Genomic DNA, 112,391 nt, shown 5'->3' on the forward strand with positions numbered 1-112,391 from the left:
TCCATCCGTCAGCAGACACTTGGGTGCCTCCCACACTTCGCTTATTGTGATAGAGCTGCTGGGAACACAGACGGGCAAATATCTCAAGACCCTGCTTTTGGTTCTTTCGGGGATATTCCTAGAAGTGGAATGGCTGATTCATATGGTGATTCTACGTTTACATTTTGAGGAACCCCCATACTGTTTTCCACAGCGGCTGTACCATCGCAGCAGGGCACAAGGATCCCAATTTCTTCCCATCCTCACCAACACGTGTTTTGGTTTTCTTGATAGTAGCCTGTGGACATATCCTTTTGGGGAACACCATTCAGCCCACTACACACGTAACTGAGCTCTCCCTGCGCACACACGGACAGTGGCAGCCTCTGTGTCCCGCTCTGCTGCAGGCCTTCTCAGAGCCTTGAATATGCCGAGCAGCCCCAGTCAGTGATGTGCTGGCGCTGTAGCGTTTTCCTGGGGTGTGACTGTGCATGGCCCACCCGTCAGCCTCGTGGGGGAGGCTGGTGGGTGCATGGGGTCCCTCAGCCATGCTTGAGCTTTGCCAAGTTTGGAGGCTGGGGGCATCCTGCAGAGGCACCTGATCAGGCTGGGGGGGTTGAAACCCCGAAGCCAAAACCACAGAAAGTGAAGTTTCCTTCAACATCTTGTCTGGGTCTGTCGCTCAGATGTGAGAGTGAGGAAGTGGGACAGGGCCAGGGTGGAAACATGAAGAAAAGCAGAGAAAGCAACCCAGCCACAGGCTTAGGCAACAGCAGGTGGCCATGACCCCAGTGTTTCAGGAGGGGGGTGCCAAGAAGCAGAGGGAAGTGATGAGACAGACATGGGGACCCCATGTGGGGGGCCTCTGGGACATGTTACCTCTCCAACCCTCTCCCTGTAGCCACAGATCTCCCTGCTCCCGACCTGCTTGTGTCTGCCCCTCACTAACCTCCCTACCTTGTGCTCTACTGGAACCTGTCAAACACATTCCCACCTCAGGGCCTTTGTGTGTGCTGTGCCCACGACCCAGTATTCTTTTTTTCTCCAGCTTTTTGCACAGCGTCGCCCTCACTTGCTTTGGGTCGCGGTGCAACATCACCTCCCCAATCCCACTCCACCCCTGGTACTTTCTGCCTCTTCCTGTTCTATTTTTCTTTCTTACCTCTATCATTATCTGACAGTTTTGTTGGTGTGCCAACTGATGGTCCATGGGAGCTGGACCACGGTCAGTTTTGCCCACTTCTGCATCCCTGGCACATAGTTCAAGGATGACACTCAGGCTGTCAAGGAGTGATGTTTGTTGAGAGGAGAAATGAATCCTGGGGCATGGGTGAGGATTACAGTCAGATGTTCCTGGTGGCTTAAACAAAATGGAGGGTTAGCTCTTTTTCTGGAGGGAGGACACCCAGGGTTGGTGGAGCAATGTCATGAGAATGGGGAGCTGTTTAATGGGTGTAGAGTTTCAGATTTCCAAGAGTTCTGGGGATGACGGACCCCCAGTTCCTACATCATAGTTGTGCCATTGTCATTTTGTGGGTTTTACCTCATGGTCCAAGGTGGACTGCACATGCTCCAGCCATCACATCCACATTCCGGCCACTGGAACACAACACTCCCCTCATCTGAAAGCCTGTGAGACTCCCATTTGATCATATTTTCAGCCTGGAACACAGATTCTGCTCCTTCCCTCCCTTCCTTCCTTCACCCAGCTGAGGGCTGCTCTCTCCCAGCCACTGGAAAAACAGGTGAAGGGGTAGGGAGATCCAACTAGGCTGATCCAGTCCAGAGCTATGTGCATTGATTGAGAACAGGCTGACAAAACAGGAACACAGGGGACGCATCGCACCAGTCCATGGCACACCAACAGCCCCCCCCCCCACCTTCTCCCCCTGCCCCAGCACTGACCCCAGGAACTGGGGGTGTCTGTCCAGCTCTGCCTCCCCAGTCTGAGGTTGCTGAAGGCTGCTGGGTCAGTGCTGGATCCTCTCAGAACCCAGCATCACCCATCAGGGGGTAGGCACAGTGGAAGTGGGAACCAGGATTTAGACGCCCCATTCCTGACCATCCCCCTTCTCTGCCCCACATACCAACTGCTGCCAGTCCTGCTTGGTGTTGGCCCTGCATATCCCTCCTCCAAAGCTAGGATTCTAGTCTTCCATACCCCCAACCCACCCCTGGGGCTGCCCGGGCAGCCCCCGCAGAAACCAGCAGTTCTGAAGGCCTTGGCCCCAGGGGAACCAGGAGGACGCAGGTGCAGGGTGGGGCAGGGCAGGGTAGGAGTGGGGTGGGCATTCCCTCCCACCCCCGACACACACATTCACACAGGGGCCATGCTCTGGCTTCCCAGGCAGCTGGTCTCAGCAGCATCCAAGCCCCTCACCAGTTGCCTGGCTCCCAGGGTGCCCCTGAACCCAGAAACCTGGGGACTGTGAGAGGGGAGGGAGTGTCTGCTTTGCTCTCGAGGGAACCCCTAGAGACGGCAGCAGGATGGGTGGGCGGCCCTCGAGCCCCCTGGACAAGCGGCAGCAACAGCACCTGAGGGGTGAGCTGGCATGGGGTCGGGTGGGAAGTGGGGCAGGTGGGGTTCAGGGCTAAGGTTGTCAGACACTGTGTGTCTGACTAAAGTAGTAGGATGCCCTACTAATGTGAATTCCAGATAAGTGATGAATATTCTTGTTTTGTATAAGTATGTCCCAAATTTTGCATGGGAGCATACTTATGTTAAAAAATGACACCTAATTTATCTGGAATTCACAGTTAATTGGTGTCCTGTATTTTTAATTGGTAAATCTGGTAACCCTATTCAGGGCATGGGTTCAGGATGAAGGCGAGGGACCAGGTGAGAGGTGGCTCAGCCAGATCTCCTGGGGTGATTTTCCTAGGTGGGAAGGGACAAGCAGGGGGAAACAGGCTCAGTTTCTGATTCGAGACTAAGAGGGGGCTGGTGGCTTTACATGGTTGAGCACCTAGTATGTGCTGGTTACTGGGGACACAATGGGGTTGAGAATGGTTCCACCCTTCCTGGGTTCATGATCTAGACCAGGAAAGAAGATCAAGTTATCATTACAAAAATGGCAGTTGACTAAGCACAGGGGAAAACCCGTAGGTTCCTCAAGTCGGGGGAAGAAGAAGGGGTGGGTAATTGCCCACTGAGGAGATAATGGTCAAGCCAGGGCTAGAGGGTTGTGATGGAGTTGGTGGGTGGGAGATGTGGGAAAAGCATCCTAGATAGGGGGAACAGCATGTCCACAGGCATGTGGCGTGTCTTGCAAACACTCAGACCCAGACCATCCAAGTTCGCACCATAGCCCTGCCTTCACTCTCTGTGTGACCTTGGGTGAATGACTTCGTCTCTCTAGGTCTCATTCTCTTATCTGTAAAACAGGAATAGCAATAATGCCTACCTCATGGAACCATTGTGAAGATTCAGTAAATTACTCTATGCCATGTTGTTGTTTTTTTTCCCTATAGGTGCTTAAACAAGATAAAGATTTATTTCTCTTGCCTATAGAGAGGTACAGTGGCAGGCAACCTGGTAAAAGTTAGACACCTGAACTCCTTCCACATCATGGTTCTACCATGTGTGGCTTCTGTGCCTAAGGCCACCTCGTGGCGCATAATGACTGCTGAAGCTCCAGCCATTAGGTCCACATTCCAGGCAGCAGGATGGATTTATGTCTTAGATACAGCCAAGTGCACACATCTTAGGGGAACAGCTTGAAGGACTTTAACACTTGTGTGATCACTTCCTATCAGGATGCAGAAAGTTCTCTGGTGCTAGGGTGAGGCTTTTAAAAGATTTTGAAACTCTCCCCAGGGAAGGGGCCAGAGGAAACTTGGGTGGGATGGATTAGTTCATTATCTTGATCGTGGTGATAGTTTCTTGGGTGTGTAAAGGTGTCAGATTTCATCAGATTGTATGCTTTATGCAATTAAAGTTTATTGTGCATCAGTTACAAATTAACCCTGAGTCACTTAATTCCCCCGCCCCCTGCCCCCACGTGGATAGAAACAGTCTGGACAGTGAGTGGAATTTGGAGCACGTCTTGTTGGGCACCCTTGGGGCGATGGCGGGAGCTCACAAGGGGCCTCTCTGCCTGTTCTGGCCTCCCCAGGCAGGTCTCCAGGGCCTGATTCCACCACCTTACTGTCCCCTTGCCCCTGCAGGCCAGGTGGACACCCTGCTGAGGAACTTCCTGCCCTGCTACCGCGGGCAGCTGGGAGCCTCTGTCCTGCGACAGATCTCCCGTGAGCTGGAGCCCCGGGAGCCAGCCGGATGCCAGCTGATGCGCAGTAAAGTGGGTGCCGCAAAGGGAGGGGGGCTGAGTGAGGGAAGCTGGGGGGGGCGGCTTTGGTTCAGTTGGGGGCCTCCTTCCACCTTGACCCTAGGGGGCGCCAAGACCTGAGGAGACTGTTTAAAAATTCATTCTTTGAACAAACATTCCCTGGGCGCCTACTGCAGACCATGCCCTAGGCTAGACACCGGGGGTGGGGGGGGTGGGGGGGCGGCACAGCAGTGGTGGTCGAAGATCCTGCTCTGCACCCCCCTCCAGGCTCACAGTCTGTTGGGGGGAGAAATGAGCAAGCAAGTTAACAGGTCATGATGCAGGATGACTTCTGATAGGTGCTATGAAGACAAGATGAAAGGAAGTGTTGGGGGGCAGGGGGTTGGGGTGCAGGGAGGGCCCCTCTGAGCTGAGATGTAACAAATGAGAAAGAACCAGATCTGGAAGCCAGAGTGGGAAGGGAATTCTAGGCAGAGGGGACAGCCCATGCAAAAGCATGCCCATTGGACCCTCAAACCTTTGCACATGTGGGGCCCTCTGCCTGGTGCTTTCTTCCTGTTCTTCCTCATGCTCCAGCCACGCTTCCTCCAAGAAGCCTTCCTTGATCACCACAGCCCCTTCCTGGTTTGGGTGCTTCCTCTGGGATCCCCATCCCGCTGTTTTTCCAGGGAAGCCTTGGGTCACACATCTGCCTCCCTCACTTGTCTGCCCTGTGAGGGCAGGGGCCAGGTCTGTCCCCCTCCCCCTCCCCCATATCCCTTGTGCTCACCTGGTACCTGCACAGAGTAGGAGCTCAAGAAGAGTTTATCGATGGAACTTAAGAGTGTGGAGCTGCCTGGCTCAGCTCCAGATGTCTCCTGAGCCAACAAATGGCTCCACGTGCCCCGTACGACTCCCCCAGTCCTCACCAGCCTGCGAAATGAGTCTTCGACCAGTGAGGAAACTGAGGCACAGAGAGGTGAGGTGACCTGCCTGAGGTCACCCTGCCAGGAAGAGGCAAGGCATGATTTGAACCTGGAGTCCACGCTGGTTACTGACCCTGGGTCCCTGCCCCAATCAAGGGCTCTCAGTCTTCCCATCTTTCTCAGATGCCTCTTTTCCCAGTTGTGCCTGCCCTGGGCTGGAGGCTTCCCCCACCCTGTGGACACAGAGCCTTCTCTCACCTGGGGCTCTCCCTGTCATGCTTGGGGCATCACAGGACCCCAGGTGTCGTCCCACCTGCACCTTTTGCCACCTGTAGGTTCTGGCCACCTGGGCCCCGGGCACAGTTGACATTGGGGTTCAAGCAGGGTGGGGGATTTCCCCTTGCTTCAGTTTGAACATTTTATCATATACTTATTTTATATATCATTTCTATAACTTTTTTTAAAATTTTTTAAAGATTTTATTTATTTATTTGACAGAGAGAGACACAGTGAGAGGGAACACAAGCAGGGGGAGTGGGAGAGGGAGAAGCAGGCTTCCCGCTGAGCAGGGAGCCCGATGTGGGGCTCGATCCCAGAACCCTTGGGACCATGACCTGAGCCGAAGGCAGACGCTCAATGACTGAGCCACCCAGGTGCCCCTATAACAATGTTTTTTTAAAGGATTTTATTTTATTTTTTAAGTTTTTAAAATTTTTTATCTCTTTATTTGAGAGAGAGACAGAGACAGAGATAGCGAGAGAGGTGGGAAGAGAGAGAGAGCAAGAGAACTGAGCAGGGAGCCAGACACGGGGCTCGATCCCAGGACCCTGGAATCATGACCTGAGCCGAAGACAGACACTTAACCGACTGAGCCACCCAGGCACCCCTCTATAACAATGTTCTAACAATATTATTATGAAAAATCTCAGGCCTCAGAGAAAGTTTGGAGAATCATTCAACAAACACCTGAGTTTCTACTGCCCCATCGAAGAATGAAAACATCACAAATACAGTTAATTTTTTCATCGAATATTTATCGAGCACCATCTGGGCACTGGGCCTTGCTCTGGGACCCAGTGATGAAACAAAATGCACACAATTCAGGTGGCCAGGTAGTGAGAAGAGTAACAAAGATAATAAAGTGATGTCCCACCCTGCCCAAGGGAGGGGTCTGTGGACAGAGGACTGGCTGTTTCGAATGAAGGCGAACTACACCTGCTCCATGACCCACCAATCCCTCTTGTATCAGTTAGCTAACACCGCGTAACAACACATCACACCGTCAGTGGCTGGAGACAACCCACGTGTATTACCTTACAGTTGCTGTGGGTCAGGAATCTAGACACAGCCTCCCGAGTTCTTTCTTTTGGGGTCTCTCACAGGCTGCAATCAAGATGTTGGCCAGGGCTGGGGTCTCCTCTGAGGCTCAAGTGGGGAACAGTCCGCTTCCAAGTGGGGGCTGTGGGGGATTAAATCAGTTTGTATGTGGAAGTGTCACAAACAAGTGCATGCTCTCAGCATGTGAGAAAGAACAGAGGTGCCATAGCAACAGCACCCGACCTCCCTGTACTTGGTGGAGGCTGGGATGGATGGAGGATGCTTTCTACAGGTGGTCTGGACATGGGGACACTGGTTTGTGCCCCTGACATCCATCGGCCCCTCCTCCTGCAGAAGCTTCCCCGAGTCCGGGAGTACCGAGGGCCTCTGACCCGGTTTGGGGGCCACCCACCTCGGTGGCAGCCGATCTTCTGTGTCCTGCGTGGGGATGGCCGCCTGGAGTGGTTCAGCCACAGGGAGGTAAGCAAGTGTCTCTTGTCTCTTCCGTTCTGGCCTCACCATCCCACTCCCCTCAGCATGGGTTTGGGGTCCAGCTCCCAACATGGTCCTCTTTCCTTTCTTCAGTTACCTAGTATGAATTGAGGGTCCCTATGAGATTGGCCTGGGATGGGTGACCATCTCTTGCTGGGCTGGGTAGGTAAACTGAGGTCCAGGCCAGGAGTAGGGATTTACACATGGTCATCAGCAGAGCTGAGGTTGAAACTGTGAGAGGCCTCTGCGTATCACATCTGGCTGGGAATTTGGGCAGGTCATTTGTGCCCCTGGGACTCAGTTTCCACCTCTGTGAAATGGGATGATGGTGGTCCAGGCCACACGGGGCTGTGAGGATTTAGTGAAATAATCCTCAGACAATATTTGGGACTAGCCTAGCACACAGTGGGTGCTGGGTGCTTGACTACAGGGAGCGAGGGAAAGTGGGTGGAGGACTTCCCTAGCTAGCCCTAAGCCTTCCCCCGATCCCACAGTTGGGACATGGAAGGCACCGTTTAGACCTGTCCCAAGCTGGTTCTCTGGATGCCTTTCATAGGAATATGAAAATGGGGGCCATCCCTTGGGTTCCATGGCCTTGACAGGGTATACTGTCCTGACTTCCCAGCGTGAATATCTCCACCTGTTGGATACTCTCTGCCCAGTCTCCTCGGGTAAGTTTCCTGGGACCTCAAGAGCAGGTTTCTTTAGTTTAGAATTGTTGACAGTTGGGGACAAATCATTCTTTGCAGGGAAGGGGACACCCTGTGCATTGCAGGATGTTGAACAACATCCCTGGCCTCCACCCACTTGATGGCAGTAGCACCCCGCCCCCCCCATGAGAGGTGTGACAATCAAAAATATCTCCAGACATCATCAGGTATCCGCTGAGGGCAGTATTGCCTTTGGGTGAGCACCCCAGCTCTAGCAAGAGAAATATCCACTCTCATCAGAGAGAGAAGGAGACTTAGAACATTGGACCAGAATCGAAGTAGCAAGGGTAAAACAATAAAACCTGGGTTCGGCGAGCATATGGGGAGATGGGCACTGGTGGGTGGGCTGCGGTTGAAGGGGTGGGGTGACCAGCGATTTCTGCCTTCCGGATTCCTGCATCTTCCTGTGGTCCCATCTATCACTCTGGAAATCAGAACCAAACACTGAGGATTTAGGACACCCCAAATTAATTAACCAAAAAGAAATTCACTCATTTTGTCCCCCCGCAACAATCCCCCCAACAGTCCTCCCAATAATACCTCATTGGTATCACTTTTAAGCCCATTTTATAGGCAGGAAACCCGAGGTTCAGATAGAAAAACTGCGCCCTACACATAGAGCTAGCAAATGATTTGGCGGGGTTTGAATCTGGACCTGGCTGAGCCCCCAGGGCAAGCAGGGCTCAGATCACGGGCCCACTCAGCTTGATTGGTGGTGGCTGCCCAGGCCTCCGGGTTAAGGAGGATCCTGAGGCTGGGAAACAATGCTGGGATGGATTGCTGATGTCTGTCTGCCATGGGCCCACCTCCCTCTGGGACTGAGCTAGAATCAGGAGAGTGCAATTATGAAAGCGTGGTTCATCCTTATTGAGCAACTGCCCACGCTGGGGGCTCCTCTAAGCGTGTCATGGGTGTTTTCTTCTAGTGAATGAATGATTGTAGAGTGAGTGCGTGAATGAAGACACAATCTCCTCTGCCCGCTTGCAGGAGAGCATACGCAGGAAGAGTCTGACCCCCTCCTGGAAATGCCGGTGAACTTCCCCCTATTCCTGCAGCACCCCTTCCGCCGGCACCTTTGTTTCTCTGCAGCCACGGGAGAAGCGCAGCGAGCCTGGAGGCTAGCCCTACAGGGTGGCATCCGGCTTCGTGGCACAGGTGGGTCCTGGGAAAGGCCAGGCAGCTGTGGGTCTTGGAGTCTGAGGTAAGGTAGCTGCCCCTGCTGGCCATGGGGTCATCGTCTCCAAGTGTCTAGTTTCTTCATGAAATGGATTGTGGGGGGAGACAGAAGCGACAACTGACAGTTACAAGTGACCTGGGCTGCAGGGCTGCGCTGGGGACACAGCCTTGTGGCGGCTTAGCCTGGGAGATCAGGAAGGGCTACTCGGAGGAGGGGAGGAAGGGAAGTCAAGCCTGGGGTCTGACAAGGATAAGGGGCCAGCTAGGTGAAGAAGGGGAACAGGACCGACACATATGTTGAGCAGGTTGTTGAGTGCACAGATGTACCTATGTGGAGGGGCAGCCCGGGCTGTGACTGTCCACAGCGGATGCTTTTTCCTAAATCGTATTATAAAGGTGCCTTATGGGCGGGTGATGGTCCTGGGGCACCGTGTTCCCTGCAGAGGGCACTGCTTGTGCAAGGGTCAGGAGATGGGTGAGCCTTGGGCGTTCTGGGACCTGGTGAGGAGGTCGAGGGCTTCCTTCCCGGGGCGATAGGGAGCCAGACGGAGGTGAGAGCAGGGGAGGAGTGGGCTGGCACTGAGGAGCTGCCCCCTCAGTCCTGCAGCGAAGTCAGGCCCCCGCTGCCCGTGCCTTCCTGGACGCCGTAAGACTCTATCGACGGCACCAAGGCCACTTTGGCGACGACGATGTGACCCTGGGCTCGGACGCCGAGGTCAGTGCCAAGCAAGGCCGTCCCCGGGACCCTCTAGGCCCGCCGCAGCGCTCACGGTCCCCTCTCCCGCAGGTGCTGACCGGGGTGCTGATGCGGGAGCTGCTGCCCGCGCTGCGAGCCCAGACCCTGCCCGGCCTGCGGGGACCCGGGCGCAACCGTGCCTGGGCCTGGACCGAGGTAGGCGCGGGGTCGCGGAGGTGGGGCCGGGACACGGGGGGGGGGGGCGGACCCGGGGGCCCATCTCCCCCCTCCTCGCCACTGTCCCCTAAACTCTCTCTGCGTCTCTCTGCGTCTCCGTCTCTCTGTTCTCGCACCCCCGCCCCATCTCGGCTCCCTCCCGCGCCTCTGGCCCGTGTGGGGTCCCCTCGGCCGGGCCGGGCAGCTCCTAGACGCAGTGCACGCCGCCGTCCTGGCCCGGGCCTCCGCCGGGCTCCGCGCCTTCCAGCCGGAAAAGGACGAGCTGCTCGCGGTCCTGGAGAAAACCCTCCGGCCCGACGTGGACCAGATACTGCGGCAGCAGGAGCGCTTGGCGGGGAGGCTGCGGGGTGAGCCCGGGGGGCGGGGCCTGGGCAGGCAGGGGCGGGGACGAGAGCCTGAGAGGTGGCAAGCGAACCGGGTGGGTGTAAGGGGTGGGGCCGAGAATCCCGACCCGAGACCCAGCTGGGCAGAGCAGGGGCAGGGGCGGGGGCGGGGCGGGGTGGGGGAGGGGGGGAAGGAAGGGGAAGAAAGGGCGGGCGGGCACAAGGGACTGAGTCTCAGTGAGAGTCTGGTCGTGGCCGAGGCTCCAGGATGCGAGACAAGGGCGGGGTCAAGAGGGAGGTCCGGGCGTGGAAGGGCGTTGGGTTAGGAATGGAGAGAGGGACACCTAGTCGGGAGACTGGTGGAGGCACAGGCAGTGGCAGACCTGACCGGGGATATCCCGGTCAGATGGCGGAGGCTCCCACTCCGCTCAGTAACCAAGAGAACCGGGTTGGAATCCGGACTCTCCCTCTGAGGCGTGGGACTTTGAGCTGATTGCTGCCGTTCTCAAAGCCTCAGTTTTCTCTGGTGTGAAATGATAGAAGAGGGTGCTCAGAGTCTGAGCTCCTGTCCTCCTCGTGCTGAGCCCAGAGCCGCCTCCACCCCCTTTGCGGAGCCCCTGTGGAGGAGACCCAGGCTAGTGTCTTCCACTCCCAGTCGAGGTCCAGCGCCCCCTGGAGTCGTGCCTGCGCGGGAAGGTGGACACACAGCTGTCCCTGGTCACGCAAAAGCTGCTGAGCACCATGGAAGCCGTGCTCTCGGCAGTGCAGACCCTCCTAGCTCAGGGCATGGACCGCCTGTCTCGCCATCTGCGTGGGAACTCCTCTGGCACGCAGCTGCGCAAGGAGGTGAGCTCCAGTGTGTGCGTGTGTGTGTGTGTGTGGGGGGGTGTTCATCTGATGGACCGGCAGTGTGTTAAATTTACAGAAGAGTTGCATGAACTCTTTCATCTTTCTGTTTGAAAATCTCTTTTGGAAACCTTTCTTGAACTTTGTTCTAGGCTGCTTTTTACTTGTTGTAGATCACCACGCTATGGTCACTGGGGGCACAGTTTAAAACATGGTTGGGGGAGGAGTAAAATGACAAGAGTAGCATTTTAGCAACATGAGTCTGGAGTCACCTACCCTCAAATTCCTCCTCTTCCCATTCCCTTGTTGTTGGAGCCCACCCCATTCCCTAAGCCAGTGAATTCTGCTCCACAGGTCACCTCAGTTCTTCTGTTATTAAATGAAGACCTACTAAGAGCCAGGAAAACTTCAACTCATTAAGCTTCTGTTTCATAATCATCTCCTCCAGGAACTTTCCCTGCTCCCTCTCTGCATCCACAGCTACTTGTGTTTCCTTCCTCACAGATGGGTTTACATGCCCCTGTAGTTGTTTGTCTATAGTTTATCTCCCCCAACTTTTCTGTGAGCTCCTTGAGGCCAAAGACCATATTGGATTACTTCATTTCTGCAGCTGCAGAGCCCCCCAGCACAGAGAGGGCATCAGGTGGTGGGTGTAGATGTGACAAGGGCTGAGTGTGCCTATTTCCTCTCAGTCATGCCAGCACTGCATGTTACCCATTTTTTTCAGGTTTTACCATTTTATGTCCATCACACCATACCTGTTACTTTTATTATGCATTTTGAGGGTAATGACTGAGGTGGGATGTATTTCCATTTGCATTTCTCCTACTATGAATTGGCTGTGAGGTCCTTGGCCCTGCTTTTCCATCAACTGATGGTGCTTTTCTCACCTGCCTGCCATTGGAGCCCAGGTTTACTCATTTGGGGAGATGCCGTGGGACCCAGAGCTGATGCAGACCTGCTACCATGAGGCTGAGCGAAGCCAGGGGCACCTGGGGCAGCTGGTGGTGCCATTTGGCTTCTTTGGAACACAAAGCCTGGTGTTTGGGGCCCAGGATCTCGCACAGCAGGTGAGGGGGAGAGGGAGGCTGAAGGAGGTAGGGGCAGCAGAGTCCACTGAACAGGTGCTAGGGAGACCGTGATGACCAACAGACCTAGCCTCCCTCACTGGGCTCACATGTGGTGGACAGGGCTGTGGTGCGGACACACGAGGTGCTATGGGAGCCCTGAGGAGGTGCTCGATTCATCTCCAGTTAGGAGGACCTCCAGGAGGAGAGGACTTCTGAACTGAGACAGCAGGGGGAAGAATGGGGGTGGGGTATGTCCTGGGTAGAGCGAAAATTGTGGATCAGCACCCAGAGGTGAGGGAGTTTGCCTGCATGTGGAGGAAATGAAGCCATTTAGAGAAATTGGGTTGTAGGTTTCAATCGAGGGCAGAAAGGTGGGAGATGTGCCAGCAAGGTGGATGGGCAGATAGGTCAGGGACTTGAATATGGGGCTAAGGGGCCAGGCTCTGTCCTGAGGGCAATGGGGAGCGCCAGCAGGTGTGTGAGCAGGTGAGGGGTGTGATCAGATTCAAGATTTAGGAAGCCCTACCTGCGGAAGGGGGACTGTTGGGGGCAGGAGTAGAAGAGGCAGGAAGGAGGCCTGAACCAGAATGGGTGCTGTTGATGGAGAGAAGTGGGGTGTGTTTGAAGGCCAAGGGAATGGGACCTGCTAATTGACATGGTGAGTGAAGGAGACAGGGATTGAGAAGACCAAGTGCTGCCTAGTACAGTTGTTCAATTTGTACACTGCACAAGAGCACTCAGACAAGGAGGCTGAACTCCGACCAGCTCTCTGCTCCCCAGACTGAGCACCCTGGCACCATCTTCCGGAGGGGAGGGCACTTTCTGCTAGATTACACATAGGTTCCCACTGATTGCCTGACTCCCAAGTCCTGAGTGGAGGGAGATGCTGTTTCTTGAAACAAAAAGGAGGTTGGGGAAAAGTGGCCGGTCGGGTCAGTCTGGATGCTGAGAAGGGTCAGCCAGGTAGTCGCAGGGCCCAGAAGGCCGCAGCATGGATTCCCAGGGGGCTTATCAGATGCTCTTCCTGCAGCTTATGGCCGACGCCGTGACCACCTTCCTACAGCTGGCGGACCAGGGTCTGACCACAGCCCTGGACTGCACCCAGGCTGCCCAGCAGCTGGAGAAAGTCCGGGGACGTGTGCTGAAGGTGAGGTCCGCCGGGAGGGCATGGGAGTGGGCCTGGCTGCTCCGATGGCCACTGGACCGGCCGCTGTGTGTGTCCGGCAGAAGTTCCAGTCGGACAGCAGCTCGGCGCAGAGCAAGTTCATCCGCGGGTGGCTACTCTGCATCTTCTTGCCCTTTGTGTTGCACCAGCTGGAGGGGAGCTGCAAAGTGGTGAGTAAGAGGGCACGCGCGTGCATATCCTAGAGGACAACCAAGTGTCTGTCTCTTTCTATAAAGTGGGCAGAGTGCTCTCTCCCTCGGAGTCACTGTGACCATAAGAGACTCTTGTTCCCTAAGCCCTGTGGTTGGGGTGGATGGCTCTTCTGGGCTCCCACGATGCCCTCTGCTTCTCCCATGAGAGTGCTCAGCGTCTGTCATTTGAGAGCTGCGGTGGGGGCCCAGGCATCGTATATCAGTGGGTGACATGGGCTTCAGGGAAGGGAGGAGGCAAAGAGGGAATGTGTGTGTGTTGGGGGGTTTGCCGAGTGGTCAGGGAGGCTCTCGGTGAGAATGATACCTGAGAAGCAGTGAACCGAGGGCATGAGCCGTGTCCCGGGGAAGCGTGGTCCAGGCAGAAGGCCACAGCACGTGCAAAGACCCTGAGGTCAGACGGTGCCCGGTGTGTGGGAGGAATAGTGAGGAGGCGCGCATGGCTGGAGCTCGGTGAGTGAGGGCGTAGGAAGGGGGCAAGAGAGAAGGTCACAAGGGCCTGGTCACACAGGGGTGCCAGGCAGGGGTCTGCCTCAGTTGCTGACAAGATCCTCTCGCCGAGGCAGTTGGGTGGGAGGGCTAGCAGAGATAGCCGCACTATTCCCATTGAGATGTGATGTGCTGTGTTTCACCGATCCCCACAACAACCTGAGGGAATATGGATCAAGGAGTCCATTGTAGAGATGAGGAAATTTAGTCCCAAGGTCCCCCCCGCTAATCAGGGTCAAAGTTGCAACCCTCCCCTCCAGCCCAGCCCCTCAGCCGCCTCTGTTCCAGGAGCTGCTTGAGTTCGAAGGAGACGTCCTTGCCGTGGGTAGCCCGGCCCTGACCATCGAGGGCATCTCTAAAGACATTGTCCAGGGGGTCCTGCTGCAAAGGATTGACAGAGGTGAGCCCCATTCCTCTATGGCTCAAGGAAGCCTGGTGACCCCTGGCTGTGTGTACAATGCTCTACCACGTTCCCCATCACCTCTTACTTTCTGTTAACACTAGCCCCAGGGTAGGACTGGGACAGATGGGGACTAGGGTGAGTGAGTCTTCGAGGGGCAGTGATGGAAGTTCCTTAAAGGAGGGGGCATTGGAGCAAGGCTGTGAGGGGTGTGTAGGAGTTCTCAGGATGAGGGGAAGGAGGCAAAATTCAGAAACTGGGGGTAGACATTTATATTTATTCATTCAGTAACCACTCCCTGTTCTTTCTGGGCTGACATTGAAACCCCCAGAGTTCTTGGATCTTCTGGGCTGTGGAGCAGCTCCAGAACCATCTCTTTTCCTTCTTGCTTCATCAGTTTGTTCATGACCTAATGCCTGAGACTGCAGAGATGTGTGCTGGGATGAGCGATGTGAGACTGAGGGCATGTCATGGCATCCACATGGCTGATGCAGAGGACATGAAGGAGAATGGAAGGAGAGGAGGCTGGGGGCTGCCAGGGCAGGTGTGCAGGGCCTGAAATAACAGGCAGAGGAGGTTAGGCTTTATTGAGCAGGCAAGGGGGAGCCATGGAGAGTGTGTGAGCAGAGGGCAACAGTAACCATCCTGGAAGCCAGGGAGGAGGCTGAGGGCACAGTCCTGGAGGTGAAGGATGGACTCAGGCAGCTCTCCTCTTTCTTGGGAGAAAACCAAAGACAGTAGGGTTCTGGGAGCCAGGAAATGAGGGTGAGGATGTCCTTGGTCTTTGGGCATCCAAACAAAAAGAACTAAATTCCCTTAGAAAAGGGATATTTTAATGGAGAAAAAGCTATTCTCTAATTGGAAAAAAAAAAAATCCAGAAACAGCTAACTTCAGAGAGTTTCTTTTCCTAGAGGTTTTACATGTCCTTAATTGACTTGTAATGTCTGCTTGGAGTGCTGTGTTGGCAGGTGGGGCTGGTAGGGGGCTCAATGAAAGTGTGGGGATTGGCTAGCAATGTCTGCCATGGGCACAGACATGGAGAGAGGCTTATTTGAATATGGGTTCCTGGTTGAGACATTTCCTCCCATCCTTTGCCCTCTTGTGGCCTCTCAGAGAGAATGCATGGAATCCCCAGGTGGGTCCAAGGTTTTATCTCTCGCTTTAGAATTGAAAAAGGCCCTTGGTGCCAGTGACGTGTCTTGCACTCTGGATGGCTGCTCGGAGGCCCCATGGGACCAGACAGGAGTAGGTGAGGACCTCAAAAGCCCTTGGGCCATGCCAGTGAATTGTTGGGGGGTAGTGGGGCCTGGCATGGGGTGTAAGGGATGGTTGTAAGTGTGGATTCCTGGATGGAACAGCATATATATCTTATCCCCTGACCCAGCCAGGTTGGCCAAGCTCATGGTAAAAGGGCAATGGGGAGCCAGTGTTTGTCTGAGCCACAGAGGTACTCTCTGGCATGCATAGGAATTTGTGTCCCATTTCGTCTTGCCGGGACTAGGACTCCATGGAGTCTCTCCCAGCAGCTACCAGTTCCCAACACTGCAAGGGGAGATTGTGGTGATGGGAGCCTTGGGTCCACCACAACAAGGGCTGCTCTGGGAGATGGGTATAGGGAGCCAGGCTCAGGGCCAGGGCAGCCTGGCCTACTGCAGGATCCTACAGCGAGCTCTTTGTTGGAGCAGTAAATGCATGTAGGGCTGAAGCTGACACTGCTGGTGGGGCAGGGATCCTCAACTCCAGCCGTGAGATGGAAATGTGTCATGGGGACTTCCCTGAAATGGGGCAGAAAACAACTGGTCCAACTAGAAGCAGACCAGTGGGCAGGACGGCTATAACCTGGATGTTCAGAATCCAGGGCAGGTGCAGGGATTCTGGAACAGCTCACAGCTCAATCCCCTTGTGTATTGCTGTTGGGAGAGCCAACTAAGCAGCTCCCACATTTTTCAGCCACAGAAACTCTGAGATAATATGTGTTGTTTTTAGCTGCTAACTTTTGGGATCATTTGTTACACAGCAATAGCTAACTGATACACTAATACATTGCTGATCTGGGGTAGCCTCCCGTAGTTGATCACTGTAGATAAACTGATGAATATACATAAGTGCTGGGATAAATGGAGATTAAACTGTCTTAGAAAGACTTCTAGGTGTCAGAATATTTGGGGATTCGCAAGTGAGAATGAGGGATTGCAAATGGGCCCCTTAATCTATTTGACCAGAATCTAACCAATGATGGCCATTTTGCTTCTAGTCTTCCAACTAACTGTTAATGTTACAGGGAATGACCTTGTACATACTTTCCAGGCAAGTGCAGGTCTCTGTGGGTAAATCCCCCAGTATGAAATCTCAGGGTTTTGAGCATTTGTGTTTGGTGTTTCAACAGCAGTCTCCAGAGCACTCTCCACCAGTCTGGTCCCACCTGGTGACCCTTACCTGTGTGCAGGTGGCCCATTTCCCCACAGACTGCACAGGCTACCAGCTGACTCAGGATTTCTCAGATCTTCTGAGTGAATAATGGCATCTTGGCATCATTTTTATGAGCATGTCTTGTTGGAGATGAGATTAAGCATCTTTTTGTGTGTTTAAGAACTGTTTTTAGCTTCTTTTCTGTGAAACTTTGTTCCTCTCCTTGGCCCACGTATCTTCTGGGCGCTTGTCATTTTCTGCTCAGTTTCTTTTGCTAGGCTTCCATTTACAGAGCATTTACTCTGTGCCAGGCATTTGATGTGTTTTGGCATCCTGATGACACTTTCTATTTTACAGATGAGGAAGCTGAGGCTCAGAGAGGAACTTGCCCTGAGCAGCCAGGCTCTGGTACCGAGGTCCAGTCACTCTGCCCGCTGCCTGCTCCTAGAACATTCCGCAGCTGAGTCTTTGGACACCTCAGTCCTCATTCCCATTGGATAAATGTCTACTAGTGGAATTTCAGAGTCAAGCATATGCACCATTTCAAGGCTTTTATAACCCTCATACCTCCACCTCATTCCTCTCCAGAAAAGCTGGGCTTTTTTTTTTACACTCCCATTAGCAGCATTTGTGCATATTCTCCATATCCTTTCCAAACACTAGAAATTTTCACAAAAGAAAAAATGTCAATTTGAGACACACACACATTTCATTGTTCAGTTTGAATTTCATTAATGATTACACTGAACCTAAAAATATGTTTATTGGCCATTTTTATGTTTGTGCTTTTTGTTGTTGTTTTTTAAGTGAATTGCATGTTCATGGCTTTTACCTACTTTTCAGGAGAGTTTATCTTTTTCTTATTGATCTCTAATAATTCTTTGTATATTAAAGATATTAATGCTTTGTTATACAGGTTACAGGTACTTTTATCCTCAGCCTGCTGTGGCCTTTTGGGTTTGTTTATTTGCTCCACATCTTAACTTGGTATCAAGTTTCCCAGCTGAGAGTGAAGCATTTGCTGACTTCCCTCTGCTTGCCAGAAGAGTCATCTGTCTACTGGGGGTTGGCAGCTTCTCCCTATCACAAGCCTTCCAGCTGCTTCCGGAGCAGATTCTGAGGGATTTCCCCAGGGTCCTTCTTGGTTCAGCTTTCAGAGGGGTTCAGCTCTATGGAGATAGTTTCCTCCCATTCCGCCCTGGAGTTTTCAGCCTCCCCAAAAAGGAAGATTTTCTTCACTTTTCCTGATTTTACCCTCCAACTCAAACTTCTGACATACACTTGTGCTTTCACAGCCCTTGTACAGCTGTTATTGTTTGTTTTTTTAAATTTTTAACCCAGAACGTGATGTTAGCTCTGTAAAATTAGAGCAACAAAAACTTGTCATCCTGCCCTCTGAGAAAATCACTATTTGCTTATGGTTCTAAAATCTTCCAGTCTTTTCTCAGTTTATCAGGGTATGGGATGTGTCTTGTCACTGTTTTTCTAACTTAATATGAATGATCTTTCCTTGTCAGGTCCATAGAGTGTAAAATGTTTTTTGCCATTTTGTTACAGAAAGTTTCAAAACGTACCCCAAAAGTACACCCCTGTGTGCCCCCTCTCGGATTCAGCAGTGACCAAGTGTGGCCAGATCCCTTTCCTCCACTCCCATCCCTCACCCCCTTAGTCAATTGTATAACCAGTACATTTTAGGCTGTGTTTCCAAAATATTCAGCTAAAAACTGAACTTGAGCAAAGGATTGTTGGGGAAAAAATGTGGAGAACAGAAGCAAAGGAGAGAAATGAAATTGGAAGAAGGGGATGGACAAGTAGAAGGACATGCGGAGGAGGAAGGGCAAGTATGAGGTGACTCTGCCAGCCAAGCTGGGAGATTTGGGGCTTTTGGATCAAGCCCACCGCCCTGTCCTACTTCCTTAAGTTCAGGCCCTACTGTCCCTTGAGCACAAGGCCACATGACCTGGGCCCTGAATTTTACTTAACAATACTGAATCTTTTCCTCCCGACCACCATATGAACAAATGTATACCTGAGCATCCTTCTTAAAACTTAATTTTTAAGAATGACACAAAAACAAACAATTAGAAAGTACATTAGAGTATGGGGAAACAATCCCCTGGTAGCATTTCTATGCAAACTCCCACCCTGCCTCCGGAGCGCGTGCTCAGCACTTGCAAGTATCATGTGGCTTCATCTGACGCCAACCCTGCGGGGTCGGTAAGACCCTATTTTACAGATGGGCAAACTGAGGCTCACACTGGGAGCCCACGGTGGGGGCTGAATTTGAAGCCAGGTCTGGGGACGCCAGGGACCCCGCGCTTAATACCCACCAGCCCTTGAGTACATCCCTGTGAAACCAGGTCCTAACTAGCCAGGTCCGCCTGGTGGCACAGACTGGGTCCTATACAAATGGAAGCGGTATGGCGTATCAGGCGAAGGTCCAGGCTGGGGCAGGCGTCAGGAGGCACGGGGCGTTCTGAGCTCTGACACCTTTACGGCACTGAGTCACGTGAAATGGGAAAGCTAGGAGCGCTCTGTGCCTTTAAGGCGGGAGCTGGGGGCCGGGCGTCGGGGCGGGCCAGCCGACTGACGTGACTCCTGGCGGGAGTCGAGTCAGCAGCACTTCGTGCCTTTAAGGCCCTCGGGAGGAGGGGTCCGGGAAGCGGGCGCAGAAGGCTGATTCACGCCAGGCACTCTCCTCCCCTTTAAGGCGCGCGGCAGGGCGGGGTCCGGTGGCAAGCTCGAGGCGCGGTCCGCGTCCGCCGTCAGAAAAGCGGCTTAAAGGCGACGCGTGGCGCGATGGCGGCGGCCCCACGCGCGTGCAGGCGGCGCTGGCGGCCGCGCCCGGTGCTGCTGCTGCTGCTGCTGCTGCTGGCACTGCCGCCCCCGGGGGGCCCGCCGGGCGCCGCCGCCTACTTCCCGGAGGAGCGCTGGAGCCCCGAGTCGCCGCTGCAGGCGCCCCGAGTCCTCATTGCGCTGGTGGCGCGCAACGCGGCCCACGCGCTGCCCGCCACGCTGGGCGCGCTCGAGCGGCTGCGGCACCCGCGGGAGCGCACGGCGCTGTGGTGAGCGCGGCACCCGCCTTCCCCGCGCCCGGCCTGCCGCCCCCTCCCCGGCGCCGGCGGCTCCACCCCGCGCGCTGCCTGCTGCCCTGGCACCGGGCTGGCCGGACCCGCGCGTGTCCCCTGCTTGCTTCCCTCTTCGGAGCGGGCCAGACGCGCGGGCCCTCTGCTTGCTGTCCCTCCCTCCCCGTCTCTGTCCCCCCGCTGTGGGACTGACCGACCGCACTCTGCTTTCTGGCCCCGCGGGGAGGGCAGATCCGGGACCACTGGTGCCCAGCCCAGGACTGGGCCGCTCTGCCTGGGACTAACCCCTAAACCGCCTTCGGAGCACTCACAGCTCCAAAGAAGGGGAGCCCGGAGCCCCCACGCTCCACACTGCACTTCCACTAACAGGAAGTCTTTTCAGCTTCTGCATTGGATCCTGAACCCAGCCTGAGTCAGATCCCTTGCCCTCTAACAAGCGTGGGTGGGTGGGTGGGTGGGTAACGGGACCAGGTGGCCAAGGGTCGGGGAGTGGATCCTTCCCGCAAGGGGAATGGGGCAGAGCCATGTCGGCTTACTGGTGACTTCCCACTTCCCGCCTCCTGCCTCGGTTTCCTAATCTGGAAAATGGGGGCATTAATATAACTCTGGTTGCCTTCATCTCCGAAGATTAACCAGTTAATGCACGTGAGGCCCTGTGCCTGGCATCTCTGGCTTGGTGCTCAGTGACCAGAACTGTGGCTATTATTATATTGTCGTTACTAGTCACCACTGCTATTGTTGGCAACTTAATAACAACTTATTTGAGGGGATAGCAGCTCTCCTCTTCATGTGGACTCCTAAATGGCCCTCACCCCTCCATCCCGGATTCCCCAGCCTGGATAATGCAAGCACACAGTTGGTGCTTAAGAAATGTTTGTTGAGGGGCGCCTGGGTGGCTCAGTCATTAATCCTTTGCCTTCGGCTCAGGTCATGATCCCGGAGTCCTGGGATCGAGCCCCGCATCGGGCTCCCTGCTCGGCGGGAAGCCTGCTTCTCCCTCTCCCACTCCCCCTGCTGTGTTCCCTCTCTCTCTCTGTCTCTGTCAAATAAATAAAATCTTTAGAGAAAAGAAAAAGGAAATGTTTGTTGAATTAATGAGGAAGCACAGGCCACTATGAGATGGTGTTGTTCATAAGAGAGAATCGAGGAAGGTGGGATGGGGGTAGATGATATATACATTTTTAAATTAAATCACAATATTTAGTACTTAATGTGGTTATAAGATCCTAGGTGCTTAGTAGTACTAACAGTGTCTAATGTGTTTTCCCCAAAATTGGCTTGTTTAATCCCCTCTGCAGCCCAGTGAAGCAGGTCCCGTCCTCATCTCTGTTTCAGATGAGGAAACAGGCATGGCGGTGGGGGAAGCATCTTGCCCAGGGCTATAAGCTGCTGGAAGGCCAGCTTGGGGGTGTGGAGCCCCTGTTGCTTCAGGCTGCCCGGCGCTGCCTCAGTCTCCCGTCTCGCGCTGACGGCCTTGCTCTGTTTTGCAGGGTGGCCACAGACCACAACTCAGACAACACATCGGCTGTGCTGCGGGAATGGCTGGTGGCTGTAAAGAGTTTGTACCACTCCGTGGAGTGGCGGCCGGCAGAAGAGCCCAGGTGAGCTTCAGGTTCTGCCCTGACACCCCCCCCCCCCCCCCGCCAGGCAACTGGGCTGTATCCCTATTCACACACCTTCCATGACTCCCTATTGTCCTGTGATAACCCCAGCCCCTCTGCCCCTGACTCTCCAGCCCAACTCTGCAGCCTTAAGGGCTGCCCGTGGCTACTCTGACCCGCTCTTAGCTTCAGTGCGCCGCCGCAGTCCTCCAGCTGGACCTTTGCCCCCACAGTTCCCTGCACCTAGAGTTCTCTCACTCCCTTGTCCTCCTGGTGGACGCCTATTGCTTTGTTCCCAGTCTCACTCTATGCCCCAGGGCCAGCCCTGCTGCTTAGCTTCCCCATGCACCCCTGGGCAGTGCAGGCCCCCGGTTCCTTTCAGCTTTTCAGGGTTTATTTCTTTACCTCTCTGCCTGCATCCCCTCCTCCAGGAAGCCCTCTCTGACCACTGCCCTCTGGGTTGCCGTAGGGCCCCATCCTTAGCGCATCACAGCCATCTCTCCGCAGGTCCTACCTGGATGAGGAGGGCCCCAAACACTGGTCTGACTCGCGCTATGAGCACGTCATGAAGTTGCGCCAGGCAGCCCTGAAATCTGCCCGGGACATGTGGGCTGATTACATCCTGGTGAGTCTCTCAGCCAGCTACTCTGAGATCGTGGGAGAGATCAGTGGGTTGTGGAGACCATCCTTAAGCCCATTTACAGAGGGAAACAGGCTCTGAGAGGGGCAGTGAGCCGTCAGAGGTGACACAGCTGGTTAGCGGAGGAGCTGGGGTGCAATCCAGGGCCTCCGGGGTTCTTAATTGTCAGCTGGTGTCCCCAGCCATCCCCCGTGGTTGGACCCTTGGGTTGTCTCCTCTTTATTGCCACCTCTGTGCACCCCACAATTCCTCTGGGTGACTGCCGAGAAGCTGGAAGATGGGGTGGAGATCTGGGGGGCGCTGGAGACGCTGGGCTGCTGAGGCGTGACTTTCACTTCCTTCTCCTGGGCCGGCCATTGCCTCTGGAGGAAGGGACGGTTCAGGCTGGAATGCATTTGTGTGAAGGTACCTGCGCGCAGGCCTGTGAGAGCTCCTTCAGCCCAACCCCTTGATTTGGCCGTGACCCCCTCCCCTGGTGTGGGTGGGGCTGGATGGCGCTGGCCGCTGGGCCTGCCTCCCCGTGGAGGCTGAATGCGATGATGCCAGCCTGAGAGAGCCTGTGCTTGGTTTCCATCTAGGCGCCAGGCCCCGAGCTGTGGTCTGTACCTTCTTTATTCAGTCAGCCCCTCCCTGGCCCGCCACCTGCCAGAGCCTGAGGATGCAGTGAGGATCAGCCCAGGCTGAGCCCTGCCTTCCTAGTGTCCCAGGAAGGGGGGCCGTGACCAGAAACCAAAACTGAGTGAGGAAGTACCTAGAGGCAGCAAGTGCTGTGCTCGTAGAAAGGCAGCTGGTGATGGATCAGTGTCCTGGGGTTGCTGTGACAAAGAACCACACACCTTGGTGGGGGGGGGGGGTGCTGCAAACAGCGGAAGTGTATTGTCTCCCAGTTCTGGAGGCCAGAAGTCTGAAGTCAAGGTGTCAGCAGGGCCCTGCCCCCTCCACAGGCTCTAGGGGAGGATCCTTCCTCACTTCTTCCAGCTCCGGGGGCTCCACGTGCTCCTCGGCTTGTGGCCTGTGGCCTGTGGCCGTGTCCCTCCGTTGTCTGCCTCTGTGGTCCCGTGGGCTTGTCTCTCTGTCTCTCCTCCTCTTATTAGGTCATCAGTCATTGACTTTAGGGCCTGCCCTACTCCAGTCTGACCCCATCTAAACCTACATCCTAGTTACATTGGCAAAGACCCTATTTCCAACTAAGATCACAGTCACAGGGTACCAGCGGTCAGGACTTCAACCTATCTTTTGGGGGCCACCATTCAAGTCACAACAGATGGCATAGTCAGGGTGTAGTGACGAGTGAGCAGGGTTGGGGGTCTCTCTTAGGAGGGGACCCTAGCCGTGACCTGAAGGAGCAAAGAAGCCAGCCTCGGGGGAAGCTGGAGGACAGTGTCTGAGGCAGAGGGAACGGAGTAGGGTGCAAGCTTGGGGCCGTCAGGGACTGGCGAGGAGGCCAGTGTGGGTGTGATGGAGGTGGTCCTGAAGTGGTGGGTGGGGTCAGACCAAGGCAGAGATTTGGCTTTTACTTTGAGGGTAATGGGGAACCACAGAGGGTATATAAGCAGGGAAGAGCTGTGTTCTGATTTATGATTTTCAGAAGCCCTGTGGCTGTCATGGGGAGCAGGGCCTGTTGGGGCAGGAGGGGGGACAGCAGGAGGCCTGGAGCAGGACTGTAGAGAAAGGCAAGTAAATTGAGGATGCCTTCTTGGGCCAAGGGGACAGGTCCCTGGACATGGGGGTGACAGGAGGACCCCATATCCCTGGCCTCTCACTGCAGAGAGGAGAAAGAATGGAACAAGCTCTTCCTGGGGGCCCTGTAGGTTGATGCCTTAATCAGACCATTTTACAGATGGGAAAGTAGAGGCTTAGAGAGGGAGGTGACAACGTGTTTGTTGGAGTCTCGGAACCAGTGAGGCGCAGAGGTAGGACTGGAACCTCCTGGAACCATCTAGCACAGGACCACCTTGTCTGCTTCCCTGGGTTTTGCTTTCATGGTTTGAGGCTGGCTGGTTTTCACTTTTTTCCCTCAGTAAACTTGGGTGGAACTCTACATGTTGGTTCAAAACTCAAAACAGCTTTTGACATACCAGTATTTTTTTGTAACTGGGGACTTTGGAAATCCATATTGGGATGTGAAATCGTTTGTCCGGTATTTTAAAATTGTTATTAAAAGGAATTCTTAAAAAAAAAAAAAAAGACCTCTTTTTACAAGAAAAAAAAGCACCTCTTTTTTTCTCTTTTTGCAAACGCTATGGGTGTTACTTGTAAGAAAATATACGAGAAAAAATAAGAAACTTAGGGAAGAAAAAACAAGCAAACCTTGTAATCTTACCTCCCAGAGAGACTCACTTTCTGGCTGGTTTCCGTGTTTTCTAATTGAGGTGCAGTTCACATAACGTAAAATTAACTGTTTCAAAGGGGACAACTCAGTGGCATTTTGTACATTCATTATGTTGTGCAACCACAACCTCACTCTAGTTCCAGAACATTCCCATCACCCCAAAAGGATGCCCCGTCCCCATGAATAGTCACTACCCCCCCCCCCCCCCCCCCCCCGCTGCCCCAGGCCCTGGCAGCCACTAGTCTGCTTTCTCTGTCATAGATGTGCCTCTTCTAGTCACATAAGTGAATCATACACTATGTGCCATGTCTTGTCTGGCTTCTCTCACTCAGCACGATGTTCTCAAGGTTCATCTATGTTGTAGCCATGTGTCCGAGCTCTGTTCCTTTTTAAGGCTGTGTGATGTTCCATTGTGTGGATGGACCACGTTTTGTTCATCCATTCTTCCATTGATGGACACGTGGGTCATTTCCACTGTTTGGCTCTCGTGGCCACCGCCACTGTGAACATGGGTGTGCAGATGTCTGTTTCTGGTTGTCTTGGTGCGTACCTAGGAGTGGAATCACCGAGTCATACGTAGCTCTGTGTGTAACTCTTCGAGGAACTGCCAGACCGTTCTGGGTGTTTTTATTGTGTATATGTTCAAAGGTCACACATATAAATGTTCGCAGGGGCCAGGCAGGGAACAGCCCCGCGGCTTGTCCCAAGGGACAGCCACCTTCCGTCTCCAGCTGGGGGTTGCCCTGTGGGAATGCCATTCTGGAGTTGCCAGAGAAGGCTGGAATTCTAGTTCTCGCTGTTGTGTGTGGCAAGTGATTTAAAGGTTTTAAAAATCCTGCGTGGGAGGCAGAAAGCGTATCTGTGGATCAGATGCATTTAAAAATCAATCAATCCTAAGAGTTCCTCCTAAGAGTTCTGTAATGCATCGTGGCCTGCGTGTCTTCACATCCCAGTGCGCAGGGACACCCTCGCCTGATCCTTTTCCGTGGCGTGATTCCTAGCTGTCTCGACTCGCTCTGCAGTGGGATGGGGCCGGAACTTCTCTAGCTGATTCGCCACTGCTAGACTCCTGGGTTGTTCCCCAGTTTGTGTGACCAACAGCACTGCAGTGAGCCTCCTTGGTGACACGTGGTTTTGGGGGGGACCAGCAGGACCCCCCCAGCCCCCGATGGTGACCCTGTTCCTGGGTTGGTGGATTTCATTCCATGCTGCACCAAGCAAGTTACCTACCATCTTTTTATCCCAACATGTAAGGCGCTAAAGGAAAACAAAAGGCTTACGTAAAGATCGGATTTGTACACTCTTTATCAGCACGTAATTCACAGTAGACAAAGTGCCTTCCTCCCAGCCACTCCCCGAGGAATTGGCCTCTGCTCCCACCGTCCTACTCATGGACAGGCGCTGCCTATTTGAAAAGTTCCCATAAATGGCGCTGTATGGTACACTCGCTGTCATGTTCCATGTGCCCCCCCAGAGGCACGTCTGGGCCCCATTGTGTTGCTTTGTGCTGTGTGGTCTGTCCCTTCTCTTGCTACGGAGTGCATTTCATTGTGTGAGCGTTACTTGGCTTGTCACTAGGGGGAGAGCCGGCCGTGGAGGAACCGGAACCGGCTGGCTTCCAGGGCCACGTCTGCTACTCCAGGATCCCCAGACCGCCCCCCTCCTCCCCTCCAGGACTCTGGCCTCCGCCCCAGCTGTTCAGAGCTATGGCCAGCCCAGGTCAGTCCCGTGGCCCCTGCTGATGCTCTGTTGGGTATTTTGCAGTTTGTGGATGCAGACAACCTGATCCTCAACCCGAACATGCTAAGTCTCCTCATCGCTGAGAATAAGACAGTGGTGGCTCCCATGCTGGATTCGCGGGCCGCGTACTCCAACTTCTGGTGCGGGATGACTTCCCAGGTCAGGGTGCTGCTGGGGTAGGGTGGGGGCGGGGGATGGTGGGGGCGAGCGAGTGGGGACCGTGGCTGGAGTCTAACTTATCATACCACTTCATGGTGAGCACTTTACAACACCATGGTGATAATCCTTAAATAGCTCCTTGACGGAGGGCCTGTGATTGTGCCCTCTCCTCCCCACCCCCTTCCCAGTCACTGAGGCAGAAACAGAAATACAGGGAGAGAGGACTTGACTTGCCTAAGCTCACACAGCTAGGAAGACGTGGTGCCAGGTAGGACTTTAGGCACAGCTTGATCCAGGTGTTCAAACAACATTCCTGTCTTCCTCCATCCTTTGGGTGGCTTCATTTTCAGACTCCTGGGACACAATCCCTTCACCATCTAGCCAAAGTCCACTTTGGGCCTTGTCTAGTCTCCTCCTACACCTGAGCCAATTCCTGAAGCCAGGAAAATGCCAGGTTCTGATTGGCCAAAGCCTGGGCCATAAGTCCCACCCTAGGGTTGAGGCTGGGATTGTGGGCAACACCAGGAGGAGTGAAAGAGTAGGTGCTGGAGTGGGGGCCAAGCCAGAGCCAGGAGCCCCTCCTGTCTCCTCCTATCTTTTTAATTGATGTGCAATTCACATAACATAAAACTCACCACCTTAAAGTGAACAGTTAAGTGGTTTCTATTTAAAAAAATATGTCGTAGCCCAAGTTCCCTGAAGTCCTACTTCTGATGTTCAATCCTGTGTAAGTCAGGGAATCACAAATATCCAGTCCCTTTCTCAGCTTTCTCATTTCCTCCTTCAAGTGCTTCCTTTCTGATCTGACGTGTTGAGCTAGGTCTGCCGGCGCACAGCTGCTTGCCTTCCCCCATCTGCCCCTGCCCCACCGCCTGAGGCTCCGGGGGTGGACACGAGGCCTGACCGCGCCCAGAGCTCTGCATTCGGGGAGAGCCCACCACAGCCAGAGGCTGGCATCTGGGTCCTGCTCTCCAACTGTTCTGTGCCTCCCCTTGTCCCAGGCCTCCAGCCTTACCTCTAGGGTCCCCCATATAGAGCTGTGCCCTCCTCCCTGCAGGGCTACTACAAGCGCACGCCTGCCTACATCCCCATTCGCAAGCGGGACCGCCGGGGCTGCTTTGCCGTTCCCATGGTGCACTCAACCTTCCTGATCGACCTGCGGAAGGCGGCATCCAGGAACTTGGCGTTCTACCCTCCTCACCCTGACTACACGTGGTCCTTTGACGACATCATCGTTTTTGCCTTCTCCTGCAAGCAAGCAGGTGAGCCCACAGGGAGTTTGCCAGCACGGGGGCATCTGTCTGGCTCTCTGGGACCAGCGTCGAGCCCACAGAAGGTTCGCAGAACCAGAACTGCAGGGTGCAGGGATGGCTACAGGTGTGGCTGTATCCAGGTGTTCAGGTGATGTCCCCAGGACTCTCTTTCTCCCCAGCCTCGGCTTTGCCGGGTCACTTCACTCCCCATATCTTTAAGACCTCTTTATTGAAGGTTATTTTCATCTTGATATTCTCCTGTGTTCTCCCAGTTTTCTGTAGCTGAGCATAATTACTACCTATTTGTACAGTTAGGGAAGAAACATTTTAAAGAGAAAGAGAACACAGCCAGCCACAGTTGACCTCTCATTTTTTTTTTAAACCATGGTTCGGCAAACAATGGCCCATGGGCCAAATCTGGCCCACCATCTGTTTTTCTATAGCCACAAGCCAAGTATGTCTTTTGGGTTCCTGGACCTAATTCTATCATGAGTGTGTGTGTCGGGGGAGGGGGGAAACTTCCCCACACCAACAAGCCATCGTCTCTGTAGGACAAGCAGGGTGTCCTCCAATTCAAGTCAATTCTGACACTATCTTTCCAGAGATAGCGTCAAACCCACAGGTTGAGGGGGGCTCAGTCCGACAAGACCGCTGCCCACCGCAACTTCAGATGCCGGCCACAAACCCATGTTCTCATTGTGCTTCTGACCAACTGGCTATAAATCCGAGGCTCCCAAGATGCTCTCCCTGGGTTCCATTAATTTCCTAGAGCAGTGCACGGAATTCAGGAAACCCATCTACTCACTAGATGACTCGGTGTAGTATAAAAGGATATAACTCAGGAGCAGCCTGTTGAAGAGATGCCTAGGGCGAGGTATGTGGGAAGGGGTGCAGAGCTTCCTTGCCCCCGCCAGGCTCCAGGTATGTTACTCTCCCCACACTCCACGTGTTCACCAACCCAGAAGCTCCCTGAACTCCATCCTTTTGGGTTTTTATGGAGGCTTCATTACATAGACACGATTGATTGAATCATTGGCGCTTGGCAATCCAACCTCTAGCTCCTCTCCTCTCCCCAGAGATCAGAGGGGTAGGACTGAAAGTTCCAACCCTCTATTCATGGTTGATTCCGCTGGCAACCAGTGTGTGTGTTGGGGGAGGGAGGTTCCTCTTTAAGTGCTTCCCAAAAGTCACTTATTAACGTAAGAGACACCTTTAAGCTCTCAACATCTAGGAAATTCCAAGGGTTTTGGGAACTGAGCCTGGAACTGTGGACAAAGACCAAATATATATGAGAAGTCTATATTTGGTCATCTGAATGGAAAAAAAAAAAATGAAGAATAACATTTTGTGACATCTGAAGATTGTATAAAATTTGAATCTCAGTGCCTATAAATAAAGTTTCATCGGCTCGCAGCCACGCCTATTCATTTAAGTCTCATTTCTGGCTGCTTCTGCCTTCTAGCTGCAACTGAGTCATTGAGACAGAACTGTCTGGCCCACAAGTGTAAATATTGACCATCTGGTCCTTTACAGAAAAGTTAACCAGTTCAGGTGAAAATCATTTTTCACTGGGTTTTTTTTTTACTTAAAAAAAAAAGATACGCCCAAAAGCTTCAACCACCCCGAAAAGGGCAAATGCAGATGGGGGTGCCGTTCCTGCCGCCTGGTTCAGCCGCATCTCCTGTTCCTGCCTCAGGGTGGCTTCTTGTCCCGTTGTGGGGGCGGCCGCGTGGCGGAACCGCGGAACCCCTGGGGGGATCGAGGCGGTGGCCGTGCGAGGCGCTCCCGTTAACAGCTCTGGAGTTTTTCCGGGCCTCCCTGCCAGCGCGAACCCCTGTTCCGGCTCCCGGTCCCAGCTGGAGAGCTGAGGAGTCGCTGCCGGGTGCCGGGAGCAGGGGGACCTGTTGAGGTTCCAAGCCCGCCCTGGGCGGTGCGGCGGGGCTGGGGGCGGGGGGCGCTGCCGCCTCCGCCGTGCTCACGTGGGGTTGTTGTTCCGTCGGCCGCAGAGGTCCAGATGTACGTCTGCAACAAGGAGGTGTACGGCTTCCTGCCGGTACCGCTGCGAGCGCACAGCTCCCTGCAGGACGAGGCCGAGAGCTTCATGCACGTGCAGCTGGAGGTCATGGGTGAGTCCGTCCGCGCCAAACGGGGAGGGCCCAGTCACCTCCCTTTCTCTGCCACCTCAAGTCTGGCGCCTGAGCGCTGATGGCGCGTGTGTCTGTCGCTTTGCTGGGAGCGGGAGACCCAGCATGAGCAAGGTGGATGGTTGTCCCCACTCTTGCAAGCACGGCATCCTGAGAGCAGTCAGGATGGGCTTCTGGGAAGAGGTGGCATGAAGATGCAGGGTGGGTAGGAGTTGGCCAGGAAGAGGATTACAGCTGGAGGGAGCAACGCGGGCAAAGGCCAGGAGGCTGGAAGGAACGTGAGCTCAGAGAACAGCCAAGGTTGACGGGGCAGAAATAAAGGTGGCGAGCTGGGCAGAGCTGGCAGGCGGGACCGGGGCAGGGGCCTTGGACACCAAGCTGAGGAACGGGCCTTTTCCCCAAGGGCAGTTGGGAGCCATAGAGGGTATGGGAGCAGAGGGGCAGCAGGTTTTCGCTGAGGGACCTTTATGTGCACGGCAGTGCGTGGGACACCGCCATTTCGGGCTGTGTCCTCATCCATGCCCCTGCCAAACCCCAGACCCACCATTATTTAATGTTTATCTTAAGCAGACACTTTTTTTTTTCACTTGAATACATTTATTTAAAAAAGGAAACTAGGTATTTTTACCATAGTTGCAAGTTCATGTCTTTCTAATATATATACAGATAAATCCATAAACTAGTAAACTAGCCATCCTTCTAGTGGGCCCCTGACATGGGACAAGCACACGGGGCTGAGTTGGCTCCTGCCCCAGCTGGGGAGCTCCGGGGCCACCACACAGTGATACATGTCTACTTCTATGAGGGCCTGGCCGTGTGCTGGCCACACACATCCCCCAGAAGGCCCCTGGGGTAACATGGCTGATCCCCCCACTGCACAGACAGGGAGGAGCCCTGCTCTGGGGCTCCTTTCCCACTCTTAAACCTCTCTCTAGAAAGTTCTGTCTATGGCACCCCCTGGTGGCTGGAGATGGAACCGCACCCTGCCCTCTGCCCTCTTTATTTTGGGGGTTTGGGGTATTTTGAGGTGACACCTGGAGGCTGCAAGGTCACCAGGGTGAAGACCCCTGCGGTACCTGAGTGTTTGTCACTCAGATGCCCAGGCCTGGTCCAGCAGCCCCACCAGGCTGCAATCACAGAGGTGGGTCTCTGCTCATCACCAGCTCCAACTGGTGACTGGCCCCTGAGAAATGTCTCCCAGGCCGCCATAGTTTTCCTACTTGATTTTATTATTTTTTTAAATTTTATTTTTATTAATAAGTCTTATTTTTATTATTTTTTATTTTTTGAGAGAGCGAGAGAAAGCACGTACGAGAGCAGGGGCGGTGCAGAGGGAGAGGGAGAGAGAGAGACTTAAGCAGGCTCCACGCCCAGCAGAGCCCCATGCGGGGCCCTCGTGAGAACATGACCTGAGCCGAAGAGTCAGACACTCAACCGACTGAGCCACCCAGGCTCAGTTAGAAACTATTAGAAACTGAAGTCACCAGAGGGGTGAATATATTCCTGTGTCTCGAGGGCCAGAGCAAACCATACAGAACAAACGGAAGGAGGGTCTGGAGGTTTCAGATATTTGTGTAAATCCTTCCTTCTGGTCTGGGCGGAGACTGCATTTTCTCTCCATCCATATGTGGGTACCTGGACCCGGGCTGTGCATATGATTTTTCGTGCGTTCAAAAGTCTGACGATGAAATCTCAGACTTGCAGAAAGGCTCAGTGAGATCCCTGTGGGTGGGGAATCCTGCAACCTGCTTCCTTCCCCGCGCCCTGCTCGTGGACAATGGAGCATATTTCCCCATCAGCCCCGTAACCCTTGCTTAGTATAAATCCTATTTGTTGAGTGTTAACGCACACTGTGGTAATGGGTGGTGTGCGTGTGGCGTGATGATTGCTTTTATATCCTGTCACCAGCCACAGGCCAGGCCCTGGCCTTCCCCTGGCCCTCCCGCCACCCCAATTTCATTGGCTGATGGGTTGTGGCGGTCCCGTGCTTCTGTAAGTGGAATCACCCCGCGTGCCTCTCTCAAGCGCCATGTCTTCTGCCCAGCGTCTCACGGGTGCTGGCGTGAGCGCCGTGTGCAGCTGCGGCTCGTTCCCTGTCTTGTGTCGTGTTAACCATAGATTTATCCAGTCTTGGCTGCGTCACACGTTACTTTACCAGCCTTCTCATGAGGGACACGGAGGGTGTTTCCCATCTTCCCCAGGGTTGCTGTGGATTTCCCGTGCACGCGTGTGAGGGAGATCCAGACATGCTCAGTGGGCGTGAAGTGAGGAAATACCCACAAGATTGCTCTACTTCTTAAACCAGTTGCACGGTCTGCGGGTCCCCAAGACCACGCTCAGGTTTGATAATTCACTAGCAGGACACAGGACTCACTGGAAGCTGTTACGCTCACAGTTAGGGTTTATGACAAGCGAAAGGACACAGGTTACGGTCAGCAAAGGGAAGGGGTGTCTGGGGTGGAGACACCCAGGGTGTTCCGTGCATGGAACTTCTGGGTGTCCCCTGTCTGTGGAGTCTTGTGGACAGCTTTCACTTCTCCTGGCAGCAGTGTGTGACAACACGCATGGTGTACTACCGTCCAGGGATGCTCCCTGAGCCTCGGTGTCCAGGGTTTTTACTGGGGCTCACTCACACGGACCCGGCGGACTGCCACACGGGTGATCTCCATCTCTAGCCCCTGCAGGGGGCGAGCTGATTCCACGTGGCCTAAGACCCCTACCCTAAATCACACCCTTGGCATAGACCACCCAGTGTGGCCCAAGACCCCGGGCAAACAAAGATAGTCTTGTCAGGCAGAATATTCAGAGGGCTTCCACCTCTCAGGAGCTGGGCACAAAGGCCAGGCCTCTCTTTGGCGAAATTTGATTATTCACCCCCATGACGGGTCTGAAGGTGTTAGGTTTTTATAATCACTGTGATGTGACTTTCTGGAAAGGCTTCACTGCTTTGCTCCTGGATGCCTGATGTGCTCCATTTTCCCAGAACTGACGACAAAGAGTGAGGAGATCCTCCCCCTCCCCACAGGCAGGCCTTGTTGCCCTCCATAGCCGCAAGTGGAGGGGCAGAAGCTCAGGAGAGGGGAAAAGGCATCTGGAGTTTGAACCTGGGTGCTCAGATCCCAGCATCTTGCCCTTGGTCTCCAGCTCCCCAAAGAGGGCAGGGGGGAGGGGCTAGCCAGAGCTGTGAAGAGCCCTGGACGGGAGGAAACCCCAGGGATGCAGTGTCCCTGGGGGACCAGGTTGGCTTTGGGCTGTTCCCCGGCCTGTCCCAGACAGAGGGGCCTGTGTCTATCCCTCAGACTCACACAGGGCCTGTATTCTTGATGGGGCAGATGCCGCAATCACTGTCAGGCTGGGCTCCTCTGGGCCAGCCTCCCCAGCCTCCTATCCGCCTGTGGATCTGATCCTTCTGAAGGAAGCCACCAGGGTGTGCCAGGCCAGGCCCCCGGGGACATGGTCTGAGCACTGTTCATAGCAGCAAGAAGGGCAGTGATCATGGCCGCTCTGAAATTCTTGCCATACCTTGGCTTGTAGACACGCCACTCCAGTCACACAGTCCCCTTCCCCTGGTGTGTCTCTGTGGTCTCCCCTCTGTGTGCGTGGCTGGATCCAAACTGCCCATTTTGATAAGGACCCCAGTCACTATTTTAACTTGATTGTCTTTGTAAAGACCTTATTTCCAAATAAGGTCACATTCTGAAGTACTGGAGGTTAAGATGCCAACATATTGGGGAGGACATGATTCAACCCATAATGTGTGTCATTTCATGGCATCTTCTCCTGAAACCTCTGGGTGGAGGAGGTTTTTAAAATTGGAGTCCCGGGGCACCTGGGTGGCTCAGTCGGTTGAGTATCTGACTCTTGGTTTCAGTTCAGGTCATGATCTCAGGGTCCTGAGATTGAACCCCGTGTCGGGATCCACGCTCAGCAGGGAGTCTGCTTGAGATTCTCTCTCCCTCTGTCCCTCCCCTCCCCAACTCATGCACACTTTCTCTCTCTCAAACAAATAAATAAATCTTTAAAAAATAAAAAATAAAATTGGAGCCCCATTTTATAGATGAGGAAAGCCAAGGCCCCGATAGGTCAAGGTCATACAGCTTGCCATCATTTCTTTGTTCATTCTATGAGTACTTATTGAGTGCCTGCTGTGTACCAAGCGTTGGGCATTGGGGACTCAGTGGGCAGACCTGGTGTCTGTCCTGTGGGGCTTGTGGCCTACAGACAGAAAGCCAGGGAGGTGGGCCCACAGGATTGGGGTTTGATGATGGAAAGCCAGATGCTGTGGGAGCCAGGAGGAGGTTCCCTGCTCCAGCTCAAGAGGGCATCTTAGTTGAGAACTCAGGGGAAGGAGGGGAGGAGGGAAAGGTGTTTCAGGCAGAGGCCCAGCATGTGCAAAGGTCCTGAGGTGGAAGGGGTGCATTTGGGGCAGTGCCAACAGCCAGAGTGAGGGGGTGCTGGGGGAAAGAGACTAGCACCAACATTGTGAATGGTGCCAGGCTAAGGAGCTCAGGGTGTCGGGGGTCCCAGAGGGGCTGGGGGAGGGAAGGGACATTGTTAAGAAGCTAGAGCCCCTCCCCCAGTGACCCCGCTGACAACCCCCGGCTTGTCTGCCTCACAGTGAAGCACCCGCCGGCGGAGCCCTCCAGGTTCATCTCAGTGCCCCCCAAGACGCCAGACAAGATGGGCTTTGACGAGGTGAGCCAGGCCTCCCCTGGCGGGCTGGGGTGGGGGGCGGGGGCCGGCCCGGAGGGTGCGACCAGAGCTCTGGGCCGCAGGTCTTCATGATCAACCTGAAGCGGCGGCAGGACCGGCGGGAGCGCATGCTGCGGGCCCTGCAGGCTCAGGAGATTGAGAGCCGGCTGGTGGAGGCCGTGGACGGCAAGTGCGTCCGGAGTCCCCCCGTGGGGGGAGGAGCTGGTGGGCACTGGGCTGTAGACCACTCCCTGGCAGGCCCGGCCTGGTGGGTCTTCCTCTGACCCCCCCTCCCCGCCCCCAGAGCCATGAACACCAGCCAGGTGGAGGCGCTGGGCATCCAGATGCTGCCCGGCTACCGGGACCCCTACCACGGGCGGCCCCTCACCAAGGGCGAGCTGGGCTGCTTTCTCAGCCACTATAACATCTGGAAGGAGGTAGGTCTGGCAGGGGAGGGGAGGGCAGGGCCGTCCTCAAGCTTCCGGCAGCTCAGGGAGGGACTCGCTGGCGCCCCCTGCAGGCTTCTGAAACTTGGGCAGGACACAGGGCCTCTGTTTGGAGATGACTTCACCTGCATGTCACCTGCAGCCGGGCTGGGGCAGCTGCTGTCCTTCCATTGTGCAGATGGGCAAGCAGACTAGGGAGGGAGGGATGAGCCCGGCTCCCACAGAAGGTGGGGTCTCAGGCCCAGGACCCCCAAGGGAGGCCTCTTCCCACCCCACTGCTGCCACGGGTCTTTGGAGCCTGGACTCTGTGCTCAGCATTTGCAAGGATAAGTGACGGCCGCAGGGACAGTAAGCAACGCTAACCCCGCGCCAGCGGCTCGTCAGCCAAGCTCAGAGGCCGAGAGTCAAACCTGGAGCCACCGGGCATGGGGCCAGATGGGGCATCCGGGCGTTTGAGGTGACGGTGCTCTTTCCCTGAGTGAAACTCGTCATGGATGGCATGGGGCAGAGGCTGCAGTATCCGGGTGGCCCGACCCCGGTTCAAGCCCAGCCCTGCCTCTTAGAGGGGTGAGCTCTGTGAGCAAGGAGGGTGCCCTGTTCTTGCAGATGACAGTCACCCTCCTCAGTCTTGAGGATTCTCAAGTGCATTCGGCGAGCACCCATGCACCTGCTGTGCATCCGGCCTGGTGGTGGGAATGTGACAGCCAGCAAGACAGATGTGGGCCCCTGCGGGGGGCTCACAGCCCAGGGATGTGGGGTGACTGATGGCAAACCACAATAAACTAAGTGCGACGCACCCACAGGAGGGCCATGAATTGTCCTCGGCTGACAGCTTTGGCCAGTGGTTGGGGAGGGCCTAGTAGGTGACATTTGACCTGAGGCCTGAAGGCTGGGGGCCTGCCTGCCGCCGCACTGGGGGGTGCTCTGCATCGGCACAGGCACAGACCTTGGGGTAGGAAGTAGAAGCCGGGCCAAGGCCAAGGTCAGGGCGCATGTCACCAAGTGTGTGAGGAGCTGATGGCCAAGAGGTCCATCCAGACGATGGTGAGGAAGGCTTGTGTTTGCTTCTCTCCTGCTGCCCCAGGGCCTTGAAGCAGAGCTGACCTCAGGGTCAGGTCTGCCCTTGGTCTCTGTCTGACGTGGGCAGGGCATCCTCCCTCAGGTTGTGGACCGTGGGCTGCGGAAGTCGCTTGTCTTCGAGGACGACCTGCGCTTTGAGATCTTCTTTAAGAGACGCCTGCTGAACCTCATGCGGGACGTGGAGCGGGAGAGTCTGGACTGGGACCTCATGTGGGTGTGGGGCAGGGCTGGCCATGGGGTCTGGGCCCTGGGTGGCACTGGGGTGGGGCCGGGGCTCGGGGGCTCAGTTTGGGGTGGGGTGGGGCTGCAGTCTGGAGCTCAGAAGTGTGGCGCAGAGCCTGGAGGTCTGAGGGTCTTTGCAGGTTAATAGGCTGGGCCAACTCTTGGGGGTGTGGCAGAAGGGGACTCGGGTGTAGCCTGTGTGAGGGGCCCCGTGGTCCCTGGATCCGAGAGCAGTCAGCGTTTGGCCTAAAGCCTGTAGGGTAGGGCCTATGGGCCTAAGGCCTGGGGGGTAGGGCCTGTGGGGTAGAGCCAAAGGCCTGTGAGGATGACCTGGAAATCTAGGGACCTGGCCTGTGGGGAGGGGGCTCTGTCAGGGCTTGGAGACTTGGTGAGTCCTGTAGGAGATGGGGTGTGCCTAAGATTTGACTTGGAAGCCTGTGCGCATGGCTGAAGGTCTTGGGGTGTGGGCTGGGGTAGGTGTGGCCAGGGCTTGGGGGTGTGCCCAGGAGCTGGGGGCGTGGCTGAATGTGGGGGCATACCCAGGGAGCCTGGGTCTTAGACCAGCATTAGGTAGGATGTGGCCAGCATATTTCTGGAACAGTCCTTTGGAATCTCCTCTAGGTGAGTTGGTTCGCCCTCCCCCCTGCCCCTTCTCTCTCTCCTGCGCACAGGGCCCCTGATGCAGGTTCTAGGCCCCAGACTCTGGACCGTGCTAGTAATAGGTGTAGAAGCCATATCCCTTCATCCCCAGCTACTCACCACATTCCTGCACCTTGCCCAGCTGCCCCACAGCCTTCTGAACTTAGAGCAGCTTCCCTCCTAGCCCCACTCCTTCCTGTGGTTCAGCCTCAGAGAGTGTCCAGGACGTCTTCCCCTTTCCAGTTCCAAATCCTCCCATGGCTCCCTAGTACCCTTGGAAAAAACTCATCTCCTCCCTGCACGTCCCAGACCCCTGTGGTCCTCCCTGGTCCGGCAGCCACACCAGCCTCCTGGTTGCTCCCCGGAACACACCCAGCCCGCTCCCACCCCAGGGCGTGACGGAGGCTCACTGGATCTCAGACTTGCACAGTTAGCATTCTCCTGCGGGCGGAAGAGGGTGACAGGACCCTGACTCTGCACCCGCAGCTACGTGGGCCGGAAGCGGATGCAGGTGGAGCACCCGGAGAAGGCCGTGCCGCGCGTGAGGAACCTGGTGGAGGCCGATTACTCCTACTGGACGCTGGCCTACGTGATCTCCCTGCAGGGCGCCCGCAAGCTGCTGGCCGCCCAGCCGCTCTCCAAGATGCTGCCCGTCGACGAGTTCCTGCCGGTCATGTTTGACAAGCACCCAGTGTGAGACACTCACTGCGGGCACACGGGCCGGGGTCTTGCCGTGGGTCTGTCCCGGCTCAGTGGGCGTGGGGCTGGCGGACCCCCGGGTCGCCTCTTTTCCTCTGCCTACTCCTCCCTCCATGCCTGCCACCCCCCGTCCACTTCTGTCTCAGTCTGTCCCCTCCCACCTCCCCCTCCATCTTTCCCCGACTCCCAATCCACGCCGGTCCCCCCTCTCCCCACCCGCCCCCCAGGTCCGAGTACAAGGCCCACTTCTCGCCCCGCAACCTGCGCGCCTTCTCGGTGGAGCCCCTGCTGGTCTACCCCACGCACTACACAGGGGACGATGGGTACGTGAGCGACACGGAGACCTCAGTCGTGTGGAACAACGAGCACGTGAAGACCGACTGGGACCGCGCCAAGTCCCAGAAGATGCGGGAGCAGCAGGCCCTGAGCCGCGAGGCCGAGAACTCGGACGTCCTGCAGTCGCCCCTGGACAGCGCGGCGCGCGACGAGCTCTGAGCGCCGGCGGCCAAACGCCGAAGCCGGCCTCGCGGGCCCGGCACCCCCCAGCCCCCCGCGGACCCCGGCAGGCGGCGGAGGGCTCTCTCCCCGCGAGGGGCGTGCAGCCGGCTGGGCAAGCATGTGCACGCAGGCAGCTTTAATGCAGGGCCTACTGTATGCCGGGAGCGGGCCTTGGCGCCGGGGGATCGGGGGAACCAGACCTCGTTCGTGTCTTCGGGTGCCGAACACTTGGAGTCCTCACTGGGTACCGGGCTCCCGTGTTCGGCGGCGGGTGAGGCCTAATTATCCCCTCGGCCGGTGACTGATTCAGGCGTCAAGCTTGTTTTGATTCCCGCCCCCCCCCCCCAAGAATCAGCACTAGTGATACACAGTCATTGTTTTAATTCATTGAAGTATTTATTGAATGCCTACTGTATGTTGGGCACCAGCCATTCTGGGCTCTGAGAATATTGGGGTAAACGAGACACTTTTCATTCATTTCTCTGAACACCCATCGAGCACCCACTATGTGCCTGGTACTTGTGACCCAAAGACAAGTCCTTATTAACTCAGCATTTATTGATGCCTGTTGTATGCTGGGAACTGAGCTTGGTGCTGGGGGTGAAGATGAACCAGGTGCTTTTCACTCTTGGATTGGCTTCTTCCCAACTCATCTAGAGAGCACCTGCTGTGGGCCAGGCATTAGTGATACCAAACGCTGTGGCAGTTGCTGGGTCAGCATCGGATCACCCACGTGTGTGCGGGGCCACATGCCAAGGGCTGGGCCACCGAGATGAACAAGATGAGTCTTCTTTCTTCATGCAGCAGGCGTTTATCGAGCGCCTACTGCGTACCAGACCTCATGGACTCCCAGTGGGACTGGAGAATGGTTGGCTGAGAGTTTGATCCCCACCTGTCCCTCGGTCACCCAAGTTGTGCGCAGACAAAGTCCCCCCACCACCCAGGAGGGAGGGTGGCTCTCCCCTCACCAGGGGCAGCTGCAGGCCCCAGCGACCACATGGCCACACGCAGGCTCCCCTGGACCCGGCCCCCCTGGCGGGGGCAAGGGATGAAGACAGGGGCTGGGTCTCCTGTGCTCACCTGTGCTCCTGTGTTGACCTGTCACCCCGTTTGCTTGACCTCCCTGGCCTGCATCTCAGGCGTGGGCTCTGCCCTCTCCGTGGGGTTCCTACATTCAAGGCTTTGGTGGGACTGTGTGTTTGGGGCCCTGCATGGGCTTGGCTGCACCAGGGTACTGCCCGTGGCCCGGGCAGGTGCTCCCCGGCATGGGCTGGAGGACTCGCTGTGCCTTCAGCCTGGAATGAATGTCAGAGCCAGCCAGCGGTGCTTTGCTCTCTTAGGGATACCTGCTCACTGGGTCAGGTCCTGGATAACTTGCTTATTTTTTTATTAAACGTTCCTGGTTGGTTTTCACATCAGTCTGTGTTCTTTTCTTGGTCCACTGCTCTACTCACCACCAACACACACTCACGCTCCCCCCCCCCGCCCCCCACTGCTGGCCAAGATGTGGAAGGAGACCAGGCGCTGGAGGGAAGCCCAATGGTGGAGGGATGAGGGGGGAGGGTGTAGTGAGAGCCCCTTCTCCTGGCCTGCCCCATAAAACTTCCCTGAAATAGCTCAGGGACAGCTGGGGCCTACCGCAATGTATCCTGTGAGGTCAACTGCAGGATCATCTCCGATGACAGAATGAGGAGAGACGCTATCATGTTTTGGGGTCTCCAGAAAACAGACTCCAAGATGAGGATTTGAGTTGTCCCAGAAGTGACCCCAGGAAGCCCCGATGGGGGGTGGGCACGTGAGACGAGGAGGGGGGAACCCTGCAGGAGGCGTCAATGAGCAACTGAGTCTGGGCCTCTGGGGACCTCAGGAGACAGCACAGAGCATGTGCCTCAGAGTGGTCCCACCCCAGGTGATGGAGGCGGGGCATTTAGCCACACCCAGCTCTTCGTCAAATACTGAAAGGTTCTCAAGATTCCTAAGCCCTTGGAGTGCGTAAGTACGCACCCAAGGCTTCTACAAAATAACACAGACGGTGTGTAATCCTTGTGGAAGAATTAGAACATACAGCTAAGCAAATTGAAAAAGCCCAATTAAATCCTATATCCTCAGAGACGACAACAATTAACGTTTTGGTGAAAAACCTTCCAGTCTCACCCATGCGCATGGTGCAAATATACACACGTTTTCAAAGAGAGGATCATGTTCCATAAATGGATTCGACCTTCCCCCCACATCCTCCACCCGACTCAAATTTTTATTCCATAAACATGGGATCAAATTGCACCTGGTTTTTCAGCAATTTTCTTTTTTAAATTTAACAACATATTGTGGGCGTTCTAATCAGGGCAGACGTCTATGAGTTCTTTTTGGGTTGTCACATACAATGTTCAGCGATGGTGATGGACCACCACTCACGCGGCCGTTCTGACCCCGGACTGTCACCGCCCGACTGCGAGCCGTGTTACACGACACATCCTTCCTGCAATTGGGTGAGTCAATGCAGGTGAAAATGCTGGATTCACGTGTGTGCACGGCTCATTTCATGCGGCTACCGTATTTACCCTTCTTGCTTAGTCCTGACTGTTCATCGTGTGTTTACGGAGGTGGATGATGCAAGTTTATTAATCTCTCATAGAACATCACAGTCATTTCTCATGTGTTCCAGTTACGTGGGATGTTTCTAAATCTTATCTTAACCCAGTGGATCTCAGCTGGGGTGTTTTTGTTCCTCGGGGACATTGGGTGATGTCTGGAGACATTTCTGGTTGTGGTGACTCAGGGTGGTGCTATTGGCATCTGGGAGGGGGGGCAGGGACGCCACTGCACATCCTCTAGTGTACAGGGCAGCCCCGTGACAAAGACTGATTTGGCCCAGAAGTCCACAGGGCTCTGGTTGAGAATCCTGCACCAATCCCATTCAGCCTCTTGGGGACATGAGTCTCTAGAAGGGTCTTCTTTGTGGCATGAAGTGAAGCATCCTTCGCTATGAAATCTCTCTGGTTAAAACAGATTCTGCCTCCAGACTGAAGAGGTTAGAAGCTTAAAAGTGGTGACTGGGAATCCCAATTTTATTCTGATAAAATCTCCAGAAGAGTCATATTTCCATGTTTCTGCTGATATATATATCACAAGTTATATTCAAAAGTCTGAAATCAGTTTCACTTGGGTATAGTCAAGATGTCAGCAGGGTTGGATTCCTTCTGGAGGATCTAGGGGAGATTCCATGTCCTTGTTTTTTCCAGCTTCTGGAGATTGCTGGCATGCCTTGACTCACAGCCACTTCCTGTATCTCCCCAATCCTTTGCTTCTGTCATCACGTCTCCTACTTCTTCATCACGTCTCCTACTTCTTCCATCCCACCTACAAGGACCCTTGTGATTACACTTAGGACCCACTTGGATAATCCAGGATAAGCTTCCCATCATCTTAAGATCCTTAATTACATCTACAATGTTCCTTTTGCCATTTCCGTGCATCCTTGCGCAGGGGCCATGCTAAGCTTCTCTGTATCGTTCCAATTTAGGTATATGTGTTGCCAAAGCCAGCGCTCCTTTTGCCATTTAAAGTAATATTCACAGGGGCATCTGGGTGGCTCAGTCAGTTAAGCGTCAGATTCTTGATCTCAGCTCAGGTCTTGATCTCAGGGTTGTGAATTCAAGCCCCGTGTTGGGCTCCATGCTGGGTATGGAGCCTACTTAAAAAAAAAAAAAAAAGAAAGAAACTTTCACAGATCCTGGGCAATGGGATGTGGGTATCTTTGATGGAGGGGTTATTCAGTCTACCATATGCATCGTTTTAGCAGACTGTAATTGTGGCTGGGTCTGTGGATGTGATGTATCATAATTTCTTCTGTATCCTGGTGTAGCATAGCAGTCAGGATTAAGGGTGGGAAATAGAAACCACTTGAGGTCTTTTTTTTTTTTAAGTGAACTGTATGTTCAATGCAGGGCTCACACTCATGACCCAGAGATCAAGAGTCCCATGCTCTACTGCCTGAGCCAGCCAGGCACCCCGAAAAACCACTTGAGGTCTTTTAACACAAAGGGTTTAATACAGGAAATTCACAAGACTGAACTCTGCGGTTGTAGCATGAAAGCAGCCGCAGATTGAGCTGAATGAATGAATGAATGAAGGAGCATGGCCTTGTGCCAATAACGCTTTATTTACAAAAACAGGCAGTGGGCTGGGTGAGGTCCAGGGGGCAGAGTTTTCCACTCCTGGCGCAGGAGAGCAGGACCAGGACTGGTCCTACAGGAATGACTCTGCAGAACCTGCTCACCAGGGGATCTGAGGCTCCCTGAAATCAAGGCAGGGAGGCAGGAGGTCCTTGACACCTCTGACTTGGGGCACATACCCTGTATCTGCGATCCAGAAATGGAATGCCCCCTTTGTGTCCACCACAACTGCTTTTCAACACCCACCAAGCTTGTCACTGGACAAGGGAATGCAGATTCCAGAACAACACGTGTTTCTATGCCTGGCTGTGAACAGGGGAAGCAAAAACCAAGACAGCTCCGGTCTCTTCTGCCTTCCAGATGCCCCCAGGCATCTCTGTGGGTGGACCTGAGCATGTGCCCAGCTGCGGGGGAAACTCTGTGAGCCTGGCTGCAGCTTTGCAGCCTCTGCCTGGAAAGAGGTTGGATCGGGGCGGGTTCTGATGTCAACCCACCACTTCCTCCTCGTTTATTCCTGTACTTTATGGTGATGGGAAGAATGGTTGTGTAATTGTAGGATGCATAATTGTGGAACCTATTATATGTAATTGTAGCATTAGGAACACAGTAATTATCATGCAATATAATGAATTATGTAATGAAATGTAATCGCACATAGATCATGAATCACAGAATTGTGTTTCACCCTCCAGGAAACTGTTCATCTTGTTTACGTTCCCTGGGTGATCGTGCCGTGTTGGCAGGTAGCATGATGAAGAGGGGTGGGGAAAGGGGAGTGAGATTAGGGTAGATTAAGGGGCGGGGGCGAGAGCAGGAGGACAGGGTGAGGTTGAGGCTGGGGGTTCAGGGACAGTGGAGGGTGGGTCGTGAGCATGAGGATGGTGCTGGAGTTTAGCTGCAGGTTAGGGGAGGTGAGGAGAAAGAAGCAGGAGGGGGAGTTTGAATAATGGACTAGGTTAGAGGTTGGCAAACTCTGGCTCAGGGGCCCGAGACTGTCCAGCCACCTGTTCTTCAGTTTAATCTTTAAAATTGAGATGAAATTCGGATAACATAAACTTAGCCATATGCAAGTGGACAATCCTGTGGCACTTAGCACATTCACAGTGTTGTGTAGCCATCACCACCATCCACCTCCAGAAATTTCCATCCTCCCAAACTGGAACTCTGTCCCCATCAGACACAAACTCCCGCTCCCCCTCCCCCAGCCCCCGCCACCCACCGTCCTACTTTCTGCCTCTACGGATTTGGCTACTCAAGTGGGATCATACAGTCTTTGTCCTTCGGTGACTGGCTTCTTTCACTCAGCAGAGTGTCCTCAAGATTCGCCCATGTTGTGGCCTGGGTCAGAATCTCCTTCCTGTTTAAGGCTGAAGTATCTTCCAGTGTGTGGATAAACCGCCTTGCACTGGCCCATTCATCTGCTGATGGACACTGGCTTGCTTCCATGTTTTGGCTACTGTAAACCATGCTGCTCTGAACATGGGTGTCCAAATATCTCTTCCAGACCCTGCTTTCCATTCTTTGGAGGATATTCCCAGAAGTGGAATTGCTGGGTCACAGGGTAATTCTGTCTTTAATCTCTTTAGGACTCTCTCTCCCGTTTTCCACGAAGGCTGCACCATTTTACACGCTCACCAACAGGACACGAGGGTTCCAGTTTCCCCACATCCCCAGCGCTTGCTGCCTTCTGGGTTTTTCGGTAGTAGCCATCTTGATGGTATGAGGTAGAATCCTCCATTTTTTAATCCTAAATGTTGTGCTTATTTATTTTTTTTAGGATTTTATTTATTTATTTGACAGAGAGAGAGAGACAGCGAGAGCAGGAACACAAGCAGGGGGAGTGGGAGAGGGAGAAGCAAGCTTCCCGCCGAGCAGGGAGCCCGGTGCGGGGTTCGATCCCAGGACCCTGGGACCATGACCTGAGCTGAAGGCAGACGCTTAACCAACTGAGCCACCCAGGTGCCCCTATGCTTATTTTTTTTTTTTAATTAATCACACTTATGTATCCTGAAACTAGATCTCTGTGTGTGTAAATATATGCAGCTAGTTGTTGGGCTTGCTCAACATGGGTCATGCCCTGTGCAGACGTGTAAGACTTACTTTTTCCCAGTCAACATCACACGTCTAACATTCATTCACATACTTTGTCAGAGAAAAGCCTCCCTCGCTCCAGAGAGAAGGGCAGATGTCAACCTGCCCCTTGCCCACGGGTGTGGAGTTGACTACGAGCTTCGGTGGATCCAGCGCCAGGCCATTTGGTTCTCGAAGCACAGCAAGCAGCCGGAGTGAGCCTCTGTTCCCAAGCTTTGCGGGTGACACGACGGAGCCCACAGGCTGAGGGACACGGGGCCAAGGGCTGAGCCCCTGTGGTAGCAAGCAACACACAAGCCAGTCCCCTGGGTCAGGGAGCGAGCAGTCATGCAGAAGTCACGCTGTGTAGCCCACGCGTCTAGCTCCAGAAACTTCTCGGTCTCCGGGAGAGAGCACCTGTGCAGCCTGGCACGGTCAGTAAGGGCGTGCAAGGCCCGTGGCGGGCTGCGTCTTCTGACACCTTGCCCACAGCCCTGACTCGTCCCTCTCCCCAGCCGTAGAATATTCCCCTGTGTGCAAATCCCATGACATGAGGCTGCTTCCAGCCTTCTTACCCACGTGCAAGGTGCATTTGTAGGAGAATTTCTAGGTATAGGTAACTCCCATGGTTTAACCACTTTGGGTCCTGCTTTTAATTCTTTTGGCTGTTTCTTGTAGCTAAGAGCACTCAGTGAAGCGGCTCCCAGGGGTGGATCTCGTGGCCCTTGCCCTAGCCACTCAAATGTAGAAACCACCCCAGATCTTGGGGTGTGTGTGTGGGGGGGGTGGTCCTTGAATTCCCCCGAGGAAACCCTGAGCTGAGTCAGATTCCATTTCTGCTCCCTGGTGGGATGAGGGCTCAAAACAGAAATTAAATTCAGCGGTAGGGGCACCTGAGTGGCTAAGTCAGTTAAGCGTCTGACTCTTGGTTTTGGCTCTGGTTGTGATTTCAGGGTCATGGGATTGAGCCCCATGTCCAGCTCTGTGCAGAGTCTGCTTGAGACTCTCTCTTCTTCTCCCTCTGCCCCTCTTGCTCGTGCTCTCTCTTTCTCTCAAATAAATAAATAAATCTTAAAAAAAGAAATTAACTTCAGCTGTAGAAAAATGAGGTTTTGTTCTTTGCATGTTTATGAAATGAGATTCTCACCTGCTATATTAAAAAAAAACAAAACAGGTAGGGACCAAAGTGGGACTGGACAGGAACTATCTGAGCACAACCTTGGACTGACGACCCAGAGAAGGGCTGGAGGTAAGGATGGAGCCAGGGGGTGAGACCCTTAGCCCCGGCCTGCTCACCTTGGAGGAGCCCTGAGCAGGAACCCTGGCTATATCAAGCTGCACAAGATCCCGCAGCCCAGAACGTCTCCCAGACGGTATTCACAGGACAGAACCATATCTGTCTCACTGCTGACAGCCTTGCTGACAACGTTGTCCTGAACCTACAGGATGAAAGTGTTACCCGGGACAGTGACAGCCTTGTCAAGGGTAAGAAATGAGCCTGGTGACCAGGAACTCCACCCCCAGAGAAGAAGCAGTTTTGTTTCTCCCCTGGTTTTTGAGGAGCCAGCTTGGGGTCCAGCACACCCCCATCCCACCCCCAGGATCATGTGATGGTCCCTTATGCATCTGTCCTCCCAACACTTCTTGGATGAACAAAGCCTGACCAATTTTTGGGGGGAAGGGTTTTGCGCCTTCCTGTGTTGGCCAGAGGTGTTGGGGGACAGTGTGATTTCTTTTTCTTTCTTCCTTCCATTCCTTTCTCCCTCCCTTCCTTCCTTCCTTTGCTTCCCTTCCTTCCCTTCCTTCCCTTCCTTTCCTTCCTTCCTTCCTTCCTTCCTTCCTTCCTTCCTTTCTTTTTCTTTCTTTCTTTTCTTTCTTTCTTCTTTTCTTTCTTTTTCTTTCTTTCTTTCTTTCTTTCTTTCTTTCTTTCTTTCTTTCTTTCTTTCTTTCTTTCTTTTTCTTTCTTTTTCTTTTCTCCTTCTTTCTCTCTTCTTTAAGATTTTATTTGAGAGAGGGACACCTGAGTGGCTCAGTCGGTTAAGCGTCTGCCTTCGGCTTGGGTCATGATCCCAGGGTCCTGGGATGGAGTCCTATGTTGGGCTCCTTGCTCAGCGGGGGGCCTGCTTCTACCTCTGCCCCTCCCCCTGCTTGCTCTCTCTCTCTCTCTCTCTGACAACTAGATAAATAAAACCTTTTAAAAAAGATTTTATTTGAGAGAGAGTCAGCGAGCAAGCGCGTGCATGAGCCAGGTAAAGGGCAGAGGGAGAAGCAGACTCCCTACTGAGTGGGGAGCCCAATGGGGGGCTCGATCCCGGGACTCCAGGATCATGACTTGAGCCAAAGGCAAACCGATGGAGCCACCCAAGCGCCCCAGGACAGCATGATTTCTGAGTGCTTTCCCTCAGTGATTTCGCAACCTCCCTCCAGGTTGGGAGGCAATAACCACCATGCCAGGAATTCTCAATACATTTTTATTACTTAAGCTGGGAAAAACCAAACACAACAGACAAACGTGGGGCTGGAGGTTGAGTGTGTGTCCCAACTTGCTTGAGCTAAGAGCAACAGCGGTCCATGTCCTAGGTTCAGATCCCGGCTCTCCCCGCCCTGCAGCGTCTCCCCTCCCTGGGCCTCACTTCTCCTTCTACAAAGCTAGTCATGCATGAGTTGCGTTCATGGGTGAGAAGTGTGTTCAACAGCGTCTGCTAGTATTAAGGGCTATGTGAGTTTTTCGTCGATTTGGGAACGCAAGAAAGCCACCACGTGTCTGAGGCTGTGTGCTTTTTCTTTTTTTTTAATGTCTGCTGTTAATAAAATATTTTTACAGAGACCAAAAAGTCGGAATAGTGCAAAACATCTCAACACCATGCATTCATGACCACTTCTCGTTGGTTTTAAACATTTGTTCCAAGTCACATATTTACAGAGAAATGGGGGCATCTGTGCAGATGCCAGACCAACGGGATGGAATTAAAACAAACAAACGAAGAGCATTTTGATTTCACATTTGCAATCACATGCTAAGAGAAGGTGTGTGGAGGAAGAACCTCCCTGAACTGCGTGTCCGGGTTTGGGGGTCTCAGGGGGGCGGGGCCAGGGGTGAAATGTGAGTCCCCCTGGCTGTTTGGCCTGGGATGCACAGGGGATCGGCAGGGGGGACCCTCTGCCTGTGACCTGTGCCTCAAGTGAGCCACTGTGGTTAGGCAGGGCTCGGGGAATGGGGGAGGTCTTACTCGACACCGTCAACTTGATTTCTCTCTTTAAAAAAAATAAAAGGCAAATAGAAAAGCAATACGTGTCAGTGAAGACGACTTTGGTCCTTGACAATTCTTAGGAAAGGATGTTCAGGGGGCAGACGGTGTCATGACCCGAACCAAACCCCCAGCGAGCTCCCCTCCCGCTCCACTGGGGCAGCAGAGTTTAGGGGCGACTCTGGGCTGTCCCTGCTCTGTCCTGCCCCTCGGTGTCCCCATCTGCAAAATGAACAGCGCAGGGTGTGGGGGACAGAAAGGTCTCTGAGGTCCCAAAGATTTCTAGTTGGGTGTTAAGTTTTTTGCATCTCTGATGGGGGCACGGTGAGGTTTCAGGCTCTGGAGCCCGAGAGGGATTGCAGGTCGAGGCCAGGCACCTGCTCGTTTTACATAAATCCTTCCAGGATGGACTGGTGAGAGCCAGAGAGAACAGTGGGTTCCTCTTCCTTCTAGATCCCCAACTTTTCTCCCCACCTCTGAGTCTCTCTTCATCTCAAGATCGCTCTATGTCTCCCCAAGAGACCCTCAAGGTCTCTCTGGGCATGATCTCACCCTCCCAGTTTCTCCCTTTCTCTCTCTCTCCATCCTTCCCTCTTCTTCTCTCTTTGTGTCCTTACTCTGGGACACTGTCCCTCTTGACGGGTGGGGTACAGGGAGAAGGGATCGGCTCTGTCCAAGATGCCCCTCAATGTCACACTCCCCCTCCCACGGGCCAACCCTACTTTTATCCTTTCCCTGAACCATGGAAATCTAGGGCCAGTTCCTGGCATGAAATGAGGTCCAAATACAACCCTGAGACCCCACCAGGGCTCAGAACTTCGGGCACCCCAGGTGAGGTGGTGAGTGGCCTTGGGGAAAACCCTGCTCCTCTCTGAGCCTTGTTCCAATACAGGAACTTCCTAGTTCCAAAGGCTTCCAGGCCCTGAGACTCCTTTCCTGTCTCCTCCTTGTCTGCTCTTGTCCTCTCTCCACTCTGTGTCCTGTGACTCAGCCACAGTCTGGATGGAGCACCTTCTGTGTGCCCAGGTCTATGTGGGAGGGGAAGGTTGGTATGGACAGACATGGATAGACATGCATGTGGACCCCCCACCCCAAGACATAGTTCTACTAGGCATACCCTCCCTGTCATCCCCCTGTGCCCAGTCTGTGCTCAGTGAACTTGGGGCTATCAAGAGGCCTCAAACCCCAGTCTGGGGGAAACAGAGCTTGTCACAGACACCCCCCCCCCAGCCCCCGGCATCAGGGACAGAAGGGAGGGACAGAGGCTGGGGAAGTCCTGAGGAGGAGCAGTGAGGGTTTTCTACAGGTGAGGATATTTGTGATGGGTTTTGAGGGATAAATAGGAGTTCTCTGGGGAAAGAAGACGGAGTAAATTTCCAAAACAGTTCTAGCCTGGGAGTCAGAAAAAGTCATTCAACAAATACTCCCTGAAGCTCCCTCCATGTGCCTGGACCGGCGCTGGGGAACTTTATACACACACACACACACACTCTCACTCACACACACTGGCAGGCCTTGACCAGAGACTCCCAAGGACTCTTTTGGGAAATAAGTTGGCTCTCTCAGGCAGAAGCTCAGCTCCCCCTTTCCCTGCTGGTCATCCATAAATCTTTCAGGGCTCACCCCCGGTCATATTACCTCCCCTTTGGGTGTTGCTGGTGTTCTCAACCTGAATCATCTATCCACCTCACTCCCACCTACCCCTTGGATGGTCTGAATTTAAAATCTCCCTCTCGGTCCATGTGATAGAGATTCTAGGCTCCCTCTTTGCCACCTCCCAGCCTTGCCCCTGGCCCCTGCCCCCTCCCCCACCATCCTGTAGCAGAACTTGCATCCTAGTCTCTGGTTCAGAACCTTCAGGCACCCGAACCTGCCTAAATTCAAGGGACATAGAGTACCTCCAGGTAACTCAGAAAACAGTGCCATTTCTTCCAGACTTGTTCACCTGCCAGGAAACCGTCAATATAAACATACAACTCTCAATGCCTAGGATTTGCACATGGCCTCCTTAGACATGCCAAACCCTTGGGCAGTGCACAATGGGGACAACTCTACCCAGTGTGGCCCAAGGCTCATCTAAGGGGTAGGTTTGTTTTTTCTTTTTAATATACCCTCCAAAATCTTTCCAGGAATTAATTTCAGTGTCCCAAAAGCACTTTGTCTCTCCCCCAAACTGCACTGGTCCTTTCTCCATGAGGTGGCCAGAGGGAGATTTTGAAATAATCTGACCTTCAGACTCTCCTCAGCTTTAAAATCTCCTGGGGTTCCCCAAGTCTCTTAGCGTAAAATAAAAACTCCCCAGGGCAGCATACAAGGCCCTGCCTGGTCTGACATCTCTGCAGGTCTCCCTGACATCAACACCTCCTCCCTGTTGTCCCCCTCGTCAGCCACTTTGACCTCGCTGTGCTTCAAGCCTGCCCACCTCAGCCTTTGCACCTACTGTTCCCTCCACCTGGAGCTTTTTGGCTCTAATCGGTGGTTCCTTCTCCTTTTTCACCTCCTCAGAAAGCCCTCCCTCACTGTGCTGTCTGACACAGCCCCCACCACTCCAGGAGCCCAGCTACTCCTCACCTGGCCCCTGTTTTAATTTCTTTCTAGTACAAGAGAATCCTGTACTTGTCAGTCCGGCAGGGGAAAAAAAATGGCACAAAAGCACCCATCCAACAAGGAAAAGCAGATTCTGGGCAAAGACAAACCAGGACAAATTTCCCAAAAGGTTCTGCCTGCATGAACTACAATGGGGAAACTTGACTCTGACCAGATTGCCCCACTATTACCTCCTGGAGGAAGAGCTTCAGGCAGGTAGAGGCCCCACCTCTGGTGTTTGAATGAATGAATGAGATTTTGGAGACTAAGCTCCAAGCATGTTTGTATATTTACACACACACATATACACACACCTAGAGTTTCTGGTCTCTTTCTTGCCTGCCTGGAGAATTCTGGAAGAGGAAGAAGGGGTTCAGGGTGTGCCTGGGTCCAGGGAATCGCAAATCCTCACTCTTTTTTTGGTGGGAGATCTAGAGTTCTCAGGGAATCTCCCCATAGGTTCCCAGTGGAAAAGGCAGAGGGCAGGGGTTTTGCTTGGCAGCCAGACATGGGAGGGGGGCAGTGGGGGCCTTGGCCCAGAACCCCCATCCCTTGTAAGGATTGGGGGAGTTCCCCTGAGGGGGTTAGCAGCAATGGGGAGCTGTATCGGGTCATCCGATCTCAGCCCACCCTTAGATGGGGCACACAGGCCAAAGGGAGCGGGGAGAGGGTGTGGCACTGGGACCTTCAGCAAAGTCTCAAGCAGCTCTCTGGCTCTCAGTTTTGCCATCTGTTAAATGGGTGGGTTGAACTCTATATGAGGATGGGGTATGCTGGGGGAAAGGAGAGGCAAACCCCCATAGGGAAGTGGGGGCAGCGCGGGTGCTTCAGAGCCGTCCACTTGGCCCCCAGGGTTTGGGCGCCCGAGAGCGCATGTGCTTTTGAAATCCCATCCTCCCCTCCCTCCCTGTTTATTTTTTGCACAAACACGAAAAGACACTCTGGTCCAACCTGGGCCCTCCAACAAGCATCCTAGTGCCTCCAACCCCTAGGCCACCCCAGGGGGCCCTCCAGGAAGCCTGCCCCTCGAGGAAGCTGAGAGTTCCATACTTGGCAATTGGTCTTGGGTCCCAGGGCTTGGGGACCCATCTTATGGCTTTTCCAGGGGACAGGAGGCAGGGCCTCCCCGTACCAGAGCCCCAGGATCTGGCCTCCTCCATAGGGGGCGGGACTCCCTCCCATCCCAGCTCGAAATGTCTCCTAGGCGCTGGGGACTTGGCTTCTAGTAGGGGATGTGGCTTCTTCCTTCATCGCGCCCTAGGGCGTGGCCTCTTGAGGGGGCGGGGCGTCGTCCTTTCACAATTCCCTAGAGGGGTGAGCTAAGTCAAGGGCGCAGGCGCAGCCAGCCCTCTGCACAGAGCCCGGAGACTCGCCCTCTGGGAGGTCCCAGCGCGCAGACGTCGCCCCGCCCCGTGCGCAGGCGCAGTGCTGCACGCCCGCGTGCCCCGCGCTAGGGCGCAGGCGCGGCACCGCCTTCCTCGGCGGAGCGCGTGTCCGACTTGAGCTTGACGAACTCCTTGGCCACCTCGTCATTGCTGCGCTGTGACAGGATGCGCAGCACCGTGAGGCCCGTGTCGTCCATATGGATGCGGCGGCCCAGTGGCAGCCAGCAGGCGGCGCTCCCGCGCTGGGCCAGCTCCCGCAGCTGCAGTACGGCCAGCCCCACCGTGCGGTCCTCGCGCGCGAAGCAGTAGTCCTTGACGCACACCTGCAGCTCATAGCACTCCGGGCCCGCGTCGGCGCTCAGCGTGCTGAGGGCGGGGGGGGGGGGGGGGGGGGGGGGGGGGGGGGACGGGGCGGGGCGTGAGGACAGCCCCGCCTGCCGGGCTCCCACGCCCCTACCGCTGACCCCGCCTCCGCGCTGGGCCACACCCCCAAGACACCAGAGCTGGGCCACGCCCACATTTCCTGACACAGACTCACCCCTGTTCCCCAATAATATCTCTGTCCTGTCTCTCCTTCCTCCCTTCTTTCCCCACCCCACCTCTAATCGACAACACCCCCACCATCCTACTCCCAAGCCCCGGGGCCAAACCACGTCCCCACCCAGGTGACACTACCCCGAGACCCCCTGGCTAGACCACGCTTCCACCCCGCGGTATCTGCGCCCACACCTTTGGCCAGCTGAGCTGCTGCTCCCACCACCCTGTCCCAGATATCGCACCCAGAAGCCCCTTTACCGGGCTCCCACCTGAACCCAAGTTCTCTCCTTGACGTGGCCCCTCTCCCATACTCCCTAGCCCACCCCTCTTACCCCTAAGGTTCTCTCTCCACACGACCTGCCCTCGTACCTTCACCATGAGTGACCCCCAACACATTCCAGCATGCCTCCCCCTACCCCAAGCTAGGTCCCCAACGCTGGGCCTCTGCCCCCAGGGGACCTGCCCTGATGGGCCACGCCCACACCGCTCCCCAGAAACACCCTCCTTGACTGTACTCTTAGCCCTCAAGTACTACTGCCCATTCCAGGAGACATCTGCCCCGCAACGAGACCAAGCCCCTGCTCCCCAGCACTGCATCAGGTGTCCTACCACTCCAAAATCCTCTGATCAAGAGCCCTCTTGTCCTCTCCCTAGCTCTGATGACCCCTTACCCCTCTGCACTTCTGTCCCCCAAGAACACCCCCAACATGATCCTGCTCCAGTGAGGTTTGCACCTGAGCCAAATATCTGCCCACCCCAAGTAATACCCTGATCAGATTTATTTGTGTTCCCTCAGTCATCTGCCCCTCTGGACCCCTGATGCTTCTGATTATGCTCACCAGGAAGCCCCATCTGGATGTGACCACACCGTCACCCACTTGACAGGCATCCCAATGCCCTGGATCACACTCCACTCCTGTCCTCTACCGGTGACTCCTCCAAAGCTGCCCCGACAGCCCTGACAAGGCTCACTGCTGACTCCAGGAGACCTGCCCCCCGTGCCCTTGAGACCCTCACCCTTGCCCCATCATGACCTCTCATGGCCCTTAACCAGACCTGAGTCTCCAGCCCCAGAAATGGCTGTGCCCAACATGCGCCCTCTGCCCAGACTTCCCCTCCTCTTCACAAGCCTTCCTCAACATGTTATATTACATTCACTCCCTCCGCTGGGAACTGCCTGTCTCCCAAAGTGGTTACCCCCCATCCCCTCAAATGTCATTCCTGCACTAAGGTGCCTTCCTTCCCAGTGCTCTCACCTAGGATGTGCCCCTTCTCATTCCTGTGCCCAGGAATCACTGGCCTACCAGTCATCCCTCTTCTAGTGGACCCTGAGGTTCACCTAGCAGATGTCCCCTCCCCATGCTCCCCAAACCATCCTTGGACTCACAACTGGAAGCTCTCGTTGTACTTGGGGGCCCAGCTGTTGTTCTTGGATTTGGTTGCAAACTTTCGTTTCTTGTCACTGAGCTGGGGCCCAATGATGTTGACCTCGATGAATGGCCGGAAAATGCCAGAAGTCTGCCACTTGAGGTCATTGGCAGCCACGACTGTTAGGGGAAGTAGAGGGTAAGACTGTCAGGGTCCCCTAAATACGCAGCTGTGGTTTCAAAGCCTGTCTGAAAGAGTACATTTCCCAGAATGTTCCTATAGCTAAGTGTGGCTATATGACTAAGTTCCAGTCAATGAAATTTCAGTGAAAGAAAGGGATGTGTACAACTTTCAGGTTGTGGCTTAAAAGGCAGGGAGAATGCCCTAAACTTTCTCCTTCTAGCTGCAGGCTGGGATGCTGGTGGGTACTGAGTTTTTTGGTACCATATAGAGGAGGAAAACATATTAGGGATGAAAGTGCAACAAAAGATGGCACGGGTCCCCAAATCTGTGAAGCCTCCAATGTCAGCTCTGGGCTGATTGTCCTTGGTTACCTCAGAGAAAATTTCATTCTATCTTGTTTAAGCCACTGTTATTTTAGGCCTTGGTTAAAACAGCTCAATCTGTGTTCTAATTTTAAAAAAAAGCCAACAAAAGCAAGGCAGAGCTGAAAGATGGAGAAGGTGGAATTAAGTCCCATAACACTGGGCCCCTGGATCCAGCCATGCCTGAAGATGATTTATTTCTACAATTTTCAGTTTTATGAAAACTTTTTTTTAAATGAAAAATGCCTTTCTTGCTTAAGCTAGTTTGAGTTTGGTTTCTGTCATAGGACCTAGTGAATCCTGGCGAAGGCACTCCCCCTCCCAACTCAGACTACTCACCTTTCACAGTGACCTTGTGTTCCCCAGTTCCTGGATGAGTGAAGAGCTCAACGTGGACTGAAACTTCACCCACAGGGTCTTCCACACCCGAGCCTGGGCGGGGTAGGGGAGGATGCTTGGCATGAGCTCCATTCTTCCCACCCACTCTAAGGGACCTGGACTGCTTCCCACCCACCATGTGCTGGCGGCACCAGGTCATCAGCCCTGACAGGGTGGCAGTGAGGGTGGGGATGTGATGGCAAGCGACGTTAGGAAGCCAAGAATGCTGGGTTCAGGCCTTTCACTACCTCGCTGTGTGATCTCAGGCAGATCTCTTAACTTCTCTGAGCTTAAAGCATCTGCCCCCCCATTTTTCTCATTCCACTGATTGCCATGCTGTCAAAACTCAGTCTTCATCTTACACACCATCGTACTCACCCTGGCTTCCTTGGGTCTCATTTTCTCCTCTTGGTTGCTCCAATGCCACACCCTTCAGGTTATCATCCTACACGCCAGCCGCTCCTTCTCACCCTCTTTTGTCACTTCCTCCTTCTCTTTAAATTGTCAAACTGTTGGGACTCCCTTCTTTGTCTCCACTCCCTCTCGAAGTACTCACACACTAGAAAATCCTACTGACTCTACCTTCAAAATACATCCAGAATCTGACCCACCTCCTTGGCTCCATCCTGTTTTGTCCTCCATCAACACATGCCTGGACTATTGCAGTGGTCCCCACCCTGTCTCTGGAATCCTCCTCTCAGCCTCTCTCCATACACCAGCCAGAGAAATCCTATTAGGTTAGCACACTTCCCTCCTCTGCTTAAAACACTTCCATGGCTTCCATCTCCCTCTGAAATAATCAAAGTCCTTTTTGTGACCTGCAATGTCCTACCAATGTGTCCTCGCTATTACCTCTCCTGCCTCACCTCTGTCCACGCTCACCCTCGCTCACTCTGCTCTGGCCACACGGGCTTCCTCACTGTTTCTCCAAAACAGTGATAACCTGACCCAGAGTCCTCACTTCTTCTGAAGGGACAGCTTGTAGGGATATCTTTATTTTCCCTGCCCCACTGCTATTCCTCTTTCAGTAGAGGATCTCAAGTTTCTTGAGATTGAGAAATGGCCCCCAAGCCCACCTCAGACCTCGTGGCTCCATCTTGCACTTCAGGTATCGCAAAATGAACCAAGGCTGCCCAATCAGAGCATTCCCTGCCCATAGTTGCAGTGATTGGCTCAGGAATGGTCATGTGACCCATGCTGGGCCAATCAGAGTTAGCCCTGGGACTTTGGCTGTAACCCTGAGGAAAGAGTCTGGAGCTAAGCTGGCAAGGCTGGCTGCCCAATGAGGGGAAAGCCTACATCACAGATGTCTCAACAGAGACCAATGACCAATAACATTGTCGGAGACTCTGGCTCCAGCTATTACTGATGTCAACACAGCCCTTAATCTTTCAGTTCCAGGCCCATAAATTCCCTAGTCTGCTTGAGTCTGGCTAAGGTGTGCCTCTGTTTGTGGCCACCACAATGCCCTGATTGATTGGTTCTGGTGGGGTCATTGAAGGGGCAGCTTAAAAGCTTTGTCCTTGTCCCTCTCTCTGTGGTTCTGAAAAGGGCATCCTGTGGGGCCTGGGGACCTGTGACCGCCAGCACCCCCACCAGGTTCCTCCCCTGCCCCTCAGGAAGCTCCCCACACCTTGAGCACCCCATGCATGGGGGGAGGAAGGGGGAGAGTCAGGGGTGGGTGTCCAAGGTTAATCCGGGTTACCTGGCACTGGGTGGGAAGTGACTGAGGCTCAGGGGACAGAGAGGCCTGGAGACCCCCCATCACCCCACTACTGGGGCGTGCACCCCCCCATCCTTGCTGCCCACCCCAGGCCACCTTCCTTGTCATCTCAGGCTCCGGCTCCCCCCTCCCCCCAACCAGTCACATGCTCAGCCTCACCTCCCCCCACCCCAAGGCTGATGCTTCACAGCAAGCTCAATCCGGGCCAGACTGAGGGTGCCGGGGGGGAGTTGGACAGTGGTGGGTGGGGTGAGGGGTCAGACCATGGCCAAAGCTAGTAAGAAGGGGGAGGAGGGCAATGCTGGGCGCCCCCATCCCGTGGTTTGCTGGCTCCAAGGGGAAGGGTCTTTCCCGGGCCTCTCTGTGCTTACCCCAATCCCACCCCTTCCCGAGTCCCTGGCCCCCTGTAGGGTTAGGTTCCTTGGGCAAGTGGCTTAATCTCCTTTGAGACTCAGCTTCCTCATCTATGGAATGATGGACCGCCCTGTGGGGCAAGTGGGAGAAATCTTTTCAAGAATCCCTGAGAAATGCTTCTTGGCACAAGCGCTGGCTCAGAGTTAGAGCCTGAAAACTTAGTTTTCTATGCTTGGAAGAATGACACCAGTAATAATAATAATAATAATAATAATAATAATAGTAACAACAAACATTTCCTGGGATCTACTACATGTATTACAGGTCGGGAACTGCTCTAAATTTAATTCATCTAATCCTAAAAATAATCTTATGAATTAGGGCCCTTGACTGTTCCCATTTTTACAGATGGGAAAGCTGAGACTCAGGGAGGCGAGATGCTCCCGCAGGCGCCCAGCCGCCAGAGTGGCGGAGCTGGGATCGGAGCCCACTGGGATCTGAGCCCACTCTTAACCGTGCAGGCGCTGTCCGTGGTACCCGGGATCTCGCTTAAGAGATGCACCTAGGAAGAAGCGGATTCCGACTCGAATCGCTTCTCCGTCCCCGCGTGGAACCAGCAAGCCGTCCTTCCCCCTCGTCCACCTAGGCCCCCACAGCTGGGCCGGCCTGGGCGGGGCCCGGCAGACCGGGGAGGCGGAAGGACGGGCCTTTTACTAGCCGGGGCCGGGAGGGGCGCAGGCACCGGGCACCGGGCGCGGGCGGGCGGGCGGGCGGGCGGCGGAGGCACGTACCCTTCTCAGGATAAATGTCTTCACTAAGGGTAAACCTAGTCCCTTTTCCACCATGGACTAATCACGGGGGAAGGTGGAGAAAGGAGGGAAGGGAGAGGTGGGGGGAGAGACGAGCGAGCGAGAGGCGAGGATGGAGGGCGAGTGTGTGTGGCGGGGAGCAGGGGAGGCGCGGAGAGGGGGCAGCGAGTGAGAGGGAGGAGAAACAAGAGAGAAAGAAACGTCAGCTGCAGACGGACGGACAGACAGCCTCCCGCTCCGGGGGGACACCAGGGACACCAAAAGCAGCAGCTTGGACTGGGCACGAGGCTGAGCACGGAGGTCCGACGCCCAGGGAGGGCCCTAGGCCCTGGGCTGACGGGGGGGAAGGGCGAGGGGGGAAGGGGGCCGCTCCCCTCCCCCCAGCTTCTGGCTTGATGGCCGCTCTCCCTCCCACCGCACTGCCAGAACTAAGGCTGGGTCAGCCGCCAGACTTCTCTCCCTTTTCTTAGGGCCAGTTTTGAATGGGAGGGGGGTCCCCAGGGAGGAGACCTGCTCTCCCCAGCCCCAGCTGCTGTGTGTGAACTCAGAGAGGGACAGGAGACAGAGGCAAGAGAAGAGACAGAGAAAGACAGAATTTGAGAAATGGAAACTCCCTCTCCGTCCACTCCTCCAGGTCGGGGTCCCTCCCATCCCTGGGGCTGTCAGTCATTCCTTTGCCGCATGACGTCATAGGCCCCGCCCCGCCCCGAGCTGTCAACCACTCCCTGGATCCAGAACTTCCAAGTCCCGTCCCTAGGAGCTTTCAATCACTCCCTAGTCTTGCCTTCAAAGAGGTCCCGCCCCACAGCTTTCAATCACCTACTGGCCCCGTGTTGTCACAGATTCTCCCAGGAGATGCCAATCACCTCCTGGCCCAATGACGTTAGAGGTCCCGCCCCCCAGTAGTCGTTCACTCATTGGCCGCGTGCCATCACGGAGCTCAGGAGCTCCCGGGAGCTGTCAATTGCCCCGGCCCATGACGTCACAGAGGAGGTGAGTCAGTGGCAGCCTCACAGGCTAGGGGCTGGGTTGCCACGCTAGCAGGCCGCCGCTTACCCTGGGCCGCTTGCGTCTGCACGAAGGTCTTGATGAGCAGGTCCGTGGCCTGCGTGTAGAGGGACAGGGCATAGCGCAGGGACTGCAGGTCTGGGCTCTTCTCCAGGAAGGTCTTCTTGAGGCCCACGCCACCTGCGTGGAAGTATTGCTGTGCAGGACAAGGTGGGGAGAGGTGAAATTAGTTAGGCAGCCCCAATACCCCCTCCCCAACCCCGCTGCCCTCCAGTGGTTATGTGTTGGATGACGGGGGCGGGGGAGGGGTGGGGTGGGGGTGGTGTGCTTCAAAACACCCAAGTCGAGCTCTGCTACTCCGCCACCTCCAAACCTGCCCCAAACCCGCCGGTGGGCTTCCAGCACTCTCAAAATAATACCCATGCTTCTCGCCTCTCCTCAAGCCCTTTGTGGCCCCAACCCTGCAACCTCCCAGCCTTCTCTCAAAACGTCTTCCCTAGAACGTACCTGCCTCAGGGTCTTTGCACTTACTGTGCTCGCTGGTGGGACGCCCCCCCAACCCCCCCCCCGCCCCACAACTTCAAACACCTTATTTTGCCATAACTATCTCCTTGTCCTCCTTTGGTTAAGATCTCAAAGAGCTTTCCTTGACCACTCTCCTTAATATGTTGCCAACCCTATTTCACTATAATTATTTTGGCAAAAATTTCCTTCAAAGTAGTTTTCATTTCATGGAGACCATGGTCCCTTTCATCGAGTTCTTGCATGGGCTGGTCCTCTGCCTAGAATGCTTTGTTTGCTTTGCCTTGCAAACTACTATGCATTCCTCAAGACCCACCTCCCACATGCCTTCTTTCCAAAAGCCCTCGCTTCTCCTTCCCTGGGCTCCCCCAGCTCCCAGCCTTCCTTCTACCCTGCCCTGACCCCACAGAGCTGGGGCTGTCTGTATCTGGCTGGCCCCCTGAATCTAGGCTCCTCAGGGCCCTGCCATCAGCCAGCCTGGAACTGACAGAAGAGTCATCAGGGAGTGTTTATAAATTGAATGAAGTAAGGTGGGTTCGAGCCTAGGTCCATGTCTACACCAGCCACACCCTCTGCCTGGGATGGGACAGGGGTGGGACCTCTCACCTTGATGGTGTCCAGGGCCAGTTCGACTACTGCACACTGCTTTGGGGTCAAGCTCTTGGCTTCTTCCCGTACCATGTGGTCCTGGATGGATGGAGAGAGGGCCCAGATGGGCAGAGCAGGCCCCACCTTAGGGATCTGCCTGTCTATGGGCCTCATCCCTGTAAAACTCTGATGAGTTGGGTAGTGGGTCTGTCTTTTCATCATTGTGTCCCTGGTACCTAGCATGTGACCGGCACACAGCACGTGCTCAATATTTGTTGAATAAATGATTTGTATCCTTGATCAAGCTGTATCTGAAGCTGAATTTTGCAGATCTTTCCAACACACTGGAGCAAATAAATTGTGCTTAAATCAGTCTGAGTAGGGTTTCTGTCTCTTGAACATGTCACCATTCTGGGACCTTCCCCCTAGGAAGCTTCTCCACCCCAATCTCCTGCCCTCCGCTCTTGGCCTCACCTTGAGTTTAGACAGCTGACCCAGCTCTTTGGCTGCATTGAAGATCATCTGGGTTCCCTGCAGGTAACAACAGTCACAGCCGAGGTGAGGGTGGGGGTCCTCCAGTCCAATCCCCACAGCCCTACTGACACCCTAGCCCTGGACACCATCTTGGTTCTTGTCCAGAAGCTCTGGGCAGGGCAAGGGTTGTGTCCCTGGGGCAAAGGTCTGGAGCTCCCCCTCAGGAAGAGCTGAGGAGGAGGTGGTGACTTTGTCCCTGCAAATCCCAGTGTGGGCACACTACCCACCCTCTCACCTCCACCAGGACCCCAGGTTTGTGGGACAGAGAAGAAAGAGAGTGGGCAGTGAGGAGCCATGGGTGTGGGAAGCCCCAGATGGTGTTTATCGGTATGGGGCAGGCTTACCAACCCAAAGTCAGGGGGTTTTAAGAAAACTATGGGATGGGCTCTGGTGACCCCACCACTCCCGGGGCCCAATGCCTCTGTGGGAGAATTTCCCCAGTCATCTGGGTGGCTGTTAGTCTGACCTTGTAAAAGGAAGAATCCTCCCCACCAACACACACCTCAGTACCCATCCCCCACCCCACCCAAAACAGACACCAGCAAGATGGCATCCTGGTTATGGCTCCAATGAGCCGGGTGGGCCTGGGTTCAAATCCCAGCTCTGCTGTGTGGCCCTGGGCAAGTCACTTAACCTCTCTGAACCTCAGCTTTCCCATCTAGTTGGGGAAAATAATATCCACTTCATGGTTTAGCTGGGGCTAAATATGTCTTTGTTCAATGTACACTCTTATTATCATCTGGTCTCAAGGTCATGAGCAGTGCTGGGGGCAATGGTCGGCCTGGAAGCCACGAGTCCTGCCTCCTCCAATCACTGTGCTGGGTGACCTGAGGCATGTCCTTGGACTTTTCTGGGGCTCAGTTTCCTTCCCTGGTTAACAGGAGCACCTACACTAGGTTAGGGGATGCAGTAGGCCTAAGTATCAATGAGGTCCTGCATTTACTGGGGCCTGGGGTGGTCTGGGGTCCTGAGCAGGGCTAGGCGGGAAGGAGGGCCATTTACAGCTGGGATGCTTGGAATCACATTGATGGTCTACCAGCTGGCCAGTGGGAGCTGGTTATCCTGCAGCTACTAATATTGTTACTATCATCCTGGCTGTTGCTACTCTTTTGATTCCTTGTCTGTGATTCCCTGAGGCTGTCCTGAGGCACAGCTACTTAAGAGCCCAGCTGTCTGGTCCTTGGTTTCCCCTGCCACACCCTCCTCCCCTCCTGCCTCCCTCCCACCCACCACCCCTCACGAGCAAACCAGACAAACAAAGGAAGAAGAGACCACAGATGGGTTCACAGTGCGCCCCCAGACGGCACGGACCACAGAGATGGAAGGAGGCACAGGGTGGGGAGGGGGTTGGGGGTGGGAGCCAGACAGACAGTGAGAGGCTGGTCTTACATCTGAGTGGCTTGGCAATTTCACCCTGCCCTGTGGAGAGAATCAGGCGGAGGTCAGAGTTTGGGTGGCTGTTGGGAGGATGTTCACTGGGGCTTCCCTGCCCCCTCAAAGCACAGTCCCGCTCCCCAACCCACAAGCTGCCCCCCAGGTCCTCAGTCTAACACTGAGCCCCCTCCCCAGCTAGGCACCTTCCCTTGTCTCCCACTGGGGACTCCGGCCAGACTCCGGACTGCCAGGAGGCTACAACCAGCCCATCACCTGGGGACAGCCTGCCTAGGGATGGGGTACCTTGCGGAGGGGGAGAGAAGAGAAAGGGCTTGGGTTTCTCTCCTCCCCCAACCTCCAAGACTTTTCCCAGCAGGCCTGACTCTAAAAGAAGTGTACTTATAGGTATCACAAGTTTCCTCAATGTAGAGACACACACCCAAGTACATCCACGCAAGTGCAGAAAGTTTACACGCACACACACCTGGATCAGCACACATACACACAGAACTCACACACTAAAATATACACATGCACTCCTAAACACTTGCACATGTGTGCACAATCACACACATAAACTCACACACTCACCCCCACATGGATGCACTTACATGTACATGGTGACTGGAAAATTGAATGTGCCCCCCCAAAGGGCTGGATGAGCGAGTAGGGAAGCCCTACAACCCATGTTCATGAAGCAGAGACCCCACTTGTGTGCTCACAGGTATGCTAGTTCCTGCATGAATGCACAGCAAGGGCAACTGTTCATATGTTGCCACAGCTCCCATCTCCTTACAACAAACACCCATTAGAACAACAACAACAAAATCTACATGAAAAACAACACACATCTCAGTCCAGGGCAGTGGTCCAGTCAGTGTCTGGGCCCTTCTCAAAGCCACAGAATTCAGCTGAGCCCAGGGCTGAGATAAGCACTATGGGTTTTGTTATGAGAGGGTGGGAGCTGTTTGTACACGTTTGCTCACATGTGCACACATTCCAAGCCATGTCCCTGGAGAATCAACTCATCTCTGATTTCTGGTTTTGTGGGACTTGGTTAGGACACCTGCCTTTACCTGTGATCCCCAGCTGACCTTCCTACCCATGCACATGAACACACACATGCACACACACACCCAGACACCAGAGCTCAGGACCTCAGCACAGATGAGGCCCTCATTACCTTTTCTAATCCCTTGCCATGTTTTCTCAAGAGGTTGCCCTGCAGAGACAATGTCACAGGGTGATCAACCTGGCAAACCATGTGGGGTGGGAACCCAGGGTGATCACACATGTACTCATGGGGACAGGAGGTAAAGGACATCTATACTGCACAGGGGGCTGATGGCTGGGTTGCAGGGGGGAAAGTGTGCGTACCTTAATGACCAATTCTTAAAAGCTATGAGAGTCAGAGAGACAGCAAAGAGAGAGGAGAAATAGAAATACAGAGCCAGAGAGAAAGAAGAGAAGTCACTGCCAAAATATAACTCATTTATGTTTACTGTATATATGAGGATCTTGTTTCTTGGGTCAACAGGAAATCAAATGGGCTCCAAATTCAGACAGACCTGAATTTGAAACCTGACTCTGGCATATGTTTACTATGTGGCCTTGAGCAAGTGACTCCTCTTCTCTGAGCATCAGCTTTCCTCATCTGCAAAATGGGAATAATATCTACCTCACTCAGAGGGTTGTCATGAAGGTGGGCTGTAAGAGCAGCTATGAAGTCTAGCATACAACGCATCATCAATAAATGTGAATCCCTTTAGCTCCTTGCCCACAAACGCATTGTCTGTTGTTGGGTATGCTGCCACCAAGTGCTTACAGCCAAAGACCCAGACTGCAGCCATCAAGAAGTGAGATGAGCACTTGTAAACTTTTGACAGGTGAAATCTTATAATAACCTGTCTTGTCCACAAAGGGGGACTCTGAAGTGGTTTTATTGATCTCTACCCTACTATGTGTTTACCTATTACCACCACCAGCAACAATATTAGCTCTAATTTAGTGAGCACTGCCTCAGGTAGTCATAAAGATGAGGACTTTATTGCATCATCCCATTTGGTTCTCACAACAACCCTCAGAGAGTTACTGCAGTTAACCCCTTTTTCCAGACAAGGAAATGGAGATCGGGAGGTGAAGTGAATTCCCAAGGTCACAGAGAGTGTGGCTGGGCTGGGATTTGACGCCAAGTCTGCCTGACACCAAAGTCACAAATGCTGTCTCCCACCTGGGTGCCTGGGTGTGTGTCTGGGATTCACGTGGTCCTGTGGTGGGAGTGGGAAGGCAGGGGTGGTGGAGGGCGGCGCTGAACAGCTGAGTAGGGGGACCCGGGTGGTAAGGGCCTGTATTTTGGGTGGCTGCTAACAGTTCAGAGCCCAGAGGGGAGGTTAGAGGAACTCCGTTGACTTTTAACCTCCTTCTAGCTTCGGGGAGAGACAAATATCCTGGTGGAGTTCTGAGCATGGGAGTAAGGGTGAATTCCAACTAAAGGATGAGGTCAGATGTGAAGGTGCTGGGCTCAGGGTTTGGGGTTTGGGAGCCGGCAGGCACCTCCTCTGTACTTAAAACGGGGCGGGGGTGGGTGGGCGTGGCCTCCCTCCCACCAGGCCCCGCCCCCTCCCCATGCCCCGCCCCAGACAAACACAGGCACATCTAGGCGGGAAGTGGGACAGTGGGTGGGGGGCCGGTGGGTGAGGAGGGGGCGCTGGGTGGGGTGGATGCAGCCACGCGGTGGGCCGAGTCCAGACACAGAGCGGACGGACAGACAGACGGACAGAAGGGCCTCTACTTACGATCATCTGTCAGCCGCGACGGGGGCGGGGTGGTGGGGAGGGGGGGAATAAGTCACCATGAGTCTCCCAGGAAGGCCAGGGAGGGGACGAGACGGCACCGAGGGGCGGACCCCGTGCCCCTGCCCAGCCCAGAGGAGACAGACAGGTCCAAAGCCTCCCGCACCATTGTTGCCTCTTGGCGGCCCTGCCCACCCTCCCCAAGCCTCCCCCACCCCGTCCCCAGGAACGTCTTCTCGCTCTGTGCTGTGCCATCAACCCGTGTGCCATTGCTGTCCTCAGGCCCCCACACCTCCCTGGAGGAACCCAAGCCCAGCCACACCCCTCCGCAGAAGTTGCGGTCCACCCAATCCCACCTGGAAGCCTGATGCCTGGAGATCAGGATCTCTGGGCTTTTCCCAGAAGGATTCCAGAGGCATGGTCCTGGTCTCTGGATGAATGCTGACCTCTGCTTGACCTCTCTGACCTTAGATGCTCTCTGTGACCTCTGGGAGCTGTCTGTTCTATTGGTCTCTGATCTTCAAAGTCCATGGTATCTCCCCTCCTTGTCTCTTGATCGACCCTAAGAGCCCTCTGATGAACCCATTGACCCCTATGACCTCTGTGATCCCCAAGCTGACTTCTTTATTTTCTGGGTGATCTCTGACCTTCGTATGCCCTCTTGACCCATATGTGACCTCTATGTCCCTTAGACATCTCTTAACACTACTTGACTTCTTTGACATTTATCTATCTGACCCATGAATGACCTCTTTGATTCTTTGATGACTTTTGACCGATATGTGATCTCTCTGATCTTTGAATGGCCCCACTGACCTCTGAGCCCCAATGCCTTTGGCATCAAGTTCTCTGGGCTCCCACAGGGGAGGTGGCCCAGGAATCCCCTCTGGCCCCCTGTGGGCCTCACCGTCTGGTCAGTGAGGGGCGGCAGGACGATGGTCTTCTCCATGGTGTTCATGACCAGCTTCCATAACTCCTTTAGCACCCTCTTCAGCACCGTCTTCTCACAGATTTTGGCAAAGAGAGTCAGGCTGGAGGCGAGGGGCAAGTCTGAGAGATGGCCCAGCTGGCCCTAACCCGAAGAGCCCCTTTCCCTCAACAAATGGGCAAGGCGGGAAAATGCTCCATGGACACACAAGAGGACACAGAGCCTGTACAGGGACCACTAAATGGGGTCTGATGAGACCCCATTGATCAGAATGGTCTGATGGGGTCATGATGTGTGACACACGTGAAGAGTAAATGATGGCTGGACTGGTCAGCAGGGACCAGGCTAGAAAGGGACTCAACACCTGGGAGGAAGACCTGGGCCTTAGCATGAGGGCAGTGGGGATCCATGGAGTGCTCAAGAGAGACACAGCCAGACTTCCCTGTTCGAAAGAACAGAGTGGGGGGTAAACTGGAATAGGAAGGCTGGAGACTAGGGACTGTGAGAGGACTGGGGCCATGCTCAGGCAGAGAGGAAGGGAATGGTGGGAGGAGGGCAAACTTGAGAGGGTAAACAACAAAGAATTCATGGCACGGGGGGTGGAAGGAGACAGAATAATCCACCATGATCCATCCAGCAACTGACCCTCCCATCCACCAAATTATCCCTCCCCCCAACTTTCTTTAATGCCCCCTCCATCTTTTTCCTTCCCCCCTCCTCCCTGCTTCCTCCCTCCCATCCATCCTTCTACCCATCCATCCATCCTCCATCCTCCCTCCCTCCCTTCTTTCCTTCCACCCATGCATCCATCCTTTCATCTACACTTCCATTCATTTATCCTTATTTCAATCTATTGATCCATCCATCCATCCATCCATCCATCCAGTTATTCATCCATCCAAATACTTACCTAACTTCATCTACCCATCCATCTGTCCATCCATCCCTCCTTTTATCAATATATCCTCCATCTAAACTTCTAAGCATTTATCTTTTAATCTACCCATCAATCTGCCCACCCATTTCTCATGTCATCTATCCATCCATATGTGTCAATTAACACATAAAAAGGACTCACCAGTCCTTCCAATCATTTCCCCACCCATCTTTCCATCCCTTCATACCTCCAACCCACCTACCCATCCAAACCATCCAACCACCACCCAGCAAACATGTCCTGAGTGTCCTCTCCAGGCCAGCCCTGAGTCTCTAAAGCCCTATCCCTAACCTCTTCCTGGCCATCCTAGTCCACCCAGCCTGGCTTACTTGCTGTCCAGCAGGTCCATGATGGGCTGCAGCACATTGTCAGCATCCTGGGCCACGCTGCTGCAGGCACTGGCTGGCACATTGCCCGTTCCCTTCACCTGGCTGAGGATGTCGCCCATCTGCTTGACGCACTCCTCGATGTGTGGCTGGAAGCTGGGGGCACAGAGGGGAGGAGCTCAGACCAGACTCCCCAGGCCTCCCAGAGAAAGGGCCAGATGAGGCCTCAAAAGCTGACCATGGACCTTGATGTTTTATCCTGAGCATCAAGGAGCCATGGCATATAACTGAGCAGGGGAGGGGGTTGTGTATAATAGCAGAATTGGGCACTGGGCTGAGACATTCACCTGTGCTGTTTATTTCACTGCACAGTCCTACCCAGGTACTATTATTATCATCATCCCCACTTTACAGATGAATAAACTAAGGTTCAGAGAAGTTAAACAACTCACCCAAGGCTACATAGCTAGTAAGTGGTGAAGCCAGGATTGAACTCAGCTCTGTCTAACTCCGAGCCTGAAGTCTTCACCACTACATCTGCTGAGTCCCTGGATGCCCCAGGCTCAGAGGTCTGGGGGCTGCCCCCTCCTGTCTGCTCCCAGCCCTGGAGGTGTCCCCACCTGGTAGCAAACACCCGGCTGAGCTCATCCAAGACATTGTTGAGTTTCACCTGGAGCTCCTTCAAGATGTCACTGGCCTCAGCATCCAGCTGAGGAGGGAAAAGGGACATCAGGTTAGGTTTACAGAGCATCCACACAAATGGGGCATTTTCCCATCCAACACAGGGAAAGAGATCCCAAGGGACTGGGGAGGAAACAGGCAAAGATGGTGGAGCTGCTTGCTTGGGTTAGAGGGAGTGGCTGAGCTGGAATTCATCAAGGGCCAGCAGGGATGCAGGGAAAGTGGTGACCCTGCCTGGGGTTTGCCTCACCTCCTTCCCTCCCATGGCTTCGAACATCTTCTCTAGCTGCACTCGGAGCTGCTGAGTGTTGTTCATGAGGATGCAGGGCTGGGGATGCAAACAGAGCAGGGAGTCAGGGCTCAAGACCCCTCCCCAGAGCCTCCCCCATCCACTGCTAGGGACCCCAGGATGGTTTTGGGGTCTGGGTCCAGAGGAAGGTCCCATAGGGTCATTTGAGAATGGAAGACAGCATTTGGAACCAGATTCCTGGGAATGTTGGCGGGGGTTGGTTTCTGGAGATTAGCAGAGAGAAACAGGGCTCAAGTAACTTCTCCAGGGTGGGCTGGGCTTCTGGAAGTAACAGGAAGGGGGGAGTTCCTGTCACACACCCTTATTCTCCTACATGGGCTCAAAGCTTTACACACTTACATCCATACACCCTGAAGGCTTCATTCACAACAATCAGACAATGACACACTGAAGGCATGTGCCCTCACCTCCAGATCCCCCCAGACACACGTAGTCAGGTACATGGACACACACAGTTGGACACACAGAGACACAAGTATCAGAGCCCAGGGAAGGATGGAGCCTTGGGGGTGCAGAGTGGGGCTGGGAGGGGACAGGACAGGGTCCCCCACAGGTCACCACTTTCTCCTTCTCCTTGGAGCAGTAGGAGGCGAAGTCCTTGGAGATGATGTCCGCATACTGGAGGAGCACATTACTGATGGTCTGGAGAGGACACAGACAGGGGGTAAGAACAGGGGCTGGGGCTGGGCAGGTCCATCAAGAGCCACTAGTGAGATCAGGGATGAACCTGAATCCCTATGAGCACTCAAGATGGACCACTTGAATGGGTGAATTCACCCAGGATGACCCTCACAACCAAGAAGAGATACCACCAAGTAAAGATGATTATTTTATGTAGACCCAGCTAAATCTCCATCATATTAACCCAGATAAATCTCCATCATATTAACCCAGCTCCAAGCATAAGCATGACTGGATCCCAGATGGAATCCCAATTCTTACTTGCAGTCCTCAACTTCAACCCAGCCTAAAGCCAATTAGCTGGAACCCTCAACCCCAGTAGGATGGTCCCGACCTCCAAACTCACCCCAATGCCCACCCAAATTCTACATAAATCCCAACACTCACTCCAACCTCAATGCCAAATTGAATCTCAATACTAATAGTAACCCTAAACACAACCCCAACTTCAATCCCACCCTCAACCTTGATTCCAGCTCCAAATTCATCTCCAACTTTAACCACAACCCTGACCTCAACCCCAACCTCAACCCAAATGTTGTCCCCAACCACAACTCCAACACTGATCTCAACCCCAACCCCAATCCTACTGATATCACCAACCCCAACTTTGACCTCAATCCCAAACTTAACCCCAGTCCTGACCTTGACCCAATCCCAATTTCAGCTGCAACCCCAACCTTGACCCTATCCCAATCCCTCACCTGGACTCCATCCCTAACCCCACCTGCACTCCCGCACCTTGGCAAAGCGCCTCATATAGTGCCCCACGATCTGGGGGTCAGGGCACTCGAGTTTCTTGATGATTTCAAAGCTCTGGTTGAGCTGGGAGAAGACATCCACCACGGAGCAGGAGAATAGGGCATGCTCTGAGGTCTGCTGGAACTACAGTGGGAAGGAGGCCAGGAAGGAAGAGAGGGGTCAGAGCTAGACAGCCCCCAGCATCCAGCCCTCCTGCTTTCCATGGGGAGAAACAGAGACCAACTGGCCTGGGGTGAGGCGAATAATGTGCAAGGGTGACTTAGAGGTGGACACAGAGGCTATGGGGAAGGTAGGGCTTCCAGCTCAATGATGGACTCTCATTCATTTGCTGAATGAACAAAACACTTTCAACACTATGAACAAGACGAAGATGGTGGCCACCTTTCAGAGACTGGTTTCATCTCAAGGGCAATTTTTGAACCCATATTGGATCCCAATGGACCCCAGAGGGAGTGAGACCACTGAGGGCAGACTAGGGGCTTGATCATGGGCCAGTCTCCTCACCCCATCCTTCTTGTCTCGTTCCAGGGCCCCGTGCAGGAAATCCCGGGATACTTCCTCATTCTCGTCCAACCATTGGATGACAAAGGGCTCAAACCACCTGGAATGGAGAGCAGGGGTGGGGTCTTGCCACCTCTTGTCCCCTGACCCTCTGCTTTGCCTAGTTCTGAATGGTGCTTGGGCAGGTCCTTCTCTCCCTTGAACTCACCCTGTGGCCTTTGGGTAGGTATCCCCCTGCTTCCCTACCCCACCAGGCCTCAGTTACTTCAATCATGAAATGGACCTCATGACACTGTCAGGGCAAGGCTCATACTTGCAGGGTTCATGGTTCAGATAAACTACCCATGGACAAGTGGATTTCCTCTCTGGGATCCCATTACCTGTACAGCAGAGGAGTATCTATCCCACAGTGCTGCTGTGAGCAGTGATTGACACAACACATAGTAGGTCCTCGGTAAATGGTGACCACCATCCTGCTCTCCAACACAGCCCGTGAGTCAGACATCCAGAGTTCAAATCCTGGCTCCGTCACTTATTGGATGTCATCTTGGGCAAGTCCTTCAGCATTAAACTCTCCATTTTCTCATCCACAAAATGGGAATTATAATGCTCCCATCTTATAGAATTGTCAAAAGGATTAAATGAGAAAAGGCACTGCTCCTGATACTTAGGCATATTAATTGGGCTATAAGAGTCCATAGTCCAATGGCTGAAAATAGAGAATACCAGGTTTGTATACCACTGTGCCCTTGATGCCCAGGGAACCCTGAGTAGGTCAGCCCTCATCTCTGGGCCTCAGTCTAGCTGTCAGCGCTACAGTTCTGGCTTGGGGAAAGGGACTTACGCAGGGTATTCAGGCACGCGGTCCTTGAAGGCAGGAAGCTCTGTCACATACTCATTGTACAGCCACTTGACCTTGAAGTGTAGGTTCATGTAGTCAGCGCTCTTGCACAGGCGATGCTTGTCATGCTCTGGTAGGGGAAGAATGGAAGGTCTCTACCCCCTGTCTTGGCAGCACCAGCTCTGGCCATCACAGGTGTCCAACCTCAAGCTTGAGGGTCCAGGATGCTCACAGCCTTGGAGGGGATACTACTGAGGCACAGCTACCTGCTATAGCCAGGCTAGAAGGTATGGGGATGGGCACACTCACCCTCCATGGCATACTTCATGTCCTGGGCAAACAGGTTCCACATCACTTCGGCACTGATTTTGCCCACATTCAGCTCCTGGGGAAACCTAGTCAAAGTCATGGAAGTATGAAACCTTGGCAGATGGAAGCAGGGTGGCACAGGCTGCTTTGGCCCTCCCAGCCCGGAGGGTAGTGTGGGACAGACAGAGCGTTCTGGATTCAAGCTCCCTCAAAGCCACTGACCTGCTGAGTGACTTTAAACTGAAGCTCTGCTTCTCCCTGAGCCTCCACCCATCTATCTCTCCATCCCTTCAACCATTCATTCACCCAGTCATCCACCTTTCACTCACCCATCTGTCTATCTATCCATCCATCCATTCACTCACCCATCTGTCTATCTATCCATCCATCCATCCACCCATCCATTTCTCCATCTAACCAGCTATCCATCCATTCCTTTATCTAGCCATTCATCCTTCCACCAATCTATCCATTCACCCACCTACTCATCCATCCATCCATCCATCCATCCATCCATCCATCCAGTCAGCTATCCATCCATTCCTTTACTACTCATTCATCCTCCCACCAATCTATCCATCTATCCACCTATTCATCCAACCATCTACCCATCCATCTGTTCATCTCCCCATTCAATCATATCTCCATCCATCTGCCCATACATCCATCCACCCTTCAGTCCATCCATCCCAAATCCCTGATCTTAACTGAATATCTAACTAACCAAGAGATACTGGCATGCCAGAGTTAGGAGCCCCTCTAGCACTCAGGGAAAAATAAGACACAACAGTTCATTCAGCTAACACAGATGAAAACTCTACAGACATATAAATCTACAAACCAAAACTGTGTCCATACTCACACACAATTACACAATATACAATATTGCATATTGAAGTGCATTCCACAATTGTATGCACATATACAATATACAATTAAACCCATAGGCCACAACTATAAACAGAATTACACCCACACACAAGATACAATGCAATTTAAATGTAAAACATTTAGTAGAGTATCTAGCACATAGTAAATACTTGAGCAACACTGTCAATTGTTATTTATGAACCTACACACATATACAAAATTATATACATATGTACACATTGTTATTAACACAAATCAACACATACAAAATACATGTCTGATTACACCCGTGATTTTATACATACACACAATTTTATGTTTATGTTTATAAATTATGCCATATTTCATTCAGGCGCAACCACACCTACAGTTGCCTCCACATACACATCATTTTATGTGTAATTAGACATGATCACCTTTACACATAAGACACAAAATTGTGCACACATACACACACACGTGATGACCTCCAGATAATTAACTGCACAGATACACAACTCACTGGTTGAGGCAGGGAGTGTAGGAATTTTTGTCTTCCTCAATGATGGACACTATGAGAGTAATCAGCTTGGACCAGAAGTCAAGGTTCTTGATGCTGGGTCCCTGTTCTTCTGGGGGAACTTCTCCCTTCTTGGCCTGGTGGAGTGGGGAAATGGAGACATTAGCCAAATGGGTCCATAGGTGGGTGCCTCAGTTAGTTCATTATTGAGGGGCAGGAGGTTAGTAAGGAAGGGATCCCATTAACACATGGGTGGTTCAGGTAGGAGGGCTGTATGAAAAGGAACTGAATTCATGCAAACTGGCCCAAACAGAACTCATGTCCATGCAGCTCAACAAAGCTTAATTAGACTCAACTCATAAAAGTGAATAGAACTGAATTTAGTTGAAAAAAACTGAAGCCCACTAAACCAAATGGAACTGAAATGAATGTCAATCAGGCCAATTTAGCTTAACAGATGGAGATTCTCAGAATTAATTCAATGAAACTGAACCTGGGCCAATTATACTGAATGTAGTGGAATTAAACTTAACTGGATTGAATTAAACTCAAATGAATTCAATTGGATTGAACCTAATCAACTCATCCAAAATCAACATCATCCTAAGTCAAAATAATGGAAATAAATTGACTTGAACTCAACCCAACCTAACTTAATCTAATTCAACTCAACTGAGTCAATCCAATCCAACTCTACCTACTCAACTGAACCTAACATACTCAGGTCAGTTCAATCCAACTTTAGTCAATCAATGAAAATGAATGTAGCTAAATTCAACTGAAATGAGCCCAACTCAACCCAATTCATTTGAACCCAACTATACCTAACCCAACAACCCAGCTCATCCTCACTCAAGCCAACTCAACCCAGTCAAGAATAACTTCAAGTCAACTGAATGTAAATAAATGGACTTTTATTAAATTAAACCCAGCTTAATCCAACTCAGTTCTGCTCACTAATTAGCCAAGAGTAATTTTAAGTCACCTGAAGAGAAATAAATGGAACTAAACTGTTTATAGTTGAACTAAACCCAACCCAATTTAATCCACTGTACCTCAACACAATTCAATTAAAAGTGATTTGATTTCAACTCAAGTTGACTTCAACTTGAAGTCAACTGAATGTAAATGAAGAGAAGGAAATAAAATATCACTAAATTGAGCTTATGTGTTATCTCCTATCTGAAGCCCAAGGTGAGGTAGGGCCCCCTTAGCCCCCACAGTCTCCTGCAATTCCTCCATCCCAGGGCTAATCACCCTAGGTTGTGAATTTCAATGTATATATCTCTCCCTTCTAAAATGGTATGAACTCCTTGAAACCTTACTGACAATCCTGGCATTATATGTGTAGATAAAAAAACACATGTTGAAAGATCTCAAATAAATTGAGTTGAAATGACCAAAACTCAACTCTACTGAAGAAATTAAATTCAACTCAACATTTATTGAACAGCGATTCTATCCTAGGCAAACTGCATGCCAAACTCAACTAAGTTTAACTAAAACTGAATTTATTGAGCATCTATTGTATATCAGGTGCTAAGCATTTACTTACATTTTATCTAAAGATAGCATCTCATTAAATTTTCTCCTCAATTCTGAGATATGGGTTTATGACCCCATTTTACAGAGGGAGATACTGAGGCTCAGTTAAGTCACTTGAGAAGGGGCAGACCTAGGACTTGGGCCAGGGTCTGGTTGGTATCCCCTATTCCATTCTGCTTTATCTGGGGTCCTCACCGGGTCTGTCTGGTACTCCCGACTATAGAGTTCATGACAGTTGTTGAAGATGTACTCATAAGTAGAGTTGAGGCAGGCTTTCACACAGTCTTTCACCACCTGGCTGGCTCGGGGTGGGCTCTGGAGTTCTTGCACCTAGAGGGAGGGAGACAGGCACAAGTCAGCATAGCTGGAACAGGTGGTACCCAGGAAGTGCCTACAAGTGGTTATGAGTTTAAGGAAATGTAGCAGTATGAAAGCAGAGGGTCATTGAGAAAGGGCACTACTCTCCAGGAGAAATGTTATTTGGTTAGGAGCTAAGAGTGCTAGAAAATGCCCGATGGAAAGCTAATGGGACTGGGTCTCCTTCTTACCTTCATCCGAAAGAAGGTGATGCTGGTGAGAAGGTCCACAGTGGATTTGAGGTCCTGGAGTCTCTCTGGGCTGCTGGCTGGGAAGTTATTCTGTTGGAAGGGAGAAGAGAGGTGGGATTATGGAAGAGGGCTGGGTAGAGGGAGACTGTTTTAGGGGCAATACAAGAGCCCCCCAAGTTTTAGGAAGTATGTGAGTGTCCATGAGAACACCTTGAAGCAACTGGGGGGGGGTGTCTGGTTGGATGCACCAAGCAAATTGGGTAGGTGCTGCCCACATATGTGTACACATGTCAAAGGAACACATTCCACATGTTAAGATGGGTCCTCTCATGTGCACACTGGCTGGGAGCTCTCCCCTACAGGCACAAACATGTGTAGGAGCAACCAAGTCATCATGCATGTACTTCTCACCCGATACATGGAGAGGTCAATCCGCAGGGAGTTGTGCAGCTGGTCCAGGAGCTTGACAAAGCGCTCTTTCTGAGGAGGGAGAGGAGGAGGATGGATGGAAGCAGGGACATGGGGGTCAAGTGTAGCAGCTAAAGGCGGCTACCATATTGGGTAAGTGCTTACTATACACTAAGTGTACCCCATCCACTATTGAACTGAACCATCATGATATCTGTTTCCATTCTACAGAGGGGTAAACTGAGGCTTAGAGAGGGCAAGTGACTGGTGCAAAATCACACACTAAGTCAGTTCCAGATTGGAGACCAGGGAGTCACACAGGGTCTGACCAGCACGGGGTTGGGCTCTCCCTCCTCCCCCAGCCCCAGTCCCTGGGACTGACCCCGAAGTTGGAGGCAGCAAAGCGGTCAGATGCGGACACGTTGGTGGAGGCGGTGGTGTGCGCATAGTAGGCATTGATGTTGGCGAGCAGGGTGCTCATGACGGCGGGCACCCCAGGACACATGTACTTGGAGGAGAGGCAGGCAAAGTGGCTGGTGGGAGGGAGTGGGAGAAATTGGGCCTGGCATCCAGCCAGGACAGGCAGTGTCCCACCAGAAGGCCTCCAAGACAGCATCTGTAAGTGGCTCCCTCTAATCTTCAAACCATTCCCTCTGGCTGATTGTGTCTTCCAAGTTTCTCTCTGTCTCCTCTCTGGGTTGCCCATCTTTGCCTCTAACTCTGACTCTCACCACACTTCAGTTCCCAGAAATGGCACTTTCCTAACCTCCAAGGGACTACAGAATGCCCACCACACCCATATCCTCTTTGGTTCCTTCTCCCAAGAATCCTTCCACCACTAGATCTGCCAGGGTCCACTTGGTGTTCCCCTCACCCCAGTTTCCTGCACCTTGCCCTCATGTCCACCCCAGCCTGCAGCCTCACGTCATGGCTTGGTAGATGGACTCTACACCATATCGCATGGCAAATTCATCCACAATTTCCTGGGCTGTCTCATCATAGTAAACCTTCCAGGCATCATCACCCTTGGCATCTGGGATCTTCACAACCCCATTGTTCTGCACATCTGTCACGAAGTGGAACAGGTTCTGCCACCAAGAGGGAGAAGGCATCATGAAGAGTGCATTGAGGCACAAGGGGTCAGAGATCCCAGGTCTGGGGCAGCTTACATCATCCATCTGTTTATTCATTAATTTATTCATCTACTCTTTCATCTATCCACCACCCACCAATTCATTCAACTACCAAAAATTTCACCCATTGACTCATCCATCCTTGTAACACTTCACCCACCTACCCACCCATTTACTTATCTATCCATCTACTCATTCACCCATCGATCCAGCTACCCCAAAATCCACCTATCCACTCCTCTATCCTTTCATACATTCATCCATTTATCCATCTATCCACTTATCTATCTAAACTTCCATCGGTCTGCCTGCCCATTCATTCACTCATCCACCCACCCACCCATTCATCTACCCAAAGTTTCATCCATGCATTATTCCTCTCTTTTAATAATCCAACCACACATCCATCCCCTATAACTACCCACAACTTAATCTCTCCATCCAGCAATTCATCCATCCACCCATCCAACCATCCATCACCTATCTATTTATCTACCCATCAATTTATCCATCCATTCATCCATCATCCATCTTTCCACCCATCCACCTATCCAACTGCCCCCAAATTTACTCATCCACTTATCTATACTTCCAATAGTTTAACCACATCTGTCTGTCGACCCATCCTTTTATCCACTCATCGTCTATTTGTCCATTCAATCATTTATTCATTCAACAAACTGAGTTCTCTCCAGGAACCCCCCTGTTCAGGTCTGGAACAGATGGAAGACCTGGAGCTGGGTAGTGAGAGTCTGCCTGGAGGTCAGGGAGGGCTTCCCAAAGGAGGGGGCCCTGAAGCTGGATGAATAAAGAGGAGTTTTCCAGGCAGAAGGAATGGCATGGGGGATAGTCTTAGAGGCCTGAGGACTGTGGATGGTGTGGCCGGAAAGAGGAAGGTGGGGCTGGGGCAGGCAGGAATTCCAAGTGGAGGCAATGTGGGAGATCATAGTGAGCCCTGAAGGCAGGGAAGAGCAGTGGGCCTCACCTCATGCAGGCAAGTGTACTGGACATGGTAGGGGGCCACCTTTTCCTCGCCTTTGATCTCCACACTGATGTGTAGCCGGATGGCACCTGATACAGCGGATTTGTCAGTCCGCTTGTCTGAAAAACAGAAATGGATGGCTGCATCAGAATTTTCCAATATAGGCCCGGGATATTTTAATGTATGCATGACTGTAGCCCTCCTGGACTCCCTGAGATTAAGACCTGGGTATCTTCTCGGATTGGCTCTCTAAACTTGTGCCACTCCCATTAGCCTAGAATTCACTAGGCCCTGTCTCTTCCTTCAACTAGGACTCCAGACCTTACTTCCTTGCTCAGGTTAAATTCCTGAGTCTGCATCTTCCTCTTTAACCAGCAGCCCTAGGCTGGGCTAGGCTGGGCTAGCCCTAGCAGGGCCTATGCCTGCTTCTCCCCCAGACTAGGCTCCCAGGCCCTGCTTCCCCCATCAAATCAAGATCTCCAGAATCTACTCATCTTAGACAGGGTTCCTGGGTCTGTGCCTCTCTCCTCAGACTAGGATCCCCAGGTCTTGCTTCCTGCTCCATCAGATTGGGCTCACAGACCCTGCCCCCCCCATCAGATTGGGCTCCTAGACTAACTCCTCCTGACACTGGTTCCCCAATTTGGCTCCCTGGGGCGCCCTCCCTGTCCCTTGCAGAACACCACCCATGCTCACCCAGGTTGTACCACACGTCCATCTCGCCGCTGAGTGTCCGCACCTCGATGATCGTCTGTCCCAGGAAGTCATCAGATTCCCTCTTAAACCGCTGCTTCACACGGGATTTGATGTCATCATCCTCATCCCAGACACGCACCTTGATTCGGTCTGAGGAGTTGTGACATTCACTGCAGGGCGGGGAGAGGCAGAGGCTGGGGTCAGGTGGCTGGCACAGGCTGGTCTTGGAGCCCCCTTCAGTTGCCCCAGCAGAGAGCTCCCCCTGGGGGCTCAGGGGTTCAGCCAGTCACTTACAAGTGGAAGTTCTCCTCCCACACAGGGTTCAGGTTCCCATAGATGGTTTTTGTCCGTTTCTTGGTCTTCCCAACCTGGACAGTGACATAGGGGTCACTGGATCCTGTCTTGTCCTTTGCCTGCAAGCCCTGGGCACAGACCACTGTAAGACACACAGGACAAATACAAATATAGGCTCAAGGAGTGAGGTATGCTGAAAACAGTCTCTGTCACGGGCTCCAGGTTGCTTGTTGGAGACACCTGTGACATGGCCTGAGGGCTTTGTTCTGACCACAGGAGCCCATGGGGACACCCACAAGACATGAAGGACTTGCTAGAGAGTTAACACCCAGGGAGCCCTCAGCTGATGCCAAATGGGAAGGTGCCCCAGGGCCACCCCTGGATAGGACATTCTATACATTGTCCTGAAATTTCCAGCAGGACTGAGCTTACAGTTGCTCATGGAGTCACCTGTTTATTGGAAGCCACCTGTTTATGTGCCTTCCCTACCTGCTCCCAGACTCATATCTCCAGCCGCACTGGGGCTTCCTGGGGCCACCTCCTGGATACACATTGCCCTGAAATCCTCATCTTGGGGTCTTTCCGGGAAATTTGAATGAGGTTGGGCATGGATAAACACCCTAAGGCTCCCATCCCTGGGTAGGACCACTCTGCTGTGTGAGCTCAACACTGTCCCCCAGTGGTCCCCGAGGGGAATGAGCCCCAGTTGTCCACAGCATTGCCTGATCATTGGCACCCTGTGTAGGGCTCCTTCTCTCCCAAGCTCACTTCTCAACTCCCATGGCATCACCCCCCAAAGAAACAATGTGCCCTCAACTCCTCTTCTTGGGGTCTGATTCTGGGGGGGGCACCAATCAAGACTCATCCAGATAGAGTGTCATGCGCTCACATTTGGAGGCATACATGCCCACCCTGTGAGCACAAACACTCACACATATGGACATGGGAAAGACATGGACACACTCAAGTACACGCCGCAAAAGGAAGAGCCATAGGAGAAAGCACAGGGGGCTAAGAAGGGACCCTGTGCACCCCCCCCAACCCCCGCGGCCTCACCAGTGATGCTGATCTTGGCCGACCACTTGGACGTGCCGTCCAGCACGCTCTGCTTGACTGCCTTCATCTGCTGCGTATGTGCGGTCTTGGTTACGGCGAAGATCTCCTGGATGAGCTCGAAGATCTCAGGTTTGTTGCGCTCCCGGATTTTCATGCGGTCCTTGAGCACCATGATGATGTTCTGCGTCCGGTCCTCCGCCCCGTGCTTGGAGCTTTTCTCTGCAGCCCCTGCGGACGCAGACAGCAGTCACTGTCCAGAGCGCGCTCCCTCACTGGAGCGAGAACCCCAACTCCCATTCCAGAGCTTCCTCGGCTGTGGCCAAGGGTACTTTAAGCCATGGGAGCTCAGGTGACTCGCACCCCAAAGCTAGAACTGCTAGAGCTTTCTACCTGCTCTCTGAATCCTCCTACCCCTTGGACCCGTCAGTCCCCACCTGTCTATGCGAGTCCCCCCTCCTCTGAATCCCCGCTCCCTGCCAAGACCCCGCCCCTTCTCTGACTCCTCCCCCCACTCTGAGCCCCCTCCATCCCGAGCTTACCCTAACCTTAACCCATTTTTCTCCGGCGGAACCGCTGACTCTCAGGAAACCCATTCGTTGCACAGTTTAGCTAGTCCCTGAGTCCTGCCCCACCCCTCTCTGACCTCTGACCCTCTCACATCTCCTTTTCCCTCCTCTCGCCCCAATCCTCCGGCCGAGGAGTCCGCCCCGGTTCTTGCCCCGCCCCGCCCCCCCTCCGCGGAGCCCCGCCCCTCCAGCCCCGCGCTCACGCTGCAGGCAATCTGCGTTGAGCAGGTCCTGGCACTTCTCGTGGCACTTGACACCGCACTCGGTGCAGCGCATGCCTTGCCGCGCGATGCCCCACAGCAGCCCCTCGCACTCGTAGCAGTAGGTGGGCGTGGTGGCCGTCCACACCTCGAAGTTGTGCGGCGTCGTGCAGGAGATGGGATAGATTAAGGCTTGCAGGGTCTTCTTGTAAACGTGGTTTTTCTGAGGGGAGGGAGGGGGCCGGCATGGGGCGCTGTCCTGCCCCGCCCTCACCCCCTTGCTGAGTATAGTAAAGTCCCAGTCCCTCTCCCTGCCCCCACACTGTGGGAGCACGTTTCCTGTGCACAGATCATGTTGACAGGGTGTTGCACAACCCAATTCTGGAAACTAGATTGCGGAGAGCGGAGAGCGAGGAATGCCTGTCTCGGCCACACTCTCCTCCTCCTCCTGCAGGAACCCCCAGCCCAGCCCACCCCTCAACCAGTGGAAGGGGAGGCGCCCCACGCACCAACTCCTCGTTGTTCAAAGTGCTGGAGGCCAAGGCCGAGGTGATGCCTGCTTTTCTGGACTGGACCAGGGACTGGGGCAGGGAATCACCCAGGGAGTACAGGGGTCGATTCACACCCATGGGGTTGTCACCACAAGCAGAATCCACAGCCATGATTTGGGGCCACCAGCCACGGATTGAAGCCACAGCCACGAATATGAAACAGGTCACAGCAGCAGGAGCAGAGCCAGCAAAGAATTGGAAAGTGACAGAGGCTCCGGGTTAGAAGGGATCCTGGAAGGTGTGCAGTCTCACACCCCTGACTCACCCATCCCCCACCAGACTCAGGAGCTGCACTTGGCATGATCACCAGCCACAGGACAAAACTACCAGCCACTCCATGAACCAAGGTCGTGAGTCACCTGCTCTCTCCTCCACCCATAAACTCTAGGACACGGCAGGGTTCCCCCCACCCAGAACCCATGGGTTGGGGCCAGTTGAAAGATCCTAGTTGGGGGGGGTTCCTGGGAAGAGATAGAGACCGAAGGCCCAGGTCACCATCACTCACCATGGCCTGAAGTGTCCATGCAGCAGGCAGGGTAGAAATCAGATTACGTTAGTTCCAGAGAACACCTTGCCAGCTCCCAGTCCCAGGTCTGCCATGGGCAGTTGTATAAGTTGAGCACTGCTTATGGCAGGCCTGCTCTGCTGGGGGAGAAGAGGGCACAGGCGCTCACCAGGTCGCTCACGAGTGGAATGGGCTTCCTCTTGCGGATGTCTGGCATGCTGTCAATGATGATGAGGCCACCTCCAGGGCTGCAAGACACACACAGGGATGTCAAGGGCCCAGGCTTCCCCCTTCCTCCAATAGACATAACTTGAGGCCCGGACATCACTTGATCTCCGTGGATATTAAAGGCTGAATTGTGTCTCCCAAAAAGATACATTTAAGTCCTAGCCCCTCGAACCTCAGAATGTGGCCTTATTTAGAAATAGGGTCATCACAGATATAATTAGTTAAGATGAGGTCACACTAGAGTAGGTGGGCCCCTAATCCAGTATAAGTGGGTCTTTATAAAAAGAGAGACAGCAATGTGACAAGAGACAGAATTTAGAGTGACACATCTACAAACCAAGGAATCCTGAGGATTGCCAGCAACTACCAGCAGCTAGCAAAGCAAGGACAGGTCCTCCCCTAGAGGTATCAGAGGGAGTGTAGGCCAGCCAACAACTTGATTTTGGACTTCTGGCCTCCAGAACTGTAGAAGAATCTATTTCTGTTGTTTTAGGCTACACATTTGTGGTAGTTTGTCATAGCAGCCCTCGGAAATGAAGACACTGGACGTCAGCTTCCTCATCTGGGGAATGGGGAGATGATGCAGTTGCCCACGTTTAATGAAAATTTGAATTAAGGCAAATCTAAATAATATACTAAGATATTCATGAAACCTTTCCTTATGCTCAAAATTGGAAAATGGATATGTATATTTAAAATCTATTCTGGGGCCCCTGGGTGGCTCAGTCAGTTAAATGTCTGCCTTCGGCTCAGGTCATGATCCCTGGACCCTGGGATCGAGCCTGCTCAGCAGGGAGCTTGCTTCTCCCTCTCTCTCTGTTTCTCCCTCTCCCTCTGCCTCTCCCCTCCACTAGTGCTCTCTCTCTCAAATAAATAAGATCTTTAAAAAAATAAAATCTAGGGGCGCCTGGGTGGCTCAGTCATTAGGTGTCTGCCTTCGGCTCGGGTCATGATCCTGGGGTCCTGGGATAGAGCCCCACATCAGGCTCCCTGCTCCGCGGGAGGCCTGCTTCTCCCTCTCCCACTCCCCTTGCTTGTGTTCCCTCTCTCGCTGTCTCTCTCTCTGTCAAATAAATAAATAAATAATAAAAATAAAATCTATTCTGGAATGGGTCACCAGGGTGGCTCAGTCAGTTAAGCATCTGCCTTCCACTCAGGTCATGATCCCAGAGTCCCAGGATCGAGCCCTACATCGGGCTCCCTGCTTGGCGGGGAGTCTGCTTGTCCCTCTCCCCCTGCTCATGCTCTCTCTCTCTCTTGCAGATAAAAAAATAAAATCTTAAAATCTGTTCTGGAAGGAATGATGTCAAAGCTGATGGGAAGAAGGGAAATGGAAATCTAGGCTACTGCTTCTTGGCAGCTTTGGTGTAGCTGGTGGATCTGAGCGAGCTCTGTGGTCTGTACAAATTCACTTTACTGAGAGCTGCTCTCATCCCAAAGAGGATTCAGGTGTGGCTCCTCTCCAGAAGCTTCCCATTGGCCACTGAGAGAGATGTCTGGCAGCCTATGACTCCGGACAAGCCCTGGGGGGGCTACTCAGGTACCAGTGCTCCCTGCTCCATCAGGCAGAGGTGTGGCGACCCCTGAACTACATCTGTGCTTGGCTGCATCCCCTGCCTGATCCTGCCTGCCTCACAGATTTTTCTTGAGGGCACTTCCTCCATAAATCACATGTGCATCCTCATGTCAGTCCCTGCGTCCTGAGCTCCCCAACTCAGGACACCTACTCATCTGGGAGTCACAGCTTCTGTCTCTATGCCTCTGTGTGCAAAGGATGTACAAAGAGAGGCAGTCACCCACCTGCTGCGATTTTAGAACATTAGTGGAACTTAAAAATATCTTTTACATCTTCTAACCTCACCACTCAGATGCCGAAGGAAAAGAAAGCCCCGAGGGCACCTGGGTGGCTCAGTCGGTTAGGCGTCTGCCTTCGGCTCAGGTCATGATCCCAGAGTCCTGGGATTGAGTCCCGCATCGGGCTCCCTGCTCCTTGGGAGCCTGCTTCTCCCTCTGCCTCTCTCTCTCTGTCTCTCTCTGTCTCTCATGAATAAATAAATAAAATCTTTAAAAAAAAAAGAAAGCCCCGAAAATTAGAAATTTAAGAAATTAGATACGACGAATTGCTCCACATAAGACCAAGTGATTATCATTAAAGAGCCAGCAGCCACAGCAATAATCTGAGATATTTAAAAACAGAATCAAGCGGCACCTGGGTGGCTCAGTCTGTTAAGCGTCTGCCTTTGGCTCAGGTCATGATCCCAGGGTCCTGGGATCGAGCCCCACATTGGGCTCCCTGCTCAGCTCTCCCTCTCCCCCCTGCTTGTGCTCCCTCTCGCTATCTCTCAAATAAATAAAATTTTTAAAAATAAATAAATAAAAATAAAATGAAAAGAGAATCAAAGCAAAAAAAAAAATTCACTCCAATTACAGAGGTATGCTGCAGGAAATAGGCTTCTCCTTTATCTTACATTTATTTCTAGGGGGAAGTGGTCTTGAATAATGTAAGCGGTTGGGGCAAAGCATGGACCTCTTTGGACTCAGTTTCCCCACCTGTAAAATAGGGGTAGCAGGCCTCCTGTGGGTTTGTTGTGAAGATTCAGTGTGTTCTATCTTTGGCTTCTGTCTGTGGTGAATCTCTTAGGATAGTGGCTACATTATTTCCCCCGATCTGTCACTCGGTCTGTCCCCTGTCTAAATGGAACCCCTTGCTGCCCTCACTCGGCTGAGGCTATGGTGTAAAGCAGCCTCAAGCTCTGGGGTCAACACTTCCTCCTACCCCCACAACTCCGTTACTCACCCGCCCTTGAACCACAGGGATTTAGACATCTCTCCTTCTCCTCGGGCCTGTAGGACAAACAGATATGGTCAGTGGGGCAGTCTCTCCCCAGGGCAGGGTAGGCTCCCCACCCACTTTTGTCTCCCCTTTGGGCTGGGAGTCAGGAGGCCTGGGGCCTAGTCCTCACTGTGTGTCCTTAAGCTTACTCTGGGCCTCAATTTTCCATCTGTAAAATGGGGAGAAAAGAGCTCCTCTCTACCACCAATCTCAATAGAACTTGGTCTCCTGGTCTGTCAAACTGGGGATGTGTTAGTATCACCTCCAACAAGAGCTCATGCTCTACAGTCCTGGGATTCTCAGGGACAGGTTCAAACACTCATAAGATTCTGTCATTCTCCCAGCCTCACCTTGTCATCTGATCTTGTACCCCAGGGCCTTTGCCTGAGCTGTGCTAGCTCTTTGTATGCCCTCCCACCTACTGCCTCCGACTGGCCTCCATTTGTCATTCGGATCTCAGGGCAGAACCAGGGTTGACACCCCCACCTCCTATGCAACTAGAGGGTGACATGGTGGGCAAAGAGTGGGGAGGGTCCAGCCCTCTCTTCTGAAGTCTTATTGAAGTATTTTGGGTATCACTTTTCCTTAAGTGTCACATCCTCCAGGGAGTTTTCCTGATTGTCTTGGATTAGTTTTATGCCCCTTCTGTGAAACCCAGAGAGCCTGCCCATGTTTATTTATTTATTTTTTGTCATATGACTGGTTCCATTACAAGAGTAGCTGCTGTTTTTCCATTTAATTTGCTGACTTAGTGGAAGTTATTCAATAGACTTTACGCTGCATATTCTTTTCTACTCTTTGCATTTAGAACCATGTGAATGGATTACTTAGTTAAAAAAAAATAAAATTCTGTTTTAAAACATAGGAAATTTGATTTGAAATTTCTGTGGCTCTGATGTTTGATGGTCTAGGACTTTGGGACTTTCTTTAGGATCTCCTATTGCCAGCCTCACCCCAGTTTGGAAGTGCCCCTTTTGTAAGGGCACTGCTCTGTCCCCAGCCTAGGGCAGCTTGAACAACTGAAGAGGTAAATGAATGGCTTCAACCCTGCTGCCCATCTGAACAGTCACCTTGACCCTAATGCTAATCTATCTTTCACTTAATTTCTTCTCTGACCAGCCCTCAGACCTTTCCCCAGCCCTGACACTGGTACCCAATGTGATTCCAGGCACTGATTCCTCCCCCTAACACCAATTTTAACCCTGACCTCTGATCTCTGACTGCTGCCCTAACTCTGATCTCTACCCCATCCCTAACCTCTACCCCTGTCCATGAACTTGACCTCTGACGCGGCTGTAACCATGACCTAACTCCAGGTTCCAGCTCATCTCTCCTTCTTCCCCACTCAAAATTCCAGGCTGGCATGGGGGAGACTGGGCTGGGCCTTGGTGGGGCCAGCTGGTTGGGGAAGAGGACAGGCAGGCATGGGTGAGAACAGGGAAGGGCCCTTCTGGAGACAGATGAAGCCAAGGTGTAGCTAGGGTCAGAGAGGGGTCGGATTGGACAGCGGCTGGGCCAGGAATGATGGGGCCAGGACAATGACAGGTGTGGGTGGGGCCAGGTTGGTGTGGGCGGAGCCATGGAAAGACCAGGATGTATGAAAGCGTAGGCGAGGTGGATGGTGTGCGGAAGTGGGGCGTGGCCAAGCTCTCCGTGGGCGTGTCGTGATGCGTGTGGGCAGAGCCTGGAAAACGGCCAGGGTGGGTGGGGTACGGGAAACGCGGGGAGGTGGGCAGACGGGTTGCGGGACCGGGGCGGGCGGGGCTTTCACTCACCTCCTGCAGCTGCAGCCGCACTTTGTTGAAGGCTCGAAGCCAGTTGGCCTTGGCCCGGGACATGGAGTCCTGACCCTCCTGGCCTTCCTCATCCTCTCGTCGCCTGAAACTGAGGCAAGGGGCGTCATGAGGCTCAGGGCCGGCCCTCCCTTGACCCTCCGCCCTTGGAGCGACGTCAGGTCCTCCGTGGCCTCTCTGGCCCTTCAGAGACACGATGGCCCATCTGTACCCCCTCTGGCGGGCCTCTCAGGCTCCCTTCCACTTCCCCACCCATGACCCTGTGACAAACTCCCCTCCATTCCCCAGGTCCATGCTGACCCCATCACAGCACCACTGACCCCGTGACAGCCCCTTGATCCCCTCCCATTACCTCTCGTCAGACTTGGGGGGTTCCAGCTCAGGTGCCCGCTCAGCTGTGGGCACCTCCTCCGGCGCAGCCGGCTCAAGGGCTGCCTTGGCCACGTCGTGGGCCTCAGCAGGTACAGCCAGAGCCTTTTCCTCCTTCTCAGATGCGGCCGGTGGGAGGCTGATACGCTTAAAGTCTTTGGGCTCAGCCACGGCCACCTCTTCACGCTGGGTGTAGCTACCGATGTCATCGGGCACCTCCTCCTCCTCCTCCAGCTCCTCCTCATCCTCAGGCAGCTCCTCCTCCTCCTCCTCCTCCTCCAGGAAGTCCTCCAGGTCCTCATCCAGCTCCTCGTCCAGTTCTTCATCCAGCTCCTCCTCATCCTGGTCCCAGCGCGGCGAGTCCTTGTGGTAGCTGACCGAGCTGTGGCAGGAGTGGTAGGAGTCCCGGTCCCGCTCGTCCTCCATCTCGGAGCCCTGCAGACTCTGCTCGTCTGGGTCGAAGTCCTCGCTCAGCTGCGAGCTGCCCTGGCTCAGTTCCCCCGAGGAGGCGTAGCGGCTACTGCCGGTGGGGCTGTGGGGACCAGCCGGGGCTCAGCAGCGGAGGCACAGAGCCACTGCCTGACCCAGCCCCAGTCACACAGGTTCCATCACCCAGTCATTCATTCATTCATTCAGCATTGGTTAAGCACCTGCTGTGCACCAGGTTCTGCCCTAGGGACCTGGGAAACACAGCCATGAACAAAAGAAACAAAAATCTCGGCTATCCTGGTGTTTCCTCTGGTGGTAGAGGCAGTAAACTCGATCGATGACATTAGTGATCATTAATGACCTACTGTGCGTCACTCCCATCCATGCACTGTGGGGACTGCAAATGCTCTTCTTACGTGCTGGGGACCCCAGTTAGTGCCCTCACCTCCAGCCTTTGGAGACTTAGTGCTCCTGAAACAACCTCGTCCTCCTACCACCAAGCCTCCTCACTCACCAGGGTCCCATGTCTCCCTGCCTCCACTCCTTGCCTCAACCCCTATTCACAGCCGACCCTGCAGTGGGTCTCCTCAGCTCTACCTCGAAAACATATGCAAAATGCATCCACTTCCTTGCACCCCGGGCCCCACCCTAGTCCCGGCTCTGCCATCTCCCCCAGATGCAGCCCCAACGTCCACTCCTATCCCCAATAGTCCTTGCTTCCCACGGAAGCCACAGAGGGACTTCTTCAAATCATAAACACAATCGCATACCTCCCTGTTTAAGCCGTACTGTGGCTCCTTAGAGCCCTTGGAATAGAATCTGTGCCATGCCCTACACCCAGGGTGGCCCAAACCCCCCAGCCTCCCCACCTCATCTCCCTCCGAGCTCCGTTCTCTCCCCCTGCTCCAGCCACATCGGCTTTCTCACTGTTCCTCCAAAACCCTACACTTGTGCCCACCTCTGGGCATTTGCCCTTGCTGTGCCCTCTGCCAGGAACACCTTTCCTCACGTGCTTTATCTGGCAAAATCTTGGTGCCCATTGAAATGTCACTTCTTTGAGTGAGTGAGTTTCCCCCACACTCTGGCCAAGCCAGGTCTTTATATGTTCCTAATATGCACCCTGGATCGTGCTGGACATGACTAGGAAGAAATCTCCATCTCTGCCTGAGGGCAGGCAGCATGACACATGGGCCACTCCTAATCCCCCTTCTAATCATTCATTCAGTCACTCAACAAACATCATTCCTTGCCTTAAATACTTCCTCCACTCTCAGTGACGGTGACCCCTTTCTCCAGCCAGCTCCAGGGATGCTGTAGCAATCAAAATGGGGGTTTCTCCCTCTAGCCATTGTTTGCTAGTTTATGAGTTTCGTTGATTGCTTTTTAGTGCCCATCCCTGTAGATGGCAGGAAACAGGTGGGGGATCAGCAGGTATTACTTGGCTGGAAAGGACTCCAAGCTCCCTCTGCTGATGAATACCCCTGAAGTCCAGCCTAGCACATTCTGGGGTCCCTGGTAAGGGGGGGCAGCCTAGGACTGGGATCCCAACAGGGGCCTGGAAGTTTCCACCTCCAACCTCAGGCACCACATACATTGTCCCAGGCTTGGCTTTGGGGCCATCCTCCCATCCTGGCTCTGACATACTGAGTCCCAACACAGCTCTTACCCCAATCAGACGCTTCCCCTGGCTCCCATGGCCCTGAATTAGCCACGCAAGGGCCTTCCTGCATGATCTGGCACCTTGTACCTCTCCAGTCTGTGGCTGAGCTGTTTCCTCTGCCTGAAATTCCCTTCCTCAGACTTCTCATTTATCCTTCATGGGCCATCTCCCAGGCGCCTTCCTCCAGGAAGCCCTCCCTACCCTTCCCCACTGCTAGAGTCCGGTCGCTCCTTCCAATCAAGCCCTGACCTGTGGGATGGAATGTCTGTGTCTGGCTCTGTGTCCCTAGCCTCTCAGGTCACCGAGCACTAGGCAGCATAGCCATAGGATAGCTGGGGAGTATGGCTTGAGTCACTCTCAGGGGAACACAGGCCATTTCTGCCTCTGCATCCTCTCCCTCACACCTGCGTGGCCTGACCACAGCAGGAGGGGAGAAGACTCCTCTTTCTCCAACCTCCCCCACCCCATTCTGTCCCAGGAATGCTCACAGTAGACAGACTCCTCCAACCAAACACTTCCTGGCACTTTCTCTGGGTCTGATGCTATGGTCACTCTCCAGCTCTTTTTCTCCAAGAGAAGACTTTTCCTTCTTCTAAAAGAGTTAATAGTTTATTAATATTTCATATCTTACTCTCAGCTCTTTCCAATACGTTGAAACTTTATTCCCATAATCGCTTACCTTGAGCATGCAAATGAATGCGAGTGATGCTTTCGTGAAGGAAATGTATTCTTCCAGGAACAAATATTTAGGAAAAAGACCCACAACCAAAGATCATACCTGGCCAAAACTTGGCACCCAGTAGGTTCACCATAAACACTAGTCCTTATGACTTACCAGATGTGTGACCTCAAACAAGTGACTTAACCTCTCTGTGCCTTGATTCCCTGCCTGCCAAATGAGACCAATAGTATTCCCACCCAGAGAATAAAATGAGATGATGAAGGGAAGGTGCCGGTCCAGCGCTGGGTGCATGGTTACCTCCAAATGCTATTATTTGTGCTGTGTACCTAATAGTCCCTGTGTAGCCCTTTCAGACACCGCTCTAAGCGCTTTACAAACATTCAATCTGCTTAATATCATGTTTATCATCATTCTGTTTGGAAACCAGGGCTGGGGTGATCAGGTCAGCGAGGAAGGATGGCAGGCACAAGTGTCAGCCTCTTAGGTTTGAGGACCAGCACCCTGCACAGGGCAGTGGCATGGCCCATGAGGGCCAGGGTACCCACCTATGGGACAGATCTAGGGACAGCCTACTTTCAAGGGACAGCTCCCAAGTCACTGTGCCCATGGCTGCCAGCCAGAAACACAGAGTCAGGCCATTAGGGAGGGCCGGGCAGCACCATGCCAGGACCACCAGCTGGCTGCTTGCTGGGAGTCCTTCCAATATCACTATGCCTCTCCACCCTCCATGAATGCTAGTCTCTTCCTCCACCTGCCCCTCCCCTGCCCAGTGAGAGACTACACAGAAACCAGTGCCCCAGTGGCAAGGCACCCCCGTATTTCAGGGGCACCTCTCAGGGGCCTCCTGACTTATCCCTCTTTCTTCAGCCAAAGCAGATCCCCTTTTACCAAGCTTGGGAGATTTTCTTACGAGATCAAGGGTAAAGAAAGGGCTCTATTACCTACAAGAGAGTATGGATGGTGCTTTCCTAGACCCACTTACCTCCCCCTCCATCTTGCCCAAGTCCCCTACTCCTCTCTCCACTCTGGGACGCACAGCCACATACACACACATGCACACACGCGGATCCCTTTTTCCACAGATCACACACCTGAGGGCCCGTGGCTCAGAGAACTCCTCATAACTGTGCACGGAGTCACTGTAGGATTCCCGGGAACCCAGGGGTGGTGGACGGACAGAATACTGGTGGACTGAGGCATTGGGTTGGGATGTAGTGTAATAAGGTGGTGGGATGCTGTTGCTTGTCTCGCTGCGATAGTCACTGTCACGATCATCCACTGCACTGTCAGGGTCATCATCTAGAAGAGAGAGGAGGGGACAGAAGAGAGTGAGGAGGGAAGGGAGAGGGAGAGCACACCATGGAGGCCAACGCAGTCTCTCAGACTTCTCAGACTAGGGAATCTTCACTGGCTGCTAACCCAAGAAGAGGAATCTTTGCCAGAATGAATGAAGGATCTTGGGCCATGTTAATAGAAGTAGAGGCTTTAGGATAAGGGAGGTGAAAACCCTGCTTTGCCGGTCAGACTGAACTCATAGTCTGGGGTCCAAGGTAGGTCCTACAGTGTGAGGAGGACAAGGACAAATTGGAGGGTGTCCTTCAGCTCAAATGTGAGAATGGACTTTGCTAAAGTCCAGGTTTTCTGAAAACAAGATGAGTTTTTCCATCACGCGGTGAGTCACACAAACACTCAGGGGGACGTTTAGAGGACAAGGTGGAGTATTTATTTCCTTTAACCCTCAGAGATTTCATGATGTCCGAGGATGCGGATCCTAGATCTGAACTCACATGTGTAGGAACAAAGAAGAGGCTCTGACAGATACTACAGCCCTCAAAAAGGATTAGATTCTTAGGTTGGCAAGATCACCACACACTCAGAATCTATCGCTAAAATGCAACAGGGTGAAATTGCTGAACTTCAAGTGTTTTATAAGAATTAAAGGACGTTTTCGTTTGGTTTGTTTTCCTTGATAAAAAGAGAACAGTGTGGAAGGATGTTAGATTGTGGTGGGATGGGAGAGACTCAATTCACTTAGAAAGCAACACTGGGTGGCTCAGTCAGTTAAGTGGCCCACTCCTGATTTCCAATCAGGTCATGATCTTGGGGTTGTGAGATCGAGCCCAGTCTGGCTCTGTGCTCAGTGGTGAGTCTGCTTAAGATTCTTTCCCTCTGCCCCTCCCCGCCCCCCTGAACTCAGGCACACTTGCACGTGCTCTCTCTCCCTCTCTCTAAAAAATAAAATAAAATAGAAAACAACACTTGAAAACAAATGGGTTGCAAAAAAAAAAAAATTAAATCAAAACCCTGACTGGGTGGCCTATGGTACTCTTGACCATGGCATCAATTTACTGGTGACATTAAATGCCAAGGAGGCGGCTTGCCCCTTTTTATGCCTCTAAGTTTTTTTGCTCATTTCCCAGATGTTTGTGTGTTTTTCTTGCCTTATTATTTTAACCTTCTAGTTTTTTCCCAGCTAATCGTTTCTGTTTCTATATATTTGACAAATAGGTCCATTTCTTAAAATGTGGTAAACTGTTTAAAAAATTGTTTTCAGGGGCGCCTGGGTGGCTCAGTTGGTTAAGCGACTGCCTTCGGCTCAGGTCATGATCCTGGAGACCCGGAATCGAGTCCCGCATCGGGCTCCCTGCTCGGCAGGGAGTCTGCTTCTCTCTCTGACCCTCCCCCCTCTCACGCTCTCTCTCTCAAATAAATAAATAAAATCTTTAAAATAAAAAATAAAAATAAATAAAAAATAAAAAATAAAAAATTGATTTCACACTTCACGTAGAGAGCTAGTTGGATTCATTCCCAAGCCTATTTTGCCTTTTGAGAAACCTTAACTTCATTTTCAGCTAGCAAAGCTGGCCTTACCAAGGTAATTCTGGCTTCCTGGTTTCTCAAGTGACTTGGGCCACTGTGACCTACAAGCTTTTTATCTTGTCCCTGTCATACGCGGCTGCCATCCGATTGAGTGCTGGCCTTTTAGGCAGAAGCAGATGTGAATTTCCACATCTGCAGGCATCAGGGTGTAACTGTGAGGCCATAAAATCCTGAAGTGGGGGGTCCGAAACCCCTGACAGTCCCCCATGGGAACTCTGGACAATTCATCAGTGTCATCAAATTGCTCCTTTGACCAACTTGTTTTCTACCCAGTTACCTGGGTATGTATAGTCTTTAGCCAAACGGGCATTATTTCTACCAAACTGTCCTTGACCGGGCCAAGATGTTTCCAACCAAATTGCATGAGGCTGTGGGCGTGTTCACCAGATTATTAATTTTTTTCTGACAAACTGTTTTGTTTTCGGGGCAAATTGCTTTCTATTGAATTCCTACTGGATTCTTTTCTTGGATGCTTTCACCCAGACTCTGCTTTTTACCAAATAGTTCTTAACAAATTGCCTGCTTCCCGATAGACATTTTAGCCACTCTGGTTTTGATGAAATGACCTAATTGTCTTTGTTCTTCTTGACCCAATTATCAGCTTTTGCCAAATTGGTTTCAGCCAAAAACGTCTTTGTTTTTGATTGTATTGTTTGTTCGTGGCAAACTGTTTGTTACCAAGCCTTCTTGTTTGCCAAATGCCTATTTTGGCTACATTGGTTTTTGACAAATTGTTTTGGATCAAAGTATTTGTAAACAGTTTCCCTGGTCCTGGAGGGAGGGCATAGTGGAAGTTGTCCATCAGGATAAGGGCACTGGGCGGAGGAGTTCCCAGTGGGTGGGGTAGAGGGAAGGAGGTAGATTCATGCTCAGGCTAGAAGACTGGATTTCTCTGGAAGGGGTAGGACATGGAGAAAAGGGAGCTATTCCTCAGGGAGGTAAATAAGCATCCAGTTGTGTGTGTGTGGGGGGGAGAGGTGACTTGTTTCCTTCCCCTGGGGTTAAATTGGAGGAAGACTGCGGGGAACTTTGGAGGCTGAGGTCTCTGGAGTGATATGTGCCTGGGGGTCCCTGCCCAGCTGCCCCTTCTGAAACCCTCTCACCCTATATCTACCACTACCAAGTGACATTGGGGCCCATTTCCAGGTGGAGGAGGAAGATGGGGAGACAAAAAGAGGAAGGAGTCACAGGAGAGGAGATGGCATTATACATGGGGAACGGGGTGGGGAGGGAAGGGGTCACAGTGCCCAGCTGGAGACAGGCAGGTCTCTGGTCTAAATGCCCACTCCTCCCAGCTGAATCCCTCCACCCCAATAATGGTGCCCAGTCCCCACCAAACAGAGCAGGACCTTCAAGACAGACGTTAACGGTCAGGGGACAAGAGGGCACATGAGGGGCCTTGCCAGTCCTCAGGCCCCAGTGTGCCCGTCATAGGCTCCCTGCTTCCCTGGCGGTGGAGCGGGGGCCTCAGGGCTGCCAAGGCACCCACCTCCCCATGGCCTCCCAGAACATCAAGCTGAGTACTTACTCTGCTGCTCACCCCAGCCAAAATAATTCCAGTTGCCTACAAAGAGAAGGGGCAGAGATAATAAAAGGGAGCAGGCAGAGGGGGGGCATGGGGAGGGGGACTCCCCCATCCTCATTTTCCCCATCTCCTCCTCCCACCCCAGGACCCCAATCCCCTCCTGCCCTGAGTATCTTCTCAGAATATCACTTTAACCAGTGACATTTGTGACACCTTCAATCATCACCTTGAGAGGCTGGGGGTATATCCCAATTTTTTGCAGAGGCCACAAGTTCAGCCAGGAAGTAACAAAGGAGGCATTTAGGCCCAGGGTTTTCCAACTCTGAACTCTGGAGTCAGCACTCCCCACTCTTTCCCTCCCACTTCTGGAATACAAGGAAAGAAACACCGAATTGGAAATCTAAACTTTGAAACACTCCTGATGGGTGGGTCTTAATCATTCTGCTCATTTTATGGGTGAAGAAACAGGGCTCAGAGAGGTAGAGTGAGCAGCCTAAAGTCACACAGCCTCTGAGGACCAGGGAGAGAACCACATCTTCCCTCATCCCCTCATCCTCAGCACCTGGCATGGTGGAAAAATGCCTTGGACCAGAATCCTATCTCCTCTGACACTTGGCTGCCTCCTCCAAAACATGGTCGTGATGAAACATTCTCAAAAGAACTTGGAGGTAAATGCCGGGGGTAGGTCTCCATTCCCAAATTGAACCCACCCCTCCCGTCAGGCCACCTGTCCATGTGTTTGTTCTTCGTCATCTGCTCCTGTCTCCACTTGCCTGACACTGTCCCCACCTCAATCCTTCAGTGACCCCATTCACCAGGAAGGGGGTTAGTAATTTCTTAGGGCAGTGATGACCCCTCCCCAGGTAGGGAAGTCAGAGGACTTTCTCAATAGCACCCCCAAATTAGTGTGGAAATGGGGTTCCCCACCTGCAGTCCCCCAGCCCCTCCACCCACCGGGCTCCATCATTACCATCCTGGGCGTATGGGGGGGTCGACAACGGATACAGGGGAGACTGTGAGAGGGCATGAGAGGGGGATGGGGAAGCAGATGGAAAAGGAGAAAGAGGTAGAAAGGTGGGGTGGGGTCAAAATGTTGGGTGGGGCTCTGCCCTGAGACTATACGATTTGTCACTTCCTCCCCACTCCGGGGGACTCAGAGGGCACTCTTAGGGGACAGACACCTCCTTGGCCCATGGAGAACTGGTCTGGGTGCATCTGAGTATCCACAAGGCCAAGGAGGATAAACACTCCTGAAAACTTCAGCCTTGATGGAGGCGGGGGTAGCCAGAGGAACATGATCATCATTATCCATAGATGCAGAGCAGTGGAAAGAGAAGCGAAGTTGGAATCCCTCAGACCCTGAGTTCAAATCCTAGCTCTGCCTCCTGCTGAGTGTGTGACCTTGGGCAAGTCACTTCTCCTCTTGGGCCTCAGTTTCTCTATCTAAGACAATGGGCAGATGAAACAGCCTTCGTGCACTGTATGTGCCTGTTGTACCTGTGTTGGCAGGATCGTCTGCACGACTGTGGGCTGCTGGGGGGGTGGGGTCTGTGTGGGCCCTGTGGAAGCTTGTCGAATGAGTTATAGGTCCTCATCCAGGATCTGATGAATGGAATTAGAGAGTCTGCAAAGTGTTTTTCAAATCTCTAGAAGGACTCTCCCGTGCCCTTCCAACAGCCCTCAGAGTGAGGGCACTGTCAGATGCCCTATTTCAAGGAGAGGGACTCTATGGATCAGAGAGGGACTCTGGCATGCCTGTGACCACAGAGCAAGACAGGACTCACATCCAAGTCCCGGATCTTTTCTTTTCACTGCACCGTGAGCAGATACTGTGTGCTCTTAGGACCTGTTCCTCTGGAGGGGAGTGGCCTGTTACTCAGGACAGTCATGGGTAGGGGAGGGATGAGGTTTCAGTTGATGCCCAGGGAGGAATCGAGAGGTACTTACAACACTGGTTGCTGGGGACAGGGAGAGGCTTGTCTTGTTCATCTTGGAATGAATACTGAGAGGGAGGGAAGGAGAGAGTGTTCCTCTCAGGAGGGGCCAGAAGCCAGAGGACCAAGATGGTCCTCTGCTCTGTTCCATCCTGACTACCCCTGCCTCCCAAATCCACTCTGTCTGCAGGAGAAGGATGCAGATGTCCACAGAAAAAGATATGCACACACACACACACACAGAGAAACAGTGAGAAACAGAGACAGAAAAAGAAAGAAACACAGATGAGGGAAAGAAATAAATAGAAGTGGGTGAAAGAGAGAGCTGTGTGGGAAACTGAGACAGGGAGCAAAAGAAAGATCAGCGATGAGGTTTGGACAAAAACTATTATCATATGAGTGTTGCCTTTTTGTACTCCACCTCCCACTGAAGAGAGCTCTGGTCTTGCCTGCTATCTCTTCCCAGCCTTCGCCTTCCGAAGGCTGCCTTCTGGGCCCCATTGGGTCTTGGCATTGTGATGATACAGAGCCAAGAAGAAGGGGGATGTCATGGAAGAACAGGGGTGAAGAGGCCAGGGCTGGTGGGGGAGAACTTTGAAGAGTCCAAAAGCGTGAGTTGAGGGGTGTGGGGCAGAGAGCGGATGTAAAGGCTGCTGTGGGGGCCCTGTGTCTCCTTGAGGGTATCTGGCAAGGGCAGGACTCGAGCTGATTGAAATCGTTCCATCATTGGTGGACTGTATGCTCTTTGATGTCCTCATCGCTTCGAGACAGGACCAAATGAGGCTCTGATTTTGTCCCCAGGTAGAGACACAGACAGAGGGAGACAAGTGGAGAGCGAAACAGGGACAGAAAGCAGAGGATGTGGGGAGACAGAGGGAGGGACAGGCACAGAAAGAAGAGTCTCCCCTCCAACGCTCACCTCATCCTGGTCCCGCATGGCATTCAGCTGCTCCAGCTTCTTGGCCCAGTAGCGCGCCTCCTCCTCGGGAATGTCTGGAAGCGGAGCCCTGGCTGTGAGTCCAGAACCCCTCCCTGCCCTTCAGCCTCCATCCAGTGCATCCTGCAGGCCTATGGGCTGGTCTCAAGGGGGTGTAGGAAGAGGAAAGGAGGACAGGGTGGTGTCCCATCCACCCCCCACCCCCCCACCACCCCAGAGCTGCCTTGGGAATGAATGGAGGATGAGAGAGGAGATGCCTCCTAGCATTCCAAGGGTGGGGGAAACCATAGGTTCCTGGAAAGATGCTGTGGAGAGAACTGAGCTGCTTCCAAGAGAGAAAGAGAGGCCTCTTCGTGTCTCTGCCTCTGTTTTTCTCTACATGTCTCTTTGTCTCTGTTTGTCTCTCCTCCTATCTCCAGCTCACCCTGCATCCTAGGACCTCACCAAGGACCGGCCTGGGGCAGTTCAGACCCAAGCCCCATGGGTCAAGAAGAATTTGCTGCCCGTTGGTGACCTAGGGGGGCTGGGGTGTGCTCTGCACATGGCAGGTGCATGTCCCGCTGACTCACTGCAACTGGGAAACTCTCTCCTCCGGAGATAGGAAACTTCATCCTCAGAATGAAGGGCAGTCTGAACCCACCCAGGCCTGGCCATTCTCCTGGGTCTGGTGAGGGTCCTTTGCCCCCCACACTCACCTAAAGGCAGCTCGAAGCGGGTGTCAAGGAGGATGCGGTGGAAGGTGGGGTCCTTGGTGCCGCAGATCTCACTGTCTGCCATGATGACCTGAGAATCCAGTGTCAGCCACTCTCCAGGGCCCTCCTGGGGATTGGGGTGAGTGACAGGGTCCAAAGTGATGCAGGTTGGAGCAGGGATCTGCTGCACATTGACCAGCAGGTCCCCTACTTTCATAGAAGATGCACTTCCCCCCATCTCACCCTTACCCTAAGAGCAAGGGTCATGCCTACACTTTACAGACAAAGAAACTGAGACTCAGAGAGAAGGTTCTGGTCCAGAGCAACATGGTGCGTCCAAGGAACCCAGAGGCAGGGACCCGGAGAGAAGGCCCTGTGGGGCCAGGCAAGGGTGGTCCCAAGCTTGCACAGCCATGTCTCATCTCTCATGGGTGTATGTGGCCCTAGCTTCAAATAAAAATCCTGATGCCCATCCATGGGAGAATTCCCCACCCCAAGTGACCAAACTAGTCCTGCAGTCACAGGAGACAGAGCATGACACACTCACCTCCATCCTGGAGAGGTCATGGCAGAGCCAGAAGGAGAGTGGGGGGCTGGGGTATTCAAAGGGAAGTAAGGGAAGGTTTCCTGAGGAGAGGGCATGGGAGCTGAGCTTAGAGAGTGATGGAAGGGATACTTGGAACCCAGGGAACAGCACATTCGAAGGTTCAGAAGCCATCCTTGGGGCATATAAAGGGTAGAGGTTGGGGGAGGGGGTGGGGGAGATGAGACTGGCAATGTAGGCAAGTGCCATCAAGAAGGCCTTCCAAAGGAGATGAGCAGGGATGGCAAGGAAAGGTCCTAGGGTGGTAAGATCCCGCTGGGCTCAGCAAGAAGTGTCTGAGTGGAAGGGGTGAGATATAAGGCCTGGAGGCCAGGGAGGAGGCCAAGGTTATTGTCTAGTACCTTCAGGGCTGGTGTAGCCTTCTCCCTGCACAAAGTGCTAATTACCCACAATAACCCTCGTCCTCTTTTCCATAGAAATACATTTACAGCTGGGCCCAGGGCTGTGCAGCTTAAGACTACATTTCCCTGGGGGCGCCTGGGTGGCTCAGTTGTTAAGCATCTGCCTTCGGCTCGGGTCATGATCCCAGGGTCCTGGGATCGAGCCCCGCATCGGGCTCCTTGCTCTGCGGGAGGCCTGCTTGTCCCTCTCCCACTCCCGCTGCTTGTGTTCCCTTTCTCGCTGTGTCTCTCTCTGTCAAATAAATAAATAAAATCTTTAAAAAAAAAAAAGACTACATTTCCCAGACTCCCTTGCAGCTAAGTGTCCACGTGATTAAGTTCTAGCCAATAGGATGTGAGTGAAGTACTGTGAGCAGCTTTCAGGTTAGACCCTTAACCAAGAGGGTGAGCCCCCTCCCTTGCCACCTTTTCTTCCCTTGACGGCAATACAGATGTAATGGCGATCCTCCAGCAGCCATCTTGGGCTGCACAGGGAGAAAGGCAGAGCAACAAGATGGAAGGAGTTCAGACCCTGGTGACTTTGGAGCCACCATCACAAACATTGCTGTGGGACAGAGATACATGTCCATCTTGTGTAGGCCACTGGCCTCTGGGTCCCTCCAAGGCACTCCTCCCCAACCCTCAGCCCACCACTCACTTCATTGGACTGGCGGATGGTCCGCAGGGGAATCCACACAGTGCCCACCATTGTGTCCCAGATGAGACCCTTGTTCCACACCTCCACTGTCAGCCCCAAATCCAGGCGGTTAATCTCGCTGTGAAGAGAGGGGAGGGACATGAAGGGGTAGGAGTGAGGGAGTGAAGTCTCAGAAAAGTCAGTTCACCTGCCTTAGGACATGGAATCAACTGGAATTCAAACCCAGGCCTGGGTGAGTCTTACCAAGAAGATAACACAGTGGTTCTTGTTTTACAGAGGGGAAACTGAGGCCAAAGGGTTAAGTTACATGCTCAGGGTATCACAGCAGAACCAGGATTACAAGCTAGGAAGGAGGGAGTGGGGAAAGATATCACACATCTCCTACACCCCCAACTCCCTTGGCTCATCCTTGAGCCCTTAGACCCTGAGAGTACTGGCTAAGGGAGGAAGAGACTCAAACACCCACTGTGGCTCCCTATTACCCCAGGATAAGGACATTCTGGATGCCTCCATCCTTCCCAGAGTCACCTCTATCCAATGATATGGGGACACCCCTGAGAACATGAATGATACCACCTCTAAGCACTTTCCTTGCAGGACCCACCCTGGAAATATGCAGATTTGGGGGAAATCCTTGGTGAATGTCCAGTTCATTGAATTTACCAATTTACCAAAGATTTATCTTAAGGATTCTCTTTACATATAGCTATGACCTAGTCATTCAGTAACTGGCTTTCAGGAAGTTGAGGACCACACTGTCTCTCCCCCTTCATATCTTCCTTAGAATTGTAGGGCCTGCTCCTCCCCTCTTTCCCCAAATTCCTCTGTTCCAAGATCTCAACTCTGAGTTCTCTCATGGCCTCCACCACTGCTAGTCCTCAGCCAAGCTCTGCTCAAGGATTTGAGGGCTGCTTGGGTCCAAATCTCAGCTCTGCCAAGTATAGGCTGTGTGACACTGAGCAAGTGGTTTTGCCTCTCTGGTCCTCTGTTTCCTCTTCTGTAAAATGAGGATTAGAATAGCACCCTCCCTCCCAGGGCTGTGGGGAAAACTGATTTAATCAAAGCCTTAGAAAAGGGCATAGAACAAGTTGTTGGTCATCATCAGAGAAGATGGGATGTAATATGAGGCCCTGAGTGGCTCCAGGTTGAGGGGAGGATCCAGATCATGAATTCATTCAGTTATTAGGCAAATATTTATTGAGCCACCTACTGTGTGCCAGGCCTTGTGCTTGGCATGGGGGGTGAGACTAACAGTGGAGACAGAGACCAACTGGGCCCTAGCCTCCTAGAGCTCACAGTCCGGGGTCAGGGGCCAGAAATGTGTCGAGAAATCACACAAATGACTAAAGTGATAATTGGTGGCTAGGCCTGAAATTACTCTCCAATCGCAGCTTGGGGATGGTGGTCAGGGAGGGCTTCCCTGAGGAGGTGACTCAGTGGAGATTCGAAGTATGAGAAGGACCTTGCTGGGGGGAGCGGGGAGGAGAGAAGAGCAAGTGCAAAGGCCCTAGGACAGGAACAAGCTGGACATGTTGGAGGAATGGTCCAGTGGTGGAGGTGGCTGGGGCAGGTGAGCCAGGAGAGATGGAGGGAGATACTGGCAGCTCACAGGGGCCAGGCCTGGAAAGAGGGTGTTGTGGAGAGGAGTGTGGGTTTTGTTCTGAGGTTCACAAGCCATGAGCCATGGGCAAGTTTAGAGAGTGACAGGATGTGATTTGCAGTTTTAAAAATATCCCCTTGGCTGCCTGGAGGAGAACAGATTGCTGGGAGGCAGGAGGCGGGCAGCAGCAGGAGGCCAGGGGCGGAGGCTGGTGGGGCAGCGGGGACTTGGCTGGTGGCCATGGAGATAAAGAGAAGCAACTGGATTTAGGAAGTGCTTTGGAGGCAAAGCTGATGGCTGGACATGGGGCTGAGGGAGGAGGAAGTGGAGTCCCAGACGACACGCAGGTGTCCAGCTCTGCTCTGTGGGACCAGCGAGGTGCCAGGCCATGCTAGCCCAGTCACTGCAGACTCACAACATGAAATCCTGCTCCCAGCTGGGCTGGCTGCCCCGCACAGCGATGGTCGTGCTCTTGACATTTTGAACCTTCAGGGTCACGTACGTGTTGAATTTCTCTGTAGTGGTGAGAGCAGGGGTCAGCACAGGAACTCAGGGAACCCCATCCCCCTTCCCAAGCTCTAGATGACCTTGCTGTGATGCCCCAGGGTCTCCGTGTACTTGGGGACACAGTCCAATAATGAGGTCCAATATACTGAGCTGTTTTTTTGCCTATACCCCAGAGTCCCTCCCTGCCAGTCCCTCAGAGTGCAAGGGAAGGGCCTTGGTTCAGGGGGATGTTAGGCATCAGGGATGTCTAATCTTGCTGCTTAGAAATTACTGTGTACAATAGCCTTGGTTTTTAGCTGGGAAGACTGAGGCCCCAGATAGTGGAACAAAATTGACAGTAAGAAACTCCCTTCACTCTCTGAGCATCACTTTTCCCACCTGTAGCCTGATCTAAGCATCCCCACCCTGTCTCGTAGGATCCTGGGAAGGGCCCCTGGTTCAGGGTGAGCACCACCTCCATTAGATTCTCCAGGAGATGGCTGGGGAGACTTTGGGATCCAGGACAAGTCTGACACTCTGTGATGCTCAGCAGACATGCAGCCCAAGTCCCCTATCACTGGCTCAGACCCCCTCACCTATCTCTCCAAGACATAGACAGACAGACAACACAGGACAGGGCAGGAATAGAGGCCACTTACCTTGGGCACCATCAAACTTGGCTTTTTTGACTGTGGAGAGAGACAGAGATAGGGAAGGGAGATGGGGAAAGAGTAGGGAGAAGACAGAGACAGAGACACAGAGAGACACACCAAAATAGAAATATAACAAGAGAGACAGAAGGGGGAGAGACGCAGAAAGAAAGAGACAAAGAGGTAAGGCAAAGATAGAGAGCAAAAGAGATCAAGAGACCAAACAGAAAACAAAAACAAAAGCAAGATAAAGAGATGAGATCAGAGAGAGAGACAAAGAGACAAGGAAAGGAAGAGAAACAGGAAGGAGAGGAGGGAGGCAGGGATGAGAGGGAGAGAAAGAAGCCATCAGACAGATGAGCACAGGTAGACCTAGGGGTTGAAGGAAATCTGGACACTGGGCATAATTTCTGCCCCTCCTCCCTCCCCATCAAATTCCCCCAAAGCTCCCCCACCTCCAGCTGTGCCCTTACCCATAATTGAACAGGATTCAAAAGAAGGAGCTGGGCAGGGGATAGGAGAAGCCTCCCACAGGAAGCCCTCCAAGATTGCAGCTGAGAGAGAGCAGTTAGGGAGGGAGAGAGAGAGGAGAAAGACAATCTCCGATGACCCCCTCCACCTGTCAGGCCAGTGAGACTTCTCCCCCAATTATCCAGCTCATTCTGTTCTACCAAATGTTCCAGGGGTTTGAGGTCTAATATTCAAAGGGGACTGGGCGAGGTGGAATGGAACAGCCCAGAGAGCTGGCTCTATAGTGCCCATAGAGACATCCCAGCCTTGGCTGGGATGTTGTTAGAGCTTGTCCAGCCCAACTTGCTTATGAAAGATGAATCCTGAATATACGTCAGGGTCCCACGTGGTCCAGTCTCTTTATGTTTCACATCACCCCACAGTCCCAAGTGACTTGAAGCAATTCCACTCTTTACTGGCTTTTCTCACAGGATATTAAACTTACTTTCAACATCTCTTGCACCCTGCAGCTGCCCCCAACATCTTTCTCCACCATTCACTCTGTCTCCACCCAAAACTGGCTCCCAAACTGAGCCCTTTCTCCTGCTTTCCACAATTCTCCCTTTCTCCTTTTCAATGAATGTTTCTCTTTGCGTAGGCAATACAGGCACATTTTACAAAATCCAAGGCAACCAAGAAATTGGCATACAATGAGAATAAGGCTCTTTTCTACCCCAGCCCTCACAATCCCACCTGGTGCAATCAACATTACCAGTTCCTTGTAGTGGATAGAGATAGACAGTTTCTGATTCAGCGATCGTGTGCATTTTGTGCATTATTTTATTTCCTACACAAATGGCAGCATTCTACACCCTCTGTAGAAACTTTCTGTTTTAAAGAGTATGTGCAGGTAAGTTGAAGGGTAAATTCCTAGAAACAAAATTGTGTTTCTATTCTCTCTTTTCTTTTGAGAGTCAAGTTCAGCCCCTTTTCAGGCAAATGCCGTGGCCTCCCATCTTGGGTTCATGTCTCTGTCCTCATCACTTGAGTTTCTGTCTTGCAAAAGCACCCGAATGAAACCAGTGAAGAGAGAATTCCCATCAAGGGTGGGGAACGTGGAGTAGTTCTAAACACTCGTCAGTAAATACTGTTTGTTCCTGTCAGACAGACGGTGTACTTGTCTGGTGGTAGCGGGGTTGGGGGGGCGGGGGATCGAAGCTCAGAAGCACTGAGTTGCAGAGCAGGAGAGAGAATGATCACCTTCCTATGCCAATGCCAACGCCCCCAAGAAGACCCAAACTTTAAATGCAAATAGGTTGTGCATCGTACTCATCACATCTGGGTTTGGGTTTGAGAGGTTAGAGTGCAGAGGGATATTAGGAGTGATGAGCACCATTTCAGCATGGAGTCAGACGAGCCAGGTTCAGCTTACAGTGCTGTGTGAAACTGGGCAACTGAATCCCCATCTCTGGGCCTCCATCTCTCTCTCTCACTCCATCTCTCTCTTTCTGTTTTTCTAGATCTGGCTTTCTCTCTGTCTTTTATCTTTGTGTCTCTGTCTCCCTTCCTCCCACACCCCCAAATCAGTCACCATGTGCTATCTTCCTTACCTTCCTGTTCAAGGCACATAACTGCACGTGCAAAGGCCCCCCTCTCTTGAAGGCATGCTCCGCTCCTGTTGCACTGGCTCCCTCTCATACCCTCAGCCCCACTCAGCCCACAGGGAGCTCAACTTCCCAGCCTCTCAACCCTGGGGCTGAGTGAAGCCCAGGGACATTTCGGACTGTACCCGGCAGGAGCTACAGACCTCCCTCAAGTAAGCCATGGGGGAGCTCCTGCTTGCACACCTGGTGACTGTGAAGCTGGGAGTAGGGATGAAGCAGAGGCAGGGGCAGGGCAGGTGAAAGAGACACAGACAGGCTGAGAAAGTCACGCACACATGGAGGGATCAACATGGGGAAAGAGAGGCAGGGAGGAGGAGGAGGGGGTAGACAACAAGTCACAAGAGTCAGAGACAGAGACACAGAAAGAGAGACACACAGGTGTCCACTAGGGAAGACCAGCAAAAAGGAGAGGCAGAGTGGGGAGAGAAGGGCTGGAGGGAGAGATGAGGGGCTGATTGGTGTCTAGCCAGGCCTGGCCTGGGCCCCGGCCCACAGCTCCTGCTCTGTAACCCTTTTTACAGACCAGGGAGAGAGCTCAGAGGGGAGGCCATTCATCCACTGTCTCCTCCATCCTCTCCTCCTGGTGGCGGATGGAGTGTCTCTCTCTGTTTCCCTCCTCCTGGTTCTCTTTCTCTCCCCCCTCCCCCATCTGTCTCTGTCTCTCTCATCCCCACTCCCTCAGATTGCCCACTTTCCTCCTCCTTAAGCCTCAGTGGGCCGGAGGGTAGTGAGCTCAGTTGGGGCCCACCAGCGGTGGAGTGATGGGGGTGGGGACACTCTAGCTCTGACAGCTGAGGCCAGTCTCAGGCTCCCAGGCCCCTTCAGTGAGTCCAGGATGAGGACATCAATGTATGTTCATCAGTGGGAACTCAGAGGGAGGAGGGGGAGACTCCGAGTGAGAAAGGGGGCTCAGAGAGAAAATGAGGAATCAAGGAAGGGGCTCTGGGTGGGGAGGAGAACTCAGAGGGAATATTGGATATGGGGCAAGGGGTGGAGGAGAGAAGACTAGGGAAGGAAGCTCCGGAACTGGAGGAAGGTCTTGGTGGGGGAGGGGGTCAGGAAGGCCGAGGAGCCCGTGTCATCAGGGGTGGGGCTCAGAGGAGGAGGGGGCTCAGGAAGGGGCTGGTGGGGCTCCGAGAAGGAACCAAGTCTATCTCCTTCTGTCTTCCCCATCAGTAAACCGTCCGAGTCATTGTCGCCTTCACCACCATAGTCATACCATCTCTGCCCTGCCACTTTCCCCCTGCTTGCTGGCGCCGCTCGAGCTCGAGTGGAGCTGCAGTATTGGGGTCACCGGGGCGGAAGCACCACCCCTCCCCCGCGGGCTCCTGGTCACACGCACAAGGCTATTTATAAAGTGGGCACAGAGGACGTGGGCGACGCGACAGCTGGGAGTGGCGGGTGGGGGAGGAGCCCACTGCCAACTCCTCTGACAGGCCAGCGGGAGACGCCCCCTCACGACTGTCAGCAGCCAGCGCGGCCCCTGGGGGCCCCATCAGCGCTGACCGATTAATGTGGTTACACGGGAGATGCTGGCCAGGGCAGAATCGGTGACGGTGGGAGGAGGGGCTCAGGCTGGGGACTCCCATAGGCTCAGCCAGGCTCTGGACCTCAGTTTCTGCATCTGGGAAATGGAGCATGGAAATCCTCCTCCTCTCTTATTCCCTCCTCTTCCTGCTCCCTTTTCCTTTTCATCATTATTAGAATCGGCATTATTACGCTGTCGTGACCAATATTTTTATAATTACCATTACCAGTATCATTACTATTTGTATTATTTGGTTGGGTTCTAAGTGTGCCCCTGGTCTGGATGACCCTGGATTCTAATTGAGGTGAATTCCAGTCTTTGGGCACCTCCTCCAGGCCTGCCAGGCCTGGGGTGGGGGCGGGTGAAGAGTAGATTCCAACCATCAAGGGAAGCACCTGAAAGCCCCTCTTCGGGACATGCTTACTGGGTGTCAGAAGACACTACAAGACAGGGGAGGAGGGAAGGGAAACAAAGAATTCAGAAATCGATTTTAAGATGTTTGGTGGTTTTATATGTGATGTCGATGGCCTACATGAACCTTGTGGTAAGGACACTGGCCCCACTGGCTTTCATCTGGGAGAGAGGGCTCTTACCCTCCATTGACAGAAACAAGCCAGAGCCGGACAGAAGACCACAGTGTAAAACATAAACACACCGAGAACTTTGACAGAGATTTCTGTCTGTGTTGTTTACTGGGTGCCGCCACTTAGAACTAAGCCTGACATATAGTAGGTGTTCATTAAATAGTGTTCAATGAAATAATGACAGAATTTCCTCCTCCAGCAGCCCTGTCCTAGGATCGGCCCCCTCTGCACCGGCGGGCGCTGTCCCTGCTCTGTCCATGGTTCTGAACCCCTGTCCCTGCACGTTTACCTCCAATGAACTTGGCACACCTTTTTACCTCCTGTGTACTACTGAGCCCTCCTCAGGCCTGAGAACACAGTGAGTTTTCAGGAAATGTCCTACACCCACGGAAAGCTTTTAGTCCCCATTAATAAAAACATCATCATTGATTCTTCCTGTCATTGGCTCACACTTACGGAACCTTTCCACAGGCCAGGCATCATGCCAAGGGCTCTTCGTGCCTCACCTCACTGGAGAGTTCTAGCAAATCTAGGCAGTGGGTACTATTAGTGTGTCCATTCTACAGATGGGCACACTGAGGAGTGAAGAGGATACAGGACTTTGCCAGGAAGTGGTGGTTTTAGGATGGTGGACTGGGGATGTCCTGGTTGGCACCTCACAGAGTAAGCCCATTGTATGTGGGAGGCAAGTGAGGTACAGCTTAGGGAAGGGGCTAAGATTGCAGCCCTGAAGATGAGTCAGAGCCAACCCTGGAGAGCATCCTATGAGTATAGTGAGAGCAAAGACCCAGATACAAACTCCCCTGGCTACATGGTATCAGAAACAGGGCAGCCAGGGGCAGAGGGATTTGTGAAGGCTTCCTGGGAGAGGAGCAGCAGAAAAGCCACAATGAATCAAGGAGAAATGACACGTCTCTTTACTGAGTGGTTGAAGGAAGAAGGTGCTCCCAGGACAGATTCTCATCCCATGAAAGGGACTTGGTTTCCCTTATTCCAAGAAGGGGCTCAACCTTCACCCTTAACTCCCAGTAGGCTGTGGAGTCAGACAGCTACACCTCTGGCTCTGGAGCACTAAGCAAGTTGTTGAACCTCCCTAAGCCTTGGTTTTCCTCATCTGTAGAATGGGTTTCTGTGAGGATTAAAGAAGGCAATGGGCATAAAAGTCCTCAACACCATACTTGTAGAATGCCGGATAAATGGGCTTGTTGTTGATATTATTAGTTTTGAGGCAAACTCACCCTCACATGCATTTGCTAATTGTATGCAATAGTCATTCATGAAATATTTATGGAGCCTTTAAAAACATTGAGTGGCCTGGCAAAATGCTGTAAGGCACATAGAAAGGTCTAGACCTGGGGCACCTGGATGGCTCAGTTGTTAAGCATCTGCCTTTGGCTCAGGTCATGATCTCAGAGTCCTGGGATCGAGGCCCGCGTTGGGCTTCCCGCTCTGCGGGAAGCCCTGCTTCTTCCTCTCCCACTCCCCCTGCTTGTGTTCCTCTCTCGCTGTGTCTCTCTCTGTTAAATAAATAAAATCTTGGGGCACCTGGGTGGCTCAGTTGTTAAGCATCTGCCTTCAGCTCAGGTCATGATCCCAGGGTCCTGGGATCGAGCCCTGCATCGGACTCCCTGCTCAGCAGGAAGCCTGCTTCTCCCTCTCCCACTCCCCCTGCTTGTGTTCCCTCTCTTGCTGTCTCTCTCTCTGTCAAATAAATAAAATCTTTGAAATAAATAAATAAATAAATAAATAAATAAATAAAATCTTAAAAAAAAAAAAAAAAAGAAAGGTCTAGACCTGAATTCCCACCACCATGATTTTGCACGTGCTATTCCCTCCACTTTTTTAGAGCACCATGTCCCTCCTGCTTAGCTCCAAAAGAAGAGAGCCCTGGATATCACCTTCCGTGACTCCCTCAGCCCCTCCCTGTCCCTCCCACTCTGACCCCACCAGCATGAAGCCAGAAATAGCGCTGGGTCTCCAGGAAGAGTGGCTGGCATAGAGTAGGTGCTCAACTAATACTTGCTGAGTAAATATATGAATGAATTCATGAAGGAACCAGGTAGCACTTGGCATTTGCAGCCTCAGGATTCTGCCAAGCCTTAGCAAGTGGATGGTGGGAGGGGGGAGCAATGGGACTCCACATAAAGAAATGAGAGGGGGCAGAGGCAAGACCTGTATAAGGTGGTCTCCTATGTGTTGGTGTTGGGTATGTATGCAAGAGTTTGCATGTGTGTGTGTTTGCATGTGTATTTGTTAGTGTTACCAGGGCAGGCAGGTGTGTGTACATGGGTGTGTGTGTATGTTTTCATGGAGGGACATGTGCTTATGTGTACCATCTGAATGCAGGTGATGATCTGTACATATATGTCAGGGAGTACAGTGTGACTGTATGTGGGACATGCTAGTATGTGTGCGTTTAGGTATATGAGGACTTGCAGGTGATATGTTAATTAGAAACATATGTTGTGGTATGTGTATGGATATGTGTGTTATACAGTTGTATGGAATGTGTATTTGTTTACTTGTGTGTACATATCATCATTCACCTGTTCAAAGGGGCTGCTTTGAATGTCCGGGCAAGTGTCATCATGCACATACACATGTGGCCTTAGCATGTGCTCAGGTGTACACATACGTATTTCTTGGGATTGGGGCCCTAACAGGTATATGTAGGTACATGCTTGTATGTCAGGGCATGAGTGGATCTTTATGTGACTTGGATATTGTGAACATGCATCAAACATGCCTGGATACACCCATGTCTGTGTACATGCATGTGGACACACACGCCTATATTTCGGGGGCCATGTCTATGTGGCAGAGTGGCTGTGTCCTATATACATGTGGGGCTATATATATGTCCTACATACATGTTCACATATGTGAACACATGTCCTATATACATGTTCACACACATATGAATGTGCACATGTGTCCATAAGTGTCATGGGCATGTGGTCTTCATGGAGCCTTGGTGGATCCTGGGCATTTCTGTCCACACAGGGTGAGTCTGGTATGGACGTTTCAGTGCATGTGTGTACAGATATGGGCAAATATGAATTGGCCTCTGGTTGGAGGTATAGGTATCTCCTCATCTCCAGGGATGAGCTCAGACCCATGGAAAGCCCTCCCAGCCCCGCTCCACTGCTCCCCTGCCCCCTATCCTCTCCCATTCACCCCCTTGCCCCCCTGGACTTCCCACTCCGGACATCACCCCCGCCCCTCCCAGTATTTCACCCTCTATTTCTCCTGGTCTCCCCCTCTGCCTCTCCCAGCGTTATTCCACCCCCCATACGTCTCACGGCTTTATTTCCCACCCCACCCATAGACTTGCCCCTCCCAGCAACACCCCTCCACTCTGCTGGTGATTCCCTTCCTGTAACTTCCACAGAATCATCCAACACAATTCTTCCCACAGGCCTCCGTTTCTGGAAGCCTCACCCTTCTTACTGCCCCCCCTCCTTCACACCACCTCCGCAGTCCAGCCTCCGGTTTGCGTCAGAGTTAATGGTGAAATTCCCCCACACACACACACACACCACTAGGCAAACCTTCCAGAGGAACCCAACTTGGAGGATGTGAGGCAGGGTAGGGTGGGGGTGGGAGGAGCAAAGGAGAGAATCAGCCAGGAACACTCACAATGACCGCCTCCTCCAGTGCCAGCCGCGCCCCCCACCCCCGCCCCGGCCCCCACAGCTAGGCAACTTAGAGGAGGGGAAGAAGCCAATAGGGGGTTTGGACGTTCACCTCCGCCTTCCCTTAGGCCTAGCCCAGGGAGGTTCCAGGGGGTCCTTTTCACCTCCCCACTCCCTTAACTCTATAGGTCAGGGGGTAGTTGGCTTTTGATCTATGGGCCCTTCTGTCACCATCAGGCACGGTCGGGACCGAGCTCTGAGAAAGCAAGTCCCTGTCCCTTTAAGAACACCCGCGTCCACGCCTGCCCAGCCCCGCGCGATAGCACTCTGGAAGTCGCCGCGGCAGGGAGCGGGCGGGCGGGGCAGGGTTTGTGAATGGAGCTACAGAGGGGGGAGGGGATGAAGGGGGAGGGGCGGCGGGGGCGGTTCCCAGATCTGGGCCTGTTCATTGGGGTCCAGGCGGAAGCGGGGTTCAGCTCTCTCTGTCTGTCTCTCTCTCTCACACACACACCACAGTCCCCGCTGCCTAAAGTCTCTTGAAGCCTGACATCTCAGGCCTGACCAACACACTTCTTCCCCGACCTCAGCCTTCTTGAAGAGAGTAGGTGTGAGTGAGGCGGGTGGACCCCAGTCCTTGAAACCCCAGGTTGAGACCTCTATAAGCCTCGAACCCCTGTTCGCCACCACCACCTCCGCCCAACGTCTCCCAGAGCCTGAGTTCTTAACTGGAATGCCCAGGATGCCTGAGTCCTGATGGGCTGGCTTCGCCCCCACCTCAGCCTCAGAAGTGGGGGGCAGCGATCATGCCCCTCCTGTGTCTCTCTCCTTCCCCCCCCCACCCCAATGCAGAGCGTGGGCCTGGGCGTGGGCCTCGGTGCAGATGGCGTTCGGGCCCCAAAATAGCTCCGCCCCACCTCTCCCTCCCTCGCTTCGGCGCAAAGTGGGTGAGGTGAGGATGCCGGGAGGGGTGCAGACCGGCACTGCACCCCGAGGGGTCGGCTCCCTACGGGGAAGGCCGGTTACGCGTTCCGGAGTGCGAGAGGGGGCGGGGAGTGGGGAGGCCCTCAGGCGATTCCCCCAACCCCCATTCGGGAGTCCAAAGAGTTAACGGGAAAAGCGCCCCCAGACCCCAGTCACAACCCTCTCAGGACGTAGGGAAGGGTCTTCTCCAGCCCCTTCCCAGGACTCTTCACACCCAAGGCTGGGAGATTCCTAGAGCTCGCCGTTGTCCTGATGGTCAAACCCCCTTACCTAAATCTTACACGCTCAGGGCTTGGAGACCCCTCCCTCTGCACCCCTTTTTGAATTCCGAGCCTAGTGCACGTCCCTGAGAACCCACAGCCCAGCCTACCGCACAGGACTCCTTCCAAGTACCCTACACGATTCATTCGAACTACCCAGCCCAGCCCCTTCCACACCTAATAACCTGGTCTACACAGACTCCCCAGTCTAGATTAGGAAGCCAGATAGAGCCTCAGATCCCTGCTGGCGTCCACAAGGGCCTCCGCGTTCAGCCACGTCCGTACGACCCCCAGCAGCGGCCACCAGGACCCCCTAAGAACACAGTTACATCTGCATGGATCACCCCCTCAGGCGCCCTGACGCGTCTACAAGGGCTAGCTCCCCTCTCAAAAGTCCAGCCGCGTGTACTCGGGTCACCCCCTCAGGAGCCCAGCCGCATCCACACGGACCCCGAGCCCGGTCCGGGTCCACGCCGGTCCCCAGCCCCGCAGCCTCGCCTCCTACCTCCAACGCAAAGTAGAGACATGTCTCCGGGGTCGCCGGCGGGCCGGCTCTGTCAGGTAGAGCTTAGCGGCCACTGGGCTAGGGCATGGCCGGGACTGCAGCCCGCGCTCAGCTCACGCCGGGGCCCGGCCTCCGCCGCCGGCCATCTTGGTTCAGCACCGGGGGTGCGGACAGCTCCTGACGTGGTGCTGATGTCGGGCTGGCGGGCGGAGCCCAGGGACGCCTGATGGGGCGGGGGCGCTGCAAGCTTGGGGGAGCTTTAAAGGGCCGGAGCCGGCTGGGGGTTCCCCGCCCCCAGGGCTCCCCGACCAGAGGGACAGAGAGCGGTCCCACTCAGGTTCCCTACTGGTTCTGTGTGCTTTCATCTCTCCTGGAGTCTCTCTGTGGGTTCTCTGGCTCTCTCTTGAGTCCTTTGCTGTCTCTCTGCTTTCCCTCTATTCCTCTATCTCTACGTCTGTGTCTCTCATTGCCTGTTTCTCTATCTCTTTCTCTCCCTGTGTCTCTCTGTTCCTCTTTTTGTCTCTCCGTCTCTTTTGTTCATGTGTGTCCCTCTGAGCCTCTCTCTGTCCAGTCTCTCTGTATCTCTGCCACTCCCTGTCTAGGTCTCCTTCTGAGTATCTGTTTCACTCTTTAAGCCCCTCAGCCTGTGGATCTTTGCACATATTCAGACTGGATCCCATCCTTCACGCCCTTGTGTAACTGGCAAACTCCTATTCATCCATCAATATCCGGTTTGAACGTCTCCTCTTCCAGGAAGCTTTCCCTGACTCCCCCACACTGATCCTACCTTCTGAACTCCCCCAGCCCCCAACTCTTCCCCTGACTCAGCCCTCATCCCAACACATCTCTGCTCTCCAGGCCTCCCCACTTACCTAGCTGGGCAGTTCCATGTGGGTCATGTTCCTGTAAACCTGTTCACCATGTATCTCCAGTGCCTAGAACAGCACTAGAAGCTGAGCCCCACAGAATCCCCTGCCCCCAGCACACATGAAGGAGCTTCACAAACACAGAATGTACATGGAGTTAGTTGCAAGTGAGGCCCGTGCTTAAAAGCCAACTCTGCCTCTAATCTCTAGCATGACCTTGGGCAAGTCATGTGACCACTCTATGCCTCATTTTCCCAATCTGTAGAATGGGGACAATAACAGGACTTGCCTCACAGAATTGCAGATGTTATGTAAGCTAACACCTTAAAGAACTTGGAATAGTAATGTATATTGTTACCCATTGTTGTAACTCTCACTGCTTTTCCAATTTTTATTACGTATTGATTAGCCCTAGGTAAGGAATAAGGGGCAGCAATGACAGGCTTGAATAAAGAACATTACCACCACAGTCCAAGACCCCATGGGCCTCTCCCCTATTTTGTCCCTCCCTTCAGAAAGAAGAACTACCCCAAATTTTCTTCTTCATTCTCCTACTTTTTTTACAGTTTTACCACAAATTTATCAACAAACAATGCACAGTGTAGTTTTGTGTGTTTGGGGACTTTATGTAATGAGAATAAAATGATCACATATTTTACTAACCTGTTTTGTTTGGTCAACATAATTCTGCTGATATTCATCCACGTTTCTGTGTGTGCTGTAATATATGCATATTTCACTACTCTACAGTATCCTTTTGATTTACTATACCTTTGATTATTTATCTATTTTCCAGTTGGTGGACCTTAAGATTGCTTCCATTTTGAGTTTATTCCAAAAAAAAAAAAAAAACCCACAAACTTTTATAATCATTCTCAGAAATGTAGGCTGGTGCACATGGGTAAGACGGCTGGATTGTAGGACACCCACATGCTCAGCTTTACAAGATAACATCAAATTGTTTTTTGACATGCCTCCAACTATTTTTATCACACTCGCACCATATAAGCATTCAGTTGCTCCACACCCTTATCAACACTTGGAATACTCCCAGTTTTTGAATCATGCCAAAATGGAGGGGGAGAACTGTTGCTTCGTTTTGGTTTTGATTCCTTTCTTATTGCTCACGAGGGGGAACTTTTCATGTGATTATTGGTTTCTTCTTAGGGTGAAATGCCTGTTCAAGTTTTTAATCTGTTTTTTAAAAGATTTTGTTTATTTATTTACTTGAGAGAGAGAGAGCACACATACGAGGGGGAGAGGGGCAGAGGGAGAGGGAGAGAGAGAATCTCAAGTAGACTCCCCGCTGAGTGCAGAGCCCAACGATGCAGGGCTCGATCTCACAACCCTGAGATCATGACCTGAGCTGAAATCAAGACTCAGACACCCAACTGACTGAGCCACCCAGATGCCCCAATAGTCACATTTTTAAAAATGGATAAAAAAGGGTGCCTGGGTAGCTCAGTCGGTTAAGCATCCGACTCTTTTCTTTCTTTCTTTCTTTCTTTCTTTCTTTCTTTCTTTCTTTCTTT

At 53.2% G+C, this 112,391-nt stretch overlaps 3 protein-coding genes and 1 non-coding gene across 11 annotated transcripts; 2 read left to right on the top strand and 2 right to left on the bottom strand.

The window, feature by feature from the left end:
- The first annotated feature begins 2,362 nt into the window (after positions 1-2,362).
- NIBAN3 (niban apoptosis regulator 3) lies at positions 2,363-17,447 on the top strand. Of its 2 annotated transcripts, XM_032412248.1 has the most exons (15): positions 2,363-2,521; positions 4,147-4,277; positions 6,842-6,967; positions 7,536-7,650; positions 8,677-8,844; positions 9,465-9,580; positions 9,653-9,757; positions 9,963-10,125; positions 10,757-10,947; positions 11,859-12,017; positions 13,048-13,164; positions 13,245-13,352; positions 14,169-14,280; positions 15,447-15,530; positions 17,048-17,447. In XM_032412248.1, the coding sequence occupies exons 1-15, from the start codon at positions 2,467-2,469 to the stop codon at positions 17,152-17,154; spliced, it is 1,857 nt and encodes a 618-aa protein (XP_032268139.1). In that variant the 5' UTR covers positions 2,363-2,466; the 3' UTR covers positions 17,155-17,447. The 2 variants fall into 2 exon arrangements, with proteins under 2 accessions (XP_032268139.1, XP_032268140.1); XM_032412249.1 differs by lacking the exon at positions 13,245-13,352.
- A 1,867-nt stretch (positions 17,448-19,314) lies between these two features.
- COLGALT1 (collagen beta(1-O)galactosyltransferase 1) lies at positions 19,315-39,330 on the top strand. Its single transcript, XM_032412375.1, has 12 exons — positions 19,315-19,755; positions 21,267-21,377; positions 21,885-22,002; positions 26,114-26,248; positions 27,306-27,510; positions 29,508-29,627; positions 34,264-34,340; positions 34,421-34,527; positions 34,642-34,774; positions 35,946-36,073; positions 37,211-37,417; positions 37,651-39,330. Exons 1-12 carry the CDS (start codon positions 19,490-19,492, stop codon positions 37,916-37,918), a joined length of 1,875 nt encoding a protein of 624 aa, XP_032268266.1. The 5' UTR covers positions 19,315-19,489; the 3' UTR covers positions 37,919-39,330.
- Positions 39,331-41,362: 2,032 nt separating this feature from the next.
- Positions 41,363-41,469, bottom strand: LOC116637262. Its single transcript, XR_004300446.1, has one exon. It is a non-coding gene; the product is annotated as a U6 spliceosomal RNA (small nuclear RNA).
- Positions 41,470-46,634: 5,165 nt separating this feature from the next.
- Positions 46,635-110,194, bottom strand: UNC13A (unc-13 homolog A). 7 transcript variants are annotated; one of them, XM_032412377.1, is made up of 45 exons: positions 109,994-110,194; positions 100,396-100,425; positions 99,666-99,765; positions 97,651-97,768; positions 96,012-96,135; positions 95,299-95,372; positions 94,393-94,447; positions 92,449-92,484; positions 89,132-89,339; positions 85,253-85,801; positions 84,883-84,991; positions 83,072-83,118; positions 80,216-80,294; positions 80,047-80,052; positions 79,500-79,571; positions 78,994-79,213; positions 78,225-78,452; positions 77,169-77,310; positions 76,875-77,044; positions 76,182-76,297; positions 74,988-75,151; positions 74,446-74,596; positions 74,067-74,135; positions 73,656-73,745; positions 73,303-73,437; positions 71,566-71,699; positions 70,194-70,279; positions 69,888-70,014; positions 69,047-69,143; positions 68,522-68,665; positions 67,661-67,741; positions 67,040-67,117; positions 66,729-66,817; positions 66,112-66,264; positions 64,825-64,948; positions 63,921-63,926; positions 62,309-62,347; positions 61,141-61,170; positions 59,692-59,748; positions 59,236-59,316; positions 58,156-58,303; positions 57,082-57,138; positions 54,175-54,267; positions 53,310-53,469; positions 46,635-51,751 (listed from the first exon to the last, which is right to left on the bottom strand). In XM_032412377.1, the coding sequence occupies exons 1-45, from the start codon at positions 110,013-110,015 to the stop codon at positions 51,451-51,453; spliced, it is 5,199 nt and encodes a 1,732-aa protein (XP_032268268.1). In that variant the 5' UTR covers positions 110,016-110,194; the 3' UTR covers positions 46,635-51,450. The 7 variants fall into 7 exon arrangements, with proteins under 7 accessions (XP_032268268.1, XP_032268267.1, XP_032268269.1 ...); XM_032412376.1 differs by having other exon boundaries at positions 67,658-67,741; XM_032412378.1 differs by lacking the exon at positions 100,396-100,425 and having other exon boundaries at positions 67,658-67,741.
- Between the last annotated feature and the right edge of the window lie 2,197 nt (positions 110,195-112,391).

The sequence above is a fragment of the Phoca vitulina genome, unplaced genomic scaffold (genome assembly GCF_004348235.1).
Source record: "Phoca vitulina isolate PV1807 unplaced genomic scaffold, GSC_HSeal_1.0 scaffold13, whole genome shotgun sequence".
Classification (NCBI taxonomy): Eukaryota; Metazoa; Chordata; class Mammalia; order Carnivora; family Phocidae; genus Phoca; species Phoca vitulina.

Bases quoted from the DNA above. Each gene is read 5' to 3' on its own strand.
- NIBAN3 (XM_032412248.1), top strand. From the start codon at position 2,467: ATGGGTGGGCGGCCCTCGAGCCCCCTGGACAAGCGGCAGCAACAGCAC. The intron at 9,758-9,962 runs GTAGGCGCGGGG...CGGGCCGGGCAG, and splicing joins GTGCCTGGGCCTGGACCGAG to CTCCTAGACGCAGTGCACGC. The intron at 15,531-17,047 runs GTGAGGACCTCA...TCTATTTTACAG, and splicing joins ATGGGACCAGACAGGAGTAG to ATGAGGAAGCTGAGGCTCAG.
- UNC13A (XM_032412376.1), bottom strand. From the start codon at position 110,015: ATGTCTCTACTTTGCGTTGGAG. The intron at 73,746-74,066 runs GTGAGAAGTACA...CCCTTCCAACAG, and splicing joins TTGACCTCTCCATGTATCGG to AATAACTTCCCAGCCAGCAG. The intron at 57,139-58,155 runs GTAAGCGGCGGC...CCCCGTGATTAG, and splicing joins GCAGACGCAAGCGGCCCAGG to TCCATGGTGGAAAAGGGACT.
- COLGALT1 (XM_032412375.1), top strand. From the start codon at position 19,490: ATGGCGGCGGCCCCACGCGCGTGCAGGCGGCGCTGGCGGCCGCGCCCG. The intron at 34,775-35,945 runs GTAGGTCTGGCA...ATCCTCCCTCAG, and splicing joins ACTATAACATCTGGAAGGAG to GTTGTGGACCGTGGGCTGCG. The intron at 36,074-37,210 runs GTGGGTGTGGGG...CTGCACCCGCAG, and splicing joins AGTCTGGACTGGGACCTCAT to CTACGTGGGCCGGAAGCGGA.